The 144,179-nt window shown below is 46.3% G+C and overlaps 1 protein-coding gene across 1 annotated transcript; it reads left to right on the top strand.

The window, feature by feature from the left end:
• The first annotated feature begins 32,153 nt into the window (after positions 1-32,153).
• On the top strand, positions 32,154-94,576 carry LOC146863353 (uncharacterized). Its single transcript, XM_085642785.1, has 3 exons — positions 32,154-32,310; positions 86,040-86,108; positions 90,923-94,576. The coding sequence occupies exon 3, from the start codon at positions 90,925-90,927 to the stop codon at positions 92,818-92,820; it is 1,896 nt and encodes a 631-aa protein (XP_085498911.1). The 5' UTR covers positions 32,154-32,310; positions 86,040-86,108; positions 90,923-90,924; the 3' UTR covers positions 92,821-94,576.
• Positions 94,577-144,179: the final 49,603 nt, after the last annotated feature.

Raw genomic sequence — 144,179 nt, 5'->3', positions numbered from 1 at the left:
CAGGGGCTGGTAGCCCCCGCAACCGGTTTGAGCTGGACTATGCACAGGGACACCAAATATGCCCCCAGTGCAGACTTCAAAGCACTCCTGGAGTGCTCCCACCCAGCCCTAACCCACTAAGGCCTGTCTTGGAGGTGGTGACACCTCCCTGTGATAGGAAACCTATTGTCCAGGCCTCCCCTGCCGGAGTTTCGGTCAGCAGCAGGAGGCCAGACCCGTGTCTGTGGCTGGCAGCATCCATTTTGTGATGCCAGGGCTCTGTTAGCTGGTACCGGGTATATCGGTGCTGTCATGTCTCTCCCTCTAGAAGGGTGATATCATACAACCACACCAGTTACTGGTGTGGGGGTATGATTCCAAGGTGTTTGACACTAAACACTACATGTTTCCGTGCAGCCATTCCAAAGTTTGCATTTATCGCGAGGTTATAATGCACTTAAGAATATATGGTTTGGCTGCATCACAAACAACACAGGAATAAAGATTCCGGAGGCTGCAGAGGGGCTCAGCTCATGCATGGGCACCCTCTCACATAAAACCAAGCACCCTGCCTTCAGGATTGATAAGGCCTGCCATAGGGGTGACTGATAGGTTTAAATGTGCAGTGATTGGGTGAGATATAGTGAACCTAGATCTCTGTAAGGGGTGCATGCACCACCTTACCCAGGCTGCAGTAGTAGACCTGTGGTGTCATTTTGGAGGGCTGCCCAGGAGTGGCCTAATATATGCTGCAGCTCCTGGTAGGCCTCTGGGGTACCTATGCCCTGGGTACATAGTATACCATATACTAGGGACTTATAAGGACACTCCAGAATCCAATCTGTGGTGTACCTAAGGTACTAGGAATCAATTTAGAGAGGAAGCAGCTAGGCTGGGGTCCTGAATAGCAGGGCCACAGCCAGACTAAAGTCGAAAACCAGTGAAACATCAGCAAAACGTGGGGGAAACCATAAGAAGCAGATCCTACTCTCCTACAATTGCACTGCATACTTATGTAATAATAGCGATGATTGCACTTTACACCACTGTAATAAGAGCAATAATAAACCAATTGCTTTGAGATGTGTTTTACCTGTGCTGCAAACAAAACCCATAAATAAAGTGCTTAAGAATAAGAAGCACATCCCAGATGTAAGCTCCTTCCACAGTGTACTAGGCTGCTACTCTACCTGACCCGGTGTGTGCAGGTGCACTATTCTCGTACCTCAACCCCATCGGCTGTTGTAGAACAGAGACACTGTGGCCCCCGCTGGGTGGGCCTCACCGGAGCAGCACTGTCCCTGCTGACCCCCAGGCACTGCAGGCACAGCCTGCTCTACCAGAACTCAGCAGACAAAAGGTGCTGCACAAAGGGGAAAAGTGCCCATCCATGGGGGGCATTATCTAAGGTTATGAGCATTTGCCATGATTGGCAGAGGCTGATCCACCCTCCCTGCAAACACTATACGTCTCATCTGCCCAAGGAGGGCAAAAGAGTTTTGCACCAGATTTCCTCTGAGATGTGGCCCTCCTATGCAGTGTCCCAGAAACCACTGTGGTGTTGCCTGAATGTAGTGTAAAAATGTAATGCCCTCTGCTATCTAGGTACGGTATTATGTTGTGTGAAAAGTACAGTATTTTCTCTTTTTACAAGACAAAGCACTGGATGGACACTGATTTATTAATCACTATTGGAGGGTTTGTTGAGTTCCGAGTCTCCACCCCATACTGCTTCCCTGAGTAAGCCTTGCACCCTTCAGCCTCGCTAACCTGCGGGTCAATGGCTAAAGGGATATACCTGGCAGTCAGTTTTGGGCTCAGTAGTAAGGATAACCCTCAGGACACCAGAGGCGACCAGCTCTGGTTGTCACCATCTGGGCCCAGTGGCCATATCTGCTCTAGGACAATTCACAGAAAAAGTAAATAATAGGAACTATTTTCTGAAAAAAACAAATAATAGAATGCCCATTTAATGCCCAAATAAATATAATTAATGTGTGTGGAAAATAATAGAAAAAAACACTTAAAAAAATAATTCTTAAAGAGAAATTTAAATTGTGGCCATATATAAAACCTTGGTTTTGGAGCACCCTTCTAAAATTAAAGTGGACAAAAGGAGCAAAAGAGGACAAAAAAAGGAGCAAAGGTAGAGAGGGGCTGGGTAGAGAAAGGGCTAAGAGGAGGAATGGGCTAGCAATGAACCCCCCACAAAAAGAGATAAAAAAGAGGAGCAGAGGTGGTGTGGAAAAATACACTATTTGAAAACAAGTATTGGCAAAGCCACAAGGTCTCGTCTATGTGAGAGCTTTTGGCTTTGCCAATGTCTTTTACCTAAGTTGTACAGCAGCGTGGTTGCTGTTTAGCATGACTACAAGTTAGTGGTGAGGCACAGAGAAGAGTGGCGCAGAGTGGTGTGGATTGCAGTAACGTAGAGTGGAGTGGCGTAAGGTAGAGTAGGATAGCGTGACATAGGGTAGAGTGAATTGGCATAGAGTGGAGTGGCGTAAAGTACAGTAGAGTGGCATAGACTAGAGTTGCGTAAAGTGGAATGGCGGAGAGTGCAATTGAGTGTCATTGTATGGAGTGGAGTAGAATGTTATGGTGTAGAGTAGAGTGACATAAAGTAGAGTGACGTGGCATAGCGTGGAGTGGCATAGAGTAGCGTGATGTGACGTTGAGTGGAGTATGGTGGAACGGGATGGAGTGGATTAGCATAGAGGTGAGTGGTGTAGAGTGCAGTGGCGTAGAGTGGAGTGCCATAAAGTGCCATATACTGACATTGTATTGAGTGGCTTAGCATAGAGCAGTGTAGAGTGGAGTGGAGTATAGAAGAGTAGAGTAGAGTAGAGTAGACTGGAGTGGTGTACAGTGGCAGAGTGGCAGTGTATGGCATAGAGTAGAGTGACATTGTAAGGAGTAGCCTGCAGTGGCAAAGAGTAGAGTAGCGTAGGATAATGTAGAATGGCGCTAAGTGGAGTGATGTTGTGTGGAGTGGCATAGAGTAGAGTGGAGTACAGTGGCATTGCGTAGACTAGAGTAGAGTGGCATGGAGTGGGGTAGAGTAGAGGGGAGTAGAGTAGACTGCATAGAGTGGCATAGAGTTGAGTGGTGCAGAGTAGGGTGGTGTAGAGTAAGGTGGAGTGGCATAAAGTGGTGTGGTGCGGCATAGATGGGGAGTGGTGTAGAGTAGTGTAGAGTACAGTGGCATAGAGTAGAGGGACAAAGGATGGAATATGGTGGGTAGAGTGGCATTTTGTGTATTGGAGTACAGTAACATGGGGTGGCATAGAGTAGATCGGAGCAATGTAGAGTGGCGTTGAGTGGTGTAGAGTGGAGTGGGATAGAGTGGCATAAAGTAGAGTGGCATTGAGAAGAGTGGTGTAGAGTGGGGTGGAGTGGCATGTTTAGAGTGGCATTTCATAGAGTCGAGTGGCATAGAGTCGAGTGGAGCAGCATAGAGTGGCCTTGTGTGGAGTGGAGAGGTGTGGAGTAGATTGGAGTGGAGTGGCATGGAGTAGAATGGAGTGGGGTAGAGTGAAGTTGAGTAGAGTACAGTGGCATAGAGTGATGTATGCCATAGAGTGGCATAGATTATAGTGGTGTAGAATAGAGTAGAATGGCATAGAGTAGAGTAGGGTGGAGTAGAGGGGGTGGAGTAGAGAGGGGTTGGGTGGGGTGGCGTGGCGTGGTATAGAGTTGGGTAGGGTGGCGTAGAGCTGAGTGGCATAGAGAGAAGTGGCATCAAGTAGAGTGGAGTGGCGCGGAGTAAAGTGACGTGGATTGGAGTAGCACAGAGTAGAGTGATGCACAGTAGAGTGCTGTAGAGTGGCATTCCATAGAGTACAGTGGCCTAGAACTTCTGTAATTTTCAGACACCGGAACTCATTTAGCAGCGCCTGCACTGTTGTCTGCTTTTATTGTGAGCAGCAGCATGCAGGCGGGGAGGGGGCTTATTTTATTTATTTTCACCTCTAGCTGGGACAAATAGTAAGGCTGAAGTTAAGTGGTCATCCGGCCTCCTTTTGTTCCAATCCGATCCTGCTGGTTGTGATCTGAAGGCTCACACTTAGATGTAAATGGAAAGGATGGGAAAGAAAGGCTCACATCTTGTTATCTCTTCCCAGGTCCTTAAAGAGTCATGCTTTTGACTTTGTTTAGTCCTTGCTTATATACGAAATGCATGCACTGTAAGAATGTCAGATGTGTTGGTCTGTCCCAGTATTTGCACAAATCACAATGTAAATACCACTATTTTATTTCTTTTATATCGCTTCTCATCCCAATGCAGAGTGTCAGAGCACCTTACATACATACATATTATATATTGACAATAAATCATGTAAGTATGTAAATCAAAGTCAAAGTTGTTTGTTGCATAAAACAGTAAGGGTTACATGGTGTAGGAGATACATGTCCTTTATAGCTCATTGTGCTATGTTAGAAGGATTACAATTTATTAACTGCAAGTGACAAAAGGATCTCAGTGTTAAAAGCATGCACCCACTCACTAAGATTAAAATCTGTCATCCGAATGGTACCTGATATGCTATTTAAGGGTTATGTTACTGCTTCGTAAACTGAAGCATAGGAGGGGCATGAGCGGGCTCCATGGGGAGAGTAATCTGCATTCCTCTTTACTGTAAACGCTCTCACTTTGAAGTCAGGAAAAGCAAAGTAAACACCATGCTTCCTCGGAAGACACAGCTTGACATTTGACCTCTGTCTTTGAATGCCCAGTAAGATCAAAACAAGATTTAAAGGATTTTTTATAAAAAGCGAGTTCGGGGAAGAAAACATTAAACAAGATTTGTGCAACAGGAGGGAAAAACTCTAGCTAGACAGACTAAAGCCATTAAAACTAGCTAATAGAAATCCAGAAAATGTGAGTTACAAACCACAAAGCCAATGGTAAGCAAGGGGCGGATTGCATTCCTAGGACAATTTTCTCAATGTCCCCAAAATAACTTTATCAACCCAGATGACTCTGCCTGCTAAGCTGTGGCCCAAAAATAGGTGAAAATAGATGGGTTGGAAGGTGTCCCTCAGCCCACAAAAAAAAAGAAAATATCATAAATATAAGAAGGAGGACTGGAGAAGAAGGCACATGGGAGAGGAAAATAAAGCAGTGGAAAGAGGATATGAGGCTTTGGTTGGTAACTCCCTGGAACCATTTTAAAAAGTGAAACTTCACCCACTGAAAGGACATGGGAAAGGAAGGGGGTGAATGCAATAATGAGCAATGCAGTCCTCTCAATGCTTCTAGAACAACTGTAGATAACTCATTTTCAAGACTAATGAACTCGTTGCTTACCTGTAATCTTCATTACCCTGAGCCATAGCCATAGTCTTCCTCATTCCAGTCCACATGGCTTGATGCGAGCCCCGCCTCCCAGACAGCATTTACCTGTGATTATGGGACATATGACTTCTGGACCTAAAAGAAAGAAAGGGCTTCGGTCTCAGTGGGAGAGAGCGAACTCTTCCGACTGAAGGGAGCTTTCAGCAGTGGAGAAGTGTTGGACTTGGCCCTCTCTGCATATTCAACCCCAGACTTTTTGCTGTCACCCCTCCTGCTTCACTTAATTCATTTTTGTTGGCATTAGTACTCTGTGCACTTAAACAGACGAGGAGGATGGGTGAAGGGACAATGAACTTATATTTAAGGAAATCTTCATTACTCTAAGCCAGCGGTCTTCAAACTGTGGGGCGCACCCCCTGTGGGGCCGTGGATGTGTTCCCATGGGGGCGCAAATGGGTCTGCCATTACATGTAAATGAAGATAGCCTGGAAGCGAGCTGGGAAAGGCTCGTTTCTAGGCTGTCTTCATTTATATGCAGCATTTAAAGTCCAGAAGAAAAAGTGAGGACCGTAGTACTGAGACGCATAGGTTCAGGGAGTGTGGAGACTGGGTTAAAGACATAGCAAAAAAACAAAAATAATCTGCATTTTTTTTCCACCTTCATGTAACTGCATATTAAAAACACGCACACACCTCAAAATAAAAATAAATGAAAGTTAAACTAATCAAAGGGAAATACACTCTTTTACCTTTTGAAATAAATCTCGGTTAGCTAATGTGATCACTGCTAATTTCTTTGTGTGTGACCAGAAAGTCACAGAATTAAATCCTTAATGGTGCAGTGAGGAATAGTGGCTTGTTTATTTACAGTGCTAAGAGGACCACGTGTGTGATGGCAAGCACTGTGAATGTCATTATTTTAAAACAGAATTACACAGTATAAAACAGGCTGCTGCAAAATACTGTTTAAGAATAAAAAGAAAGTGCTTTAAAAATATATAGTTTAGTGAGAAGCATTCAGATTATATCTAGTGCAAATATTTGATATTTGTCCATTAAAAGGGTGCACTCTTTATTTCTCTTTATTTTGAGAGCTAATATATGTGTTCATTAAAAAATGAACACATATATTAGCTCTCAAAATAAATATTTGTCACTGTGAAGCTCCAAATGACTATTAACTAAAACCTACACTGGCTCCATAGCAGCCTTTATATTTGGTGATTAATCAATTGCACACATTTAGATTTCTTTCAGGAAGGGGGCATCCTGGTGGGAAGGCATATTTGTTCTTTAACAGTTCTCTATTCCTCTCTCTGTTTCACAGGAGTACCACTCCCCTACCTGCATGTTCTTTGAGTGGTCACTGTACCCTGGTTATGTCAGTCTTACAATGAAAAAGAACGTGGGGGTTAGCATTCGGGGACACTCCACCATTTCTGAGCATGGAATAGGGCTCAAAGAACAGAAGAAGGAGGGGGGGGGTGGCTAAATGTACTTTTTTTTGTTGTTCTTTACATAAAGCGGCAGAAAGCATGATTTGGGCATCCGGCCTAAAAGTGATGGCCCTGTTCAGTTGGCAAAGTAGACAGTCTGCTTTGTAGGGTTGTATGTATCATTGGTGCTACAACTCCTTTAGGGACCCAGGGCCTACTTGTTGTGCCAGTGTTGCCTTGGTCCTCAGAGCAATGGACCAAGGGAAGGGAAATTTGAAGTATAGGAGACAACTTGATTTGGGCATCAGAGAGATGGGGGGGGTGGATGATGAGAGATCAGAGGGAGAGGGATGAGGTGAGATGGGAGCCCATGTTGTTAGCAAAGGTCAGATGCCACAACAAGTTAGTAGCTATCATTAGTGAATGTATTTGTATGTATTTATTGCTTATTGAGCGCAGCTGTCACCCAAAGGGTATCCTGGCGCTGAGACCTAACCGTGCATCTATTAAACAGCTACATTACTCTGGGGAACAAGTAAGTTTTAAGGCTCTTTTTAAAAGTGAGCAGATCAAGGCAGCTCCTTAATGCTAAGGGGAGAGTGTTCCACAGCGTGGCAGCCGCAAAACTAAAAGCGCGACCACCCATTCTCGTTCTATTAATTTTAGGGACTTTTACCAAGAACGCCGAAGATGATCTTAAAGGTCTGGCTGCCTGATACCAGAGGAAGAGAGTCTGAAGAGGTATTGGTCCCAGTCCATGCAGGGCCCTCCTCTGTGAATGGCAGTCAGCATGACGTCGGACCATGGGCGGTCCGGCGTCATGTTGACTGACATCATTGTCAGACGCCTTTGGGAAAGGCAGCACAAGTGCGCATGAGTGGGCATGGAGCTTAATTTTTTACTCCGTGCCCAGTCATGCGTACTTGTGTTTTTGCTGCCTTGCGCATGCCCATTAGGAGCCCCTCGGTCTCCTAATGGGCAGGCGGTGGGCGAGGAGTAGGCTGTGTCGGCAGCCAATCCTGGCGCTGCTGCAGCGCCAGGATTGGCTGAGGGCCGGGTTGCCAGTCACTTGCGTCACGTGGACGTGGTGTTCCGGACCGTTTGAAGGGGCAGAGAGGTGCCAACGCGGGCCAGGAGAAGAGGCGGTCACCGGTCAGGTAAGTGTTTTTTAATTTTAGTGTGGTTTGGCTGGGTTGGGGTTGGTCAGGTTTGGCTGGATAATCTGGCCGGGTTGGCGCCTCGGCAGTGCTGGGCTTGCTTGCAGTTTTGCTGGTACTAGTAATGTCGGCCTCCATGTTTAAGACTGTCTTTGCTTTGCATTGCTGCCAGGGCCTAAGTTCGATCTTGGCAGAGGGCCTTTTGCCTCTTGGGCTGCAATAGCTCTCCGGTCAGTGCTCGCTAACATCTGCTGCACCGTTCTTCAGTCGTATTTTTGTTTAATTATTTTCCAAGTCTTCTGTTCTTCGCACTACATATTAACACAAATAGATGAACTATCCGTGCTCTGTTTTCCTTAGTACAGAAAAGCAATGCCATGGTATGTCAAGCTGTTGTATGAATAGAAAGTTTGGGTCCGAGTACTTCTAAATGTGGTCCTGGCCCTTTTTAGGACGAACGTTAGTTTGTTTTTGCTTACATTTATCTGTTACACGGCAGACATACACACAACAAGTTACGGAGGTTAATTTAGATTATGACTAGTAGTAGTAATCAATCTGATCGCCACCACTGCACGTTTACAAACCGCACTACAGGTCGGAAGGGCCACTGAAGGCAGCACTCTCTGAGTTGGAGAAGCGGGCAAGTCGCATGCTGTGTAAAAAAGAGAATATCAGGAGGATGTAAAAAAAATTGTGTCTATAATATAATTTGATTTCTTTTCAGTGGCTAAGTGATCTAGCATGTGGCGCTGGCGCTGCCTGGGTTTTAAAGTCCTTAGCACCAGCAGTAAGTAGCTCAGGCACGGGTCCTTGTATTTCCTTCCTTCCATTTACTTAGTCCGATTCACATTACTTGTGGTACTAGCTTTTGATTATGATCACCTCAGCGCAGACCCTATTAGTCTGGAGTTTCAGCGTCTGGGCGCATCTACATGCAACCTGATCCTGTCTAAATCATTTAGAATAAATGGTTAGCAATGGTTTGCTAAGAGGCGTTCAGCACCTCCCTCCCGTGTCTTTCACTTGCAGCCTTTCACAGACCAAACACTACTCAACACTCCAGGTCTCCGAGACAAGGCTGGGCAGTGATGTGGCAGCCTGGCTTTGATGCCCCGAATACGTTTGTTTTACTACACTCTTGTTGGACATAACAGAGGAACAATGGGGTTGGGGGGACATTAGAATAGAAGGAGGCTGAGAGAGTGGGACGTGCTAGGAGTGTTGTGTGCCCTTCCCGTCTTTTACTCCCTGGTTAAGTTTACATCTAACCCCCTCACAGCTTTACCTGCAGCTAATGAAAGCAATAGTACCTGAACGTAGCCACTTTCTCAGCCAGGGAGGAGGAAAGACTGGAAAGTGAAAGGAAGTGAACCAGGCCCTAGTAGTAGCCATACAAGTAGGAGAAAGGCTGTTATTAATTATGCTGGGGAATATTTTATGTTGAGCCCTACGAGTCAAAATTATGTGGAGAACAGACTCAGGCAGTGCAACACAAACACTAATGCACCTACTACTCTTGCAAGAGCACATGCACTCCTCTAGTGCACTGTACTCAGGACCAGAGACAAACAGGTTCCCATCTGACAGGCATCATTGTGCGCTCGTCCAGCACTCCAGAACACAGGCATGCGCTGCAGACTCAGGAAAAAGTGCACTCAGTAAGAAACATATGTGCACTACACGGTGTACACCAAGGAGCACACGCATTCATCCAGCACTTGGGAACCCAGGCACACACTAGCGGGCTCAGGAGAATGTGAACTCAGGTTGCCATGCACTAGCACCCATTAAGCACGGCGGCCACAGCGCGGTGTAAAATTGAAATGAGGCAAAAAATGTATTGGACTTTATTCTGTGGCTGGCTGATTGTGTTGAACTGATAGCATTTGTCGCTGCCCAAGTGAAAAAGTCAATAAAGCTGTAGTGGTTCAGGCCCCACTCATTTAGCATGAGTGTAGTAAGAGGGCAGTATGTTGTTGGTGGTGCATTTGGGTCACACTGTCACAAATATTGTACTAACGGATAGTGCAGTAGCATAGCGCACTGTCATTAACATATGGCACGTTTCCATTAGCCATAGCAATAACCCCTACATTTGTACAGACAATCATGCAGTAACTTCTAAGTCATTATCATATGAAATCTCTTTATTGATGTCATTGCTTCAGTTGTACAGTTGCTTTATTAATCTTCTTGTTTTCTCAAATTTGCATTAAAATGCACCATTTGCGACTCGCTTTTAAACATTTTACAGGGGGAGAAACCCCCCATCCCTCCTACCCAAACCCCTCTTTTGACGGTCGGACTTGCTCGATATGCTCACTCGCCACAGGGGACTCATCGTGAAAATTTATGCCTTACCACTTTCAATTGTCACCAGCCGCCACTGCATCTATGTTTCCATGGACTTATTTGAAAACACTGCTGGCGTCCATTTGTGTGTTTGTACATTTTTGGTATAAACCAGCACATAAAGGAGTTTGGCATCTCTACAGTTAATACTCAGAGGGACCTCCATCTGTGAGTTGAAGGAAAGGGACAGGTGCAATACTGTTCCCCCTGTGGAGTGACATGTTATGAGGCCATGGGACACCACTACAGGGGGCCCCTCTCTTTGAAGACTGGAGGATGGAGACTGGTGAGACACACATGCACAAAGTTCACAGCACCTCTATGCTACAGAACACAACATGTAATACCGAAGAGTGGACCCTGAGAGACACCGAGGGGCCTTCGGCTTGGCACTGCCAAACTTTACTTTTCTGGACTTGTTAACCAATCCACATCATTGTGCACGTTGGAGGGGCTGGGGCTGCTGCTGCTGCATATAACGATGTGATCTCTGGTTTCCTACCTCTGGGTAGGACTGTGTAATGTATGTTGGTCAGTCGGTCCACTCGTGTTGTAGAGGGAGCCGTCAGTTCAACCCTATTTCACATTATGTTTTTCGGGTCTCCATCAAGGTCACTTCCTTGGCAGATTGCAGCACTAACTGAGCTCCTGGCTTCATTGAGGTCCCCAGGAAGACTAGGCCTCAGGAAGTGACTGAAGATGGAATCTGAACATAGGACTGGCTGCGTGTCCCACTGTGGTAAATGAGTCTGTTTCTATCCCAGAAAAATGCATATAGTGCTTGGTGCTGTTGCCCTACATGGATCTGATGCTCTACAGCACCTACAGGCGGGGGCCACATCTGCCAATAGGCAGCAGATGACCTGTGAGAAGCCCCTGCTCCTCTTGTCTCTTCAAGCGCTGTACTTTCTCTAGCCCCATTTCCAAAACACCCCCAGACTTGTGACCCTTTGCCGGGCCCTACACTGCTCCCAGAAGAAGGTGGTCGGGCACCTCTGTTTACCCTGTGCCTGCCACCCACTGTACACCTGATCGTTGTATCAACAAATGGCCCTAAGAGCACAAGCCCCAGTCAGGAGGATGAGTCCAGATGATGAGCGGCCGTCTGTCGATGGCCACCAGGACCGGACTGGCCATTTAGTCCATCGGGCATTTCCCCGGTGGGTTGGAGCCTTTGGAAGCTGGTTTTTAAAGGCCCAGGGCCACTGCTGACACCTCTGTCACTTTCTCCAGCTCCCCTGGGTTAACTAACCGAGGAGCAGGGGATTCATGAGAGAGTGAGAGAAGGGAGAGGCACCAGGGAAGGAGACAGAGAGTCAGAGAATGGAGGAGTTGGAAGACAGAGAGAGAGCAGGAAAGGAGTGAATTTCTCTTGGCCATGGCTTCTTTTGGTTCCCAGTCCAGCCCTGATGGTCACCAGAGTGTGGCCTTGGTGTCAGCCACTGAGACCAGACAGCTCATGTGCCTGGACACTAATGAGATGAAGTCATAGACACAGCAGAGCAGCCAGGGACCTCCTGGGCTCCCTGCTATGCTAAGGGCTATAAACATGGGCGCTCAAATCGATGGTTTATGGCTGACTCAAGGCCTTACCGGTCTTTCCTACAGGACACCGGACCGCAGGTCAGGCCATCATAGCTGTCAGCTCACCCGCTTTTCACTACTATTTACTGCTGTGAAGAATACAAACGCCTCCATGGAATTTAATAGAGTCACCAGCTTTTTCAAACCTTTATCAGACTCCAAAAAGTGTTCATTCCCCATTTCCATTAATGGGATTATCCTCTTAAACGCCAGAGTTCACCTGCATTTTTGAGGCAAGAGACATGCGGTGTCCCAGGGGTTACTCGCGGCACTTAGCCTCAGTGGAGCCGCTGATGTGCCCCACAAATGATCTGGTGAACTTGGCTCCTATGGCCAAGCGACAAACTCCGCACCTCCTCCCTGGCAGCAGAACCAATGCCTTCATCGGGCGAGTTAACTCGGAGAAATGAGCCAAGCCAAGGGCCTGGCTGGTTTCTGCGAGCCTGTGCACAAGCCGAGACTTGAAAAGAATTGGCGTCTTAATCATGCTACAAACATGGGGGCAGATTTACAAGCCCTTGCGCCACTTTTGCGTCACTTTTAACATGGGGAAAGTGACGCAAAAGTGGCGCAAGGGGTTTGTAAATATGCCCCATAATGTTTAAGTAGGATAGTCTCTTTAGCACTCAGAAAGGTTTTACCTTAATACATCAAACTGCTTTTGTACAGCGCACACTCTGAACTCACATATTGGAAAGTGCTGTCATTAGTATTAATGAAGAAAAAGAAGGCTTTGTAAAATAAAATACTTGCCTAGGACCACACGATTGGTAGAAGCGGGAAAGCCAGGACTGGTCCAGGTTTTCTGGTTTCATATGATACAATTATCCCACTAGATGGCCACTTCTTTCTTTCACTTTTAACACCAAAGGTTTATGCTTTGTTTTTAATTCTTTGCATATGATGGAAAAGCATGGGTGACAGACAGAAGCCATCTTAAAGCTGCATTAAAGTACATTAAATCTGCGCACTGAAGATGGCCGATGGAACAGGAGCATCGTTGTGAGCTCCTGAGGGCCGGGATCACTATTGTTGGATACCCTGAACATGCCCTGGCCATCTACCCTGAACATGCCCTGGCCATCTACCCTGAACATGCCCTGGCCATCTACCCTGAACATGCCCTGACCATCTACCCTGAACATGCCCTGGCCATCTACCCTGAACATGCCCTGGCCATCTACCCTGAACATGCCCTGGCCATCTACCCTGAACATGCCCTGGCCATCTACCCTGAACATGCCCTGGCCATCTACCCTGAACATGCCCTGGCCATCTACCCTGAACATGCCCTGGCCATCTACCCTTCAGAAACACAGGAAGCGGGCAAAGAAAGGCAGCGCTGCCTGAAAGTACAGTGACCTTACCCAGAGGCCTGCCATCGACACGCTGCCTAGGATGGGGCAGCTTGGGAATGATGCCAGATGACGAGATGATGGCTACCCCGTTGCCCTGACTGTTCGGATCAAGGTGGGATTCAGGATCGTCGTGCTGCTATTGTACTCAGGGGTCTAAGGGACTGAGGAGGAAGGAGAAACACATTTCAGGGCAATGTAAAGTCCAATTTTTAAACAAAAAAAGAAAAGAAATTGGATGAGGTCAGTAGACTTGCAAAAGCCCTTCCTTACAGGGGTGGCTCCTCCACTAGGGCGGAGGAGCGTCGCCCCACTGCTTTCTCGCAGCGCGAGGAGCAGAAACATAAAATGGTAATAACTACCATTTTATGTTTCTGCTTCGCGCACTGAGAGAAAGCAGAAGGGTTTGGCTGCCGACGGGCAGGAGGGCGGGGCTGCTTTGCGAGCAGGGCTGGGCAGGGGAGGAGTGGTCTGGCCACTCCTGAGTCCACATGACTGGTGACAGTCATGCGCACTCTGCCCTTCTCCATGCAGGCTGCAGTGGAGCCTACATGGAGAACAGTAGCCCCTGGCTGGGCGGCGTCCCGACCTATCACAACGCTACCTGCAGCATTGTGATTGGCTTAGGGGAGGGACTGGGAGCCTGGCTGCCTGCTTCCTGTTCCTGAGCAGGAGAGGAGCAGAGACAATGCGGGACCCAGCCGGCGGGAAGATAAGTTTTTATTTTTTTATTTTAAATTAAATTAAACCCACCACCCCCCCCCCCCAACCGTGGGTCATGCCGGCCGTGACTGCCACACCGGAGTAATGGATGCTGGCCAAGCTGACTTCGGAGCCATGGACCCCTTCTAAGCCTACATCAGATCCACGGACCCCGCCAAGCCTGCTTCGGATTTTCGGCCCCCACAATCCCACCTTAGAGTTGCTGTCCCTAGTGACCTTGTGAACCCCTCTTTACACGGCCGCTCCCTCATGTTGGGGAGTTTACAAATGGCGAGGCAGGGGATCTGCAGATGTTGAGCCTATACTGCTCTCAGTGGGGCAGGTGTCCATGCGGTCCTCCTCCCCAGTACACGAAGAACTATCATGTGTGCCCCCCTCTTTAACAGCAGCTTTCACTGAAGAGCCAATGCCACATGACTCACTGCATGGCTGCCATCACTACGATGTCACAAAGAAAGCTTCCCTGGACATATATATTACCAGTCACTGCTCCTCAACCACAACTCAATTGGGACCGATGACTTGGTTCTCACTGGCGTGGTCATTTAAATGGAGGCTTTCCAAGTTATTTTAACAGTGGGTCTGAATTGGAGCAGCATCCTACTGCCCCAGGTTTCCCAACTCCCTGGCCGTAGCAGCATATTACAGCTGACAAGCATGTCCTTTATTGCACCGATCTAAATCTCCAGACTCTGAGATACTTTGGGTGACCCCTCTCAAAATGAGATTTCATGATAACACTCACACGCGACCTTCGGGCTCTTCTATAGAGTGCAATGTGATGCATGCCTCCACAACACCCCTCACCCCTGCACTACCCAGCTTAATGAAACCACATGGTCCGAACTCGTTCTCCATCACTCACCGCCAAACCTCTCAGCTACTGTGACTAAAAACTTTTCCAGTTTGAGGTCAGAATCCTTAACCCCTGCCTCTAAAAGCCTTCTGATCAGTATATCATGATTCACGGTGTCAAAAGCCGCAGATAAATCCAATAGGATCAGAGCGGCCTTGGCACCAGAGTCCAAGATTGCTCTGAGCTCTTCTGATGCCATGACTAAGGCTGTTTCCGTGCTGTGCCCTTTCTGGACACCATATTGTGAAGATCTAGCAGATCCGCTGATGATATGAAGTCTGTTAGTTAGATGTTTAAAATATTTTCCAGAACCTTAGCAGGGAACGGTATCCTGGAAATTGGTCTGTAGCTACTGGTGTCATTAGGATCCAAATTAGGTTTCTTTAAGAGAGATAGGATTGAGACTGTCCTCCAAGAGTCGAGAAAGATACCAGAGCTGGTGATCTCTTTGAAAATTATACTGAGTTGATTGCTGATGAGGTCAGATGCCAGCTGCATTATTTTTAGGGGGCAAGGGTCTGAAGGCGCTCCAGACTTTGTTGTTCTGACCACCTGTGATATCTGCTCTATGTTCGGAGGATTGAAGGACAGCAATATGTTGTCTGATGTAGGGAGTATACCGGCTGATGAATTGCCAATATTATCAGTGACCTTGTCGGTAACGGATCTGTACACGGTCTCCACCTTTTGGACTTCCTTGTGTGCTTTGGTATTTTGTTTGATGTTTAACCTCTCTACAACTGAACTTACAACTCACTACAACTCATCGATGACAGATGTCCTAGACCTAGTAACCCCTTTGAAACTAAAAAGAGTTACAACCACCCCCTTGAGATCCTGGTTAACAAAGACCAGAGCACTGAAAGAAGGCAACCTAGAGCTGTAGAAAGGTTTTTGTGAACAAATCTAACCATAATCCATCATGACCAGCTAAGAAGGGAATGCAGGAAATATAAAAATTACATCATGAAAGAAGAGCCGCCGTTTCCACAATGCACTAGATAATGCTAAAAAATGCCCCAAAGAACTTTTCAACATCATCAAAAAACAAATTCCAAACAAGACAGAAAAAAAACCTCAGATCTCCAAAGAACGTTGTGGCAAATTTGCTAACTTCTTCAATGATACAATCACAAGTATGGAGCTCTCCCTTGGCAGCCACACTCAGGCATCCAATGGAAACCCAACCCCCACAATGGAGGGAATCAACTCACCTACACACTCCTTGAACACCCAAACAGCAGTCTCTCTGCTGGAGATCACTGGGTGCAACCAAATCCAAGGGTCCCCTAAGACACTCAAGAGCTGGAAGGTGTTAAACCCACTCTTGGAAGTGGACATCTCCGCATTGATTGCAAATTCTAAACCCACCTCCCTCCTCGCAGACCCCCTTCCAGCCCCCCTGGCAAAAAATGGCAATCATGCCCTAACCCCTCTCTAGACTAAGATAATAAAAAGCTCCCAGAGTACTGGAGTGATGCCAGACTGCCTCAAATATGCCAAGTCACACCCCTGCTAAAATAACCGGGCGCAGACCCAGATGACTTCAACAACTTCAGACCCACCTCCAATCTTTCCTTTCTTGCAAATATTCTTGAGACATGTGTTCTCTCACAACTCAACCAACACATTGATAGCAACAATCTCCTTGACCAGGATCAATTGACCTTCAGGAAGGGATGCAGCAGGGAAACAGCTATACTGACTATAGTAGATGGCTTACACGAGTCCCTGGATGCAGACCGATGCTGCCTGATCATCCTCCTAGACCAACGGCAGCCTTCGACACTGTCGACCACAAGCTTCTTTTGAACTCCCTTCAAAAACGTATCAGCGCAGACAGCATGCTTCTGCAATGGCTCACATTATTTCTACATAACCACTCTCAACAAATAAAAATAAGCACCTCAAACGCAGATATCTCGGCCATCACCCGGGGTGTCCCCCATAGCTCAGTCCTCTCACCGACACTGTTCAATATCTACATGGAGCTCCTCACCACCATACTCAAACAAGTAAACATACCCTACCACCTCTTTGCTGATGACACCCAGCTATACCTGGAAATATCCACACTAGATGTCATACATCGGCTAAATACCACCCTCATAGAAGTCCAAAACTGGTTATCTCTCAACCACCTGAACTCAACCAAGAAACGACAGAAATTCTTCTCCTATCTAACAATGGGCAGACCCTCCCCGATTCAAGAGGGACTAAATTCCATAGATGTTCTAGACTGTAATCTGACTTTAGCTGACTCCGTCAATTCTGTTGGGATCACAATGGACCCTCAACTGAACTTGACACATAAGGAATCAGAAAAGAGTGCCCTCTACAACCTCAAACTCATGCACTAAAGCAAGCCCTTCCTCCCTCCGAATGATCTTAAATCTGTCACACAAGCTCTGGATTACAGGATTGCCCCCCTCACAGGCACTGTGAAATCTCACTCAGCCCCCAAAAGAGCCACACTAAATGCAGCAGTGAGGGTGGTCACGGCAATCAGAAGATTCAATCACATCTCCCCCTCCCTGAAAGATCTAGAGGGGCTCTGGATCGAAGCTCGTTGCAGCTTCAAAACTGCCAGACTCACCAAGTCCTTCACACGACGAAACCAGCCTACCTTGCGACCAAACTCAAAAAGGCTGGCCAGACGAGAAATCTAAGAAACACCAACATGCTGCTTGGATCACTGACAGAATATCAGAAACAGAAATATTGTGTGGACAGAATATCATGTCAAAAATGTCTAGGACCAAAATATAGAGAAGGTAAGAGCAAATAGGTAAGCATAGACTTACTATTCTTAGCTGCACAGTTCAATACCTTGAAGATATTTTATATATATATATATATATATATATATATATATATATATATATATATATATATATATATATATATATATATATATATATATATATATATATATATATATATATATTCACTGAAAAAACCATAGGTTTCACACACGTTATAGTTAGGAATTAGCATTTAAAAAACCTTGCAAATTCACTGAAAAAACCATAGGTTTCACACATGTTATAGTTAGCGGAAATTTTACTGATAAAAAACCAGTGAAATTGCCCCGTTATAGTTAGTGCTGGCAACTATAACTCACGCGACCGCAATCCTCTGCTGATGCTAATACTGTATTTAGACACTTATTTGCCCATGTCTTCTTCCATACATTTTTAGCTATACATATATTACAAATATTTTTTTTTCATAAAGACACATATGTCATCAGCAGAAGATTGCGGTCGCGTGAGTTATAGTTGCCAGCACTAACTATAACGGGGCAATTTCACTGGTTTTTTATCAGTAAAATTTCCGCTAACTATAACATGTGTGAAACCTATGGTTTTTTCAGTGAATTTGCAAGGGTTTTTAAATGCTAATTCCTAACTATAACGTGTGTGAAACCTATGGTTTTTTCAGTGAATTATATATATATATATATGTATATGTATATATATGTTTCATGGTACATATATGTTGGGTCTATATAGTAAAACTTTGCTTACCTACTCAAACTTACCTTCATGTTATTTTTTCCCTCAATATTCTTGAGGCAATATCTCTATATTTCTGTTTCTGATATTCTGTCTAAACACCCCTTGCTTCTCATCCCACCCAAATAACACAAAGAACCCTGACACGCTCTTTCTCTGGCAAATCCCCCAAAATCTGGAACTCACTCCGTGTATTTATCATGACTAACCCCTCCTTCATGAGCTCAAGGAGGCAGCTAAAGGATCACCTGCTCAATCAGCATCTTAACCCTCGAGTCAACAATCGCAGAGCGCTATAGGGATTCTATACCACAATATGTTTGTACTTTTCTTTGTTAATATTTTTCTCTAGGTCAATCCCTGGTTCGACCCTCACACACTGTCTTCTTGAACTAATTGTTGACTGTTATCGCCTTTGAAAATGTTGTAAAGCGCTCTGATATTTTCTGGTCTTCCCAGTTCTATATAAAACTCTTAAAAATGTTTTTTAAAGATTTGCTCGTTTTACGCTTGAGGATCCAAGATGACCTGGAGCTGAGCCAGAGCCACGCAGTGCTTAATTTGAGCCGGTGGATTCCGGTGCTCGGCACAGGCACTTAACTTTCAACACCGGCGCTAATGCCAGTCCACTACATAATGGCGATGTCTGTCTTATTTTGAGATGAGCACATTGTTTAATAATTCAATATACATTAAAATTGACAATTCAAAATATTCCACGCCATTCTTGTGGCTTTGGGAGGCCTGGAATAGTGTGAAGTGTCACACTTGCGGGAGTGCAGTGATCAGTAGTCCTTCTGGACAGGGCTTTAAGTGGGATGAAAAAACTGGGGGGTCTCTCAAAGGGGCGGGGCTTAAAAACATGTAAGCTAAAAACCTGTGCTTAGCATAGTGTGCCGCCCAATTTGTATTTTGCTGTTTCTGTCATTGCATCCAAATATATGATACAACAAGTAACATCATAAATACAAGTCAGGACTATTGGCTTTGTCAATGGTTGTTAGTTGCAAAAGATAAATAAGCAGCAACTATGGCTTGTATATAATATTGACAAAGCTTCCACTTCAAGCCCTGGTGACACCATGACAATGTTGCTGCTCCTGAGATTCAAAGAGAGAAAGGAAATCCAGAGAGAAAATGACTCTCTGAAGGATTTCCCTTCCCCTACAACGTCGCCTGGCATGACGTCATGCCGTAACTTCGCCACTAGTGAGAAGTGAGCAGCGCACATCGATGCGCCTGCTGTCACTGCAGTCCGAAAAAAAACCGACCGCCTGTGCCAGGGCACAAAACAGAGCCCGATAGAGACCCGTTTCGAGGCCCCCTTTAAAAACAAGCATTGAAAATGCAATAGGTCTCGCCCTAGCTTAAGTTAAAGCAATTCGGATTTTAATTAGGCGGCTTTTTAGCTTTGCTTTTATTAGTGTTTTTCAAACTTTCATGTACATAACATGCATATGTTTGCATATATGTATATGTATGCATGCATTTATATTTGTATTTATATAGATATGCAGATGTATATATATGTTTATGTATGTATGTAAATATATACACATACATATATATAAATGCATATGCATATATATGCATATATATAAAGACATTATCTACTGGCGGTCGCCAGTAGATAGTTATAGTTAGGACCACGTTTCCATAGGAAATCCGCAACATTCTATTTGGAATAACTTTGGCGCCGGTCGACGAATCCTTGCGAAATTTTCAAAATAGGTGGGGCGCTATGCTCCGCTCCTACCCTGAAAGTCTCGGGGGGATTCGTCAAGCGGGGGCTGAGAAAAAAGGGGGGTCCCAAAACGCGTTTTTCCCATGCATTTTTCCATAGGATCTTTAGACACAGCTACAAACCGAACGGCTGAACAGAGTTACTTGAAATTTGGCAGAGAGGTAGTCTACAGGTCAAGGAAGTGCCTTTTGTAGGTTTGGTGTAAATCTGTTCAGTAGATCCTGAGAAAATAGCCTTTAAATCAATATATATATCTGTGGCAGCTTACGGTGAGCTTACCGTGTGCTTACGGTAAGCTTACCGTACGCGTACGGTGCCGTGCGCGTACGCGATTCTGATTGGCTGTTAGATCTTAGTAAACATTCGAATCGGTCGAAACCAGGAAGCGGCGGCCGCCATTTTCTATCTCTCACTCTGAGGGGGGGGGAGGAAAAACAAAGGCAAAAAACATGTAAAGGGGCTGTTTAGACTGCTCCCAACCACCTAGCCTTGATGATGGTGTCCCCAAAGAACCCCTAAGGGCAAAAATTCAATTTTAATTTTTTTGAAAAATCGCCGATTACGCTTACCGTACGCGTACGGTAAAAAAACCCCAAAAAATGTGCCAATGGTGTCCGAAGGGCACCATTTGTGCATGGCCAATCTGTCAATATCTAAAATAATACATTACCTTTCACAACGAAGCGCATAATATGTCCTCCATGTGCGCACGGTGCGCGAAGCGCATCGTGCGTACATGGCCCATCCAGCGTAACGTGGGCACGCGGTGCGCGTAGCGCACCGCGTGCCCCCCGTGCATGCACGGCACTAACTGCGTAAAGTGGGCGCGCGGTGCGCGAAGCGCACCGCGTGCTCACTGTGCGCGCACGGTGCGCGAAGCGCACCGTGCGCGCACGGAACGAACTGCGTTAAGTGGGCGCGCACGCCACAAATGGCATAAAGTAACTTAGCATTTAAAAAACCGTACAAATTCACTGAAAAAACCATAGGTTTCACACACGTTATAGTTAGGAATTAGCATTTAAAAAACCTTGCAAATTCACTGAAAAAACCATAGGTTTCACACATGTTATAGTTAGCTGGACATTTTACTGATAAAAAACCAATGAAATTCCCCCGTTATAGTTAGTGCAGGCAACTATAACTCACGCGACCGCAATCCGCTGCTGATGCTAATACTGTATTTAGACACTTATTTGCCCATGTCTTCTTCCATTAAATTTTAGCTATACATATATTACAAATATTTTTTTTTCATAAAGACACATATGTCATCAGCAGAGGATTGCGGTCGCGTGAGTTATAGTTGCCTGCACTAACTATAACGGGGGAATTTCATTGGTTTTTTATCAGTAAAATGTCCAGCTAACTATAACATGTGTGAAACCTATGGTTTTTTCAGTGAATATATATATATATATAAACACACATATATATATATATATATATATATATATATATATATATATATATATATATATATAAGAAGCAGGAGACCTCTGAGCCCAGAGGTCAGGAGTACACGCACTCAGACGGAATCCAAAAGTTTAGTTTGCAGTTCGTTTTTAATCCAAAAGAAAGTTCATCAGCACAGCCAGTCAACAACAACACTGGCCCAACGCGTTTCGGTTCTCACTCGAACCTTGATCACGGGTTACCTAACACAATGGCCAGACATTATTTATGTCAATTATTGCTGCTACTTCCTGTTTAAGCATTTGCAAAGCATGCTGGTCATTGTAGTCCGTGTATTTTCGGATTGTGCTGGTGAATTCACAAAAGCAAAATTTACCAAAATTAAACTCAGGTAACTAGGGGAGAGAAAGCGAATGAAAAGGTTGATCATAATTACAATCCTTAAGTGGAACGCTATAAACAACGCAGTAGCAAGTAAAATAATGCATTGGGTAATCAGGTTAACATAAACATTGTGTTAAACGTACTTGATGTGTGAAGACTGAAATATGTTATTTACCCTCTAGTGGGTTTAATGGTACAATGTATGCAAGGAGCAATTACCATATAAAACTGAGAGTCACATCGGGAAGTCCCATCCCTCTGGTGGGGAAGCTCATGTTAACACAAGATTGAAAATCAAAATGAAATAAATAGATGGCCAAATCTCCTCCCTCTAGTGGGTGTTTGGCTAATATTCTTGGAAATATGTCAAATTTGTCTGATAAGACTCTTGTATAGAGGATTACTGAAAATAATTTTTTGTATTTGACCGACACTATTGTCTATACGATAACACAGGGGTATGCTACCTAGTTATAACAACAGGGTTCACAAATGTACAAAGAGTTCCTCATCCTGATTGAGGCCATGAGGAGTCAAAGTTCTAAATGAAACAATATGCTTGGATTCTTTTTGGCGGAGGAGTTTTTCTCGGTTTCCTCCTCGATCCAAAACTGGCACTTGTTCAATAGCGTAGTAGCGAAGTAGTTCCCATTTGCTGTCATGTGAATTTTCCATGTGCTTGGCAATGGCATTTGAGCGATCTGTGTTGACAGTGGCTCTGATGTGCTCAAGAATACGTTTCTTAATTTCACAAATTGTACTGCCTATATATTTTAGATTACAGGGGCATTCGACAACATACACCACATATTCGCTTTTGCAAGAAATGTGTTGCTGAATTTTCCAGTTTCCTCCACTTCTGCCTTCCACCTCTTTTTTGGGGATGCCAATTTTGCAGGCTTTGCAGTTCTTACATGGCCAGAAACCCTCAATGTTAGTCCATGGTTTCTGTGGCTTGATTTTGAAGTGGCTGCGTGTAAGTTTGTCACCCAAATTCGGTGCTCTTCTGTAGGTGACATCTGGATGATCTCCTACAGAAGACACAACAGATCTGCTACAGAAACTTGAGGGCATACCCTGGAACCATCGATATAAACTAGTGTCAATGGACGTAGTTTCTTTGTATACAAATATAGAACATGAAATAGGCCTAAAAGCCTGCAGCTTCTTTCTAGGCAAACGCAACATTCAATACAAACAACACAACTCCATGTTGTTACAAATGATTACTCTATGCTTGCAAAATAACATCTTTACTTTCAACAGAAAACATTACCAGCAAATGAAAGGTACAGCCATGGGCTTTTCCTTTTCTCCGAATTTTGCCTATCTTGTTATGGGGTGGTTCGAACAGAAAATCGCGTGGAACAGCGAAAATGACCACCATGTACAAAAAATCATTGCATGGTGGCGTTTCATCGATGACTTATTCATAATATGGGATGGTACCAGTGAAGAATTTGCAACATATTACCAAATTTTGAACAATAATGAGACCAATCTACAATTCACCTATGAAATCAGTTCAAACAAAATCTCATTTCTTGACATCGAAATATATGTGCACAATAACACAATACAAACCACCCTTTTCAGAAAACAAACAGCTACCAACTCAGTTCTTCACGCGGACAGCTTCCACCCCATCAATCAAAAATGGAACATACCTTATGGGGAATTCTTACGTCTACGTAGAAACTGCTCCGCAGATAATGATTTTGAAAACCACAGCAAAGCAATGGCAGTAAGATTCCAAAGAAGAAAATATCCTGACAGGATAATTCAAACAAGTCTCAAAAAAGCAAAGGAAAGAAATCGTACGGAGATTTTGAAAAACAAACCAAAGGCGACTCAGAATGATTTCACAAAAATACGCCTAATTACAACTTATTCAACTGAAACCAGTGATCTAATCCATATCTTGAAAAAACATTGGGGCATCCTGAAACTCGACACCACCATTGCGGACCTGATTGGAGATCATCCAGATGTCACCTACAGAAGAGCACCGAATTTGGGTGACAAACTTACACGCAGCCACTTCAAAATCAAGCCACAGAAACCATGGACTAACATTGAGGGTTTCTGGCCATGTAAGAACTGCAAAGCCTGCAAAATTGGCATCCCCAAAAAAGAGGTGGAAGGCAGAAGTGGAGGAAACTGGAAAATTCAGCAACACATTTCTTGCAAAAGCGAATATGTGGTGTATGTTGTCGAATGCCCCTGTAATCTAAAATATATAGGCAGTACAATTTGTGAAATTAAGAAACGTATTCTTGAGCACATCAGAGCCACTGTCAACACAGATCGCTCAAATGCCATTGCCAAGCACATGGAAAATTCACATGACAGCAAATGGGAACTACTTCGCTACTACGCTATTGAACAAGTGCCAGTTTTGGATCGAGGAGGAAACCGAGAAAAACTCCTCCGCCAAAAAGAATCCAAGCATATTGTTTCATTTAGAACTTTGACTCCTCATGGCCTCAATCAGGATGAGGAACTCTTTGTACATTTGTGAACCCTGTTGTTATAACTAGGTAGCATACCCCTGTGTTATCGTATAGACAATAGTGTCGGTCAAATACAAAAAATTATTTTCAGTAATCCTCTATACAAGAGTCTTATCAGACAAATTTGACATATTTCCAAGAATATTAGCCAAACACCCACTAGAGGGAGGAGATTTGGCCATCTATTTATTTCATTTTGATTTTCAATCTTGTGTTAACATGAGCTTCCCCACCAGAGGGATGGGACTTCCCGATGTGACTCTCAGTTTTATATGGTAATTGCTCCTTGCATACATTGTACCATTAAACCCACTAGAGGGTAAATAACATATTTCAGTCTTCACACATCAAGTACGTTTAACACAATGTTTATGTTAACCTGATTACCCAATGCATTATTTTACTTGCTACTGCGTTGTTTATAGCGTTCCACTTAAGGATTGTAATTATGATCAACCTTTTCATTCGCTTTCTCTCCCCTAGTTACCTGAGTTTAATTTTGGTAAATTTTGCTTCTGTGAATTCACCAGCACAATCCGAAAATACACGGACTACAATGACCACCATGCTTTGCAAATGCTTAAACAGGAAGTAGCAGCAATAATTGACATAAATAATGTCTGGCCATTGTGTTAGGTAACCCGTGATCAAGGTTCGAGTGAGAACCGAAACGCGTTGGGCCAGTGTTGTTGTTGACTGGCTGTGCTGATGAACTTTCTTTTGGATTAAAAACGAACTGCAAACTAAACTTTTGGATTCCGTCTGAGTGCGTGTACTCCTGACCTCTGGGCTCAGAGGTCTCCTGCTTCTTGTCTATACCGGTTGTCCTACCGGCTGTATCACGCACCCCCCAGACCGAAGAGCGCCGTCCCCCAACCCAGGACATTACATGATTCCCATATATATATATATATAGATATATATATATGAACAAATCCCCTCCAGGTAAGCAAGGAGAAGAGGCCACTTCGGGGAAAACAGGGAATCCTTTATTAAAAACAGCATGTGCATAATGCATTTCGGCCAGAATGGCCTTCCTCAGATGCGGCTGCTCCTTGACTGTAGCTCCGCCCCCACCTTTGTATGTCCTGCAACAACCTCATTGGAGGAAAAGTTAATAACCCCCTAGTCACCTGGTCACACTGCCACTGCAATCCATAGTGGACTCCATTACCCAGAAATCAGTGTTTCTGGCTCTATGTTGCGTGGGGAAAAGTAGCAGGAAAAAGGTGCGTTGTGTAAGGACAGGACATCCAGGTACGATGTTATCAGGCTCCCTTGGGTCCCCTTGACGTTCCAGCCTTGGGCGCAGGAATTTTGCCGGGCTCTGAGACGAGGTGACAATGCACTCGAATCCTCGTGTAGTCACGAGCCACCATTGGTAGAAGCCCTTGCTCAGCCAGACCCCAGAGCAGGCAGGAGTTGATCCGATACCTCGGAAGAGCAGTTCAAGCTGAGACAGCTGGTGCCAGCACTACTCCCGCCACTTGCAGTAATGGGGCCTCTTTATGCGCCACTGGCAGACGCGCAGAATCCATGAACAAATCCCCTCCAGGTAAGCAAGGAGAAGAGGCCACTTCGGGGAAAACAAGGAATCCTTTGTTAAAAACAGCGTGTGCATAATGCATTTCGGCCAGAATGGCCTTCCTCAGATGCAGCTGCTCCTTGAATGTAGCTCCACCCCCACCTTTGTATGTCCTGCAACAACCTCATTGGAGAAAAAGTTAATAACCTCCTAGTCACCTGGTCACACTACCACTGCAATCCATAGTGGACTCCATTACCCAGAAATCAGTGTTTCTGGTTCGATGTTGCATGGGGAAAAGTAGCAGGAAAAAGGTGCATTGTGTAAGGACGGGACATCCAGGTACGATGTTATCAGGCTCCCTTGGGTCCCCTTGACGTTCCAGCCTTGGGTGCAGGAATTTTGCCGGGCTCTGAGTCGAGGTGACAATGCACTCGAATCCTTGTGTAGTCACGAGCCACCATTGGTAGAATCCCTTGCTCAGCCAGACCCCAGGGTGGGCAGGAGTTGAACCGATACCTCGGAAGAGCAATTCAAGTTGAGACAGCTGGTGCCAGCACTACTCCCACCACTTGCAGGAACGGGGCCACTTTATGCGCCACTGGAAGACGTGCAGAATCCATGAACAAATCCCCTCCGGGTAAGCAAGGAGAAGAGGCCACTTCGGGGAAAACAAGGAATCCTTTATTAAAAACAGCGTGTGCATAATGCTTTTCGGCCAGAATAGCCTTCCTCAGATGTGGCTGCTCCTTGAATGTAGCTCCGCCCCCACCTTTGTATGTCCTGCAACAACCTCATTGGAGGAAAAGTTAATAACCCCCTAGTCACCTGGTCACACTGCCACTGCAATCCATAGTGGACTCCATTACCCAGAAATCAGTGTTTCTGGCTCGATGTTGCGTGGGGAAAAGTAGCAGGGAAAAGGTGCGTTGTGTAAGGACGGGACATCCAGGTACGATGTTATCAGGCTCCCTTAGGTCCCCTTGACGTTCCAGCCTTGGGTACAGGAATTTTGCCGGGCTCTGAGTCGAGGTGACAATGCACTCGAATCCTCGTGTAGTCACGAGCCACCATTGGTAGAAGCCCTTGCTCAGCCAGACCCCAGGGTGGGCAGGAGTTGATCCGATACCTCGGAAGAGCAGTTCAAGTTGGGACAGCTGGTGCCAGCACTACTCCCGCCACTTGCAGGAACGGGGCCTCTTTATGCGCCACTGGCAGACGTGCAGAATCCATGAACAAATCCCCTCCAGGTAAGCAAGGAGAAGAGGCCACTTCGGGGAAAACAAGGAATCCTTTATTAAAAACAGCGTGTGCATAATGCATTTCAGCCAGAATGGCCTTCCTCAGATGCAGCTGCTCCTTGAATGTAGCTCCGCCCCCACCTTTGTATGTCCTGCAACAACCTCATTGGAGAAAAAGTTAATAACCCCCTAGTCACCTGGTCACACTGCCACTGCAATCCATAGTGGACTCCATTACCCAGAAATCAGTGTTTCTGGTTCGATGTTCCATGGGGAAAAGTAGCAGGAAAAAGGTGCGTTGTGTAAGGATGGGACATCCAGGTACGATGTTATCAGGCTCCCTTGGGTCCCCTTGACGTTCCAGTCTTGGGCGCAGGAATTTTGCCGCGCTCTGAGTCGAGGTGACAATGCACTCGAATCCTCGTGTAGTCACGAGCCACCATTGGTAGAAGCCCTTGCTCAGCCAGACCCCAGGGTGGGCAGGAGTTGATCCGATACCTCGGAAGAGCAGTTCAAGCTGAGACAGCTGGAGCCAGCACTACTCCCGCCACTTGCAGGAACGGGGCCTCTTTATGCGCCACTAGCAGACGTGCAGAATCCATGAACAAATCCCCTCCAGGTAAGCAAGGAGAAGAGGCCACTTCGGGGAAAACAAGGAATCCTTTATTAAAAACAGCGTGTGCATAATGCTTTTCGGCCAGACTGGCCTTCCTCAGATGCGGCTGCTCCTTGAATGTAGCTCCGCCCCCACCTTTGTATGTCCTGCAACATCCTCATTGGAGGAAAAGTTAATAACCCCCTAGTCACCTGGTCACACTGCCACTGCAATCCATAGTGGACTCCATTACCCAGAAATCAGTGTTTCTGGCTCGATGTTGCGTGGGGCAAAGTAGCAGGAAAAAGGTGGGGTTGTGTAAGGATGGGACATCCAGGTTCAATGTTATCAGGCTCCCTTGGGTCCCCTTGACGTTCCAGCCTTGGGCGCAGGAATTTTGCCGGGCTCTGAGACGAGGTGACAATGCACTCGAATCCTCGTGTAGTCACGAGCCACCATTGGTAGAAGCCCTTGCTCAGCCAGACCCCAGGGTGGGCAGGAGTTGATCCAATACCTCGGAAGAGCAGTTCAAGCTGAGACAGCTGGTGCCAGCACTACTCCCGCCACTTGCAGGAACGGGGCCTCTTTATGCGTCAATGGCAGACGCGCAGAATCCATGAACAAATCCCCTCCAGGTAAGCAAGGAGAGGAGGCCACTTCGGGGAAAACAAGGAATCCTTTATTAAAAACAGTGTGTGCATAATGCATTTCGGCCAGAATGGCCTTCCTCAGATGCGGCTGCTCCTTGAATGTAGCTCCACCCCCACCTTTGTATGTCCTGCAACAACCTCATTGGAGGAAAAGTTAATAACCCCCTAGTCACCTGGTCACACTGCCACTGCAATCCATAGTGGACTCCATTACCCAGAAATCAGTGTTTCTGGCTCGATGTTGCGTGGGGAAAAGTAGCAGGAAAAAGGTGCTTTGTGTAAGGATGGGACATCCAGGTACGATGTTATCAGGCTCCCTTGGGTCCCCTTGATATATAGCCAGTAGGTAGTTATAGTTAGGACCTATTATCCATAGGAAATCCACAAAAATTCTATTTAGAATAACTCTGGTGCAGGTTGACAAATATATATGGGCACTGATGAAGCCATTGAGGCGGAAACGCGTCTGCCCTTCGTTTCCAGAGACTCTTTGATGACAGCGCTTGCAAGAAAATAAAGCCGTTCTTGTCTGACCCCTGGAGTAGTGTCACACTCTTTTCGTAGGAGAGGAGAGAGCCTTGTTGGTATGTAGTGCCAGCTGCATGTGCTGGCTAATTGACACACCCTCTCGGTATGGTGCTACGCGGCTTACCTGCACTTTTGGTGTTCGCATGAGACTGCAACGCGTCGCCCCCCCGCCTTTGATTTCCACGTGGAGTTTATCGCCAGCATAGGGAGAGAGGAGGCAAAATTGTTTGCCTGACAAGGGGGACACAGGACGGCTTTACCACCCGCAGGGCTGCGGTGGCGTGTGAATCCAGGCCAACACAGTTTGGGACATCACTTGGTGTTATAAGAGGCCTCGCCATTGTATGGGCTCTTACGAAGGACTACACTAACCAGAATGCAGCAGTGTGGATGAGGAGCGCCAAGTGAGAGAGTAGTAGAGAGTGAGTAGTAGAGGGCAGTAGAGAAAGTAGTAGAGAGTGAGTAGTAGAGAGTGAGTAGTAGAGGGTAGTAGAGAAAGAGTAGTAGAGAGAGTAGTAGAGAGAGAGTAGTAGAGAGTAGTAGGGAGTAGTAGAGTGAGTAATAGAGAGTGAGTAATACAGTGAGTAGTAGAGTGAGTAGTAGACTGAGTAGTAGAGACTAGTAGAGAGTGAGTAGTAGAGAGTAATTAGTAGAGAGTGAGTAGTAGAGAGTGAGTAGTAGAGAGTGAGTAATAGAGAGTGTGTAGTAGAGAGAGAGTAGTAGAGCGAGTAGAGAGTAGTAGAGAGTGAGTAGTAGAGGGTACTAGAGAGAGAGTAGTAGAGAGTGAGTAGTAGAGAGTAGTGGAGAGAGAGTAGTATAGAGAGAGTAGTAGAGAGTGAGTAGTAGAGAGTGAGTAGTAGAGAATGAGTAGTAGAGTGAGTAGTAGAGAGTAGTAGAGAGACTAGTAGAGAGTGAGTAGCAGATAGTAGAGAGAGAGTAATAGAGAGTGGGTAGTAGAGAGAGTAGTAGAGAGTGAGTAGTAGAGTAGTAGAGAGTGAGTAGTAGAGAGTGAGTAGCAAGTTTACATTAAAGATCTTCAGCAGGAGGAGTTACTGCAATATTTTGGTCTTTATGTAGATGTTTAAAAAAATGCTACATAGTCACGCAGAGTCCACATTGGCCTGCCATCCTTACACCTTAATACATACATTTGCCTAATTTTGAAACCATTTTGTGTTTAGTCTGCATCGGTGCGAATGGTAATGTTGGCCAAAGCATGGAAATAACACAATCTCTTGCTGAAGCGCTGCACAGGTCAGGCCAACAGCACGAATGAAAATAGAACAAGGCACGCGCATCAATCACTAGAACGTAAAACATGGCTTAAATAAAAAAAAGCACCCCCATAAAAAAAATTAAAAGACAAAAACAAAAATCATCCTGGGGCAAACAATGGAGTCGAGAGACTTTAAGTATTTGCCCTGCAGTGAAATGTCTGCAAATCTGTTTTACACATAAGGTACTGAATTGTGACACATAAGCACATTGTAAAGAGGGAAATGTCACACATAAGCAAAGCAAAAACTTGGCGCTTCTAGGCTACATGGACAATGACCTGCAAGCAGGTTTGTAAAATATATATTTTTTAAAGTGATGGCTCCACCGAAAGCCATACGGTCCCATACAAATGATAGCAAATGCTATGCTTTTTCCATATAACGTAACTTCAAGAAGCCTCCAGGGAAGGGAGAAGGGACAAAAGGGGAAGAGAGAACGCAACAGTGTGTAGCCCTCATTCCCAGCTCGTTTTGAGAGAAATCTGTAATGATGAAGACACGCAGGCAATGAATAAACCTCAAGCCTGAAAGCAACACAATCCTCCCCAACCAACCACATAGTACCTGCCTCAAGTGGAGCACTCGCAGTCCAGGCAAACAAAGTTCCACATTCCACCCCCGCCCCCCAACCCAACCCTTTACATTAAAAACCCTTTTCCACATCCGTTCTAGTTTTTTCCTTACCCACTCTCATCCGTCCCTGCACACTTCAAAACCTTGCTACTTTCACATTTTCCTGCATCGTTTTGGTGTCTGAATAGATGGAAGTAAGTGTGTTGCTGTCTGTATGCACCGATGAACGTATGTGTTGCTGTCTCTGTGAGGCATGTCAGCGTGTGGGGGGATTATAAACAGGCATAACCTATTGGCTCTGTCAGAGCTAGGTTTAAAGGGGGATACCTTCAACGACGCACTATATTCATAAAGAACGGTATGTCACTATAGCCCATTCTGTATTTTAACTATTGTACCTGCCACAGTCAGATCTAGCAATGATAAATTAAATACTACAAAGACAATATGACGGAGACAAGGCACTTAGACCAAACGGTGGGAAGTTCAAATGCACTCCATTATATTTTCAAGGTGGAGAGGGGTAATATAAGGGTTATGACTCGCAGGCTGGCGGCAGTCTCTCTCAAATCTCAGGAAAGGTTCGGGGTAGTCACTGAAGCGAGTGTTCATAGCAGAATGAAGCATCAATGGATAATAAAGTGGAACTACGCTATTTTCATTCTAGATGCACGAACAATTCCAGCCTGATGGCACTCAGAGCGCCGCCGGAAAGGAAGCTGCTTCGCTGAAGGAGTGTGGACAGCCCGACGCCATCTTTGTCCCTCCGTGCGCGTGAAAGCCGTCATGCGCGCGCGTGTGGACATCATACACGAAAAGTTGCCATGACAATGGCAAGCTTAGCACAAGATGGTGTTGGACTGTCCACAGTCCGTAGAGGCACGCGCATGCTGTCTGCATGGGACAGATGGCGAGAGCAGCCATCTTTGTCCATGCAGGCGTGTGCATGCAAGCGTTGGGGAGAATCGATTCCAAAAGGTCTCTCTGACGAGCGAGCGCATGCGCTGCTTTTCGCCAGGCGAGACCTAAAAACTGCCAGTGCTCAGCATCGGTGAGACCCGGCCTACTTAAAGCCCTGCTTCTGGGTCTGTTTTTGTCAGCGGTGGCATGGGCAAGGGGTGGTGCAGGCTGCAGTGGCCTCCTGAGTAGGGCCCTGGCGCTCACATATTTTCAAATTAAGCACTGGAGCCAGGACTCTGTCTTGAGCGTTGCTCAGCTTAAAGACTCACCCCCTCTAAATGGGCGCTCCACAGATGCTAATTAAAAATTAACCATGTGATGCGCCGTCAGTGTTTACACATCTGTGTGTGGGTCCCCACTCCCGGAGCAGCACAGCTCTAACTATCCCTTGTGACCGGACAGGACCGGAGGCAGACTACGGGCTATACTCCTCCAGGCCACTAGGTGTCAGCACCAGATCTATTAATGGCCACAGCGCGGCACCAAAGAGGGAAGGTATGGCTGGTTGTGGCTGCAGCAGCAGAGCCGGGGGTGAGACACACCCGGGGGCGGATCCCTGCCAGGACAGGTGTCGCGGAAGCTTCACGGCTGCAGCCGGAGGTGCACCGACCCGCAAGAGTGGAGAAGCCGGTGTCTGCTCAGGTAGGAAACGCGCCTCGGGCTCCCAGGTTTCACCGCTGGATGGGGATGGGAGGCAGCCCGGGAGCACCTGGACCAGCCTCTTCCTGGGAGGATGGATTTGGAGACGGGGCGCCTGGACTTGCTCGTGCCCGGAAAGATGTATGTAGAAGCCGGGGGAGCCTGGACCAGCCGCTGCCCGTGGGGGCTGGATGTAGGCGCCTCCCAGTGGATGGGAGGAAGGCAGGGGGCGCCTGGACCAGCCTCTGTCTGGGAGGATGCGGTGACTCTTTCTAGCTGGGGTGCAGACACAGGACCCCCGGTCGGACCCAGGAGGCAGCAGCCTCCTAATGGGTGGGGTGGAGGCAGTGGGCGCAGCGCCGGAGGATGGGTGTGGATACAAGGGGCACTGGACTTGTCTCAGTCTGACTGTGGTTGGGATGAAGTCAGGGCCGGACTGGTTGTAGTGATACCGGGCGTTTCCCCGGTGGGCCGCCAGGTCAGGAGGCGATTTTGGGGCCCTGGGGGCCGTTTTTGTGACAGTTCCGCGGTGCCTGTAACAAAATCAGGCGAAACAGGCCCTGGAAAACAGCTCGGCCGCACCTCCAACTCCCCACGGGGGGCCGGCCAAGCTTGTTGCCAGGGTCGGTTTTGGTTCCCAGTGGATGAAGGCATATCAGCAGGTGATTGCAGGTGGGGCTCACCGGTGCTTGTTTTTGGAAACCTGGGTATGTTTCTGATCAACAGACTGATTCAGAACAAGAGATGCAAAGGCAGAAAAGAAGAAATAGAAAGAAAAACAGTGATAAAGAGAAAACAGAGATGAAAAATAACCTGCAGGAGTGAAAGAAAGGGCAATTAGGTGGAGAGTGGGGGACCAAAGAGGCGTGAGGTGGAACTAGACAGTCTTGGTATACCCCCAACATTCCGCAGCCCTGGCCTTGGGCTGTTGAGAAAAATCTTTGGGTACTTGGAGTAGACCTATGTCAAACAAACCGGGCACCAGTAAAATAGCTCAGTGGGGCAATACTCTGATATGACAACTTCCTCTTCTTACGTTAAGACACATGTTTTTTAATTCATTTTCTTTGCCAAAGGTTTTATAGTTTTTTTTTTTTTTTTTTTTTTTTTTTTTTTTTTTTTCACTTTCTTCTTCACAAAATGTCCACCAGTGGCAAGGCTAATGTTCAGGGCGGGCTTAGGGCAATGCGACCTGTGCCACTGCACATGGCTCCAAGCTGAGGGGGGCCATAAACCCTGCACTGTGAGCACTTCTTTTATTTCCACACGGTTAATCCTCCAGGAAATAAAAGACGGACAAAAGTGTTCACGCCACCCAGATGACGTAGCCTTAGTGCCGCCAACTGCTGTGCCCTTACAAAATCTAAGAACACCCGCTTAATTTAAGAATAGTAGTGACACAATGGCATCTCTGCAGTGTATCAAAGGTCAGTTTGGTCACACAAACTCCCATCAGAGTGTTTATGTGACATCCACCTCCCTTTATTTGAAATTCCATTTTAATAATTCAAAGATGAAAGCTTGAAAAAAAGCTTTCTAGAAAATAGTGTTTTAGTTTGCACAGCTTGTCACATGGCCCATGCGGACATTGTCATCTTCTCTAAGTTAGCATGTGCACGTGTATATTGTCCACTGCTTTGCGCACTTACTACACAAGTTTATTTTGCGACTGTCTCTTTTGCCATTTCACGTGAGAACCTTTCGCTGTGTCCACACTCTGCAGGTTCCTGGGATTTAGTCTGAACATTGTGAGCTATTCTGGTCAGGTCCTAGCGCCTAGACAAAAGATACCGATGCAGCGGTTCTTTGGGAATACGTGCTTTGGTCTTATTGGAATACACAAATAGGTGACACACACTTGCAGAGGGTCCTTTCCAGGGAGAGAAGCAGAACAGCACCTATGATGTAGATCTACTATCTATAGACTGAAGTACGGGGTCTGCAGATAACGCCCAGAGATCTTTTAACATATAAATATTCTGCTTCTATACAAGGGGAGGGAGGTTAGGCTACACTGTCTTTCCATAATGACCGCTCCTTTGATGATTTATGGACTAATTGCTATGCTTACCATATTCGTGTTATGCATTTTCTTGCTTATTGTGGCACATATACTGCACATTAGAGGACGTTAGTTAAAGTTAATATTTTTAACTTATTTGTGTCTCTGTCAGATCTTACTGTGGACCAGTACAAGAGTGCGAGCGAAAGGATGCGTCTTGCAACCGCTATTCCTGAGAGAGTTTGGAGTGTTGTTTTTTGGGCGTTTAATCATTTACTTCTCTGTGAGCGAGTAGGAAGGCAAGTGAGACACTATGGCTAGTCGGTCCTGGGTTCATGGGTACTAAAGTGGTAGGAAGACCCAGTCCCTATACCAAGGTCCCATAATCCTATGCATATTTCTGTGTTTGTGCCGAATCCCTGCAACAAGCATTTCAGATTGCAGTTACATAATTGTACAAAAAACGTTAACGTACTTTGTCTTGATGGATGGTGTGTAAGGGTGACATCAATTTTTGACCTCCCTTGATTTAGAAAACATGTCATAAAATGTGACCTTCCAAAAACCAATAAGATTTGCTTCCTGAAGTTTATTTTTACTATCTTCAAACAGTAGAATTAAAAACAGCCCTCATAAAAAATGACATAATGAATGTCAGATGCCCTTGTCACACAAAGTTTGAGCCAGCAGACTTATTATGTGCTGCTATTAATGTACATGCCGGAAAGCCTGGAGTTTCATCTAGTGACAGCTTTTGCTCACCATAAAGTAGCGCAGAGGGTTAATATGCCTGCTGCAAAGAAAACATACCCTGCAGATCACAGAACTGTATTTTATTTGGCTAACTCAGTCGGTTACTAAGTCTGTCCCAGAGATCCTTTTGTGACTGCTGTTCGTAAGTAGCAATCCTTCTATAGTACAGAGAACAATGAGCTGTCACCGAAGAGCGCAGATGCATGTCGACTGCATGGTATAGGTTAGAACATTATTTTTTTCCCTAGTCTTTCATTATGCTAATGTTACTAAAAAGGGTTCGTTTGAGTAGAAATACATTCTTATTAGTAAAGCCAGCCACTATGGTACTTTTTAAATCCTGAGTTTGTGCTTTTACAGACCATGCACTCTTAAAATATTCTGCCTACTGGTACGGATGACTCGATTGCAACACAATGTTATCCCTATTGTCTTATGTAACGTTTCCCATAAAGCTGGCTCGCATTGTTTCTGTATAATATGTGTGTGTGATGTAAATTGCTCTGACACTCTCTACACTGGTATGAGTAGCGCTATAAATCAAATAAAAGGCATGTGAGAGAGTGGCTATAGAGGTGAGAAGCCTTGTTTCAACTCAACAGAACTCCAGAAACACACACCACCTACAAAGCATCCACTACCGCACACCACCAACTGATCAAATCCATAAGGAAGAAACCCCTCCAAGACAGAATGCTCACCAATGCACACAACACCAAAGAGCTCTTTTCCATCTTCAAGGAAGTTACTAAACCCTGCAGCGAAACAATAGACGTCCTACTCTCCCAAAACCTCTGCAACAGACTCGGCAACTTCTTCCACCACAAGATCAAGATGATCTACGACAACTTTAGCAACCAAGACCACTTCACTGCTCCAACTCCCCCCTCATGCGACGCCACCCAACAGGCCCAACTCAAATGGATCCTGTTCACGACAGAAAACACCTTGAAGACCATGAAAAGCATTCACTCCAGAGCACCTTCTGACCCCTACCAACACCACCATCTTACACAGAGCCACCTCGGCCATTGCACCCAAACTATGTCGGATGAGTAACTGCTCCTTCGAGACCACCACCCTCCTCAATGACTGTATACACACGCAAGTCAACCCCTCTTCAAGTAACCCTCCCCACACCTCAAGAATTTCAGGCCCATCTCCCTGCTTCCGTTCGCAGGCAAGGTCATTTAAAAAGGCCGTCCACACCCAGCTAGCAAATTTCATCGGGGCTAGCAACATCCTGGACATCTCCCAATCCAGATTCTAAAGCAACGACAGCACCGAGACCACCCTACTTGCTGCCACCTACGCCATCCACTCCCTCCTTGACCAGGGCGAAACAGCAGTCCTCCTTCTCCTGGACCTCTCGGCTGCATTCAACACCGTCTCCCACCGCACCCTAGCTACCAGACTCCATGACGCCAGCATCTGCAGCAAGGCCCTCGACTGGATACGCTCCTTCCTCACCGGCAGAACTCGGCGGTTCAGACTTCCTCCCTACCTCTTGGAACCAACTGTGGAGTACCCAGGGCTCCTCCCTCAGCCCCACCCTCTTCAACGTCTACATGGCCCCCTCTTGCAACCACTGTCAGGAACCAAGGGCTCAACATCGTCTCTTACGCCAATGACACCCAGCTGACCCAATCCCTCACCAACGAAACGAACATCACCAAACAACCTCCACGAAGTGATGAAAGCTGTCCCCACCTGGATGAAGAACTGCCTGAAACTCAAATCAGAAAAGACAGAAGTCCTCATCCTGGGCTCCACACCCTCTGCATGAAACATCTCTTGGTGGCCCTCCGACCCCGTAAATCCCCCGCACCCCGACTGACCATGCACAAAACCTCACCATGATTCTAGACTCATTGCTCACAGTGAACCACAAGATCAATGCCTTATCCTCGACCTGCATCAACACCCTCCGCATGCTTCGAAAGACTCTCAGATGGATCCCAACAGAATCCAGAAAACTGTCCCACACAACATTCATCAGCAGCAGACTGGACTACAGCAACGCTCTCTACGCTGGAATCGACAGGAAATTCCTTCGCAAACTCCAGACTGTCCAGAATGCCACAACCAGACTGATTATCGACATCCCCCATTGCAGTCACATCGCCCAACACCTCCATGATCTCCACTGGCTTTCAGTCGAAATAAGAATAACCTTCAAACTACTCATCGACGCATTGAAGGCCCTTCACAACACCGGACCCGCATACCTGAACAGCTGCTTCTCCTTCCATGCACCGAAAAGACCCCTCCGATCAGCCCAGCTCTCTGGCCACCGTCCCACATATTAACAAGACCAAAACAGGAGGAAAGTAATTTGCCGACCTTGCAGCCAAAGCCTGGAACACCCTTCCCTTCCAACTCTTTGCAATCTCCCACATTGCCCCAGTTCAGGAAGGACCTCAAGACCTGGCTCTTTGAATGACCCGTGTTACAGGAAAAAAATGATGGATGAAATGCTGACAATGCAAACATTCTCCCCAGTCAAAAGATCTGGGTTAAATCCATCGTTCTTTTGCCCACTATGCCACCCCAGTTTAGACCCAGCCATATGCAAATCAGTCTTGACCCTGTGCCCCATGGGAACAGTCCAGACCGAACTGCTAGGCCAGGTCCTCCCTGGACTGGAAACAAGCATCCTGGGACTGGTTTCAGGGAATGTCACCCTTCTTCAGCCAGGCTAGCTTGAATCCAGTAGCACCGTGAGCAAGGGACCCACTTCTGGGCATATCCATCCCACTTAGGGCAAAAAGTGTTACAGCAAACAAATGATGGACGGAATGCTGACAATGCAAACATTCTCCCCAAGTCAAAAGATCTGGGTTAAATCCATTGTTCTTTTGCCCACTACGCCACCCCAGTTTAGACCCAGCCATATTCAATCAGTCTTGACCCTGTCCCCCATGGGAACAATCCAAAACGAACTGCTAGGCCAGGTCTTCCCTGGACCGGAAACCAGCATCCTGGGACCGGTTTCAGGGTATGTCACCCTTCTTCAGCCAGGCTAGCTTGAATCCAGTGGCTCAGTGTTTTTGCATTTTTTGTTTTTGTCTTTGAATGACCCAGCACCTGATTGTTTGAGGGTGATAGTGAGGGAATTTGTGGAGAGGGAGGTTCTTGGTGGGGGAGGGCACTGTCATGCCCCGTGGTCCTGCCCCCAAGATGTTTCTAGTATTTAAGGAGCCTAGATGCACACGAACCCGCTTAGCGTTCTTGCTCCTAGCCCCATTTCCATCTTTGCTGCTGTTGCCTGACTTCCGTTTGTGTACTTCCTGTTTCTGCTAGTGTCCTCTCAGTAGTTGGAGGTTTTTGCTCGTAGTTGTTTCCTGTATCACCCGGACCTGGTGCTCCGCCCCGCAGCCGGCTCTATCCTCGCTGCCGGGCCGGACACTGCCTCTGATCTCCCTGCTCAGTCGGGAGAGGTTTTCTAAGCCGTTTCCGTTCTTTCTTCCCCGAGGTTCCCTAAACCTGGTGCTCCGCCCCGCGGCCGGCTCTATCCCCGCCGCCGGGCCGGGCACTGTCTGTAAGCTCCGTATACATTAGGGAGAGGCTTGAGGCCGTGTTACAGTCTCTCGAGATCCTCAGCTACTCCTTCCCTTCATTATTCCTCATTACCCTAACCTGGTGCTCCGCCCCGCGGCCGGCTCTGTCCTCGCTGCCGGGCCGAGCACTACCTGTGTGCTCCGCATCGGGCACTGCCTGTGTGTTCTGCATATTTGCGGGGGTTGTTCCCCTGCCTTCCCTGAGAAGATATTGTCCTGTTATTCTCTTGGGACACTTGCGTGGACCACTGTGCAGTTAAGGCTCATTGCTTTAGAATCACGGTAACAGCGCAGTGCGCTGCCTTTTTATTTATATATATATACTGTGGTTTATGGTGACTTTGAGGGGGGTATTTAGTTTGCTTTACTCCCTTGGCAGATTACACCATACACATTAGCAGAACAAGCACGATTCTCATTCTTTGTGGACCTAAGGTGGATTACAATCCTGTGTTCTCCTAGTTCTCCAGTAGAATGGTGGAGTGAGTCGCACACATTTATAGCATATGTTTTAGTGCATAGTGGAGGCTCCTCTCTAATCTTTTGTTTTTCTGTTGTATAGGATACTAGGTATTGAACCAAATACGCCTCCCCCATATACGACTAGATGTAACATAACCGTGGTAGGTGTTGACAGGGGGTTATTCAGACAATTGGGTTGTAATGTGAAGACAGGAGATAACAGTCTTTTCTTACAGCTGGGTATTGCCTCAACTGTCCCTGATGTGGTGCCATCAACGCTATCGGAGTTTACCCCCCGCCTTTCCTTGTTTTGTTTCCCTGTTTTCCCCTGGCGTGCCATCTGATACTCTAGAGTAGGAAGGCCATAGGGGAAGGCTGAGGCATTCTCTCCAAGTTCCTGACGCTCCTGCAGAAATATCCTGGCAGTCATAACAGGCACTGGGCGCCACGGACGCTAAAGCCCGCCCTGCTAATGTAGTTCTTCATGCTTATCTTTCCTAATTTTCTTCTTGGGAGGTCCCAGATGGTGTCATATATGCACCTGCTAAAACCCTGAACTCCACAGGGTGGCAGTGTGGAGCATGCACTGGGTCCTTTATGCTTTAAGGTTAGTAAACTCTGTGCGGTTGATTTCTGTTACAGTTCTAAAACTTGGCTGTATAGCGCTTACAGGGTCAGTCATTTGAGTGTAGGGGCTGGACACATGCTTTTGAGCAATAAAGTGCTATGTCACACAGCATCTTAATTATAGCAGCGCGCGGCTTCTTGTAAATGCAAGGAATCTCCCCTATCGTTTACCAAAGGATTTATTCTCATTTATTTACCATAATGTTACATAAGCATCAAATCTCTTTCCTCAGAAGGCAGGAGCAATATGGCTTTGAGTCTAATCCCTCCGGCCCTAGTGATGCTGTTATGAGAACGGTGCAGTCTAGGGATCTTTCTACTTATTTTACTTGCAATCCGCTACCTTTATGTCCTAAGCTTGTCACTTTACTGCCAGCCCAAGGCCTTTGATGTCTCTCACATTTATGGTCTCTTTAGATGAACGTTATTATTCCTGTGCTCTCCTAAAGCTTCTGGCACTTGCCTGTGATCCAGATAGATTCCATTTTCAACAGCTGTAATACTTATTCTGAATTAGTGTCTTTCACTTTTCCTGTCTACAAGTTTGAGTTGAAAGGTTCCTCAGTTTGTAGTGTAGTTTTGTGTGTCTTTTTCTCTCTGTCCTCTTGCGTTCTCCACCGAGTGTTGTGTCTCCCAGCAATGCCTTTCAATATAATGTTGTTTTCAGAGGAGTAATAAATACTACTTCATAACACTGAGAGAATGGGATTTGTGGAGTGGTGCACTGCTCGTTATGACAATAGTAGTCAATTAGTCAATGAGCCTTGATGTTAGTAAATCTTTAGTAATTCTTTATTTTCCAAAAAGAGGTTGTCATCCAACGCGTTTCGTTCATGAAATGAACTTCTTCAGGGCATGTGTAAGCATTCTTAGTCAATCAGAGCAGTAAGATGGAAAGTATTCCGCGCTGGGGGGGTCGCCTTGGTAAGGGCCTATGTACGCATAATCTGGAAGGCGGGCTGAAAGTCTAGCTGTCCGCTTCTGTGGTGAGTAATTCATAACACTGCTTCACCTGCCTTTATCTTGTCTCCATCACCTCACTTTCTCTTCTCTTTGCAACAATTTCCTCAACCTAGACTTTACCAATTAGATAATTCAGTTACTGTAGTATTCATTAAAATGTCTCCAATTGTGTACTTCACAGCTACGTTTGTAGTGTCTTCCATTACACACTGCACAGCTACTTTGTAGGAAACTGGCTCTTTATATGGTATACCTAAAAGAGGTATACTGTGCAAAGAGTCCAGGTATTCCTCGTACTCGTGGACCGGGGCTTGCTCTAGAAATCCCAAGGTGCTCTATTAGGGGAGAGTGTGCTCAAGCAGCCTCGGGCTTATCAGAGAGGAGTGTTAGACATCTGCAAAATACACACACAGCCAATAAACGATGCACACAACTCAAAAAGGAGATCCACACCAATTTATAAAAATAACACTTGTCTTTATATAACCCTAGGCACCAAAAATATCAAAATCAGGTACGTAATTTTTAAAATAGCAGGCTTGAGAAAACCATTAAAAAAAAACCTGTAAATTGTAATTGATGCGCTTTGTGGCAAAGTTAACTTGGGAAGAAAACATACACTGCATGCAGTCACTTAACAATGACTAACAGGACCCGTACCCGGGTCTTAAGGTGAGTATGGGGCAGGGTCCAAGGCAGCACCAACAATTCACATCGGGAGGCACTAAAGCGTCCAGGTGCAGAGGGGTGTTTTTCAGCGTCTGGTGATTTTGATACTTTAAATCCGAATTGAAGCACGTTGTGGTAATGTTAACCTCTGAAGGAAAACCAGTATTGTATTCGGGCACTCAACAGCGACATATGGGACCAACTTTCTGGCCTTCGAGTGAGCATGGGGACAAGGTCCAAGCCAGAACCAACAGTTCACTTCAGGCAGCACTGGGGCAGCCAGGTGCAGAGGTGCCTTACAATGTCTGGTACCCCATTGAAGTCTATGGAGATTGGTCAGTCGGAAAAGAGGCTGCAGGCTCGGACTGGGGGACTAGTCGGGCTGAACCAACAAGGGGTGGGGGGGCTCAACTCTTGCAATGTTTAGCGATTTAATTTGGTCCTCCTCTCCAGGGGCTACAGGTGCAGAGGTGTCTTTAGGCATTTGATTTTTGTCACCAGGAGCACTCCCTGTAGAGGGAGCCTGCAACCAGAGGCTGCAAGCGGCGTTGGAAAATCCAAAGTGGGAAAATCCAAGGTGGGCTTTGTCTCTGGAGGGTCAGCACCATTGACCAACTTCAGCTAGTCTAGGAAGGACGGGTGCAGTGGTGTTTGGCTGTGTTGGGTTTTAGCAGTGCCTGCAAAATGTAGGGAAGCGGCTCTGCTGGTCCACAGGAGTTCTTTAGTCTTTATTGAAGAACGGCAGTTTTCCCAGGTTTTGGAGGTAAAACCGATGCAGGATGAGACAAATTTGGTATAGTTTCGAGCGGGAACAGCAGACAGGTCGGCAGCACTGTGCCAAGCCAGTTTCTCCTACTTAGTCTTCTGCTTTGGCGGCTCTTCATTGTCTTTCTTCTTTGTAGGTCGTCAGGATCCCGGGACCATGTTGGTACTGTTGGCCCACTTCAGCTTGGGCTAGGTAGCTCGAGCTTTCCGTAGTCTGGATTTCGTTGTCTGGGTGCCACACAGCTCAGTCGTTAGTACCTCTAAGATGCAGGGGAACCGCTCTGCTGTTCCATAGGAGTTCCTGAGTCTTTGGAGAAGTGCTGGCGTCCTCCCAGACTTGCAGGATGAGGTGAATTTGATGCAGTTGCTGAGAATGCGCAAACAGGCTGGCAGTGTTGATGCCAAATCAGTCGCTTCTTCTGCAGTTTTTGCTTTTACGCCACTTCGGCCGTTGTTCTTTTTGTTGTTGTTTTGTTTTTGTCTTCTGAATCTGATTTCCTGGTGCCAGGGCTACCCTAATACTGAATTTAGGGGAGCATAGGGTAGTAGCCAATGGGCTGCTTACCCCTGGGGTCACTGCGCCCCTTATATGACCACTTCTTGGGAAGTGAGCATCGCCCCATCCCAGAGATCCTAAATATGCCATCACCAGGATGGTCACTTCTGAAAAGTTGCATCCACTTCAGGCAGCCCAGTTCAGGCGTGGTGCTCACCTGAGGGTGGACACACCTGTCTTACCTAGCTCATTTTCCCTCTTGTCCAGGAGCCAAGGGCTCTGGATAAAGGGGGTCGAATTCCCCTTCTGTGAGAGAAGCTAGATTCATATTCCAAAGGCAGTGGGCCTCTTTAAAGCACCCCCACATTGGAATGCTAATCCACAGGTCATCTTGTGGGCTGAGGTGCAAGGCACCCCCTGCTCGAGCATGCTTGGTTTATGGCCACCGGTTGGCAAAGCCTCTTGGGATCAGAAACTCCTCTCTGATGGCAGGCTGGTTAGAACGACTCAGTCAGCACACCAGTGACTGGTAAGTTTTCAGGGGGCACCTCTAAGGTGCTATCTGTGTACATGTATTACTCAATTAGACAATGGCATCCACGCAGGTTTATTAATACAAGATGTTTGATGCCAAACATCCCATTTTCTGATGAAGCCATCATGTAGCTGGGGAACTTGTTTCTACCAGTGTCCAGCACAAGTGTGTAATATGGCTTTGCTGTTCACTTGTACTGGCAGCAATGGAACACACAAGCACAGGGTCATATTTTCTCATGCAGAGATGCCCTCACATGTATTATAGTGCACCCTGCCTTAGGGCTGTAAGGCCTGCTGTAGGGGTGGTTTACCTATACGTCATGCAGTGTCGGTATGCAAGGCACACAGGCTGTGAGCTTTGTCGTGTTTTCACTTTAGTCTGCACCAAGACACGCAGCCTGCAGTGGCAGATTGCATGAGCTCGGTGTGGGGACCCTTAGGGTGGTACAATTCGTGCTGCCGTCCTTAGGGACCCTCTAGAGTACCTCCGGCCCTAAGTACCAGGTGTAGGAGAGTAGAATCTGCTTCACATGGGTACCCCCACTTTTTGCTGGTATTTCACTGTTTTTCGACCTTAGTCTGGCTGTGGCCCTGCTAATCAGGACCATAGCCTAGCTGCTTCCTCTCTAAAATGGTTTCCATGTACATTAGGTACATACCTAATTGGATTCTGGAGTGCCTTATAAGCCCCTAGTATATGGTATACTATGTACCTAGGGCATAGATACCTCAGAGGCCTACCAGGTGCTGCAGCATATTATTATGCCACCCCTGGGAAGCACTCCAAAATGGCACCACAGGTCTGCTACTGCAGCCTGGATAAGGGTGTGCTTGCACCCCTTACAGTGGTATAGGCTACCTATATCCACACCTATATACAGACACATATAAACCTATAAGCCACTCCTATGGCAGGCCTTGACAATCCTGAAGGCAGAGTGCTTAGTTTTGTGTGAGAGGGTGCCCAAGCATGATCTGAGTCCCTCTGCAGCTTTCGGAAATACTTCCTTATGGCTGTTCTGTGATACAGCCATACCATATACTCTTAAGTGCATTATAACCTCGCGGTAAATGCTAACTTTGGAATGGCTGCATCAAAACATGTCGTGTTTGGTGTCAAACGCTTTGGAATACTACTATTCCACCCTTCTAGAGGGAAAGACATGTTCACACTGGTCAAACCCGGTAGGACTTTCCTGAGCCCTGGCATCACAAAATGGATGCCTCTGCCACAGACACGGGTCTAGCCTCTTGCTGTTGACCGAAACTCCGGCAGGGTAGGCCTGTACAATAGGTTTTCTGTCGAAGGGAGGTGTGACCACCTCCCCAGACAGGCAGATGTAAGTAAGTAAGTAAAATGTTTATTGTACAGTTAATTAAAACCATTAGAAAGAATGGAGAAAAAAAAAAAAATTGACCATCTCTTATTAACATGATTAGAAAAAAGGAAAGATAAACAGCTAATAAAAAACACCCATTTAAAATCGCACAGAATATCCACCCCCCCTGCATTGGTAGCCCAGACAGGCAGATGTGTATTGGAGCTGGGCGGGAGCACTCTCTGGTGCTTTGAAGTCCTGCACTGGGGGCACGTTTGCTGTCCCTGTGCATAGCCCAGTTCAAACCGGTTGCAGGGGCCACCTGCCCCTGCTCTGGTGCAAATCTGGACAAAAGAAATGGGTGTAACCACCGCTCTTTCCAAGCCCACCCATAGGTGGGGCCTTAGAGTTAGTCATCCCCTAAACTTACTATAAGTTTAGGAATCCAGTCTCTAGGACTTTAGATTACCCTGGAAGAAACTCTGCTACATATATCCTGGACCTTCGACGTTCTATCCTGACTAGAAGACTGAAGAAATCTCCCTTGGGGTCAAGGAGTGACTCCCCTGCTTGGCAGGCACCAAAGAAGCAACTGACCGATCTGCATCGCTGAAGGTCCTGCCGGACGCCAAAGTCTTTGCATCACCAGAGGTGGATTTCCAGACTTTCCCAAGGCTACCCTGAGTCCACAGCAAAGCTGAGGCCCATGGCTTTCGTGGGCAACCGTGACCCCTGGACACCGTGAACGTTTGCAGCAACACTATCTTCCTGGTCCTCCTCGAAGTTGTGCTTTGGGGTCCGAGTAGCCCCAGCCTTGAGCACCTCCTGCACCGAAGATTGTTGGCCTCCACTCCATGAGTGACCCGTGGGCCAGCTTCAAGTGCGACCGCTCGAGGCTCCTTCGTGATCACTAGCCCGTTGGCTAGCAGGTCCCCACGAAGGCAACTCCTTTTCTACTTGGGCTTTCCTGGTTGCTCCAGACGTGCCCTGACTTACCCTCGATGGGTGAGTCCCTCAGACCTTGCTGGCCTGCACCGCAGTCCTTTCTCTGAATTCCAGTGACTTGCCATTGCCAAGGCTCTTTGGGTCCATTCTGGTCGCTGACCTCGCAGCACTCGTCAGACTTCGTGGGACAGCTCGAATCTGGCTCGTGGACTTCGTCGACGCCTCCTGGACCTCGTGGCTGAAGAGTCAAGACACCCATCAACTCACCTGAAGCACCCGATATCTGTGGGCATTGATCCACCCTGCCCTTGGTCACTGGCTAGTGACCCAGACTCTGTCCCCTCTTCTTTCAGGTTCCTTCCATCCCAGATCCAGGCTTGGATCTCTTCGGACACTTCTCTTCACGGCAGCAGCAGTTCTTTGCAGGCTCCCATTGACATCGACAACGCGACCCAACACCAAAAGACTTCCTTGGGTGAGGTAACTCGAGTACTCTGGTGCTCTCGTGGGTGCTAGCCCTAGAACTTCTTAAGTCCAAAAGGGTTTGGTCCTGACTCAATTCTAAGTGTCCCTAATCTTTCAATTTCCAACCGCGACATTGCCCATAGAAGATAACGGGAACCTGCGGTTATGTTTACACACTACATACAGTCCCAGTGGGTCCCCTGTGTCACTACCTTGGGTGGTTTCTTGGTGTCCCAGCGATTGTACAGGCTATAGGCCTTGTGTCTATTCCAGTTGTGGTTCTTATACCACTTTTTTGGTATATGGTTTGGTATGCCCCTAGGGCCCAAACGTGTATTTGTGCTATTACTGATTCTTGCTAACTTGTAAACAAAGTACTTCAAACTCCAGTCTCATAAAGAGACTAGAGGGGTGCGTTTTAACCTAAATACATATATTTTGAATATATACCTTGTGTGGTTGTCTTTTCATTTGATCATTCAAGAGATTATAGACTGGTAAAACAAGCTGCTTTACATTCCTTCAAGACTTAGCCTGTAGGCTGCTCTCCATAGCTACCACTAGGATAGCTTTCAGTAAAGGTTGTCTTTAACTATTCACTATAAGGGGTTGTTTGGACTGTCACAAGGTGCCCACTAGAACTAGTGGACAGCATATATCCGGCCACCTTCTCACATTGGTGTGTAGCGTGTGGGATTCCAGCTTGCTATTGTTTTACCATATAATCTCAATTGAATTGATCAACTGAAAACCACTAAATTTGCCTTTGTTGCCCTTGCTATTAGGATTGACCGTGGATTTCTTGTATTTTGACCAACGCTTGGCCGAACCCGTTGCGCGGGTCCCGCTTCACAGAGGGGTGCTCTTCCTTGTGGGCTGCTAGCTGCAGCTGGGTTAAGATAGGGGCTGAGGGCTGCGAGCAAGAGGGCCGGGACTACATTTCCCAGGAGTCCCAGTAACCCCGCCTGTTCCACCTTGCCCGCTCTCCCTCCCCGCCCCCAACGACCGGGTAGCCTCTGTCAGAGTCATAAATTAACGCGTGAATACGCTGCGCGGGAGCGCGACGGAGTTTGTCGGGGGCTGAAGGGGGCTGGGCTGGGCCATCCCCCTGACAAGTATTCTACAGTTTCCTTTCTAGTAAGTGAATTTTTTGTATTCTATTGGTGTGAAGTAGGGCAATGTCTGCTTTAACAAGTACCGCCAGCGCCCGTTCAACTACTTCACCGACTGAGACTGGTCTACTGGCAATTGGCCCTTTAGATAAATTTTTTTTTAACCGTTCATCTTTAATTGACAAAGAGTTAACCTTGGCCGAGAGGCGCGCAGACTATCAATTAAATTGCTTAAAAATTCTACGGACAAGCATTTAACTCAAACATATCCCACTCTGGTGACTCCATTATCTTCTGTAAACTTTCCAGTTGCCAACGAACAACCTGAAGGACAGGCACAAATAATAAATGAGGAAATTGTTACAGGTTTGAACAGTTCCAGTGGGAGTTACATCCATCCTATATTGATTCCTGATCCAGGTGCTCAGGTTATCCCGACTCGACCTAAGCTTGGGTCCAAAAGAAAAAGAACAGCCCCACAAAGAAAATGTAAAAATGTGGCCAAACCCCCTCTAAAGCATAGGAAGCTACACAAAACTGTGAGTACTAGAGAGGCTGTTATTGAAGGAAACCATAGCATAGGAAGTGTTCAGAACTCAAACCTTGTTCCCTCGGGTAGCCTAGACTCACAAGAGAAAAATTGCCCTGAGTCTGCTTTATCAACTAACGATAAATTGCTACCACTTGCAAATCTGCTCCCTGAGCTAGAAAGATTACTTAGATTAATACTTATCCCGATAGAGAATAGAATTGCCAAGCTTTCTGATAGGTTAAACCACTTTGAGCAGGCAACACTAGATAATTTTTATTCTACAAAATCATTGATCAAAGCTAATGCAAGGGTGGATTTAAGTACAAAGCCCAATGATAATATTAACCTTGTCACTCAAGATAAGGGTAGAAGGTCTCAAAACAACTCTCCTTCACCCCCTAAGACAAGTAACACCATTGTCAAAACAACTACCAAATCTACTGATTTGGTATATTTAGGCCCTGTCCAACTTCAGCCTAATACCACAAATCCATCCCAGTCTATGGTATCTCAGTCACAAAATTCATCTCCCGTTGCTGGTTTAGGGGTTACTGTATGTTCCTTAGTGGGAAAAACTCCAGTACCCACAAAAATAACCAACAAGCAGATAGTTCGAAACAATCTTGCGGTTGGGACAGGGGACAATGCATGTCCTCCAGCGGGTAAAGTTCTAGTTCCAACCCAACCAACTAATAATCAGTTGGTGTTGAATCCTGCATCCCGTCCTGTTTCTATAGTTTCCAAATCAATCCCACCTCCCGTGATAAAGCCACACCACAGAAAACCCCCAGTAAATCTTACTCCGGATTCCTTCCCCTATGTAGTAGTCCTTATAAATGTTCCACCACTTCCCATAGGGCAGAGAGAAACCTTCCAGATGCTTAAAAATAAGACCATGCACTGGTTAAGGGAGAATAGACCTCTCCCAGGAGACCTCGACGGGTTAATCATAGGGGTAAGGAGAATAGATTGGATAGGGTATACACCGAAAAGTTTGGGTGGGGACTGTGTTGTGGTTAACTTTCAAGATCCAAGGGTGGCGGGATGGATAACTAGGCAGGGATGGGGTGAAAACAAGGGAGGTATTAGAATTGTAGATCTTACCTTTTTCTACCCCCGCCCAACCAGTGTACTGACTAGCCTGCATAACGAACCCCTGAACCCTTCTGCTGTATCATGGCCAATTACCTCCATACCAGCTTCATTATTTGGACAGAACTATACCACATGTACTAACTATAATCCTCAAGCTGGACGGCTGGACCCAGGGTGGGGATATTGACAAATTACTAGAGAGTCGAACAGTAGTATTGGAGGGATTAACAATGAGTCCAAGGGGGCCTGTGAAGATCATGTTAGTTCTACTGTTACAATCTTAACTGTTGGTTACACAGAGAAGGGGAGTTTTGTTGTAGAGGGAGGTACTGGGATGGAAAATATAAATGTTAGTACTGTGAAACTACCCTTAACAACAGCTAATACGATTGCTGACCCCACTGACGATCTTGGGAAGGTCGTTATTAACATCAAAAGCCCAATGATTTCCCGAGTGTCTTCTTATACTAACAATCATGATGGGTCTGAGTTTAGCTTTGGTACGCTTTTATCCTGGAATGTGGCAGGGTTGAGTAGCAAGTTAGACTCCCAACTTTGGGATTTCCAAGAAACCTGGGCTTGTGACCCCCTGTTTTGTTGCGGTTATTTAAACTTTTCGATACCAGCATCGAAAGGTGGTAGGGGTCGGCCCATGGGAGGTCTTACTGTATGGATAAAACAAGATTTGGACATTACCATCAAAATATTGGACCTGGGAACTAGCGATTTGCAACTGCTAAGAATCTCAGCAGATAAGGGTCCGTCATTGGACTTATATAATGTTTATATAAGAGGCAGTAATACAACCAATTCCTCCACCTTAGAACTGTTGTCTGCCTGCTTAGAGACCAAGTCCCAAGATAGCAGGGTAATTATAGCCGGGGATCTTAATAGGACTTTTGAACCTTTAGATTGTACAAATGATCCCTTAGGGAAGGATGAGGACAACCTTTGGGGAGTACCATCTTTATGTTTAAAACCCGTCCCAAGGTGGACAAAAGACATCCTATTACTAAATGCTATTTGTATGGAACATGGTCTAAGAGCACTGAATGGGAGAACTACAGGGGACAAGGAGGGTAGTTGTACCTTTGATAATGGTAACAGCAGGAGCAGAATCGATTATATAATATGTAGTCTTCAGTTGTGGCAGGGGGTTATTGATATGGCCATCAGGCCTAGAGTAGAAAGTGATCAACCCCCTTTGTGTGACTCATAGGTGGTGGAATGTAGGAGTGGGAAATTTGCACCTAAAGAACGATCAGATCCCAGTCATGAGCAATGATGAACGTAGGCTAAAATGGCCAAGGGTATTGGCTAACGAGGAAACCATGACCTATATCAACCATGAGGTTGATAGTGCGATTATCGCAATGGAGGCGGCTGATCCAATAGTTCCCGGGGTTAGGGATATCACTGATATCCACAATAAGTTATTTTCCCTCCTCAAACCATGTTTTTTGACCAAGAGTAAGAAAGGGAGGAAAACCCAGGATGTTGGAAGGTGGTTCAATCGCCAATGTAGATCTGTACGACTAGAACTGGGACAAGCTATTAGGAACAGGGACCGCGTCGCAATAAAAGAGGCAAGGAAACTGTACAAATTGGCCATTTTCCAAGCCAAAAAGAAATGGGACGAAGACCACTGGGCTGAGTTAAAAGAGGCTTCTAGCAATAAGGACTCTAGGTCCTTTTGGAAAATTATTAAGTGGGGTAGAGGAGGTGGCCCAGCAAAGCCCGATAATAATGTAGCTGAAGAAGCCTGGGTTGACTACTTCAGACCACAATATGCTGAAGTCATGCACCCCGGGGTAGGTGAAGGCATAGTGCCAGTCTATGCTATTGACAACATGTTCTCCCCCAAAGAAGTAGAAATCGCGATTAGATCTGTGAAAAGTGGGAGAGCGCCAGGGATAGATGGGATACCCCCGGATATCTTCAAGTACGATATGACGAGATGGGTGAGGTATATTTTTTTAGTAGCAAACGCCCTAGCTAAGGGGGGGGGGGGGGTGGTCCCCGACCTTTGGAAAGGTGCAATTATTATTCCCATCCATAAGAAGGGAGATCGCTCATCGCCTGCCAACTATAGGCCCATAAGCCTAATAGCAACCATGCAAAAAGTAGTGGGAAGAATGGTTGCAAACCAGCTTATGGACTGGGTTGATGCCAACAACGCCCTTTCCTTATACCAAGCTGGATTTAGGCGAGCTACCAGCACCATTGATCAGGTCTTCCGCTTTACCATACTGCGGTGGAAGACGGTTTTACTGGGAAGAGGCTGCCTGTATGTCGCGTTTGTCGACCTGCGGGCGGCATTTGATTTAGTCCCCAGGTTTAAGCTATGGTTGGTCTTGCAAAAAATGGGAATTCCTATTGATTTGCTTACACTAATTATGCGTCTACACGAATCCAATTTCGCAAGAATACAGTGGGGTGGGAATGGAGAGTTTACTTCGGACTTCCCCGTGGAAAGGGGTGTCCGACAAGGCTGCTCCATGGCTCCCTTACTCTTCTCATTATTTATTAATGGGATTGTTAAGCGAATGTTGGAAGCAAGCGTAGACGCACCTTCGTTAGCGGACGCCAGGGTTCCGATCCTGATGTTCGCTGACGATACTCTTATCTTGTCTAAAACCCCTGTAGGGCTGCAACGTGCATTAAATATTTTTGATACTTTTTGCACAGAGCATGGGCTTGAAGTAAACGTGGGGAAAACAAAACTAATGGCCTTTACCCCAAATCGTAGAATCTATCCCAAGGTAACCCTAAATAATTGCAAGTTAGACACTGTTAAGGAGTTTACATATTTAGGGGTACAGATAGCAGAGAGTACTGGCTGGTTGCATCATTTGGAAAAAGTGGCCATAAAACATCAACAACTTTCAGGTGCTTTGAGGGGAGAACACCGCAAATCAAAAACCAAACCAATTAAACCCGCACTTATAGTGTACGATGCCAAGGTTTTAGGTGCCACGTTATATGGTGCGGAGTTATGGGCCTGGGACAATCTTGCGGCCCTACAGATATCTGAGAACAAGTTCCTCAGAGGGATTACAGGACTTCCTCAGAGCACCCCCCTAATACCATTGTTCCTGGAGTTGGGTAAACGCACAATTACTGATAGAGCGCGATTGCGCCCTGTTCTCTACTGGAGGCGTCTTTGGACAACTCCAGAGATTAGACCATATGCAGAGGGCTTTCTTTGGATAATTAAGGAAGACATCTTCCACAAGATAACATGGCTCAAAAATCTAAGGGCAATGCTAATTGATTTGGGGTTTTCCAATCTTTGGAATAACCCAGCGGAAGAGGAGTTCCCAAGCAAAGAAGCCCTCAAATCACGTTATTGGGATTGGGTGGGTGGCAATCTGCTGAAAGACGTTAGGTCTGACTCTATGGCTGGTCGTTTCTTGGAGACAAAATTTTTTCCTATCCTAGAAAATTATTGGGATATAATTACGGTACCAATGGATAGGAAGCTAGTCTTCCAGCTAAGATCCGGATCCATTCCCCTAAAAAAACTAACGTCACGCTGGCATAAGTCGACTAACAGGTTATGTCCAGCTTGTGGTAACGCAGAGGAGAGTGTAGGTCACTTTCTATTTGTATGTAAAGCCTACTCATTACCCAGGAGACTATGGCTCACTCCTGTATGTAAAAACCTGGGGACACGTGACAGTGCAGTGGCTTTAAGAATTTTGTGTACAACAACTCATGAATCGATAGTCATCGGGGTAGCTAAATACTTGGGTTGGGCCTGGGTCATCAGGCAACGTTTAATGGGGGGGACTAGTTAATTAGGTTTTCCTTTTATCTCTATTGTCTAATAATGTAAAATTATTTGTTATATGTAAACTTTTTTATGCTAATATTGTATGAGCTGCACAGAATGCCTATATGAATTTATATTTGTAAATGTTTCGTTTTTAATCTGTAATGTTTTTATGCTGTGCTTTTATGAGAAATATCTCGAATAAAGCTTGTACAACCAAGAAAACCACTAAAGGTACCTTTAGGTACATATAATATCAAGTTTAGCTACAGTAAGTTCTACTAAACTTAGACTTGTGTGTTAAGGGATAGCACACCCTTTCTACAACTCAAGAGAGTTTAGTGGGCCACACTAGTGTAGGTAGTGAAATACACCACACCACATTAGTAATGTCTCACCAGCCAGGAACCAGTGGGTCCCTACCAGGAACCAGTGAGCTCATTCCCTATAAATATGAGGATCTCTCCTTTGCTCAGCTAAGGGCCTTATGTTCCATTAGGAAGCTGAAGACATGCAAAAGTCCATCCACCCAGCATCTCATAAAGATACTTAAGCTGGATGATATCACAGGGCCTACTGGGCCAGCTGGATGACACAGGTCCTGGTTCCAATTGCGGCCTTACTATGACATTAATTCTACAAGACATTGTTCCCAGCCTGGCACAATGGAGTAGGGAAATGCCGTCTATGTTTACTTGTCTCTTACTCATCCTGCTCCTCCAAAATCTTCCAGACCCTCCAAGAACAAAGCAAAATCAAACCCACCTCTTAATAATACTCGCTCTTTCTCCTGCCCAATGAGAGGCGCCTGCTAGAGCCCGATTCTCCCAAAGGCGCGAGCGTTGAGTTACCTTATGGCCCATATGTGTAGGATATGCACTCCGACGAATGTTAAGCAGCCTTCAAGAGATGGTTTCTAATATAGAAAGCAGCACTCTATGCAGTGTTTATCAATTCAGAGCTTTCCTCAACAACAAGTCACCTTTGACAGATGCCTATGAAAGAGAAGGGAAGCCCTTTGTGGCAATCTAAGATGCAGGAAGGGTCGCACATTCTGTTAAGTGCGGTTGGAAAAAGAAACTAATTCCATATAACTACAGGGGATGTAGCTGGCTATATTGTGTTGGTATTTACTGATCCCTTTCCACACCCCTTGCAACGACTAAAGCTGCAACTTTGTAGATAACCCAATTTGACTAGTAACTCTGTTTTCTTAAGGCAGGGACATAAAAGAAGTTTGTAAATCTCTCTTCCAACACATATAAAATAACAATTCATGTTGACTATTTTATTTTCAATCATAAGTTATGTTTTGAAAATTGTTCCATTTTCTTTCTAATTCTGTTGCATTAACTAAGATTGTGGCGTAGTTCTACAAGGTTTGCATTTCCATCCACAAGTGAACTTAGTTAAATACAATAGCACTGAATGTGAAAGACAGGTAGGTTATTGTAGCCCTCAGAACCCTATCCAATACATAGTTGAAGGAGAGTTATTGCTTTTGAGTTACTAACAATCCCTATAGTGGGATCAGGGGCACTGTGGTAACAGAAACAAATCTATTTTGTTATTCACAGTATCACACACAAACACACTGCACTAAGAAGAATAGACACTCTTAAATACAAGTTATTATTGTAACAGGAATAACCGGTTTCTCAGCACATCTAAAACAGCACAGGATTTCATAAACCTGGAAAGAAGGCATGCTGTGGTCAACGAGAATAAAATGAACAATTGTAACATGGTCAAAACGTCATCTAAAACCTAACACCCTAAAACCTACTTCTATGCGCTACAATTGAGAGAGCATGGCAAGCAGAGCAACTTGCAGTCTAGACTTTCTTAGGGAGAAGCAATGCACTGCATATCTTGTTGATAGCAAGAGCTATTATTATCAGTGGAGGCGTGAAGACAGTGTTCCCTGCAAAGGGCAAACACATGCTTCAGTAGCGGCCTTCCTCTGGGGGATGGCATTATCAACACTGGTCGATATGTGGCATCTGCAAAGTGGGCTGGCAGTTGGTGAGACTTTCTTTCTGGCTGAATCTTGATCGATAACCTAGGCAAAGGACCTGGTCTAAGAAGCGGTCAAATGGCAGTCCTTTTTGACTATATATCTGTACTTGTTGACATGGTGATAAATAAACACAGACTGATGCCACAGCAGGCGTTATATTTATGCCATTAGCTGAATGACCTGACACTTTCACAGTTCTTAGAAATATATGGTCAGGTGACATCCGCGTCAGATGGCAGATATGATAATGATTCTGCATACATTGAGAAAGATGGCGATCTACGATGTCTAAAAAGGTGCCCACCATTTTCTAAAATAGTGGCCGCCATTATTCAAAGTGGCGACCTCTATTATCCAAAATGGCAACTGAGCCTACTAAAAAATGGAGTTGTATGAGTCGGACTTTATAAGCTTACATCAAATCAAAGTTAGGAAAAAATGCCTTTGTAAGTGTGCAAGCTTTTTGTGTGCCGCCTCATGTGCAGCATGGCACTGCAACCTATGTCAACCCTTTAAACATGAAAGAGGATACAGTTTATGTGCTTTAAATTTAAGCAGTTTGTAGGTGGGCTGAAAATTCAAAGCACCGCGACATTTGACTTCCTTTGGGAAAAACGTAGCATCTTAACTGTGAAACGGGTTAGGTTTTCTTTTTAAACTTGTATGTCTGGAACTTTGCTGACTTCCAGCTCATCTCATCAGGTTTGCTATCCATGTGGGTGGCAAAAGTTTCACTGCAACTTGTGGTGTTGCAGGGATTCTGCTCATGCACAGAACTGTGCACAGGAAACCAGGACCTCAGTGAATTGTGGTGTACCAAAAACTCACCTCAGTACCCAGAACCCCTATCCGACTAGCATCAGTGTCTCATTCGTTCTCCGTATCATCTCGAAGCTACCAATGATTAGACAACCTAGAACAAGCGACTTAGAGTACTCTCAGGAATGGTGGGAATCAGAAACACCTTTTCGTTATTATTCTCATATCAGTCAACAACAAGAGTAATTAGAGACGCGGTAACGTTTAAAATGTTTATTTTTAACTACGTGCCCCAAGGAGCAGTACCTTGGCTAACGTAAGCAGACAAATGATTCAAAACAAAACCATCAGCATTGTTACAATACCATAGAGAATGAAGGGAGAAATCCTATTACAAATGATAGTGGAATACAACCACCCTCCCTTCGCTAGTAAGCTAGTTTTATGAATCTAATAGAAGGTCTCTAGGTTTGAATGGGGAACCCCATACCCTAAATATCAGCTTAGGTGAATCACATCACAGGATCAGCTTTGCTCTGTGTCTTAAAGGCTTTCTCCAAAGTGTCTGAATCATGCATGCAAATGCAATATTAAAGGCTCCTGAGTTTTCAGATGTATGCAGCTGTGTGCGTGTTATGGCTAGAGCATGCACTCAAAAGCATACATTGTTATTTGACCTTGACGGCTTCTGCACACAGTGTTCAGACTAAGGTAACGGTGCACGTCTAGGTATGTGAACAACAGACCGTTCTCATGTGTAGAAAAAGCAAGCAAGCAGTTTTTCTTGTAATAACAGCTACCTGCAGTGTCCTGTGCAAAATCAGCAAAAAGTGGCAAGATGGCGTTTTACATCTAATGCGCTTATGCTAACATAGTAATGCGTGTACATGGAACTCCGTCTCCAATACGCCCTCCCTTGATCGGACCACGAACAAAATAGGGAAGCAAAGTAGGAACGCAGAGTTCAAGTTCGATTGAGACTGAACCAAGGTCTTGCATTGCCAATCCATATAATTGGTAGTGACAGTTCGAAAACGAGTTCAGAAAAAACAAAAAATCAAAACGTCTCGCAGAGGCTTAACAGAGCCTAATGTGGAGTAAAAAAGGTTTTTTTTAAAAAACTTGGATTTGGACTTGCGGAAGAAGGACAACTACCAAGTTAATCCATCAACGTGTAAGCACAATAAGTAGCAACTGCCTCTAAGAGGAAGTCATTATAATGTTCTGTAAACGATTCCGCCATCCAGTCAAGTAAAGTAAATGAACATACATGTTCTTCGATAAGTGGAGCCTCTAGCACAATCAGAGGATAACTTGCGTGTTCTTCAAGATAACTTCTCGCCAAGAAGTCATATGCTGCAGCATATATATCCCAATTCCCTAGGACACCATGTGCCGCTCCACAGGCCATAATCCCGATGCCAGAACAGTCCAACTAATGAGCCACCAAGGGACTCATTAGTCGATTATAATCCGGGGCAGGAGACACCGTGTTCGAGAGGCACAAATCCAGAGCCCATTCGAATGGACAATCTAGGCAATGAAAAACAGGTTGTACGCAAGTAAAGAAGGAGAACCGGAAGGATAATCCATAGGCTACGCTTAAAGTGGCCAGTGGTAATGTTCCATAGTATTCCAACATCCGGTTACGCAGTTGAAGCAGCCGGGCAGGCTGTTGTGTGACACACATCATGCAGCCATTGCTCAGCAAGCAGACCAACAGGAGCACACCAGCAGTCGGGGCGAGAATCAACAAAAGCCCGCCGAAGAAGCTGGAAAAATGCCGGTATCACATCAAATATTGTTTGGAACGAGGTCACGAGTCCGGAGCCCACAATTTAGAAAAAATGCACTAAGCTAGTTGTTGACAAGGCATTGAATATAGTGTGAATCAGAGCACTGAAATGAAGGGGGAGATCCATATTTAAAAGCGCATGCACCTCGGTGCGGGTGTTTGCCACGTGAAGGACGAATGTTTCACGGGAAGAAGTCAGAGCGACTTCTTTTTGAGACAATAAAGCCCTTATTCTGCTCATCTTCTTGAACTCTGCTTTCAAGGTTGGAATAGAAGGCCAGACGGATAACTCTAATCTCCCATGCGGGGGCTGAAAAAGGACATTTTTACAGCAGACTACGCGTTGTGAGATAGTTACAATATACGGAATTTCCACTAGCATCCCGCAGCATGCCTCATTATTTAAAAGCATATAGCTACCGTTAGCTAACAATGTAAAAGCGGGTGTAATAGCCGGCAAAGGATTTCCCTTTAGAATGCAAGCTAAATTCGGTGCCTGAACGTTACAGGCACCATGCAATTGTATGTGCCTACAGACTACTGAGTGATCAGGTGTGGAAGTGCATTCCTTTCCTTTTAAATAAACTTCTTTACCCTCTCTCATGCACCTGTATGTAAATGGGAGTGATCAAACTTCATGCAGGAAAGCAGTACCCAGTGGTTAATATCTGCCTAGGGCATAATGTTTCATACATGAACTGAACTTAAACAATGGAAACGGCAAGGTGATTAGACCGTGGATAAGCCACACAGCTGAGTTCGATTCGGCCACAGAGAAAGGTAAAGGTTCCTACTTTTCAATATGCAGTAATGCGTACGTTGCATCTTTCAAGGACATGAACTGTTGTTTTGCAGTCAGATTAAACGGCCGGAATAAAGATGATGTATTCATGTAGTCCCAAGGAACTTTCCAAGCCTCCCAATGTTTGCAAAGTCAATGCAAACTGCATAATGGAACGCAATTGATTTTGACCATGGTATAAAACAGACATATCGTCCTGTACAATATCCACAACTGATGACACAATATTATCTAATGTGTAAATTCTGGAAGAAAGGGTGTTAATGCTATTATCGATGATAGCAAGCCCTTTTTCCAAATTTGCTTGATCAATAGCTCTTAATCTGGAAGCAGCTTCAATTTGAGATAATTTCCAAACTTCGTTATAAATAGCATACACCCATCTTTTGGACCTGCCACCCACAGGACCCTTAACAAAATCGTTCAAATCTACTTTGTCATTTAACTTTGATAAATGAAGTTTAACTGATGACAAGGTGGAATGCTGTAGCCAGTTCTGACATAACTTCCAGACAGAATAGGTAGTAACAGAATAGGAAGATTCAAATCGGGGGTCCACCCTATCCTGTGTATAGCCAGGGTAGAGGCCCAGAAAACGATGTTGACAGGAGTCCGAGCTCTTCTGCCATATTAACCCCCCTTCAGGGTCTAGGTTGGAAATGTTGAAGGATGTATTAGTAAGAAATGAATGCAACGCATCAAAGGACAGATCCGTGTGATTATTCCATTTTGGATAAGCACCCAGATCAGGAATGGAGGGGAAATTCATCTTTTTAATAGTAGCCAATCCAAAGCAGGTAGTTTTGAAAAATGGTAGAATTCAAAAACAACATGTGATTTGGTATAAGGCAAGCACGATGCAAAGCTTCTGTACCCTATACCTGCCATACTTTAGAACCCCAAACTGATTTAAGATCAATGTTTTCTTTCCACAGCTCATAGCCCCCTATAGCTAATTCATCCATAAAGGACTTGGAATACAATAATTTTGTGAGGGTCAGTCTAACTTTCGAAGCCGGTTCAGCAGCCACTTTAGAATAAAAGGCTTCAGGTTCAGATACACTGAAATCAGTTAAATATGTACATTTGTTCACTAGAGTTTTGGAGCTGCCTTCAATGGGCGCTGGGCAATGTTCCCATTGCGTATAATTGACAACATTTCTAAATGTATTCGCTTTATGCAGGAAATGATTGCCATAGTGTTGGTAGCAAAACAACTCTCCATAATTAGCCGTGTCTAAATACAAATCTTCAGCATCAAAAGCAGCATAATATTTCAAATCAGAAAAAAGAGCCTCTACGGCTTGGACATCTCAATCATCAGAGTGGATGTTTTGTTTAACATCCCCTATAGAAACACGAAGTACATTGGGGACATTAATCACTTCTGTGGGACCATGAATCTGAAATTTAACAGCATCCCATACAATCCCATCCAACACAGGCCAGGCAGTAATATTCACAAAAGTCTGGTCCTTTTTCATGATGTGCGATGAGGAGTGGGGGGCCAAAGTTACACCAATTAATCTAATTGCAGATCTTTCAGTGAGCTAGTTACATTTACTAGATGAAAAAATACAACCACAAATCCAATGGACATAAACAAAAAAATAGTTATGAGCACCAGCCAAATGCAAGTCCAAGGGGGAATTAAAAAATGTCTTTTAAACCAAGCAGCAAAAATAGAAATTTTCGATGGGGTATTGGAAGTCATAGAGTTAGTGTCAAATGAAAAACGAGACTGGTCAACTGCACTTGACTGCAAACCAGGCAACGACACAACTGTGGGAAAAATATACTCAGTAGGACCGCCAGCCGGTGGAGGCAATAAAGGATTAGTAACTGTATGCATCTCAATGGCAATGTCAGGCCTGTTGGTAGTTGCCGGAGCCAAAACAGAATTTCTCAGCATTGCTGGACAAGAGACCGCTGGAGTCATACTAAGAAGAATCTGCCACTCGCTGTAGTCTGACATTGTCAATGGAGATGTACCTGTTATCCTTGCGACCAGGAAGTGGAGGTAAAATGACTGTTCTCATACCATGCACGCCAAGCACTGGTACCTGGGCACGATAAGAGGGGCCGAACTTGTTCTCCACCTTCTCACGGACCAGGTCACCAACTCGAGGTAGCCAGCCAACTACCGGAATCTGAAGCACTGCATCAGTTGCAGAGGGCATGTGTTCCTTTGCAAGACTGTCTCTGGTCTCTTGTAGATTCTGTAATACAGTGCAGTGATCATCTACATCAAAGGGTGTGGCCGACGCCGCCATGTCTAGATCATCAAGGTCCGGGACATACATCTTTATGCCAAAGAGCATTTCGTATGGGGTCCGCCCACCCAGAGACCTTCTAGGGAGATTATTAAGTGCACGTTGTACGCTATACAGATGGGCCAACCAGTTCCTGCCAGTACCTAAAACCCAAGCTGTCAGGGATTGCTTTAAGTCATGGTTCATTCGCTCCACAACACTATTGCCCTCAGGCCGGTATGGAGACGAAAATTTGACTTGGATCCCCAAAGTTCTCATGGCGTCTTTGTACGCCTTAGAGGCGAATGCAGGACCTTGGTCAGAATGAAGGGTACCACATGCGAAAATTCCCACAAAGACATGCACATCCCTGATGACAGTTCGAGCATCAGCACTCAGTTGTGGCCAGACCCAAAGAAAACGTGTGCACAAATCCACTGCAACTAAGATGTACTTATACGCAGTATCAGAGGAGAAAGGACCGCAGTGATCTAAATAAACGCACCCAAGCGGTTTATCAGATATATACAACTGTGTTTGAGGTGGGCGCGCAGCAGTCAAAGGTTGTATCTGGTGGCAGATGTCACAATTAAGAACATAAGCACGAGTCTGTTTATACAATCCGCGCCACCAGTAACGTTGTTGTAAGAGAGTAACAGTCGCTGCAACGCCGGCATGGGCAGAAGCCATACCTTCGTGAGCTGCTGTTATCAAGGAAAATCTGCAGTCCGCGTTGGGAATCAATCTGTCACCAATGTCGTTAATTCTCACATAGGGAACTTTATCAGGACTTAAATGAAAAGAGTATTTAGAAGGGAAACCTCTAGGGTAATCACTTCCCTTCTCTGTTGCAGCAATAGCTGCCAAGATGTCATCATCAATCTTACCTTTGGATCTTGTAACTGCTGCTACTAGATATGTTGCCACTGCTGTTTTCGCTGCTTCGTCAGCTAAGCTGTTTCCGACAGCGTGGACACCTACTCGGTGGTGCCCAAGAGTATGAATTACATTCACGAGCGGCAGACGTTGTTTAAGGTCTGCGACTCGAACCCAAAGCATTTTATGCTTGATTGTGCTACCTTTGGAATCACGATACTCTTTTTGAGACCAAAAGAATAAATTGTCGTTGAAAGACTGAACACAGTAAAAAGAGTCACTCACTATAAGAGTAGTAACTCGAGGATCAGCAAACTCCAGTGCAAACACCAGAGCACGTAGCTGTGCCAACTGGGCGGTACAATCACCCAACGTCTGCGTATGCACAATATCAGATTTGAATTCACCATTCACGAAAGTACCTGCCACTATTGCGCAGGCTGCTGAATAAGCATGCTTAGATCTCGTCGCCGGTTGCGCCGAACCGTCAGTGTAAATGACACAATGGTAATCCTCAAGCGGGCGCAAGGACAGAGGAGCTGGATGAACAAATTCATACTGCGAATACTCCTGAGTCTGCAATGAGGCATCAAAGATGTAAGTGACATTCGGCGATGTCAAAGAAGTGGCCCATAGTATCCAACATGGATGCAAAGCTTTAGAATTAGGTACACTGGCTTTCGTTACCGCCTCTAGGGCAGGATACGGTGTGACAACCAACATGCGTTTCCCCTGCAACAGCGCTCTCTCTTTCAGAATCGCCATCTGCACTGCAGTCAACACTTTCTCGACTGTGGAAAAGCGCATTTCAGCCGAAGTGTACATGTGAGATTTGTAAGCAATGGGGACTTTGTCGCCCTCATTGAACGTTAAATACGTGAAACCCACTGCGCCCGGCACAATTCTTATCACCAGGTTAGTGTGGTTATCATACGTCAGTAAGTATTTCGAAGCAAGAAGATCAGCCTGCAAAGATTGCAAGATGGCTGAATGTTTAGGCAGCCAGTTCAATTTGGAAAAAGTAGGTTGTACCAAGGCATATAGCGGCTTGATACGCTGAGCATAATCGGGAAAGAAAGTACACCCGAAATTTAAAATACTCAGCAAAGATTGTAGTTTTTTCAGTGTCGTCAGAACACGCAAACATGCGCACTTCTCCAGGAAGTGAGGGGCTAATCCTCAACCTTCATTGTTGAGTTCATAGCCATAAAACAACACTGTATACTCTGCAATGTGTGACTTAGCAAAGTTGAATTTGTAACCGAAGTCCGCAAACATGACAATGATGCGGTCAACGCGACACAGATGCGGCCATAATTCGTCGTCTGTGAGATAGATATCATCAACATACGAGTACGCATCAGGGTCAATGCTCTCTAACAGAGACAACACGAGCGGCAAAAACGCCCGGACTGTTTTTGTAGCCCATGGCTAATCTTCTAAACTGGTATTGTTTGCCGCCGGAAGTAAAGGCTGTCCATTGACTACTAATCGAGGACAGATTATGGCTATAAAAGCCATTGGAGATGTCAAGTGTGGTCTTAAACTTTTTTCTCACAAGACTATCAACGAGGGCAGAACTGTGGGTATTCTGTATGGCACAGGTCCGACAATGAGAGTTCAAATGCCGGTAATCCAAAACTAGGCGGTACAACCCATCAGGTTTAGTTACAGTGAATAAAGGATTATTCATGGATGACACACGCTTCAATAACACCTTGATATTCTAAATGTCCAAGGATTTCTGCGACGTGAGCTCTAGCTTCCCGGCGCATGGGATATTGGGGTTGCGGCTGGGGCATAGACCGTAATGGAATCTCATGGCTAGGCGACAACTTGTCCCACCCAACCGGAGTACGGTACAATGCCGGAGCAAGTACCTGAGCCCACTCTTCTGCAAAGTTCTGAGCCTGATCCTTTGGCACTCCCTCTAGGAGCGGCCAAAACGAAAGCTGGGAGCCAGTCTGCCTCTGCTAACAGAATGTCATATGTAGAGGTCAGATATTCCCAAAAAATCCCTTTTATGGTACGTTGTATGTCACCTTCTATTAAAAGGACTATGTCATATAGTCTGTCAGGGGGAGCCACTCTAGTATCAGCAGTTTCTACAGTAATAAATGTGTCAGTTGCTGTTGCCTTCAGATATGGACGCAGTGCTTGCTGCACTACTATAACCTCTGCTGCGCTGTCGGGCAGCGTTAGAGCCCATGTTAGATTCCGAAGCTGCGTTCTCACTATCTGTTGCATACCTCGCTGTTAGTGCAGCAACTTTCTTCTTTTGAAACTGGGGCCATTGTCGTGCAAATTCGTCCTGCTTGCCTTTACCGTCAGTCTGGTGGGGTTGCTCACGTCCTTGTTGGGCACCCCTGACCTTTGCCACGTTCTCCTCCACCGGACTGTGAGACTGATGTTTCCTGGGAAGAACGTGGAGAACGTTGTTCAGGAACCTGAAATCTATCAGGAGGCCTAATCCTAGTGCGATAGGGCAAATCATATGTGCGTTCAGTAGTTGCTTGGACTGGCGATGCGGGACAAGACCCCTGTTTCTGTTGCTGCTTCCCCTGTTTTTTAGCTTTCGGTCGTCTTTAGAAGACGTCCCTATTTTAGTTTGCGGTTGTGTAGTTGTTGTCTGAACAAAAGGCTTAACCCCTAAACTATTGCGGCCAATGGTCTTATTCGCCTCCACAATAATCTTTGGTAACTGCCAGGGTTTATCGACGTCGGCGACGAGGCGCAGCTCATTCGACACTTGAAAGTTAACCGCATCTCCCTTGACGTTAGCAAGGATGAGCATGGCAACTACGTCGAACACGCCAACAAGCCTAATTCCTAACTCGACCACCGCCTCCAGACAGTGTTGATCCTGAACATGTTTGATCACGGAGGGCAGTACAGCCATAGACAGGGTGCCGAAGCACTTCGAGTAGACGGTTGCAAACACTTTAGCTACCTCTGGGACCAAGTCTTTCTGCGAACTAATGGTGAGAATCCTGTGTTTTTCCACAGGAGTAGAATTCGGAAAAACTGATTCCAGCTGGTCAAATTTCTCAGCAAGCCAATAAGGCATATCGTCCTTATTTTGGGGGCGCTTGCCCATTGCCAAATTAACCATGGCGGGACTAATAGTAATCCCGGCAGGGCCAGCTGGTTGCCCCGCAACCGCAAGTGCCCCTACCTGGACATTGCGTGAAACATATTGCACTAAAGCCCGATTTCCGTAATCAGGGCGGTATGGAGTTGACATAACTCATCGTGGCTTTCAAATAACATGGATGTGGTGTAAACCTGGCCAAGTGGCCCCTGGAATGGGCAAGGGACCCAAACAAACCGGAGTAACCTCAGTGAATTGTGGTGTACCAAATATTCACCTCAGTACCCAGAACCCCTATCCGACTAGCATCCGTGTCTCATTCGTTCTCCGTATCATCTCGAAGCTACCAATGATTAGACAACGCAGAACAAGCGACTTAGAGTACTCTCCGGAATGGTGGGAATCAGAAACACCTTTTCGTTAATATTCTCATATCCGTCCACAACAAGAGTAATTAGAGACACGGTAAAGTTTAAAATGTTTATTTTTAACTACGTGCCCTAAGGAGCAGTACCTTGGCTAACATAAGCAGACAAATGATTAAAAACAAAACCATCAGCATTGTTACAATACTATAGAAAATGAAGGGAGAAATCCTATTACAAATGATAGTGGAATACAACCACCCTCCCTTTGCTAGTAAGCTAGTTTTATGAAACTAATAGAAGGTCTTTAGACTTGAATGGGGAACCCCATACCGTAAATATCAGCTTAGGTGAATCACATCACAGGATCAGCTCTGTTCTGTGTCTGGAAAAGGTTTTCTCCAAAGTGTCTGAATCATGCATGCAAATGCAATATTAAAGGCACCCGAGTTTCAAATATTTGCAGCTGTGTGCGTGATATGGCTATAGCGTGGGCCGATCAACATGAATTCAAAAGCATACATTGTGCAGAAGCTGTCATGGTCAAATAACACAGTGTTCATACTAAGGTCGCGGTGCACGTCTAGGTATGTGAACAAAAGACCGTTCTCATGTGAAGAAAAAGCAAGCAAGTAGTTTTTCTTGTAAATAACAGCAACCTGCAGTGTCATGTGCAAAAGCAGCAAAAAGTGGCAAGATGGCATTTTACATCTAAGGCGCTTATGCTAACATAGCAATGTGTCTACATGGAACTCCGTCTCCACTACAGTGTGGTAGTTTACTTTCACGCAACATGCAGTTTGTGAACAACTCTGATATAACAGTCAGCCAACAGCAGTGAGTTGTGTTTTGTACATATGTGTAGCACACGGTGTGTCCACTTAAATATAGCAAGTATGCCCTACATTATTCAGCTCATGGCCTTGTTTACTTACAGGGTATGCCACTAGAATTAATCCAACGATCCGATTTACATAAACAATGTCAGCATTTTAACGACACTAGCTCAAGAATCTTTGGCGGCAACCTGGTGGGAGGCCTTTGGACAGAGAGGCCATTACAGGAATTGTGAGGAGGACAGAACATCTGTGGCTCTGATGGTGGGAAGAAGCATTGAAGGACCTGAGGGTGGACTGGACTCATTACAGCACTTTACCCAAGGACAGCAGCTGGGGACCTGATGAGGGGAGGCGTAATACATGTGATAGAATGGGGAGTCAGGTGAAAGCTCTTGAATGTGATGATGAGAGCCAGGGACCTGCCAGATGAGTACATGGGACCCTTTCCTTTGTGCAAAAAAAGTGCACACAGGATCTTTTGATGGGGCTTAGCCTCAGCCTCGAACCAATCACCACCAACCCCCTGCCTTGGGGTGTAAAACTTGAAAGGTGGTACACACAAAATTAGAAACAACAGAAAAAGGACATAAAAAGGGACCTAAGAAAAATTGGGGAAACTCCCCTATAACTCTTCTCCTGCATGAGAAGTCAGACCTTTAAGGAAACAATAAAAACAGCAGGTTTGGGAAGCAAAGAGTACCCACATAGCGAGCAAGAATAATGCAAATCTGCAGGTCTGGGCCCCATAAATATTCTGGCAATCAATAAACAGCCTTGACTCCCAACACCTAATCAAGCTGGGTAATTCGATCCCAGGGGGATGCTCGATTACTGATATTGAAATCCTATATGTTGATCATTTAGCTGGGTGCGAGCCCCCTTTGCCAAGCAATTGTTTTTTGCTCCAATCTCTACCATTCCAACCTTCAGCTCTGGCCCACTTGCGAACATCATTAAGACCTTTGAACCGGATGGGGCACAAGGCCCAATCGTCTTCTAAATGCTTTTTAAAATCTAATGTTGACTTTTGAGCATCTAGTCTTTCGACTATTTACAGCACTGGTTTTTAAATCCAGATCATGTCATCTGCTTGGCAAGGCTCCATCCTTCACCCACTATATAAAAAAGGCAGTCCTTCATTAGTCCCATCGCAGCCAAGACCTAGAACGAGCTACCAGCAGACATCAGACGCGCCTCACCCATGAACACCTTCTGGAAGACTCTCAAGACCGGGCTCTTCGGCTAACAGATGAGCGGACCCCCCCCCCCCCTCCCACCCCACCCTCAGCGCCTTGAGACACTCACGGGTGATTAGCGTGCTTGTAATGCCCCTGATTGATTGATTGATTGATTGATAGATAGTCCAAACTATAGAATGATTGCTTTACTTGGCGTAGAACAGAGGTGTCATGCACACATTTTAGAAGGGATTTTGGGTCTTGGGCCAAATTAAATTACCTAATCTCAGTGACGCGAACAGGGTTCAGAGGGAACAGCAACACATCTGACAATATCCTTTTATTATCCTTGCTAAGCCACAAGACAATTAAAGAAAATGCAGACTGTGTGTGTGTTTTATTGGCTACCGCAGGCCTTTTGATGGAATAGACCCTGCCATATTTTGGGTGAGATTAGCAAAATGGGGCATTTTCCTATTTCGCCTGCTAATGATCGGCTCCTGTGTGCTTAACTCACCCTTGGCCTGAATTAGGTTGTATGCAGTGCCTGACAGTGTTCCCAGGCAAGTTTGCGTGCTGGGATGTATTTGTGGCTGTGAAGAGGTACGGTGAATGAGCGCGCTTGTGGTTGCATGTGTGTGCAGTGTGCTTGTGAAGTGCACACTGCATGAAAATCTCTGGGCTCCATTTCCGCAAACCCTGGGTTGGCTGGAGGAAATTCAGAGCTAAAGGAGTACAAACCACACTACATTCCAACCCAACCCACTCCTCAGACAGTCACGGTTCCGCAGCAACCACAGCACCGAGACCGCCGCCACCGACGACATCAGGACCCTGCTGGACAACAGTGAGACCGCAGCCCTCATCCTCCTGGACTTCTCCGCCGCCTTCGACACCATCTGCCACCGCACACTACACGCACGCCTCCACGCCGTAGGGATCCGAGACAAAGCCCTGGGATGGACCACCTCCTTCCTCTCCGGCAGAACCCAGAGCGTCCGCCTCCCCCCATTCCGATCCGAAGCCTCCGAGATCGTCTGCGACGTTCCCCAGGGATCTTCCCTCAGCCCGACACTGTTCAACATTTACATGGCCCCGCTCGCACACGTCTCCCGACAGCACGACCTCAACATAATCTCCTACGCCAACAACACTCAATGATCCTCTCCCTCACCAAGGACCCCATCACCGCCAAAGCCAACCTCCACGAAGGAATGAAGGCCGTCGCCAACTGGATGATGATCAGCCGACTGAAGCTGAACATGGACAAAACGGAGGTCCTCATCCTCGACTCCAACCCTTCAGCCTGGGACGACTCCTGGTGGCCCCGACACCCACCTACCATGCACACAACCTGGGAATCATCCTCGACTCAACGCTTTCCATGACCAATCAAGTCAACGCCGTCTCCTCCTCCTGCTTTGACACCCTCCACATGCTCCGCAAAATCTACAGGTGGATCCTGACAGATACAAGAAGAACAGTCACCAAGGCCCTCATCAGCAGCAGACTCGACTACGGAAACGCCCACTACGCGGGAGCCCCGACCAAGCTCATCAAATGACTGCAACGCATCCAAAACGCCTCGGCCCGACTGATCCTCGACGTACAATGCCACGGCCACCTCACCCCACCCCACACTTGAGAAACCTGCACTGGCTGCCCGTCAACAAGAGGATATTCTTCAAGCTCCTCATCCACGCACACAAGGCACTCCACAAGACTGGCCCAGCCTACCACAACAAACGACTTCCCTTCTACATCCCCAACCGCCAGCTCCGCCGACCTCGCACTCTCCACCGTCCCGCGCATCCGAAGAACAACCACCAGCGGGAGATACTTCTCCCACCTCACCGCCAAGACCTGAAACACCCTCCCACTGAGCCTACGACAGACCCAAGATCTGCTGACCTTCAGGAGGCTACTCAAGACCTGGCTATTCAATCAGTAGCACGCCCCCCCCTCCCCAGCGCCTTGAGACCCTCACGGGTATGTAGTGCGCTCTCCAAATGTTTGATTGATTGAAATGCATTTCTGAAAGCTGTGTGGGACACACTGAAAAAGGGACAGCCATGCTCTTCATGCACTTCAAAAGGGCTCTTTGGTTCTAAGAAAGGCCACTGGTCATAGGGGCCTGGACACATCTGAGGAAGGAGATGGGCTGATAAGGAAATCATAAAGAGTAGGGTTCAGGCCTTTGGTAGCCTTTTGATGCACATATCACTGAGACTGACATCCAGGTGTCGCTCAAGTCACTCCCATAGCCTGTTTGTGAGGCCAGGGCCGGACTGGGAATACAAAGCAGCCCTCACAAATTTAGTCAGATCAGCCCCTGTACAGTGCAAAGCAAGTCAGTGCAGAGCACGAGCCTGACCACTGCAAGTGGGGTGGGAGGGTTCTCCCCTCAAGAAAATTTGGGAAAAAATGGCAACAATGGTGCATTCTACAACACATTTTTCATTATGTATTCAATTGTATTAGCTTTTAAAGCATAGTAAATGATGACCTTACATTGCACCAGGACACAACAATCTTTGTTAGGGATTTCCAATGATTCCCTCACGATCACCCTCTAACAGTGCCTCACATCTCTCCAAAGCCCTTCTCTCACATGTATTCCATTTGTTTAATAGCATCTCTCATACCAGTGTAGGGTGTCGGAGCACTTTACATCACACACACACATCCACACAAATAATACAGTGTACAGAAAATGTTACATAGGACAAAGGAGAGTAAGAGGCCGAGAATTGACAGGTCATCCTTACTGGTAGGCCTTTTCGCATGGACTTGAGAAGCGCAAACTCAGGTTTCAGAACACAATACAGTGGTCAGTGTTGGCTGTACTAATAAGAATTTATTTCTACCCAAACAGACCGTTTTTAGCAACATTAGGATACTGAGAAGCTGGGGGAAAACATAACTTTCTAACCTGTTCCATGCAGTTTGAATGCATCTCTTTGATGGCAATTCATATCTAAGTGTGCTAGATTATGATTGCATCTTATGAACTGCACAGTGACAAAAGAATCTCTGACAAAAGCAGTAACCCCTAGACCTAGGCACACAAAATACTGTTCTGTGATCTGCATAGTACATGTTCTTTGTAGGAGGCATATTAAGGCTCTGCACTACCTTAGTTGAGTTAAATCTACCACTACACAACACGTTTTTCTCCATTAATCACCACAGTTATCTTCACACTGTTATTGTTGGCTGAAAACTGCTGGATATACAAGGAGCTCTGCAGCAGGTGCTTTTAAAACTGCTGCACTGCTAGAAGACCGGCTTCTGGAAACAAAGGTAGTCCCCCCCCCCCCAAACCCTTCTAGCCTCCCTGGGAAATGCTTGATGCCCTGTATGGCCATTTTGGCCTCGTTTGGGGCTATTAGATGTGGAGACACTCCTGCTGTAAATCGAGGAATGGGCACTTCAAACTGTGCAGTCCCCTGAACATAAACTTCAAAGACCTAGACACTAAATCACATTTGTATCTGGAAATGGAATAAAAAAAGGGGAGCTTGAGACTCCCAAATTGTCAAACTGAAGCTGTACATCAGCAGGGAGAAGCTCAACATGTGTACTGCCTGCATGCACCAAGGATTTAAGGTCTGCCAGTCTCTCTGCCGTCTGAGGAGACCCCACCCAGGAGAATCAAGACCTCTCATCCTGGAGCCTTCAGGACCAGGTTCTGCCTGAGCCAAGACCAGAGGATCATGATGGAGCGAGGTAATGTGGGGCTCCTGTCAAGTGCATCCTGGAGCAGGATGAGAGATTCAGATCCACATCGCCGCACCAATCGGACTATTTGCCCGTGAGCATTGTTCATAACCCCCATATGCCAGGTGGGGGCCATGATGAAGATTAAGGACCGATGCCCTGGTGCACCATTGTAGTGACGAGGGTCGTTGCCCTGTGTAGCATTAGGCCCTGCAGAGGGACTTTACCGTGAAAGTGCAGGAAGCGGCCCCATATGTGGTGTATGTGGAAGGAGGAGCGGGCCATGACCCACGAACCAAGTTACGACTGAGGCTCAAGTGCAGAAGTTGTACTTGGCCCAGTTGTTCAGAGCTCAGAGTAGGCTGGGCCTCTGGACATCAGGTGTAAAAACCACCATGGTTGGGCCAGGAACTCCTGCTTGCCCTGTGGCCCTCTGAAAGGGTTTCTGACAATATCTAGATTCAATCATATGTGCTCAAATAGCACCTTCTGTGGATGTAAATGTCTATCCTAATACATACTATCTGGATCAGTGGACACTTATTCCCACAACTGGAATATATAAGCTTGGATCTTCTGCATTCACAGGTTTTGGGCTTAGTTTAGGAACTCTCACGTTCCCTGGGGGGTGCTGTATGGGTACCATTGGCAATGTTGGCAACACCCAGCCCTAATCCTGTTAGTATTCAGTCAGTCAAGAAGGCTTTATTTCGATATAAAAATATCTTAAAAAGCAGAAATACAATAATACACAATAAAATAGTAAAAAGGAACCAGTGCATGCAGAGATAAACAAACATTTCGGGACTGCTGCTGGTGCCAATAAATTAAGTAAAAACCAAAGTATTTTTGAATAAAAAGACAAATTAAACAAGATACAAAAGCCTAGCTGATCTGATGCGCCAAGCCCAACCTAGGAACTTGGCTAGACCACAAGCAAAGAGGGGCCGTGGGTCATTTTTTAGTATTCGCAGGGCCTCAGCGTGGAGTCTAGTTCCAAGTTCTCTACAAAGAGGCTTGAGCCATCTGCTCCGGGGGGCTGCATAGGCCGGGCATTCAAACAAAAAATGGGGGACAGACTCTGACCTTTTTTCACAGATAGGGCAAGAAGAAATTGTCTGAATTGGAACCTTCCACCTGGAGGTCAGTTCTCCGACAGGGAGTAAACCTACTCTGAATTGGAAATATAGTGCCCTGTCCTTACGGTTTGAAATGACATCCAGGTAAGGTTCACAGTAATGCACTTCCTTAATCAGAAGAAAATCCATAGAGGACCTACACAGATTGGCATTGCTACTTCTGGTGCCAGCTACCCAGCTCCAATAAATCTTTTTCAACTCTGGCTTAGGAGGTGCAGTTCTGTTATTCTAGTCTTCGCTGAGGCCAAGGGTGAAGAGAAGACGCTTGACTTCCCTCAGCCAGGGAATCTTGGCCCAGGCTGATGACCCCAAAACATCGGTTAGGCCATCCGCGTAACTGGATAGTTCTGGTGTTCTCCATATTCTCGCCCATAAAAGAAGAGGGCGGAGCCTAGCCTGGTCGCTAAAAGACCGAGTGCCCGTATCTAGAAGCAGTGGGAGGGTTGGGGTGCCCCATTAGATCTTTAAGGAATTTGCTTTCCGAGCGGGATAAGTGATCCACCTTGTGTACCCCCCATAGTTCGGCCCCATATAGAGCAGCACTAACCCCCCTTGCCCTATAGATGTCTAAAACTGCAGCGATGGGTTTCAGGGATGAGGCACGATGTTCCTTAAGCAGGGCACCCACCACCCGCTTGTGAGTCAGCAGCATCTTTTGGAGGTGGCAATTCCAGCTCATGGAATCGCAGAGCCGAATACCAAGGTAGTCGAACTCAGAGACTCTTTCTAGGGCTACAGAATCTAGAGTCGGTGGTTTAGCCAGCTTTTTCGGGGGGTTAAGGACCAAATACTTGGTCTTCGCAGTGTTAATAACTAACCCTCTCGCATCACAGAAAGACTTGAAGTTGGCTAGTAGACTCTGCAAACCTGCCGGGGTTTTAGAGACCAGGAGGGCATCATCTGCAAATAGGAGGGTAGGTATTCTTCTGCCTGCCAGGGATGGTGCATCTGCAGGATGTTGAAGCAGGTGCTCCACCACTCCATTGACATACAGAGAGAACAAGGTGGGAGCAAGGACGCATCCCTGGCGTTCCCCTCTATTTACAGGTATGCATGCTGTTTTTTGCCCCTGATTACCCCACCTGATCTGTGCAAAATTGTCGGCATGGAGATTTATCAACAGGTTTAACAAGTAAGGTGGAATGCCCAGTTCGTCGAGTACTCTCCAAAGTTGGCTACGGGGAACTAGGTCAAAGGCAGTCCGTATATCTATAAAAGCAAGATACAGACTGCCCTTGGCCTGTAGAACAACCTTCCAGTAAAGCATCATAAGTCGAAAGGATTGCTCTATTGTCCCCGTGCCTAATCTGAAGCCAGCCTGAAAGTCTGAAAGAATGCCCTTTTCCTCTACCCACTGCAATATCCTGGTCAAGACCACCTTTCCGGCCACCTTTTGTGAGGTATCTAGGAGACTTATTGGGCGGTAGTTGGCTGGGTCGTTCCGACAACCTTTCTTAAAAATCGGAACGACCTCAGTGCCCTTCCATGAAGTCGGGAAAATTGCCCCTTCAAGGCTGGAATTCAATAGGGCAGAGATAAGTTTTCCCCAGGCTTCCGGATTGGTGCGAAGCAAGTCTCCGGGAATGCCATCCGGACCTGCTGCTTTATTGGGCACAAGACTATTTATCGCCCCCACCACTTCCTTAGATGTGAACAGGAGCACGTCCTTAGACTGGGAAGAGACATGCGGATGCCGTGCACTCAAACTATCCCCCTCTTCCTGAGGCATAGAATAAAGTTGGGAGAAGTGGTCAACCCACGCGCTCTCAGGTACGTTGCATGTAATCATTGTTTCCACAGGTTTCTCCCTAGATCTCAATAGGTCCCAAAAACCCTTTGCATCCTTCCTCAGGCTTGCGGCCTTTAGGTCACACCAGAACTGGTCTTCCCATTCTGCCTTTGCCTTTATTAGGGCCCTCCTGTAATTACCCCTTGCGGCACAGACCAGGGCTCTATTCTTAGATTTTACTGCCTTTAGCAGTTCCCATTTTGCCGCTCGGCATGCACCTGAGAACCACCCCGGTGGACCCTTCCTGCCAACTCTCATGTTGACCCCCATTCCCGCGTTCTTGACTAAAAATAACTCGCCTATGGCCTTTGTAATTTGTACAAAACTACGGATACTTCCTGCACACTGGTAGAGGGGGAATCTAAGCGAGGTAGAATATTAGCCATTATAGATTGTGCCTCCCGCATCTTGGCCTCGTTACCGCTAAAATTCTTCCATTTCAGGCGCCTGCCACAGTTAGAGGGGCATACTTCGTGTGTTGATTTCCACACATGGGGGATTGAGGGGAGGGAGCTACCCTTCCACAAGGGGGACAGAGATAGAGATAGAGGGTTATGGTCACTGTCGATGGATGGACGGACCTCCATATCCACCAGGAAAGACCACAAGCGAAAGTTCAACATAATGTAGTCAATCCTGGAGGAATGGCCTATTCTATTGAATGTATGTGCCCCCATTTGGTCTGACTTGGATCTGCCATTGGTGGCTCTAAGGCCATGCTCCAGACAAAGGGCATTGAGGTCAATTGCATTTTGTGTCCATCTTTTAATTGGAGCGATTGACAACGGCGGGATGCCTCTCCTTGCATCGTCTTCGCTGTAGCCTAGCACATCGTCCACTGCAAGAGGTTCGAATGTGCAGTTAAAATCCCCGGCTAATAAAACAAGGGAGTCTGGACCACAGCTCTTAAGTTCCTCATCAATGCCTGACGGGGAAAGGATAGGTAAACCACCCCTAGTGCCTCTAAAATAAAAAATATTAAATATTTCGAAAGCCCCTCCTCCACACGGGCCTCTTACTGAGAGTCTCTGTAAGTCCGGAGAGGTAGTGGTAATACATTTAATAGAATACCGCAGGGAAATGCTTACCCAAATTAACAAACCTCCGGATGGGTGCCCCTTACCTTCCTTCGGTCGAACAGCTGGGACAAAGTAGGTGGTATAACCCAGCTTGTACTGTGGTTCCAGGCACCAAGTTTCCTGGAACAAGCAGATCCCAAAGGTTTCAATAAATGTATTCCAGTCTGGAATGCTAATATTTCGAGCTAGACCAGCAATGTTCCAGCTGGCTACCTTCAGGGGCGTATTAGAGACCCCTCCCTTCCCTAAGTCTAATGCTCTAATAGTGGGAATAGTGTCAATAGTAGTGTCCGTTTCGCCAGCAAGTGGTGCCACGTCATATAGAGTTTGAAGGCCTTCAGCAGGCAAATTTCTACTAGACTGGGGCTCAGCCTGTGCGTATCCCCTAGGGGCAGGTAAGAAGGAGAGGGTAAAGGTGGGAGGGCTCACCAATTGCTCTCCAGGAGGAGAGCGATCAGTGTGTGAATCCCCAGAAGCTTCGATATGCCGCTCCTGTCTGAGGCAACTTGCCTGTCAATAACCTTGCCAAGAACGACCCTGCGACTGGGTGGGGTTATTATTAAATAGACTGAATTTGGAAATGCAACCACGAGAATAACAGCTATCCCAGCCCTCCCGCGTGTGAAGTCCAGCTTGTCTCGCGGGCGGGAATGGAGGATTGAAATAACTGAGGTCGCAAGTACCAATTTGGTCTGTACTGCCTACTAGGCTATGTTCCTTCCTAGGTCCCCTGCATATGTAGCTGGCAATCTTTGGGTCTTCAAAATTCACTATAATACAATCCCCATTGATGGATTTTTTTCCTGTTGCCAATCCATCCAACTCTACTTACATGGATTATCCGGCCCTCCCAAGACTCGGGCAAGGGTCTGTTCTCTTTGAGCCAGAATAGAGTCTTGTTAAACAGATCAATATAAGGCTCACTCTTGCCCGGACTAAGCGCCGGTACCCCGGTCAACACAACTACATAAGGCTGGCAATCAGGGGGAAGATTTATATTAAGATCCCGCCTACAAGAAGGACCCTCATCTGGTTGCACCACGTTGGCCTTTGTAGTTTCAACAGGGTTGGAAGTTGGGGTCTCAAGTGTACTATGTGCTACTGGCGAAATAAGTATGGTGGTAGAATTATCAACGCCTGGATAACCCGGGGCTAGGGAGCATGTCGTCTGTTAACCTGGAATAAAATTGGGAACCTTGGAGGTATTAAGTTTCTCCACGGGCTTGGGGAAGGGGTGGCCCGGATTACAGGGAGTGTCCGCCGCCAGCACAGTGGGGTACAGATTGCGATTTGTTACTTCTAACCCAACTGGTAAGTTGTCAGCGGTGGTAACTGATCTGTGTTGAGCGGTAGACAATGCCTTCCCATCCAGTCCCCCCCCTAGTCCATCTTCCCTTGTCCTTAACTGCAGTTTTATGAATGATTTTAATGAGAAGAAGTTATCTAAGGTTGTCTGCTCCATTTTGTCCACTCGCTCCGTTAACCCTCTAATTTTATCTAATACTGGAAGGAGTAAAGATTTCATTATATCCTCCATTTTTTTTGATGAGGGAAGAATCTAGGGAGAGAGTCGCTGCGCTACCCGCAGTCTGATTGTTGGGCACAGAATTTGCAGACCCCTCAGTGGTGCCCTCTTCTTTCTCTTCCTGAGTTGGACTAATAGCCCCCCCCCCCACTGTTTTATTGGAATTACCCCTCCTGACACCCGCTCACCTCTTGTTCTTACTATTTTTGGACATTCTGGTTTTCCGGGGTGTTGGACCCGGCCTCGTAGAATGGCCCTCCGTGCCCCCCGCACCACCGAAACCTGGTACCTACAGCCCAAGCACACAGCCCAGCCGAACCTCCCCACCAGGACACACGCACCGACCCGGACATCCCCGTCCCTGGCCTCTCTCCTTTCGGCCACCCCGGGCCCGCGTGCTCACTTCATGCACCAAGATGGCCGCCCGGCCCCAGCGCGACCCGGGCCTAGAGGCGCCACTCCGGCTGGAGGACATCACGCTTCCAGGGGATGAGAGAGGGAGGAGCAGTTTCTATCGCACCTCTGAACTCCCCCGGGACGATGGGTTTCGATCGGCCCTCCGGCCTCCCTGAGGGCTGGCTCCACGCCTGCTGGGTGTCTGGGACTCCTCCCGACCCGGCCCTGAAAGGATCAAAAGACTATAGCAGGAAATCCCGACAAGCGACCCCCAGGTGACAAGACCCCTGCCTGCACAGACTCCGGACATCTAAGAGGGGTCGACCTATAACAAGGGGTGCTCTGGGTCTGTCCGGCAGATTCGACGCTGGAACAATGAGAGCCTGCCGACGTGGTCGCGGCTCCTGGAACTTGAACCCACCTGAGCCCTGCTGAGTGACTCGCGGCTCCCTGAAGATCGTAAGACCTCCGAACTTGCACCTGAGCCCTGCTGAGTGACTCGCGGCTCCCTGAAGATCGTAAGACCTCCGAACTTGTACCTGAGCCCTGCTGAGTGACTCGCGGCTCCCTGAAGATCGTAAGACCGCCGAACTTGTACCTGAGCCCTGCTGAGTGACTCGCGGCTCCCTGATGATCGTAAGACCTCCGAACTTGTACCGGAGCCCGCTGAGTGACTCGCGGCTCCAACCGACTCCCACGGTCCCGCCGGACCCCGACTACAACATCGTATCCCCCCAGCTCAAGGATTGTGAGCTGTGCGCCGGATACGTCCCTGCTTGAACCTTTACCAGAGACTGTCCCGCTACCCCCTACCCCTTCCGAGACTCTTGAGCCCGTGCTCACCTTGTACATATTTGCAGTGATAACCTACTTGATAAAGATTGTTTTCTCAGAATACCCGGTGTGGTCACTCTGTGTCGTTGGTGCCAGAAGTACGATCCTAGATACGAGATTCCTCCCCCTGGGGAGTCTCCCGCCAGTGCCCGGCTACGATACCTTGAGGGTGGGACTCAGGGTAGTCAGGACCCCTTCCAGGCTCCTCTGAGGTCGCCGTCTAACATTGGTGGCAAGCGACGGGATTCGGGCCCATCACCTAGAGATCGTACCGTGAACAACTGAAGCACTACCGACAAAGATGGCAGAAGAAAGCGCCGTGAGCCCTGCAGAAACCAGCGCCAACAGGGTGTTCCAGGTGGAGCAGCTAGAAGAATACACACACAAGGAGCTAAAGCAATTCTGCAAAGAACTTAAAATCGCTACCACTGGTCTCAACACTAAAGAGGATTTGCAGAAAGCACTGAACTTGGGTGGAGACCGGGGCCTCCCGCCCGGAAGGCACGGGGGAGCGCCCCGACGAAGCCGAACCCCCCCCAAAGTGGAAGCAGTAGCAATCAGGTGCGAGGCATCGTACCGGACGGGGGCCTATCCCCAGAAGAGCTCGCGGACAGAGAGAGAAGCCGCAATCATGAACTCGAGTTAGCCAAACGCAAAATCGAGGGCGAATTGAAGTTAGCGGAAAAAAAGCTAGCAGTAGAGCAAATGCGTGTACAAGGCGAACTAGAAGAAAAGAAGCTCCAACGGGAGCACGAAGGAAGGAAGCTCCAACTAGAGCACGAACGCAGCTTGAAAGAAATCGAGCTCAAGGCCAGAAGCGAGGAAGGAAGGCCCCCGGAAAACCGAGAGGCGGCCTCCCCAGAGGAACAGAAGGTCCACATCCCCAAGGATGTGGTCAAGGAATATTATAAAAACGATGACATTCAGCAATGGTTCAGGGCCTACGAGGTCGCCATGACCTCCCATCGGATCCCGCAGAAGGATTGGGGGGCGGGGTTGTGGGGGCGGTTTCTGAGCGAAGGAAGGGACACCCTGCTCGACCTACCCCTCTCCCTGCAGACCTCCTACAGCCACATGAAAGAGGCTCTACTCACAAGATACGGCCTCACCCCAGAAATGTACCGTCAGCGATTCCGGGACTGCCGGAAGATCCCGGGCACCACCTGGGTGGAGTATGTAAACTTTTTCAGTCGGGCCTTCGATGGGTGGATCAAGGGCAGCAAAGTCACCACCCTTGCCGAACTCACTGACCTCATGTTGTGGGAACATCTGGCTGCGAACTGCTTCATAGAACTACGTCAGCATCTGCTTGACAGCAAGCTCACAGATCCCCGGAAGCTGGCTGTGGAGGCCGACCGCTGGACCAACACCCGGGTCTCCCGGGGCATGGTAGGAGAGTACCCCCGAGCCGGTCAGGGACCACCCCGCCAGAGAGGGGGAGGGAACCAGGGAGGGCCGAGAGAGTCCCAGCCTAGCCCCCCGAAGACACAACCTCCACCTTTCCCGGTGCCCCCCCCACCGGTGACAGGGCCCCCTGGGAGACGGGGACACCGGGTGACCGTCACATGTTTCCGTTGCCAGAAACCCGGGCACTACGCCAATGACCCAGAGTGCCCCATGGCCACCCAAGTCTCCCCTACCACCCCTGCGAGACAGATAGCCAACGTAGCTCTGGGGGAGGAGGTTGAGGAAGCCGAGGAGTGGGAACCCGCAGCAATGGCCCTAGTATCCCTGGGAGATAGAGAGATGATCCCTGGTAGCCTCCTACCCTCCAACACACAAGTACGGGCAGCTCGTCCAGATCAATGGCCACCAGGTAGGGGCCCTGCGGGACACCGGGGCCAGTATCACCGGTGTCCTCAGGCACCTAGTCCCCGAGGAGCAGATCCTCCCCAACGTCTTTTGCCCCGTAATATCCGCAGACAATAGAGAAAGTATGTGTCAGGTAGCCCTGGTGCCGTTTGAGTGGGGAGGGGTGATAGGTAAACTCAAGGTGGCCGTAAGAACCTCCCAGCCGGTCGACTGCCTCTTAGGGAACGACCTAGAGAGTTCTCCCTGGAAGCACGTCGAGCGCAAGGCCCACCTAGGAATGATGGGACTCCCCGAGTGGGTGTGCGCCACCACCCGATCTATGTCAGCCCGGCTCACTCCCCGGAGAGAAGTCGAGAACACCCCGATCGAAGAGACCAGTACAGTCCCCGCCGAGGGTCCTCCCGTCCCCCCAGCAGAAGGGTCCGTCGCCCGCGACGAACCCGCACCATCCGACCCCGCCCCGGTCCCCGAGTTGGGAGATCTACCCGAGTTGGCCCATTGGCGCCACGAGGGCGGGCCCACTCGGGAAGAGTTTTGCCGGGAGCAAGCCACTTGTCCTTCCCTGGTCGGACTGCGGCGCCAGGCCGAGGGCCAAGCCGCAGGTGACTAAACCGGGACACACCGAATCTATTGGGAAAATAGCATCTTGTACAGTGAGCAGAAGTCGGTGGAGTTGGGATCCGGACGGGTACTGGTGGTACCCCTCCGCTTCCGAGATTTCCTCCTGGGCTTAGCCCACGACGTCCCCCTCGCCGGCCACCTGGGTCAGGACAAGACCTACAGCCGACTCGTGACCCATTTTTACTGGCCTAGAATGAGAGCAGCGGTAGAGGCCCACTGCAAGTCCTGCCCCACGTGCCAGGCTAGTGGGAAGAGTGGGGGGAAGTGCAAGGCTCCCCTCCAACCCTTCCCGGTCGTCAGTACCCCTTTTGAACGAGTCGGAATCGACATCGTGGGACCACTGGACCCCCCCCACCTCCCAAGGCCACCGTTTCATCTTGGTCCTCGTGGACCACGCCACCCGCTTTCCTGAGGCTATTCCCCTACGCACCATTACGGCCCCCGTGGTGGGCCGGGCCCTGATGGGAATCTTTTCCAGGGTGGGTTTTCCCCGCGAGGTCGTGAGCGATCGCGGCACTAATTTTATCTCGAAGTATATGACGTCCCTGTGGCAACAATGTGGGGTATCCTATAAGTTCACCACCCCGTACCATCCCCAAGGGAACGGCCTAGTAGAAAGGTTTAATAGGACTTTGAAAGGGATGATCGCTGGCCTAGAAGAGCCCCTCCGGCGTAAGTGGGACGTCCTGCTCCTCTGCCTCTTGTTCGCTTACCGGGAGGTCCCCCAGAAGTCCTTAGGGTTCAGCCCGTTTGAATTACTCTATGGACACCCCGTCCGAGGTCCCCTCAGTTTGGTTAAGGAAGGGTGGGAGGCAGCACCCCAGACCACCCCCCGAGATGTGTTCCAATACGTCCTGGCCCTCCGAAACCAGACCAGGAAGTTCCGAGAACTGGCCGAGGCCAACCTGGAGGCAAGTCAAGAGGAGATGAAGCGCTGGTACGACCAGAATGACACTCTGGTCGAGTTCCAGCCGGGCCAGCAGGTGTGGGTCATGGCCCCCGTGAAGCCTGGCGCCCTCCAGGACCGATGGACTGGGCCCTACAAAGTGGTTGAGCGGAAGAGCGAAGTCACATACTTGGTGGACCTCCAGTCACCTCGGGATCCCCTCCGGGTCCTGCACGTGAACCGCCTCAAGCCTCACTTCCAACGGACAGAACTGAGCCTCCTGCTGGCCACCGATGACGGGGCCGAAGATGAGTCGGATCCCCTCCCGGACCTCCTGTGTGTCAAGGAGCAGGATGGCTCCGTGGAAGGAGTGAACCTCTCCCCAGCCCTCACTGCCCAGCAACAAGCGGACTGCCGCCAGCTCCTAAGACAATTTTCCGACCTCTTCTCCCTGACCCCCCGGGTCACCAACTGGTGTGTTCATGACGTGGACACCGGGGACAGCCCGCCGGTGAGACACCGAGTCTACCGGGTTCCTGACCGGGTCCGGTCCTGCATTCAAGCGGAAGTCTCGAAGATGTTGACCCTGGGGGTGATCGAGCCCTCTGACAGTCCCTGGGCCAGCCCCGTGGTCCTGGTCCCGAAGGCAGCGGCCCCCGGTGTCGCCCCCGAGCTCCGATTCTGCGTGGACTACCGGGGGCTCAATGACGTTACCCGAGCCGATGCCCACCCCATTCCACGAGCCGACGAACTCATTGACCGACTAGGGGCAGCCCGGTTCCTCAGCACATTCGACCTCACCTGCTGATACTGGCAGATTGCGCTCACCGAAGGGGCCAAGGAGCGGTCCGCTTTCTCCACCCCCGATGGGCACTACCGCTTCCGCGTAATGCCCTTCGGGATGAAAAATGCCCCGGCCACTTTCCAGCAACTGGTGAATAGGGTCCTGGCCGGGCTAGAACAGTTCAGCGCGGCATATCTGGACGACATCGCTGTCTTCAGTTCAGAGTGGAGTGAGCACCTCCAGCACCTCCGGAGGGTGCTAACCGCCCTGCGCCAGGCAGGCCTCACAGTAAAAGCCAGCAAGTGCCAGATCGGGCAAGGATCCGTGGTCTACTTGGGGCACCAGGTCGGGAGTGGCCAGGTCGCCCCTCTACAGCCAAAGATCGACGCCATCCTGGCCTGGGAACCACCCATCACCCAGACGGCGGTCCGAGCCTTTCTGGGACTCACGGGCTACTACCGAAGATTCATTCGGGGGTATGGCAGCCTTGTCGGCCCTCTCACAGAACTCACGTCTAAAAGACAGCCAAAGAAAGTGCAGTGGACGGCTGCCTGCCAGGAAGCTTTCGATGCCCTAAAAAAGGCCATGTGTACTGCCCCCGTCCTCCAGGCTCCCGACTACGCCAAGGAGTTCATAGTCCAGACCGATGCCTCCGAGCATGGCATTGGGGCCGTCCTGTCCCAAGTAAATGACCAAGGCCTAGACCAGCCCGTCGCCTTCCTCAGTCGGCGGCTGTTGCCCCGAGAACAGAGATGGAGCACCATAGAGCGCGAAGCCTTTGCCGTGGTCTGGGCACTCAAAAAGCTACGACCCTACCTGTTCGGCACCCATTTCAGAGTCCAAACTGACCACCGGCCCTTGCGATGGCTCATGCAGATGCGAGGAGAAAACCCCAAGCTACTGCGGTGGTCAATCTCCCTCCAGGGGATGGATTTCACCGTGGAACACCGCCCTGGTACGGACCACGCCAATGCTGACGGCCCCTCCCGGTTCTTCCGCCTCAGCGAAGAGAACCCCCCAAGCTGATGGGCAGTTCTCTCCGGCTTTCAGCTGGGGGGGACGCGTGTTGGACCCGGCCTCGTAGAATGGCCCTCCGTGCCCCCCGCACCACCGAAACCTGGTACCTACAGCCCAAGCACACGGCCCAGCCGAACCTCCCCACCAGGACACACGCACCGACCCGGACATCCCCGTCCCTGGCCTCTCTCCTTTCGGCCACCCCGGGCCCGTGTGCCCACTTCATGCACCAAGATGGCCGCCCGGCCCCAGCGCGACCCGGGCCTAGAGGCGCCACTCCGGCTGGAGGACATCACGCTTCCAGGGGATGAGAGAGGGAGGAGCAGTTTCTATCGCACCTCTGAACTCCCCCGGGACGATGGGTTTCGATCGGCCCTCCGGCCTCCCTGAGGGCTGGCTCCACGCCTGCTGGGTGTCTGGGACTCCTCCCGACCCGGCCCTGAAAGGATCAAAAGACTATAGCAGGAAATCCCGACAAGCGACCCCCAGGTGACAAGACCCCTGCCTGCACAGACTCCGGACATCAAAGAGGGGTCGACCTATAACAAGGGGTGCTCTGGGTCTGTCCGGCAGATTCGACGCTGGAACAACGAGAGCCTGCCGACGTGGTCGCGGCTCCTGGAACTTGAACCCACCTGAGCCCTGCTGAGTGACTCGCGGCTCCCTGAAGATCGTAAGACCTCCGAACTTGCACCTGAGCCCTGCTGAGTGACTCGCGGCTCCCTGAAGATCGTAAGACCTCCGAACTTGTACCTGAGCCCTGCTGAGTGACTCGCGGCTCCCTGAAGATCGTAAGACCTCCGAACTTGTACCTGAGCCCTGCTGAGTGACTCGCGGCTCCCTGATGATCGTAAGACCTCCGAACTTGTACCGGAGCCCGCTGAGTGACTCGCGGCTCCAACCGACTCCCACGGTCCCGCCGGACCCCGACTACAACATCGTATCCCCCCAGCTCAAGGATTGTGAGCTGTGCGCCGGATACGTCCCTGCTTGAACCTTTACCAGAGACTGTCCCGCTACCCCCTACCCCTTCCGAGACTCTTGAGCCCGTGCTCACCTTGTACATATTTGCAGTGATAACCTACTTGATAAAGATTGTTTTCTCAGAATACCCGGTGTGGTCACTCTGTGTCGTGTGGTGCCAGAAGTACGATCCTAGATACGAGATTCCTCCCCCTGGGGAGTCTCCCGCCAGTGCCCGGCTACGATACCTTGAGGGTGGGACTCAGGGTAGTCAGGACCCCTTCCAGGCTCCTCTGAGGTCGCCGTCTAACACGGGGGATGACAGGTCTAGTCTTCTTTGAAGAGGCAGGATGGATTTCTGCCTGTACCCCGATAGCCGCCGTGAGGGGCGATGTTTGGAGGGTAGTGGGGTCGGCCGGATGTGGACAAGGAATAGATGACTTAGTTACTGCTAAGATAGGGACCACATGATTTTGGGTATTAAGTGCTGTAGCCATCAGGTTTTCAAGCCCTACTATGTTAGCTCTCAAGGCCGCCACTCGAGGGTGGTCCACAGGATGGGGGACATAAGGGAGCGAGTCCGGAGTTCGATCCGGGGAGGGTATATGGGCTAACTGGCCAATCGAAGATCGTCTATCGCCAAACGAGCTTTGAGATAGCCGCCGTTCGGCCATGTTAATTTCTTTGTCGATAACGTTGGCCACACGGGTGATAAACTGTTCCATGGTGCCCGCCATACCTCCCATACCCCCCACGCTCCCCCTCAAACTTTTGCCAGAGCGAGTTGACATTGCTGCTGCTAAGCCAAGCTTTACATAAAATCACAACAGAGCCCTAGCACAAAATTAGACGATGAGTTGCAAAAGGGGAATAAGTGATAGCAGGAGTCAAATATCAAGGCAGGAGGTCCCAAGCTCTGTCAAGCCTACAAAGAGTAGGGAGGATTATCGTAGGTAAAGTCCATTAGGCACAGTCCTAGACCATATCTACAACATTGGGCAGATAACCACACGAATCGGTAACAGTACCTGGATGGAAACAGGTGCGGTAATCCCAAAGTTTAGAGGGAAGGCCCAGCCCAGCCTCGTCCGGCCCAGGACGGCCACAGACGGCCCGCCCTCTGCCCGGGCTCAGCCCGGCGTCGCCCGCGCGCTTCCCGCGACGCGGAGGGAGCCTCGGATGATATAGCGCCTCCGGGCGCGTTTTCCGCCAGAAATGGGCGGAGCAAAAGTGAATGCTGGGGGCTGTAGTCTCGCCCTACTGCGGCCCCAGGTGACAGAAGCCTGCGGGGGAGACAAACAGCCACGGAGGTATGGAGGCAGCAAACTCTTCACGGGTGCCCAGGAGACCAGGTAGGTGCTGCGTAGAACTGCCAGTCACGGGTTGCAAGCGAGGACCCCCCGCTCCACCGAGGGAGCCTCGGATGATATAGCGCCTCCGGGCGCGTTTTCCGCCAGAAATGGGCGGAGCAAAAGTGAATGCTGGGGGCTGTAGTCTCGCCCTACTGCGGCCCCAGGTGACAGAAGCCTGCGGGGGAGACAAACCGCCACGGAGGTATGGAGGCAGCAAACTCTTCACGGGTGCCCAGGAGACCAGGTAGGTGCTGCGTAGAACTGCCAGTCACGGGTTGCAAGCGAGGACCCCCCTGTTAGTATTCAGCAACATTTCCAATGGTTTTCACAACCACGTTTGTACACTTAACTGTACTGCCAAAAAAGGCTTGGGTTAAGTATACAGAATCCGGGTCAACATCACTCAAAATTTTCTAAAAGTGCATGGGAATGTATTCCCACCTGCAAAAAAGGAGAAAACTGTCAAGTGCATTTGTTCTAGCAGAACGGGCTTGAATAGCATTCGTGTAGCATGCCCAAGAGTGACTTGGATTTGATTGATGCCTACCTTTAGCTCCACAGTAGTCAAAAAAACATGGAATGAATTCAAGCAATCCTACCATCTCTTTTCAATAAGTAAATCTTAATAAGGTGGGCATACCAAGGCGTGGATCCCACTGTTCACCGTGTTGTATGACTGAAGCTGTATTTTTGTGATTCCCAACTAGGCTGAAACACGCCTGGAGCTGCTTGTGCTCATATACACAGAATGTGTGGCCTGGTAGTTTGGGTCCTATTTGTATGTGGGACCAAAACCGATTTGTATATGGTTGGTCCCTTTCTGCAGTGGCTCAGTGGAGAAGAATTGATAGACAGGAATATGGCCTTGAGTAATACTAGAGATTGAAAGCCTTCAAGCATTCCCACCCATATCCTTTGTTATTCTTCTGCATTTCCACCTAAAATCTAAGGATAGGTCAGTGGAAAACCCATGCATTTCAGGCTAGGTGTGCGGTTGGAAACCTAAGGTGTTAATGTATTCCCATGCTTAGACCATGACATTTTGTGAAACCCCAAAATGGAGTAAGTTTATTTAAAAAAAAAATGTAGGTGTAAGGACAGGATTTGTATTGTTGTTCTCTTCTTTGTGAAACAACCCCTGAGATCAGCCATGATGATGTACTAGGCCGTACACCAATGGTTTGTTATAGAAGACAGTGGTAACCAAGCTATAGGTTGACTGCATCAATCCAGATTTTAATGAGTCATCAATTTAATGCAAAAAGTAAAATCATGGTCATTTCATATATTGCAAAACAATAGCAACAAGTTTGGTGAGTGAAGTTTGAACACTGTAACTCACAAACGAACTTGCCTAGTTCTCAACACCTTATCTTTCATCCTCCTCTCTGGACACTTATCACCTCTCACCCAATCCTCTCACTCCCCATTCGTGATCTGACCCAAAGCCACTCCTTTTTCCACTAAATGTCCTCTCTTCCCTCTGTGTCCCCTATATCACCTCTTCCACCATGCATCTACCTCTCTGCACCCCTCTATCATTCCATTCCCCTTCTGCCTCATCCTACATTTACTGTCCCGCCCTATCGTTGTTGCTCACAGGCCTTTTACAACATGTAAATGTAACATGTATTATTTGTTTTCAAATGAACACTAAAATGTGTGCATAAAAATGGCTGCCTCGATGACCCTGTGTTTTTTGCACATATCGAAGAGCATTTTATTCCACTAACTAAAACTTGTTCATGCTTTTTATGACAGCTATTCTGGAGGATTTCAGCTGGAAAAGTGTGAGGCTCCGAGATAAGATAACAGATTGCAACTTATAAGGTGAGCATGGAATATCCAGTCCTTTTACCATACCCAGTGTGATTTGGTGTTAATAGAGGACTTGCAAAGTCTCTCAGATCCTCAGCTGTTGGTTATTTATACTGTCATCGGTGAGAGACACCACATGCTCAGACACTAGTCAGTGGAATGGAATTGGAGGGATTAGGTTCGACAGCAGTTGTCGCACTGATGGGGAAGATCTCGCTCAACCGATGTGTATCTGGTGCTTAGAAAGGAAGCAGCCCTCAACAGAAAAAAGCATTTTCAGATCAAGCACAGCTTGCCCTAAGGCAGTTACCATTGCCATCAAACACTTCTTCTAATTAAAAGAAATCCGCAGTGGATAATCTTATATCTCAAACAACTTCACTCCAACCTAATTGCGTGCAGTGAAGAATATGAATTTAGGTACCTCTATGTGTGAAACCCTAATACGACTGAGAACACACTATTGACTGAAGCTTTGGATACTTAGTTTTTCAGTTAGTTTTTTTAGATGACCTCTATCGAAATGATTATATGATTTTGCTTTAGAGACTTATGCCCTGAAGAAGTTCTATGAATGAAACGTGCTGGCTGTTTGTGGTTTTAAAGACGTTTAGTAATGAGGATAACTTATGAAAATCTGTTTGATTGAGGCTGCATGTTGTGCAAAATAAAGATGTACTTGGATGCAGCACAAGTAATTACCAGTGACTTAAAATAATTCAAGCATTTCATCCATCACTTTTTTGTAAACTTCAGTGCGACGCCCTAGTTGGGACAGGTAGTCCTAGACGTAGGTCCTTTGCGTACTGTGCCACGGGAACCAAGCAACACCCGACTGATAAGTCATAATGAGGGCGAAACAGGTCTTGGATTGCTTGTGTTCTGGTTCAAGGAGGACCTGGCCATGGCATTATGGGCTGAACTGCAACCATTGGTGTAGGATCAGGACTGATTTGTATATGATTGGGTTTCCAAACTAGGTGGCATGGCGCACAGATAACTAATGCACTGGGATTCGGTCCTGAGTAATTACCAGTGACTGAGATTAATTTAAAGTATGCAATCCTACACTTTTTTTCAATACATGGGAATTTCATCAGGTGCCACGCGACAGTGAATGCTGAGGATTAGTGTATATACTCAAGGAATAGTTACACCTTTTCTGTACACTAAACTACAAGAAAACTATATACATAAAAGTTACTAGTTCGTCTGCTCGCTGCTCTGCTTGAAAACTTCTTGGCACCTCTCAAAGCCATTTTGCACTTTGCTGCTTGCTTGGTCAAAGAAGCAAGAAAATCGGACAGCATTTTGCATATCCTGGGAGACCTTCAATCTTCATAAGGCTACTACTTGTGGCTAGAACAAGCTTGAAAATAGCTTGCCTCACAACAAGGCGATTCACATCATTTTTCAATCCTATCTAAGAAGCAAAATTCACACCACAGAAGCAAATTGCCATAGATTCTTGAAATCACCATGACAAAAAAAAATCAAAATCTTTCAACCAGGCTTTCTCCTTTCAAAACCTCAGAACTTGGATTTCTGCCCCTGAAGAATTCAAATGAAATCTGAACTTCCTACTCTTCTGTAATGCCTTACAAAGCTTTTCAAACTGTACCTGAAACCAGATAATTCATGGACTCCTACTTGCTGCATCGGTGTTCTGTTTTCTTGTTGCTTTGATTAATCGATATATGCACCTTTTACTATGTACCTATATTTCTTGTAATCTAGTTCTATATAATCTGTTGTTTTATGTGAACACTCTGTCTATGGGGCGAGGTCTGTGCTATATAGATACCACAATAATAACCTGGGTGCCACTCCTAATATTTGTGATGTGTGGAGCAATGCACAGGGTGGCAAGAGGCATAAGTTTATAATCTATCTCAACTGTGTTTGCTTCATATGTTTTCAGGTTGAACTGCCCTTCAACTGATGATTTTGTTAGTGGTTTTGAAAGTTCCATACAGCATCTGACCATTAGCAAAATAACCTTTTATTTCTGCTTCAAGTAAGATGTACAAAGTGAATATTAATATAAACAAAATATATTGTCCTCAGAAGCTTCACAACCTGGGAATATCAGAAAATGATTGCATTAATTATGTCTCTATATTGGAAGTCCACCTCGGAAGAAGAGAAACATTTTATCTTGAAGATCGAGGTTCCATCATTCTTGACACAACAAAACAATTGCATTTCATTACCACATGAATTAAATTTAGAGGTTACAAGGCTGATCCCAACAGTGCACATGTCTGAGAGAGAGGATGACTCTTTCAAAATTTGCGATCAGTTTTAGGGACTTAAAATCTAAGCCTACTCTTTTAAATAAAATTATTTTGTGATATTGGATATATTTTGTTTTCTCGGCTTGTGAAACGTAAGCACTTCTCCATTTTTGTGCAGTTTGCCCAGTTTATTTTTGAGGGCCCCAGTATAGAGCGAGTCCGAACATTAGTGAATGATGATGGCTACTACTAGTGGTTGAAGCTGATTGCGTGTTTTTTCCTCACTAGGGAGCACTGGATGTGGTGGCTATTTAGGATGGAAACTAAATTTCACCTTATATTCATGTTGGTGTCAACAATAATCCAGGTTTTTTTTTTTTTTTCTTTTTTACCTTAGTTGTTTTTTCACATAAGTGAAGTGATTTTGAGTTCTCCTAGAGCTCCATTACAAGCTAAATCATGACTTATTGGCATTTAATTGGAGACAGATTTTGGCTTTCCAGTTTAAGATGACCTCCAGGTTTCAAAATCATTCAAATCTGTTGACAACACCAAATATTTGCATGGTGTAACCATATGATTAACATTTAAAGATAGCAATGCTGCTCCCCCACCTAAAACAGTGCTTACAAGTTTGCTAGAAAGGGTGCCTGTTTCACCGTTTGTGATTGGGCACCCGAGAAATCTTGACACCAAGACCAAGTAGAACACGCGTTACAGACATCTCAATGAGGACTTATATGGAATCATCGCTCTCCTTAATACCTTAATACCTTGCTACTATTTGCCGCAAGGCTTAACCATAGACGATGTTCTATCACTGCATCTTGTCTCCTCATGTTTCATTCGTTTTTAGAATTTTATGTACCAGGTGCCCTACGAATTTGAAATCGGGGTTTTCACAAGAGTGCATGCATGAATAATATTGGTGAAATGCCGTGTGCGAGATCAGGTGGTAAAGCTTCTGGAGCTGGACCAAGAAGAAATTAGCTGAATGTCTATAAGGTCACTGTGAATACACATTAAACACACACACACACACACACAAACACACTCACACCACGGATGTGGAATTCCTATAGCCCGACCACCAGGACAAATTGTTTGGTGTCAGGGGAACAAGTACTCGTGTATTTTGTCCTTATGACAAGTAGGCCCAACCCCCTGCAGCACAAACCCTTTGGCTGCAAGTTTGCAGTACCATATAATGGGTCAGGGAAGGGCACTGTCTGCAGTTAAGGTCATTTTTTTTGCCCATATGTTAATGCTGTTCAAACTTGTATTTATGGTTGCTTAATTAAAAACCTTTATTATTAGGGTGAGCGCTCAAAGTAAATGTGGTAAGCTCCGACTGCACTACTGACAGTGCTTCCAGTATAAAAATATGTTCACACGTTTTCAAAGTTTAGCAATATGAGGCTATGTATAATGCTCCCAGAAGACTCTCTGATTTGATGCAAATATTTGCAGAAGCTTGAAAGCAAGATTGATTCTTTGCTTTCAAAATAAAACGTTCATAAAAAAATGAAAGTGGGAAAAAAAACATTTTGCTGAACTACTGTAAAATTTCGGGTAACATTTCTTTGCAGCATCATTTAGTAACATGTGTTTATGCATGCTAGTATTTCCCAAAAATATTCATAATGGACAATCAGTGTAACCAGTTTCAATAAGATTATGGGAAACAAATAAACAAGCACTGGCAAAGCAAGTAGGTCTGAAACCGGTGGTCAGCTTTTTAGTTTTGTCAATGTGTGACTTGTTTTGGCACGTTTTTGTAAAATCTTATTGTTGTGGGAGCTGCCAACCCTCCCAATTATAACAAACATTTGCAAAAGCAAAAAATAATTGTTTATCTCAAAAAGCACACACTGCCACAGTCGTTACTGACACTGAACAAAACTACATTGTGTGCTGATATGCTCCTTGTGAACGAGCAGAATGCTGCTCACACTTAATCCAGCCAATACAGAGAGAGAGACAGAATTTTAATAAATACAAAAGGTCACACCAGACCAAATTAGGGGCCCAATTATTAAAGAAAGTCCCAAAAGTGCACCCATGGTATATGTCCTTGCATTAAGTGCAGCTATATGGCTTTCGTGAATTCCCAAGAATTTACAGAAGTAGGACAAGAAATGGTACTCCTAGAAAATATTTGTGAACGTAATTTTAACATGAGCAAATCTGTGTAGATTTGCCCATGAGATATCAGCTGATATCAGCTGATAGGAAGCTTTGCAGCCAGAAAGGAGTTTTTTTACGAAGCGCCAAGTACTGTTTTGGTTAGATTTAGGAACAACATGGGAGATAGCTTGCCTTTTATTTATTTATTTATTTATTTTATCATTTTGAAAGTTTGTCATCTCTTCTTTAGTGAGCATTAGGAAAAATTGGGAGGTGATATAGGATTTATCAATCGGCCACAACGACTCCCCACCAGTTTTAGGATGGTATTAGACATTCGAAAATTAATTACACGTTCTCACTAGACACCACTGAATGGATTTTGAATGTATGCAAAAAATTGTGATGTGTTTAGAATTATCCACTTATGATCTAATGTCTCTTAACTTTTCTTGCTGACAGATATGGCACCAAGAAACCAATATAAGAAGGAGGGATTTGAAAGCTGTTCTGGAAAGTTTATGCCAAGAAAAGACAAGAAGGCAACAGGGGGGCATCATATAAATCCTACCAGGAGTCAAACAGAAGAACCTGCAGATTGGGATCTCTGCAATCTTTTTCAGAAAGACCATATTGAAGTGCACAATGATGATGAAAAAAAATCATATGCAAGAGGTGACTGTGGAACGGAGATCCCTACACTTCACATTGATGAGCAGAAATCCTGTATGAAAAAAATTACCTCCAAAAGAATGAATACACATGAATGTAGCGAATGTGGGAAAAGTTTCAGAGACAATTCCGGCCTTATTGCCCACCAGTTCATACACACAGGGGAGAAACCTCATGAGTGTACTGAATGTGGGAAGTGTTTCAGACAGATAGCACAGCTTAGTTCTCACCAGCGGACACACACAGGAGAGAGACCATATCCATGTACTGAATGTGACAAAAAGTTCAGATACCGAACAAACCTCAGACATCACCAGCTAATACACACAGGAGAGAAGCCACATGCATGTACTGAATGTGGCAAGACTTTCAGACATCAAACAAACCTAATTTCACATCAGCTTATACACACTGGAGAAAGACCACATGCTTGTTCTGAATGTGGTAAGAGTTTTAGACAAATAGCACAGCTTATCACCCACCAGCGGATACACACTGGAGAAAATCCATACATGTGTAGTGAATGTGGAAAATGTTTTAACCAGTCATCCAACCTTGCCACACACAAGCGATCACACAGTGAAGATAAACCATACGAATGCAATGACTGTGGGAAAAAATTCAAAATGTCTTCTTTCCTGATCACTCACCAACGAATACACTCTGGAGATAGACCATATAAATGTAATGAATGTGGCAAAAGTTTCAGACGCTCATACCACCTTAAATTGCACAGTTCAATACATACTGGAGAAAAAGCCTTTGAATGTAGTGAATGTGGAAAGAGGTTCAATCAGTCAACAAGCTTGGTCAAACACCAGGCAACACACACAACAGGTAAACCTTTTTCATGCAAAGATTGTGTGAGGACATTTACCTTGTACCAAGACCTTCTCAAACACAAGCAGTTGCACTCAGGGGTTAAACCGTATTGTTGTAATATATGTGGGAAAAGTTTTTGCTGGCCCTCTTCCTTGAACTGTCACCAAAGAGTACACTCTAACAAAAATGCCTATTTATGTAAGGAATGCGGAAAGAGTTTTAGCTGTTTGGCAGGATTGGTCGGTCACCAGCGAATTCATACAGGTTTAAATCTCAGTACATGTAATGAATGTGGCAAGAAATTCATCTCATTAGCAAACCTAAAAAAACACAAAGAAACACATTCACTGGAAAAGCCTTACAAATGTAAGGTGTGTGGAAAGTGCTTTAGCCGTTCTCCATACTTAAACCAACATCAAATAACACACAGCAAAGAAAAGCCATATGCATGTAGTGAATGTGGGAAATGTTTCAAAAGGACTACTGAACTAGTAAAACATGAAGGAATACACACCGGTGAAAAACCCTATAAATGTATGACCTGTAATAAGACTTTTCGCCTCTCAGGCTCTCTCACCAGTCATCTAAAAATACACACAAAAGAAAAGCCATACACTTGTGGTGAATGTGGTAAGAGTTTCCGTTGGTCTTCATACTTGGTGACTCATCAGCGAATGCACACAGGGGAAAAACCAAATACTTGCAATGTATGTGGAAGGGCTTTCAGTGCATCAACAAATCTAATAAGGCATAAGAGGATACACACTGGTGTAATACCATATCCATGCAAAGAATGTTCAAAGGGTTTCACGCGGCTTGCTAACTTAATAAAACACATGAAAACGCACACAGAAAACATGCCCTGACTCATAAATGTGGTCTATCCTAGGCAAAAGGTTCCACGTGTGGAAACACAGCTGGGATGCACAAAATCTCTTTGTAATAGATCTTTACAGATATCTGTAGTGTGATACTGCTGCACCACATCCAGTAAAAAAAAGTTCTATCACCAACTCCGGCCCACGGGTTGGTACAGGTGTTTGTAACTAAACAGAACCTTTTAAAATTAGTAATGGTGCCACAGAGGTGTTTGGTCACTGTGTATTGATGGTACAGTGACATCAGTGGGAGGTTTGAGTACAGAGGCATAAACTCAGCTCAGCTCTTGTAATTTAAAATAAGGCAATAACAGAACAGCCCCACTACTGTGAGATCATAAAACTAGACGTAGAATACAAACCGAGCAAACCTGTCTAAGCATTCAGAGGAATAGGAAGAAATTATAAATAGCATTTCAACAAATGGTACAATATCGGTTTAGTTAGTAGCGAAACAGGAAAAACAACTGCTCAATAACCTGGAGCAATGGGAAAAATACATCTGAAAAGTTAAAGTACACTTGAAAATCCATGAAAAGAACAGACACATGGAGACTAGTACAAGAATTGAACCCCACAGCTCTGAGACTATTAATTGCAGAAAAGACAGTGGCTTACACACACAGTTTTACTTCTTCCATGTAAAAGATCTACAAGTTTAATAAATTCAGGATTTTCTTGCATAATGAGCGACTTGATTTCTGGATGAAAAATAGTCATGGCAAGCAGATGTCACAAAGTAATACAGTGCAACCATTATAAACTATGTGTTGTCTAACACATCTTTCAGGGGAATGAACTTAGAGCTACCTCTTTGAAATGGGCTACGGCAACATAAATGTGGAACCCATCGACTTTTATCTTTTTCATAGAAAGGAGAAAATCGCTCTGGCTGCTCTCTAACATGCTTGTTCTGAAGGTTTGGAGCAAAGACCCAGATCTCCTGCTGCCACTTTGTCATGGGCAGTGGGTTATTTGGAACAGATTCTGGTTGAGTGAAATGAGAGATCACCTGGCCCTCCATAATTTTGCTCTGAGAAACTATGACTCTTAATGATAAATGGCAGAACCCGCCCATAAATTGCAGCCGATGTCATAGGATTGTCAGGGTTGCTGATTGGCTTGCTTTGGGGTGGGGGGGGGGGTGTTGGTTGCGGTGTGTGTGTGTGTGTGTATATATATAATTTTATTATTATTTTATTTAAATTTGTGATTTTTCGGACCATCTGTGCACATTGGAGTAAGCCCGTTGGGCCTATGTTATTACTTTGTCTATTTTGTGTCGTTTTTCCACACAGTTTGAAATTGTGATTTTTGCAACAGTCATACATCTCGGACTAAGCCCAATTGGGCTGTATTGAAAGTAGGTTTGGTTTATTATTTTACTTATTTCTTCCCAAGTTGGCATTGTGGGAATGACAATATCTGAATTGTTTTCATATGAAAAGTTCACTCTTGATTTCACAAAAGTTGATAATTATATGGAATCAGAAATGTCTGTGCAACTTAAAACAGTTAGTTTCGATGTTAAACAAGTATGTTACAAGATGGCCGATCCTGTTCATTACACTGGAGTGGTATTGAATTGAAATGCCACTTTCTATGTCTATTGTTTTTATAACTTTATTTAACATTCCCTGTGGGAACACAAACATGTTATGAACAACGCTGTCTCTGCCGAAATGCGTAGACATTTGTCTGTCTACACAGCACCTGCAATAAAGAAAATGTCTGTTTCCACGGAGTGCCGTCTCCAGAGTTATTCTTTCTTTTGGAGCCGTTTCATATATATGTATCTACCTGCACATACACATATGTATACACACAACATTGTTGCAAGGGAGCTAAGGATTATTATTTTTTATTTTACGGAGTTCTATATAGCGCGAACTTGACCCGAATCGAATATCTGAGCGCTTTACATAGCACCAGTTGCATTACATGAGGACACATTAATTTTTGTTAGGCACAAGGAGATTAAGTGATTTGTCCAGAATCACAGGATGTTCAGCGTCATTGCCGAGACTCAAACCCAGTTCCCCGGCCGACCGCCCTAGCCGTTAGGCCAACTACTCTCCCCAGGATGAAACTAGAGGTCAGGCAGTAATGGAATGCATAGCCCTAAATACTTCTCTGATAGTTGCAAATGTTGCCAACCAGCAAAAGAAACCGGATGTAGAGCAATTTCCCCAAAATATGATGCACCAAAAAGATGGTTGACCAATTAAAATCTGCACGAGGCAGGATACCAGTTCTGCGTTAGTGCTGCAGCCAGTATTAATTCTTTGGGCACAAATGTAAGAACCTTAAAAGGCTAAAGAAGGAGGGTACGTTGGACAGTCAGGTTGGTCTTTAAAATATAGTTGTGCCTTCAAAATATACTCTTTAGGTGCTCAGTGAATTGACGAGAAGCGTAATCTGCTTACCCTAAAAGAGACCTTGTCCTGGCAACTGTACCACAGTCCTCATTAAAATACCTGCACCCATAAAATGCCCCTCCAAATGTGAAAACAGAAGGCTGGACTAGGGAAAACCCATACTTCAAGCTCCCTGTCCGCCATGGCGAGCAGAATACCCAGACCCATCTTTGGGACCTCGTTGGCCAAAGCGGTCCTCAATCCATAGTCTGTTTGAGCAGTGGTCATGAGGCCATTTCCTGTATGATGTTCTCAAACTACCTGCCTCCATGCATTTCTGGACGCGCAGTCTCCTAGCCTCTATAGCGAGAGCGCATTGCTGACAAAAAGGATACAAGCAACGGGTATTGCCAAGAGTATTGAGCTCCCGTTGTGTGCTCATGGACAACTACAGATGGCAGTGATTTAACTGCGTTCATGCAATATGGAAACACTTGCATGCACAAAGCAGGCTACTCCCTGGATTGGGACTAAGCTTTATTAAGGCCAGCAACAAAACAATAACATTAACAAAGAAATGCTGGGAAGTGACTAGGCTTACCAGATAAGCAGGTTAAATAAACCACTTACAAGCAAATAGTTTGCATCGCCTGTTAAAAAAAAGTGTTGAAGTCTGATTGCCACACAAGCAGTTGTACAGATTACAAGTTACTTATGTTTTCCGTGTTTTCCTTTTAATCCTGTTTAGGTAAATAGCTCCCAATAAAACAGTGTGTTCATTTAGTAGTGGTTCTTAGTGTGTTTTACAAAACCTCCTGCAACACAGGAAATGACAAATTCTGGTCCCCACTGCACTGCAGCCAGGAACCTGTGACTGGCCGTGGCCACCTTATCCACCAGGGGCTTCAAAACAACTAAACTTGATTTTTTTTTATTTTTATAAAACCGTTTTTATTGCAGAACAATAATAGCAGCAGCATACATTCTTACTTTGCCTGCATCGCTTTCAACAATGCCATATGTCTCATGGCCATTTAGATAGCCGTACACAGCTCATGAGCCCACATCCCGGAGGCCGGGCAGCGATGTTCAGGGTATCATTATACTGAACTGTATTTTGAACTTTACTTTTGCCGCTAACACGGTAGGGTGGCTACGTTCCGCTTTAGAGTTTTCCTCCTCCCTGTCCCCCGCCCCCAACACTGCCCCTCCCCCATCCCATTCCCCGTCCCCCTCCCTCCCTCCCCGCCACCGGTGCCCACGCCCGCGACTGCGACTGTTCCCGGCCCTCACATTTAGTCTGGGGTACAATTCAGAAGTACATAACTATTCACTGTGTTTGTGTGGATGGAATGCTCCGGGGGACCCCTTCGGGCTCGGACGGCGTCCCGTCCTCCTCCAACATACTATTACGCAGGGCTTGCACCAATCCCTCCCATGCCGTGGCCGCCTCCAGCGCCCTGTCATCAGCCTTGCGGGTCGCTAGTTGATATCGAAGCGTGCTTTCACTTGCCGCCCATTTCTGTAGCTCCTTGGCCCACCTCCCGTGTGTGGGGCCCGTTTTTGACTTCCAGAGTCTCGTCACCTCCCTTTTAGCTAATAGGAGGCCCATGTCGATAAATCTACTTGTATTCTTGTTTTTGGGTGTGTGAGGAAACCAGTGTAGGACACAAACCGCCTTGGTGTACTGTAAGTCCCTGTCCGTCACCTCGGCCAGCGTTTCGCCAACCGCCCTCCAGTAGTCTTGCAGGTGAGGGCAGTCCAACAGCATATGCCCCAGCTCCACTCCCACCGTTCCACATCTAGGGCATGCCGCATCTGCCACCCCGAAATACTTCCCAAGGTTACTCGGTGTAAGGTAGGCCCTGTGGAGGATATAAAAATGTATCAGCTGAAAGCGCGCGTTCCTAGTACTTTTCCGAGCTCCCCGCACTAGCCCCGCCCACGTAGCGTCAGGGATCTCAGTCTGCACTTCCAGCTCCCATTTCGCCTTTAGTGCCGCCAGCAGCCGCAGAGTCTCACGCAACATTCTGGCGTACAGGCAAGTCACCACCTTATAAGTGCCAGCAGACATCATGGTGTACTGGCAGGCTGCGGATGTGGCGGGTTCCATGAGCCCCGCTCCCCAATGCGCCTGCATCGCACTTGTCACCCCCGCATGCATCCGGTAGTCTTCCCCTCGGAAGGTCGAAGCGCTCTTGCAGCGTTTGGTAAGGGACCAGCGCTCCCTCTTCGTATAAGTCACCCAACATTTGGAGGCCCGCCTCCTCCCACATCTGCAATCCCGACCAGTCTCCGCCATGCGGGAGCGCCGTTACCATTCCCAGTGGGATCTCGCGCATACGGTCGCCGCACCCCGGCCCGACGTTGCGATCGATTCCAGCATTGCCGGAACGTCTGCTCCTCTAGAGATAGGTCTCTGATAACCAGCCTCTGCTGCAGCGTAATATACGCCAGTACATGGCGAGGGGTGCCCTCCTCCCTGTCCTGCTCCGGCCCCCGGTATTGTGGTAAATAAAATTCTTTACCGGGACTTAATTTGATACAGAAACATAATAAAATAGCTCAGTAAAATAAGAGGCAGAATCCGTGGTATTAGAGGTTCGGAATGGGCTTTATTCCAATGATCGATTATAATCGGTTGCTCCAAGTTCCATCACCACGGAGGTTCAGGAAGTGAAGTACATACTTTATTGACAGGAAATGACTTTTATAGAACATACATTACAATGAAGCGAATACGGTAGGCGTAACAATTGATAAGGAAAATGACGATTCATATGCGTAACCGAAAATGGGTGTAACAAGGAGTAAAAAGAAACATAATTGGTTATGATGTCATATATAGGTGGATCTATAAGATAATACTTGGCATAGATGCGCGCGCAGCAGCATGACGTGTGATTGACGTGCAACTAGGGGGTGAAGGGGACTTGACGTTTAGCTCTACATGTGGAGACGAAAAGTCTGGGGGGTCAAGTCAACCTAATCCCAAATCATATCTAACATCCTATGTTTAAAGAACTATGTTATCCACAAAAGAAGGACTCTCGGACAGAATCTATTCTATACTGACTGTGCGTGCGTGTACAAGCGTCTAAGTGTCTACACTAAATGCGAGGGGGTAGGAATATTCCATGGTAACAGGGCTATGAATTACTTGCATTAAGACAGAGAAGCCGGGCCTTTTGCTCGGTAGCTGGAAGAATGTTTACTTAAACTACTAGACAGGAATGCATCGGCTGAGGGGGAAGCAGATAATTCGAAGGTGAAATACAGTTCTTGGCAGAGAATAGGCTGATGTCAGGCTTTGTGAGCCGTGCAGAGAATGAGACAAAGTTCATGGTCACAGATGCAGGCTCGGACTGGAGCTTCAGAGAGAGAAAGCAAGAGGAGTTTGATGACAGAATCAGGGCCTACTTGCCTGGACTGTAAAAATGGCATAAGTGGCCTTTCATACTTAGGAATGGAATATCCGGCCTATTCATGGCGGATCTGACAGAGGACATGTTGACGGTGGACGCACATGTGTTTGCGTCTTCATAACTGGAACTGGAGGGAACATACATGTACATGTAACATGCACATAGAACCGTTGGGGTCCAAGATAGGGGACATAACTGACCAGAAAAATCCATATTTCCACATTCCCTCCTTGTCCCCTACTTGCCCGTTAAGAGATATCAATCTTCATCAATCCATTGATCTGTTCATATAACATCATTTGTTCTTCTTTCTTCTTCCGTGACGAATGAAATCTTGATGGTGGAATACACGATGTGGCACACAGACCACAGATCGCTGGTCCACATTGTAGACATAGACAGCAACTGAATAGTATGAGAAGGCCAATACCTAGGAAAGATAGAACTCTCCATCCCCAGGCTGATATCACGCTCCAAAACCAACCGGACCAAGTCCAGGTGCCTGGATTCTGGTGTATCTGGCTTACAATCTTATGAAGGCGAGTTATAGCTTTATATACAGATGGCGAATTTTCTGGTATGAATACGCAGCAGCTTGATCCGATGACCCTACAAGCTCCGCCCCTATCAGCCAGGATGACGTCAAGGACAAGACGATTTTGAAGCACAACAATCCGCATAGCAGACTGCTCTTCTGTTAAATTGCCTAAGGCGGAAATAGTTTCATTCACTACTGCTTCAAGGGTTCTAGTTAATCTACGTATCAGCTTGCTATTAGTAACAGTACCTATATAGGGAAAGATGCCTTTATTAAAATCTACGTACTTGTCCCATGCCGTCTCAGTATAATCGACAATTGGGAGATCTCTCCGCTCTCTGTTGTGTACTAAATGAATATTTCTATAATAATCAGGAGGAGCTAGGAAAACAGGTGGCAAAAGGAATGCAATGTAGCAGGTACCATCCCAATCTAGAGGTAGACGCATATATGCAGTCTGACCACATATAAAGTAGGAGTGACGAGAAGCTCTAAATGAAGATTTGCCTTGATCACTGAATTCTACTGTAGTAGTGCATTTACTATGGCCCATATGTATGGAACCAACCTTTCTTACACACAATTCACCCTTCGCTGGGAATACTGACATTGTTGGTAAAACTAGTTCAACTTCGGATTCGACATTTAGAGTCATGAGATTAGGTGTAAAGTTACCTAATCCATATACTTCATTTTCTAGATCAGTTCCTGTTCCTTTGGGGCGACCCTCCTTGTCAGGGTAACAGACTTTGAATAAAACTAGGTTCAGATTTCCCCATACCCAATGGTCTTGGTAAACGGCTGTATCTGAGTCTATGGAATTCATTAAACTAAACCATGCTCCACAGGAGCCATTATGTGTAAACGGATGTGGAAAGAAAGGCAGGACTCCTTCATAATTCTGATAGGGAGGGAGTCGGCCACACACCCAACAATTAGTTGCATTACTAGTCTGATGGGAATGATGTAACATACTAATGAAAGTGTTATTGCGCAGCGCAAGTCTATAAGACAATTCATGCGGCGGTAGGTCACTAAAAGAATGTTCAGCAGTAACATTGTAAACATTTCTGGCAATAGGGTAATATATGTGCAACAATATACTTGCAGTAATTATTAAAAGACTTAAGAAAAACAAGATTAATAATGTCACTATGCAATGGCTACGCAGTGATTTACAATACGCCTGTCGTTTCATTATTTTTCGCGACTGTCCATGATTCAGGTCTAGGGGATACATGTCGGAGACAGATTCAACCGCTTCACCTAGGAGAGGACTTAAACAATCAAATCGTCCGACGGTTTGGGTCTAAGTTTCAGCTTATAAAGTTCCTTACTGGTGGCTTCAGCCAAAGGTAGTTTTGAGTCAATGGGTGAGGACACACGAGGTGGGCTGTTTACGTCTGAAGGAAGTCCATGAAATTTCTTGATATGACTTGAATGCACCCATCCTTTCCTGCCCTCGATCTTCACGGCTGTCCTTGTGGTCAGCAAGACCAACTTGGGTGTCTTCCACCTGGGCTCCAGCTGAGTCTTTCGGTCGAAATTCCTCACAAGGACGAGGTCCCCCGGAATTACGTCATGGGGTTTCACCTCAGTATTGTCGGGAAAGGCTGCAGCTACCTGTGAACGACAAGATTGTAGTGCAGACATCAAGGAAGCCAAGTAATCTGTCAGCATATTACAGTCAATATCAGTTATTTTGCGTGGCATAGGCGTCCCCCACATATTTGGTGGTCTGCCGAAGATCACTTCATACGGGGATAGCCCTGTTCGAGAGTGTGCTACCATTCTTGTGTAAAAGAGTGCAACTGGTAGTGCTACTACCCAGTCGACACCTTTCTCCCTGTATATTTTGGACAATCTAATTTTCAGGGTCTGATTATGTCTTTCTACGAGACCTGCTGCCTCGGGGTGTCGGACACAGTGGAATTTCCACTGATATCCTAACAGAAGTGAAACATGTTTCATTAATTCGGATGAGAACGGCTGGCCGTTATCTGAATGAACAACACGTGGTAAACCGTATCGTGGGAAGAATTCTCGAACTAACTGTTTGGCAGTAGTCGAGGCAGTGTAATCTGAAACCGGGTATGCCTCCGTCCAACGGGACAGAGCGCAGACAACTACGAGAACATATTTGAATCCTCGACATCGTTCCATCTGGATATAATCCATCTGGAGTACTTCAAAAGGGTGATTAGGAGGATGAAATCCACCTTGTTCTACGGGAACGCTTTTTCCTGGGTTGAACTGGCAACAGATCATACAGGTACGGACCTTTTGTTTGGCTGCTGCTCGTAAATGTTTATTAAACCAAATGTGTTGAATGCTATCTAGCATAGCTTTTTCTCCTAGATGCGCTGGACTATGTATAGTGTTAATCATAACTTGGACCATTGAATCAGGAAGGAACCACACAGACTTTTCCTTCATCATCCATCCTTGGTCCGTTTGGATCCCTCCTAATTCAGTCCATTTCTTTATTTCGTCTGGTGTAGCATGTGTCTGTATGTCAATTACGTCAAGAGTAGGATCTTTAACTGTCATACAATGTGTCGACATCGGGACTATTGTCTTTGTCATGTCGGAGGTTTGAGTTTGAGCAGTCTGTTTAGCTGTTCTATCGGCTAGGTCATTGCCTTGAGAAATGATATCAGTAATCTTCGTATGAGCCTTACATTTCATAATTGATATTGCAGTGGGTAGATGTACTGCATCTAATAAGGCATGAATGAGGGGTCCGTGCTGAATGTGGGCACCGTGGGAAGTTAAATAACCTCTCTCTCGCCATAGCACGCCGAAGTCATGTACAACTCCGAATGCATAACGTGAATCAGTGTATATGTTGACTTTTTTACTTGTGGCTTGAATACAGGCTTGTGTCAGAGCGATGAGCTCTGCGGCTTGAGCTGACAAAGTATTTATACGATTTGTTTCAATGACTTCAGTATCTGTTGTGACTGCGTAAGCAGCCACTAACTCTCCTGTATTTGTTCTCATACATGAACCATCTACATACAATGTCAGGTCTGGATTGGACAATGGGACATCGGTTAAGTCTTGTCTGGGTTTCGTCGTTATAGTAATAACTTCAATACAGTCATGGGATAGTGGGTCTGTTCCGGTTACTGGCAAAAGTGTGGCAGGATTCAATGTGTTACAGCGTCTGATTTCTATATGTGGCTGAAACAATGTAAGTTCGTACCCAGTGAGTCGCGCTATAGTCAAGTGTTGTGTTTGCGTTCTATTTACGAGAACCTCTACTGCATGTGGTACTTGTACTGTCAATGGATGTCCTAACACTATGGCATCGCTTTGTCTGATTGCTAAAGCTGTCGCTGCCACTGATTTTAGGCATGCAGGCAAAGCCTGGGCTACGGGATCTAATGTACTAGAAAAATAAGCACATGGTTTGTGTGCTCCTGCTTGTTCTTGTGTGAGTACTGACAAGGCAGTACCTTCGCGTTCTGTAACAAAAAGTGTAAACTGTTTTCTGTAACATGGCGTTGCTAAAACAGGTGCTTGACATAAAGCTTTCTTTAGGCTTTCAAAAGCTTGCGTATGTTCCTGAGTCCAAGGGAGAACAGTCGATGTGGCTGCCTCCTGTGTTGTCAACTGAATGAGTGGTTTTGCTAGAAATGCATACTGAGGGATCCACTGCCTGCAATATGACGTGAGGCCTATGAAAGCCCGCACCTCCTTTTGTGTCTTGGGTATTGGCATATTAGCTATTAACTGAATGCGGTCGGGTGTAAGCTGCCTTCCCTCCTTGGACAGCGAGTGTCCAAGATAAATAACTCGCTGGACACAGAATTGCAGCTTAGAAGGGGACACCTTGTGCCCCTTTTCGGCTAGAAATTGTAAAACTGTCAGTGATGCTTTTTCACATTCCGGTTCGCTTCTCGCGGTGATCAGCAGATCATCGACGTATTGAAGCAGAGCAGTGTTAACTGGCATGTGGATACTGTCGAGTTCTCGTTTCAGTGCTTGGCTATAGATGCTGGGACTTTCTGTAAATCCTTGAGGTGCGCGTGAGAATTTAAAGCTACGTCCATTTAAACTAAATCCAAACAAATATTGGCTTTCCGGATCTATTGGAACACTGAAAAAGGCATTCTTGAGATCGATTACAGTAAAGAATGTTGCTTCGGAATCAATAGCTGTCAGTAATGACGAGATATCTGGGACCACAGGAAATTGTGGCACAATGCATTTGTTTAATTCGCGCAGATCAATAACCAATCGATATACTGGCGGGGCCTTTGGATCTGTTCGTTTAAGAATCGGAATTATCGGTGAATTACATATGTTGGAGTCGGTTTCTACAACTACTCCTTGGGCAATGAGCTCGTCAATGATTTGCAGTAAAGCCACTACAGCATCTGGTGGTAACTTGTATTGTCGCATTCGTGGTAGCACCACTCCTGCCTTTAATGTGACTCGATATGGTGTAATATTCATGCATCCAACATCAGTAGGGCCTTGTGCCCATAGATGTGTAGGTAAAGTCTGTAGTCGGGGATCCATGTCTCTAGACACATAATGACCTTTAAAATCACGTAAAAACAATCTTACTCCTTCCGGAGAACAACATATTATAGCTCCTAGAGCTTTCAGTGTTTTTATTCCTAACAGATTTTCTGGACATGATTTAGTAAGCAATAAATCTGTAGTTCGGGTCAGAGGTCCTATCGTAAGTGGAAGAGGCTGTGACACTTCATTAACAATGGGTTTTCCTGAAAAACCAAGGGAAATATTCTGTGAGCCTGAGAGGGGTGCCCCTGGAACTTCACTACGTTTTATTGTTGTTCGACTTGCCCCTGTATCGAGTAAAAATTTTCTGTCTTGGCCTAATAATTCACTATGTACATAAGGTCCTTCTTGATCTACAGGAATCTCGATAAGGGGTAAGTCAACTTCCCTCTCTAGGCTTGTTCATGCGTATCGTTGGTAATCAGGGTAGTCGTACTGTGCGGTCTGGTACAGTTGTCGTGTCGTGGTTTGTGTGGCAGCAACGGGCAGCGCTGGTGCAGCCGGCACAAACTGTATAGACTGTGGTGGAGCTGGCATGGCCTGTGCATGCTGCGGAGCTCCTTGTTCATTCTGGTCCTGTCTAGGTGGCCGTGGTCTTTCTTGTGTTTTACCCATGCTGATATTATGTTTCAAAACTGGACAATCGTGTACGTAATGACCTGGCTTTTTACAATAATTGCATGTCCCTTTTACAGGTCCCGCTGAATCACCGGAATGTGTCATACCCTTCTTATGTCCTTCAGCTGGAACTGTCTGAGAAACTAGCATTTTCATTTTCGTGTCTTTCATGCGTCTGTGTTCATGTTCTTGTTCCTCTCTAATTCTATTGTGATGGTATTGTAACATTTGTAACATTTGTGATGGAGTGTTACCTTGCCAGGTACTCTCGAATTTTAATACTCTATTCTTTACTTGGGGTAGGGCATTTTCTACTAATTTTGTCACAAACAGATGCGGGTATGATTCGCTACTTGCTTTTATGCCACTATTTATACCAAAACATTTTTCAAATCGGGCATAGTAATCACTAGTGTCTTCATCTTGCTTCTGTTTACAGGCTGAAATTGTACCCCAATCTTCCTTTTTCGTAGTTAGTAAACGTGGCAGTACCTGTACTACTAAACCTGGTAGTGCTTTAGTTTTATCCCCAAGTCCTGCTCCTGCAGTTCGGGCCTTTTCTTCTGCTTCTAATACTGACCATTCTATCTTTTGGTCTCCTACCTCCCACTCTTTTTCCCTGAGTTTTTCATAAATGCCAGCAGGCATCAATACCTTTAATATTGTCATAATGTCGGGATAGGTATACTCTCCCATGAGTAACATGTCTTTAATTTCTCGGTGAAAACCCGCTGGATCTTTGTCATGACTGGGTACCACTTTCTTCATTTCTAACAATTCTATTTTCGATATGGGCGTATATACAAATACGCGCTTAAACTCGTTGTCCTCGCCCTTTATTGGGTGCACTTCTCGTAAGGGATTCTGTCTATCCATGTAATACGTGGTTCTTTCCTTAATGGGTAATGAAACATGTTCTGAACATACAAAAAGAATGTACTGCTTTCTTGATTCTAGAATTTCTTTAATTAATTTAGTACCTGAACCTCTCCATCTATTCATGAGCAATTCAGTCAATATGTCAGGCAAGGGACCAGGGTCCGAATGCTGACTCTGATATAGTATGAGGAGTTGTTGAATCATATAAATCCCAGCTAACCGCTGTTCATCTGGGGTGAGATTCAAAAATGTGCGTGCTACTGTATCATCACTATATTTTCCGGGACTGTCCACCCAATGGACAGCTGCCCTAGCTAAATCTTGTTCATCCATAGAATCGAGGAAATGATAACCCCTTCGTTCTCGGAGTAGTTTGTCGGCGGCTTGGAACGAATGCTCGTTAGACCTGATATTAATTATAGGTATTTGGAAATTCCTGTCATTATCTGGACATATCGGACGTATCGGGTTAATAAGGCCTCTATTACTATTACAAGATCTTCCTCTACCTACATAGGCTATGGTGTCTGACTGTCCTGCGGGCAGTCCTGACCCTTCGTCCTCGCTTTGATCGAACTGGTCTACCGCTAATCTTTCTTCACACAGGCGTTCTATTTCTTTACGGATCTTTCGGCACATGGCTATTATACAATTTTGCTTATCATGTCTACCTTCTGATATATTCTGGCCCCATCTGGTAAGAATTTGCATTGCTTCCGGGTCTACCCCCGGTCGGTCTTGATTTCTGATCACACAATTTATGAGGAAACGTAACAGTTCCCCCTGTATCTCCACTTTCTGGTATTCCATAGCTCTGTTAATACATTCAGAATCTCGCCCTGTTTGGACAAAATGATATATTTTATCTAGATGAGCAGTCATTCCTGGTAACTTCCCTAAATACACTGCGGCTCGTCTAATACGTAATGATGCCAGGGTCATTTCGTCCTCTTTGCCGGGCACAGGATCATATCTACAATCTACAAGAAGTTCCTTAAGTGTACGGGAATTTATGAGTTTGGGTGTACGTGAATGTGCTGACTCTTGAAAGGTAAGTTTATTTATCCTGGGTGGCGTAGAAAAAATGTTGCTAGCACCTCCCGCAGCCCCATCTGGGGTGTCGGGTGTGAAAGGATTCGTTGAACGTGACACAGCAACTATAGGTGTGGACACAGCTATAGAAGCAGCTGTGGGAACAGATGTAGAAACAGATGTGCTTGCCGGAACTTGTGACACGATCTGTTGCTGTAGGGATACTGGTACTGGGTCTTGGCGTTGAACCTCCCTGGTATGCGGTCTATGTGGGGCGGAATTAGCATACTCGGGAGCTGCGTCGTCTAAATATGAGGAGAGAAAGACATCTTCTGCGGTTCTAGGATGCCCCTTAGGATGTACCTTTATTGGGAATAATGGGGGCGGCAAGTCTTTCGGTATTTCTGGAGTAGCTTTAGGTAATCCTTCGGCCAGAAGGGGATACATACCATTCATAAGGGCATTTCTTTGTCTGTCTACTTGTTCTGATTTCACTCGGATCCCTTCCTCAATTAATAGATTTTCTCAAACTTTATTGGAATTCTCTTTACTCTTCTCTTCCTGTCTACGTGCTTTTTCTGTACGTCTATGAGATTCTTTACGCCATAACTCAACGGCATCTTTCTGTGACTGTCTGACTTTCCTTTTCCATAACTCTTCCTCGACTTTCATGATGCACTCTGCATCCCAGGTTCCCGCTGTGGGCCACCTCTGACTTTCTGGTAATTCCTTGGTGTAGTCTACCCATAAATCAAGAAATAATATAGCGTCTAAGCCATGTTTATGATACATAAAGTACCCTGGAGTGTCCCTAGGAGGAATAGGGACGGCTTCTTCGAGTACCCCTTTTCTTGTAGTGATCTGTCTTAGTTTTGAAAAGAGCGGCATGTTGAGAACTGATCTGATACTTGATCTTGAACACACTTAGTACAAAAGCACAATAATGAACAACCATTCATACCACAATATGCAGGAAGTTTAACACATTAAACATTAAACATTAAACATTTTTAACCTTTAAAATAACCAACAATGATGATCGTCTGCATAACTAATCACCAAGCATAATTCTTGACAATAACTAGATACTTCGGAATACTTGATATACTGCTAAACAGTACATATACACTGCTAAAACAGTGCAGACCGGATTTGTGTACCCAAACCCGTCTTGACCGGCACAACCTATGTGCACGTCAGAAATGCCTCCCCAGTAATGGTACTCACCGGGTAGCTTCGGAAACGGAAGGCCTCGGAAACCGGACTTGGACCGGACTGGACTCGACTCGACTCGTCGGAAACTGGACTCGACTTCGAACTGGTGGGCCTCTGTATACCTCGGATCTTGCTCTCTCAGCTAGGCTCTGGTCGGGATACTTCGCACTTCTCACCGCCTCGTCTGGGTGTTGATCGCAGCCTCAGTCGCCCCCGCTTGACCGGAGGGAGATACAGGAAATCCTGCTGGTACGCGTTATTGTCCGTCCAGCTGTGGCAGGAGACCGGGCCTGCAACTCACCGCCGGCGCGTGAGATGAGAAAGTGTCCCTGTTCGGGCGCCATTCATGTGGTAAATAAAATTCTTTACCGGGACTTAATTTGATACAGAAACATAATAAAATAGCTCAGTAAAATAAGAGGCAGAATCCGTGGTATTAGAGGTTCGGAATGGGCTTTATTCCAATGATCGATTATAATCGGTTGCTCCAAGTTCCATCACCACGGAGGTTCAGGAAGTGAAGTACATACTTTATTGACAGGAAATGACTTTTATAGAACATACATTACAATGAAGCGAATACGGTAGGCGTAACAATTGATAAGGAAAATGACGATTCATATGCGTAACCGAAAATGGGTGTAACAAGGAGTAAAAAGAAACATAATTGGTTATGATGTCATATATAGGTGGATCTATAAGATAATACTTGGCATAGATGCGCGCGCAGCAGCATGACGTGTGATTGACGTGCAACTAGGGGGTGAAGGGGACTTGACGTTTAGCTCTACATGTGGAGACGAAAAGTCTGGGGGGTCAAGTCAACCTAATCCCAAATCATATCTAACATCCTATGTTTAAAGAACTATGTTATCCACAAAAGAAGGACTCTCGGACAGAATCTATTCTATACTGACTGTGCGTGCGTGTACAAGCGTCTAAGTGTCTACACTAAATGCGAGGGGGTAGGAATATTCCATGGTAACAGGGCTATGAATTACTTGCATTAAGACAGAGAAGCCGGGCCTTTTGCTCGGTAGCTGGAAGAATGTTTACTTAAACTACTAGACAGGAATGCATCGGCTGAGGGGGAAGCAGATAATTCGAAGGTGAAATACAGTTCTTGGCAGAGAATAGGCTGATGTCAGGCTTTGTGAGCCGTGCAGAGAATGAGACAAAGTTCATGGTCACAGATGCAGGCTCGGACTGGAGCTTCAGAGAGAGAAAGCAAGAGGAGTTTGATGACAGAATCAGGGCCTACTTGCCTGGACTGTAAAAATGGCATAAGTGAACCATATAAAGCCGGTGGCCTTTCATACTTAGGAATGGAATATCCGGCCTATTCATGGCGGATCTGACAGAGGACATGTTGACGGTGGACGCACATGTGTTTGCGTCTTCATAACTGGAACTGGAGGGAACATACATGTACATGTAACATGCACATAGAACCGTTGGGGTCCAAGATAGGGGACATAACTGACCAGAAAAATCCATATTTCCACAGTATACTCGCGCCACTTCCTGCGTAAAAATCTGCAACTGCGCTGCCAAGTAATAAAGTTCAAAATCAGGCATCGCCAGGCCCCCTTCGTCTTTTGGCCGGGTCAGGGTCGCCAATGCAACCCTGCGCCGTCCCGTGCCCCACAAGAAAGAGACTACCAACGATCGCAACTGTCGGAAAACAGAGCCCGGTATCCACACTGGGAGCGTGCGAAAATAATACAGAAGCCGCGGTAGTGCAATCATTTTCAGCAGCGAGACACGCCCCGTTACCGAGAGCGGGAGGGTGGACCAGAAGGACATGTTGCCCTTCAGTGCCCGGATACACCGCCCCACGTTGCCATCCAGCATATCCGCTGCAGTGTGGTATATGTGTACTCCGAGGTATTGAAGACAGTCAGGCTCCCATTTGAGCAGTGGCCGGATCGCTGGGTGCGGCTCGCCGTGCCGCAACGGGTATAAGCAGGTCTTGGACCAGTTCACCCGTAGCCCAGAAAGTCTGCCAAATCGCGCAAGGAGCCGCTCCGCTCCGTCCAGTGCCTCCGCCGCGTTCTCCAGGAACAGGAGCAGATCATCTGCATATAAGGAGATGAGTTGCGGGGCCCCTCTATAATCCAACCCCCTGTAGTAGCGGCCTGTTCTGGCCTCCGCCGCGAGGGGCTCCACTGCTAGTGCAAACAAGAGTGGGGAGAGCGAGCATCCCTGCCTGGTGCCCCGGCCCACGCAGTACTGGCGCGATACCAGGGGTCCCACCCGCACCCTTGCCACCGCCGAGGCGTATAGGACCTTCGTCCAACCGATGTATCCCTCTCCAAGGCCGAAGCGCCGCATGGCTTTGTATAAATATCCCCACTCTAGGCTATCAAAAGCCTTCTCTATATCTACGGATAAGACGAGTGGTGTTCGAGCGTTCACCTGCGGATCCCCCATCAGGCGAACAAGTCGTCGGATGTTAGCCGTGGTGCTCCGCGCGGGGATGAACCCCGATTGGTCCCTGTGTATCCGTCTCGGCATGTGCCTCAACAACCTAGCCGCCAGTATGGTGCTCAGTATTTTATAGTCCGTCGTCAACATCGACAATGGTCTATAAGAAGCGGGGTCCTGTCCTTCCCTTCCCGGCTTCAGCAGTGGGATCATCAGGGCCTCACACATAGATTGGGGCAGCCTACCCCTCGACTTGGCCTCCTTATAAACCTCCTGAAGCCGCGGGGCCAACTTGTCCAAGTATCTATCATAAAATTCTATTGGCAGGCCGTCTAGGCCCGGGGTTTTGCTGCGGGCCATCCGGTTCACTGCCCCTCTGATTTCCGCGAGGTCAATATCTCCGCCTAGGGCCTCTACGTCTTCCCGGTCAAGGCGCGGCAGTTGTAATCCTTCTAGAAAATCATCGATGTCCTCCTCCCGTCCCTCCGGCGAGCTTTTGTAGAGTGTCTCGTAGTACGAGCCGAACCTCTCCAATATATCCATCTGGGCCGTGACCACTCCGCCTCCCTCCCTGTCTAAGGCCACGATCGGTTGACTACGTTTGTTGGGGTTGGCCAACCAAGCTAGCAGCGTTCCCGCCTTGTCCCCCTCCGCGTGCGCCCTCACCAGGTAGTTCTTATAGTCGAAGCTGCGGAGCCTCTCCACCTCGACCGCCACCGCCTCCCTCGCCTCACTCACTGCCTCTTGGAGCTCGGGATGGCCAGGCCGCGCCATCTCCGCTGCCCTCAACGTCCCCTCCGCCTTGTCCAAGTCTTCCAACAGAGTTCGCCTTACCCCGGCATATTTCCCTATGCAGTGCCCTCTAACAGCGACTTTGAAAGCGTCCCACTCCATTGCTCTAAGCGCCGTGGATCCAGTGTTCTCATTAAAGTAGTGGGTAATCCTGTCATCAAGTGCCGCCCGGTAAGGCAGGTCGTCTAGTGTTTCAGGCCTTAGCTGCCATGTCGGGACCCTCGAAATCTCGGTCATCCAGTCTAACGTCAGTAGCAAGGGGTTATGATCAGAGAGTGTTCGGTTTAAATACTCTACGTGTGCAACTGATTGTAGTACAGTCGGGGATCCCAAAAAGGTGTCCAGCCTAACATGGAGGTCATGCAGTGACGAATAATAGGAGTAGTCCCTCAGTGTTGGGTGCTGCGCCCTCCAGGCATCCTCCAGGCCCCACCTCCCCTGCCATTCAAGCCTGCGCTTCGCTAGCCGGTGTACCGGGGATGTCTCTAGAGGCGGGTGGGATCTATCCAGCACGGGGTCCGCTATTGAATTAAAGTCTCCCCCCAGTAGGATAGGACCCGTTGGGTAGCTGGCCAGCACTCCAGAAAGCCTCGCAAAGTATGGCCCCTGATCCACATTAGGTACATATACGCTACATAGCACTATGTCTCGGCCCCTAAGTGTACCCTCAACCGCCACATATCTGCCCTCAGGGTCTATCGTGTGCCTAGTGACCTGGAAGGGGGTCCCGGCTCGGATCCAAATCAGAGTGCCCCTCGCAAAAGCGGAGTACGTGGTGTTAAATAACTGTCCTCGCCACCTACGCTGCAGCGCCACGCCCTCTTGCTTTGTTAAGTGCATCTCCTGCAAGAACGCTATCTGAACACCCCTGCGCAGCAAGTAGGCGTGAATCTTATGTCTCCGTGCCATTGTGTGCAGCCCCCCGTACATTCCACGTCACACATTTCACCATCCCAGTATTAACCATAGTCCCATGTCCAAAGCCAGGGTGCCATGCCCCTCCAAGTCCAGTCGCAGTCCGTAGCACTATCCCTCCCTCCCCTGAAAGAACCCCGTACCCCCCCACCAACTCCCCCGCCTCGAGTCCCCCCAACTACTCTCGGCCCCACCCCCCCCCCCAGAACAGGACCTAACTTCAAAAAAGCAGCTCCCATCCAAACTGTAAGGTAGAGCAACCTCGCTCGACCACCCACCGAAGCCGCAGTCGACACTGCGGCGGCCTTAAGGGCCTCTAGGGTGCGACCCGGCACCAAGGGCGGCAACCACAATCCCGTCCCCCTGCCCCCAATCCCCCCAGTGTCACTCACGAAAATCCAGATATTTCAGCAGCCGGATTCCTCCTCAGGAGCAGCCGGGCCCCCCGACCCCTTCACTCCAGCCGTGCGGGAGGGCCTCTCCTTCAGCCTTCCACTATTTCTCCCGAGGTCAGCGGAGTCACCACCGGGCCCCTGGCCCCAGTAAGTTCCGATTGGTCAGTGTCCGAGCTGGTAACACGGCTTTCCGACCCCGACCCGCGGGTCGACTGGGTCGCTGCCGTTCCCGACAAGTCTACCACCGCCTGCAGGGCCGCCTTCCCCTCTTCCTCAGTTTGCGAGACCGTGGGCCGTGCATCTCTCCGCTTCCTCTGCCGGAGCCTCCGCGATTTCCGCACGGGTTGGAACCGTTGCTCCTCCGCCACTTGGGATTTCGCACCATCGGTTCTCGCCTTGTACTCTTCCCACCACGCCCAGGCGTCCTCCGCTGTGGGGAAAAACACCGTCTTATTGTCGACCACCACTCGCAATTTGGCCGGGAAAAGGAGCGAGTACTGGATTCCCTCAGCTTGCAGCTCTCGCTTGAGCGGCAAAAAGGAGGCGCGCAGCTTCGGAGTCTCAAAGGTATAATCCGGGAATAGTGTAACGTTGCTGTTAGCATCTCGGAATGGTCCCACATCCCGTGCCCGCTGCAGCAGCCAGTCCCTGTCTTTATAGTGCAGCAGCTTTATCACCACTGGGCGCGGTGGTTGGCCTGGTCTGGGGGGTCTTGCCGGCACACGGTGCGCCCGCTCCAGCGTGAAGAAGGGCGAGAGTCCGTCCGGAGCCACCTCTGTTCGCAGCCAGGCGTCCAGGTATTGCACCATGTCATCCCCTTCTGTTTTCTCTGGTAAGCCCACCAGGCGAACGTTGTTACGCCTGCTGCGGTTTTCCGCTTCCTCCGCCCGCCGCTCCAGGACTTGAATGCGGTCCATCGCCTGTACCAGCCTCCCCTCCATAGATTTGTGCGCCGGCACCAGCTCCTGTAGTGTGCCTTCCACGGCCGTGACCCTGTCCCTCAGCTTGCCGTGGTCAGCTCGCAGGATCCCCAAGCCGGACGCCACTTGAGCTATGTCCTGTTGCAATGCGTCTTTTGTGGCCGCTATGGCCTCCAGAATGCAATCGCGCATCTGCAGTAGGTCCGCAGGGCTCTGGGTGGTCCCATCTCTCGCCTCCGATTCAGGTACCGCATCTCCGCCTTTTAGTCTTTGGCTTTCCCATGGCGCAGGGTCTTCCGCCAATCGCGGTTCTCTCCCAGTGCGGTGCCTTCTCCAGGTAGGACTCCCTCTATGCGCACCGGGGGGCCCGCGGGCGCTCGCTGTCCTCTTCCAGGCTCGTTCTGGTGCCAGGGGCACCGCCACTGCGCCGTCCGCCGGCGCCCCCATGCAGGGTATCACTCAAGCACGTGGGCCAACGCAGCCCAGCCCCACTCTCCCCTCAGGGCCTGCTCACCGGTAAACGTCTCTCCCTTCGCTCCACGTGGCCGCTGCCCCCGTCGCAGCTCACTGGCTCCTCACGGCCGCGGGGCGCAGTACTCTACCACTAGGGCGCTCGGCGCCGTTCGGCTGACCTCCTCCGCAGTCACTGGGGGCCCCGCCACTCACAGGAGGCGCAATCCGGTGCCCCCCCCCTCGCCGCCGTCCTCAGCCGCTTTCGCGCCGGTCCAGGGGCCGCAGTAGCGTCAGTACCTTCCAGGGCGCGTCTCCCCTCAAGCTGCCAGCTGGTAGCGCCCTCCTCAGGGCCTCAGGATCCCCCCAGCGCAAGGGAGCTCGGCGTTGGAGGCCCCCGGTCTCTCACCTCCGGCGCGCCTAAATAGGCCCCGGCCGCCTCTTCTGTCACTCAATCGCCAGCCCCTCTCGCCAGCTCCATCGGCGCCTCCGCTGCTTGGAGCGCGGGCCCGCCGTTTCGGCACGGGCCGTCCAGGCCGGCAATCCGTCCCCGGGGTCACAGTCGGGGTCCGCCACTCCTCGCTCTCTTGGGGGCAGCCTCCTCTTCCTCAGTCCGCCACACCAGTAGGCCACGGCCCTCAGGGCGTTCGCCGGGGCAATCCTCGCTCCTCTCCCCGAGACGGCCGATCCGCAGCCCGCTCAGCGCTCGCCAGTGCGGCCCAGGGTCGCAGCTCCGAGCTACCTCCCGCAGTCAGGGCCAGCCCGGGTGGGTCCTCCTCGCGCCGCCTCCGGCCCTACCGGGTCGTGATCCCGTCCGCCGCTAGCTGCACAGGCCTGGATTCGCGGCCGCCATTTTGGGCTCCGTCACTCACCAGGTCGGCAATTGCCAGCTCCGGTCGATCGCCTCCGGATCGGTACCAGATGGCGTCCCGCGGGTCACTGCCTCCCGCCTCGCACCTAGCGCTGCTACAGGGGCCCGGTGAGCGCTGGATTCCGTGCTCTCTTCAGGATTGTAACGGGGGTCGGGAGCGGAGCTCAGAGCTCACGCCGCCATTCCCATCGGCATCCAAGCCACGCCCCCCCAAACAACTAAACTTGATGGTGGAGCTCTTATTGTCTACACCTCAGACCTTGTAATGTCCTGAACCCCAGCCTGAGCGCAGAGCCAAAACAAAAAACGGAGAAAATGGAGCTCCTCTCACAGACACTTAGTTGAGCACGTGCACTACCAGGGGATGCAATATTTATTTATTTTGGAATTTTGTGGAGCGCTGCTGCCCACTTTCATGTGGGCTCAAAACACTTCTTTAGTGGGGGTATGTACAAATATTGGGCGGAACCTAGTGATACAAGACCAAGCAGACCATCAGAAAAGAGTGGCCCGTGCCTGGATACCTGGCAGTGACCGTGACCCAATCAGGTGACAACCATGAAGGTCGAGTAGTATTACGAAAATGGCCCTCCTTGGACTACACCTTTAAGTTCTGCACTTTGTCTTTCAGTTGTTTATTTAGAACAATGCATTGGCTGTAAGGTGACGTGTAACCTTATACGACAAAATAAAATGAATTGCTATTATTTTAAGGTTTGTCAAAGGGCCATTTCTGAGCAAGTTCTGTGCTTTTGTCATGTGTGGTACCTCTGATCTGGAGTAATGTCCTATTACTTACCGGTAATCTTCATTACTCCGGGTCCCGTAGTCCTCGACACCGTCATGGACAAGTGAGATGTAACTATCTCGCTGACAGAAAAAGAACGAAGGAATGCTGGACCTACCCTTCCCCCTCCCACTGGGAGTACATAAGGAGTACCGTCCCAGCATTCCTCCTGAAATACCAAGCCCCAATGAAGGCCGGCAGACAGGGAGGGAGGGAAGTCATGACGGTGTCGAGGACTACGGGACCCGGAGTAATGAAGATTACCGGTAAGTAATAGGACATTACCCCCAGGTCCCTCCGTCCTCGACACCGTCATGGACAAGTGAGAAATACCAAAGCAAACCCCGGCATTCATACCAGAAAACACAACAAACCACCAGGATAGCAAACCAACCCAGAGATTTATTGGAAAGAAAGCAGAAAAACATTCAGGAGCGAACAGAGCTCAACACCCCCAATGCAAAACCTCCATCATCCCCCAACAAATTGAGGAGGCGATAATGTCTGATGAAAGTATTGGAAGAAGCCCACGTGGCAGCCCTACAAATCTCAGACAGAGGAACACCCTGAACCTCCGCCCAAGAAGCAGCCACCCCTCTCGTAGAACGACCCTGAACCCCCAAAGGAGGAGGAGAACCAGACAGAGAGTAGGCCAAGGAAATGACTTGCTTCAGCCAACGGCCGATGGACACAGAAGAAGCCTTACTCCCAAGTGAAGCCGCACCAAAGGAGACAAAAAGGGAGTCCGATTTGCGAAAAACCGCCGTACGGTCCAGATAAATGCGCAAAGCCCTGCACACATCCAACAAAGACCACTGGGGACCACCAGGAGAATCTAAAACAGAGCCCAGGGCAGGTAAAACCAACTCCTGACACCTGTGAAATTGCGAAGAAACCTTCGGTACAAAAGAAGAATCCAGTCGGAGCACCACACCCTCCTCCGTGAAGGAAAGAAAAGGAGGCCGCGCCATCAAGGCTCCCAACTCCCCAATACGACGAGCAGAGGTGACAGCCACCAGGAAAACCACCTTGAGAGTCAGAAATTTTAAATCCACCACATCCAAAGGTTCAAAAGGAGGACCGATCAAAACACGCAGGACCAAAGGCAAATCCCACAGGGGAAAAGAAGGACGAGGAACAGGCCGAGAAACAGTAAAACTGCGTAGAAGACGAGAAACCAAGTCCTCAATATCCGAAAGGTTCCCCCACGGGGAACGAAAAGCCCGAACAGCGGCCCACTGGGCCCGCAGAGTAGACACAGCCAAACCCTTCTCGAAACCTTCCCATAAAAATTGAAGGACAACCTGCAAGGAACAGAACAAAGGGGAGACCCCCAACGTCGAACACCAACGATCAAAATTACCCCAATGCCTATCATAAGCCTTAAGGGTAGAAGGCCGCCGGGAACGCTGAAGAGCCACCGCTAAATGTTCCGGGAAACCGCGCCGTCTCCAACCCTGCCTTTCAACTTCCACACCGACAACCGCAACCGGAGAAGCGACAGGGACGGGGAAGACCGAAGCGGAGACGGAGACAGGGGAAGAAACCAGGGACCCTGCACCGCCAAAAGATGCACCGTTTGGAAACCAAGACCACCGAGGCCAAAACGGCAGGACCGCCACCACCACCCGATCCTCCTGACACAAACGGGCCAGAAACCTGGGAACCAGAGCCAGGGGGGGGAAGGCATAGAGGAGACGCGACGGCCACGGGAGAGACAGAGTGTCCACCCCCCAGCAACCCTCCTGCAGAAACCGGGAGCAAAACCGAGGGAGCTGAGCATTGTGCCGGAAGGCAAAGCGGTCCAGAAAGGGACGCCCAAACCTCCCGCACACAAGCCGAAACGCAACCGGGGTGAGAGACAACTCCAGAGAATCCGGAAAGCACCGACTCAGGGCATCCGCCACAATGTTGTCCACTCCCCGAAGATGAACCGCCGTCAGAGACAGCAGATGGCCCTCCGCCCAACAAAACAGGGGCACCACTACCGCATTCAAGGAAGCCGAACGAATCCCCCCTTGATGATTCAGATAAGCCACCGTCACCATATTGTCGGACCGCACCAACACATTCCGACCGAGCAACAGAGCCCGAAAACCCATCACAGCTCGGGACACCGCCGTGAGTTCTCTCCAGTTGGACGACCGGTGGCTCTCCAGGAGGGACCAACGACCCTGAAGGGAGCGAGATTCCAAGGTCGCCCCCCAACCCAAGGCGCTGGCATCCGACGTCAAGACCAGAGAAGGAGAAGACTGCAGGGGCAGACCAAAAGACAGATGATCCCTCACAGACCACCAAAGAAGAACCGGGAGGACCACTGGAGACACAGGAATAAGAACGTCCAAGTCGCGGGACAGGGGATCCCAGAGAGACAGGAGGTACACCAAAAGGGGGCGCAGATGAAAAAGAGCCCAGGCCACCGTAAAAACTGTCGCCGCCATCAGACCCATAAGACGCAACCAAAGGCGCACCGGAAAGGCACCCCCCACCCGGAAACGACGAGCAAGGGACACCAACGTCAAAACCCGAGGCTCGGGGAGGAACCCACGGTTCAGATCCGAACGGAAGCGGGCCCCAATGAAAACCATGTCCTGCGACGGCGTCAGCTGACATTTGGGCAAGTTGATCAGAAACCCATGGGCCCGCAACGCCGAGCACACCACCTCCCTGGCCTCCAGCAACAGGACCCGAGATGGAGCTTGGATCAACCAGTCGTCTAAATAGGGGTACACCATCACCCCTTGGAGATGAAGCCACGTGACCAAAGGCGCCACCACCTTCGTAAACACCCTTGGCGCCGACCGGAGACCGAAAGGTAATACCATGAACTGGTAATGACGCCCCTGAACACAAAACTGCAGAAACCTGCGGGATCGAGGATGGACCGAGACCTGGTAATACGCGTCCTGAAGATCGAGGGTACACATGAAGTGACCCGGCAGCACCAATGGAATCGCCCTCTGCAAGGTCTCCATGCGGAAAGGGATCCTGGCCACCCATTTGTTCATGACCCGTAGATCCAAAATCAAGCGGAAACCCCCCGTGTTCTTTGGAACCAGAAAGACCAGGGAATAGAAACCCAACCCCGTCTCCAACGGAGGAACCTCCTGAATGGCACCCTTCCGAAGAAGGTCCAGAATCCCGAGAGAAAGATGGGACCGCTTCGCACGACTCGAAGGCCAAGGAGTCGGTCGAACACCCGAGTCTGGCGGAGGAGCCGTAAATTCCAGGACATAACCCTGGCGAATGATGTCCAACACCCAGACGTCGGAATACGACTGAACCCAGGCATCCAGGAAGAAGCGCAGCCGCCCTTCAACCAACAACCCGGGAACCACCGCCAAAGAGTCAGGAACGCGGCTTGGCAGGAGGAGGGGACTTAGCCTTACGGACCCGACCACGGCCAGAAGCAAACCTACCCTGGCCTCTCACAAACTGCCTACGAGAAGCAGGGCGAAAGAAAGATTTGGGTTTAGAAGGGACAGGAGCAGTAGTAGAGACTTTAAAAGAGGAAGAATGTTTCTTTTCCTTAAACAACTTGTGCAATTTCGTCTCCAACTCCCCCCCCAAACAACATCGTACCCTGAAAGGGCAACCTCAAAGCGCATGCTTTCTGCGCAGAGTCAGTTTTCCAGTCCTTGAGGACAAGACTGCGACGTGCAGCCACACAAGCCCCCCCCGGACAGAGCAGAAGCACGCACAACGTCAAAGAAGACATCAGACAGAAGCTCCACCTGACGCTCAATCTGCTCCAGCAAACCAGAACAGTCCGTGGCATTATCCATAGACTGATAGAGAGACTTCAGGTCTGACAACAGGGACTGCGACACACAAGTCCCGTAGATGCCCGCCCTCAAGGCCAGGTGGGAGCCAGAATACACCTTACGGAGTGCCACATCCGCCTTCTCGTCAACCGGATCCTTCAGTACAGCATCTTCAGCAAGGGAAGTACGCCCCACCAAACTAGCCACAAATGAGTCAATAGGAATTGAATCAGGCAGTTCAGCAGCCATATCCTGCAGAGGATAGAGTTTCGTCATGAATCGAGGAATCAAAATGCGATCAGGATCAGCCCACTCGCGCTTCAAAACATCCTTGATGAAGGGATGGACAGGTACATCGACAGTGGCAGCACTCTGAAATTGTCGCAACAAAGGGCCCCTAGAGGTACTAGGTGCGTCCCCGTCAGGGAACCCCATGTTCTCTTTAACATGCTGCACAATAATGGTCATAGCATCCTTGTCCACATATTTGCCCTTCAACTCCTCATCCCCCAAACCAGCAGACTCATCGCCACTAGAGGCTGAAGAAACAGGAGCAGGACACTTGCGACGGGATCCAACATCACCCATCTCAGTCAAGGTTTCCCTGATCAAGAGCTTAATATGCGCATCAGCACCAGCATCACGGCGCCTGGACCTGGCAGGGGAGGGAGACCTGGAAGCACTAGAAGAAGAGGAAGACCTCTCCCAGTGATGTCTTTTCCTGGAATGCTTTCCCATCGTAAAGAATACACCAAACACAGCAAAATCGCCAGAGATAACAACCGCTATGCGGTACTCACCCCAAACGCTCGTTATAACGAGTCTCCCAAAGCCGGTAACCTCGAGGCGCCTGACTTCCGTCCACACGATCAAAAACCGGAAGTCAGGCATGACGACATCCGGCCGGGGAAGGAGCAGCTCGGCCGCGCCCCCCAGCAAGCCCGGCAGGCCAGGGGAGGCGGCCATCGGGCCAAGAAGAAACCAACGCGGTATTACACCGCCGCGAGGTTCACGAAATGGAGAGGCCCGCGCCACTCCCCCCAAGCCCAGCAGGGACGGAGAGGCCAACAACGAAGGGCCGCCGGCACCAGGTAAGAGCCAGCAGTCACAACGCGATATCCAGAAAAAAGGCAGGAGCGCCCCCGCTCCTGCCGCGTCCTCTTACACCGTCAGGATGACAGAAAAAGAACAGGAGGAATGCTGGGACGGTACTCCTTATGTACTCCCAGTGGGAGGGGGAAGGGTAGGTCCAGCATTCCTTCGTTCTTTTTCTGTCAGCGAGATAGTTACATCTCACTTGTCCATGACGGTGTCGAGGACTACGGGACCTGGGGGTAATACCCATTTCGCATTTTCCTTTGTACGGTTTCATGAAGTAGAGGTGCGTCCTTCATAAATGAAGTATTGTGCATGGATAGTAAGACACTGTATACAGTTCATGAGGATTCCAAACATCTCCCCATAGGACAAATCCAGATCACAGTGTAACTGTCCAGAGTCACCTTTGACACTTGAATCATTTGTAACATTGATGTGTGGTGTTCTGTTCGTAGCAGATTAACTTTTAAAAACAATAACAAAACAGTTTTTCACTGAGTCTTTATAACTCATGGTCTTTCTTAGGAAGGTGCCAAAGGGAGCATAGATAGGTGTCCTAAATCTGGGTACATTGGGCCTACATAGTTTGCCTGGAAGGTTCACGTGTCTTACTTCAGGTACCATCCAGTAGTGGTAGAATATGTAGGCGCCTGCAGTATATATTCAGTCGTGCAGTGTAACATGCTGTTTATACCATTGTTGAATGCGTGGCGGGTCCTTGATTCATAAGAATTGACGCATAGCGTGGGTCATGGAGCCCCTCCAGACTGGTACCCAGTGGTAATAAATTGCAATTTACTCTTGCACGTTTGCGGAAATGGTTCATACATGGCTGTTCCTTCTTGTGCATTAGTTATAACACAGGTATTTAATCAGAACAAGAGCTCATTCTCAGTGCATCTACCCACTCTCTGAGCAGTAAAGATGAAGATTAGGACGGGTAATATGGTGGTACCTTTATTGTGGGAAGTACGTAGGATCTCAGCGCACCCTCCGCCTCACCCGCTATGGCTGTCCAAGCACAGTCGCATAGGGCCTTAGGTCATGAGTAGCTGCGGGGGGCTGCAGAGCCTAACCATTCTACTTGCTGCCAGTGGCCATGGTTAGCGGCACTTTGTAGTAAAACACCCTTTTCAAGCAAAGTACCCCCAAAATAAACATGTAGAATTAGAAAGAAACACAAGAGGTACTATGTGCAATATATCCCTGTATGTCACCAGAAACGGGGCCGGACAGGCCATACCAGGCATTGGGTGTTTCCCACGGGGGCTGGAGGACAGGGGGCCGGTTTTCACCTAACATGGCTGCTCTCACTAAAGGCTTGGGCAGGTCACAGTAATTCCAGCAGCGAAATGTGATGAAAATACAAGCCTCAGCGCAGCCAAACTGAGCTACCTGAGACTGACTATGCAGTGAGAGGGCTGGTCAGATAACATTTGCTTGGCTGCTGTTGGCTCTCAGTCTGCCATTGGCCAGAACCCCTCATTAGCAATATCGGACTATATATTACATGATTACTTGTTATGTCTTTATGTGTCCTCTCTCTCTCTACTTAAATATATATATATATATGCTTGTATATATTACCTACTAAGGTCCTTGTTTATATTCAAAAACAGTTTTTTCTTTTGCCAATATCTTTAGCGCCTATTGACAAATTGCCCACTCACTTTAGCTGCAGCCTGCTAATTTCAGGTTGATCCGTCAAGCAGGGGCTGAGGAAAAGGGAGGGGGTACCCAAAATGCTTTTTTACCATGTTAATTTCCATAGGAAACTGTTGAAGCAGCTACTGCCCGAACTGCTGAATGGAATTACACCAAATTTGGCATGTTGCTAAAATAAATGGACACACACACATGTATATATGACCAAGAGCTGGATAGCTCGAAACGCGTCTTTTTGTGCCCGTAAATAAGGGATCATTTTGAAGTACTGGATCGTGTGGCTCTTCGTCTTTACATTGGAAGACTTTCCGGTTTGAGATATATATATATATATATATATATATCAAAACACAGAAACAGATATCGAGGCTTCAAGTCCGTGAACCAGCAGCTTTATTCAAATGCACAGAGACAGCATTTCCTGATGCATTTCGGCTCTGATAGCCTTGTTCACAGGTGAGCTAAATATAGTGCGTAATTCTGATGGCCTTAAATCCACATGCCCACGTGACCTTGAGTAGCAGCATACAGCATCCATAATGCACCAATGTTGTAAGTACAAAATATGTCATTGAAATGTTCGTGCAAAACATGCTTAATAGCGTTAGGATACATGGCAAAGTGCTTTTCAAGTGCAATTGATTTAAACCAGTCACGTTAGGCATAGGAGGCTTCCATAAATAATTGCAGTCTAGCTCTCACTGCTGTCATTTTTCAATCTGTTTAAAAGCGCAGTTTGCACGGAAGTGACAAGATGAAAAAATTCCATCCTGTCGCCCTTTCTCACCTCCCTGATTGCTTCTTCCAGGAAAAATTCCATAATGGCGCAGAAGGGGGCGAGCGGGACATGCTCCCCAAATTTGATCCAAACACAGTTCTCCACTTTGCTAGGAGCCCCCGTCCCTGCAGGGCGGCCTCGTTTTAACAGGCAAGGAGTCTCCTGTCCTTTCAAAACCAAAACACAGAAACAGATATCGAGGCTTCAAGTCCGTGAACCAGCAGCTTTATTCAAATGCACAGAGACAGCATTTCCTGATGCATTTCGGCTCTGATAGCCTTGTTCACAGGTGAGCTAAATATAGTGCGTAATTCTGATGGCCTTAAATCCACATGCCCACGTGACCTTGAGTAGCAGCATACAGCATCCATAATGCACCAATGTTGTAAGTACAAAATATGTCATTGAAATGTTCGTGCAAAACATGCTTAATAGCGTTAGGATACATGGCAAAGTGCTTTTCAAGTGCAATTGATTTAAACCAGTCACGTTAGGCATAGGAGGCTTCCATAAATAATTGCAGTCTAGCTCTCACTGCTGTCATTTTTCAATCTGTTTAAAAGCGCAGTTTGCACGGAAGTGACAAGATGAAAAAATTCCATCCTGTCGCCCTTTCTCACCTCCCTGATTGCTTCTTCCAGGAAAAATTCCATAATGGCGCAGAAGGGGGCGAGCGGGACATGCTCCCCAAATTTGATCCAAACACAGTTCTCCACTTTGCTAGGAGCCCCGTCCCTGCAGGGCGGCCTCGTTTGAACAGGCAAGGAGTCTCCTGTCCTTTCAAAACCAAAACACAGAAACAGATATCGAGGCTTCAAGTCCGTGAACCAGCAGCTTTATTCAAATGCACAGAGACAGCATTTCCTGATGCATTTCGGCTCTGATAGCCTTGTTCACAGGTGAGCTAAATATAGTGCGTAATTCTGATGGCCTTAAATCCTCATGCCCACGTGACCTTGAGTAGCAGCATACAGCATCCATAATGCACCAATGTTGTAAGTACAAAATATGTCATTGAAATGTTCGTGCAAAACATGCTTAATAGCGTTAGGATACATGGCAAAGTGCTTTTCAAGTGCAATTGATTTAAACCAGTCACGTTAGGCATAGGAGGCTTCCATAAATAATTGCAGTCTAGCTCTCACTGCTGTCATTTTTCAATCTGTTTAAAAGCGCAGTTTGCACGGAAGTGACAAGATGAAAAAATTCCATCCTGTCGCCCTTTCTCACCTCCCTGATTGCTTCTTCCAGGAAAAATTCCATAATGGCGCAGAAGGGGGCGAGCGGGACATGCTCCCCAAATTTGATCCAAACACAGTTCTCCACTTTGCTAGGAGCCCCCGTCCCTGCAGGGCGGCCTCGTTTGAACAGGCAAGGAGTCTCCTGTCCTTTCAAAACCAAAACACAGAAACAGATATCGAGGCTTCAAGTCCGTGAACCAGCAGCTTTATTCAAATGCACAGAGACAGCATTTGCACGAACATTTCAATGACATATTTTGTACTTACAACATTGGTGCATTATGGATGCTGTATGCTGCTACTCAAGGTCACGTGGGCATGTGGATTTAAGGCCATCAGAATTACGCACTATATTTAGCTCACCTGTGAACAAGGCTATCAGAGCCGAAATGCATCAGGAAATGCTGTCTCTGTGCATTTGAATAAAGCTGCTGGTTCACGGACTTGAAGCCTCGATATCTGTTTCTGTGTTTTGGTTTTGAAAGGACAGGAGACTCCTTGCCTGTTCAAACGAGGCCGCCCTGCAGGGACGGGGGCTCCTAGCAAAGTGGAGAACTGTGTTTGGATCAAATTTGGGGAGCATGTCCCGCTCGCCCCCTTCTGCGCCATTATGGAATTTTTCCTGGAAGAAGCAATCAGGGAGGTGAGAAAGGGCGACAGGATGGAATTTTTTCATCTTGTCACTTCCGTGCAAACTGCGCTTTTAAACAGATTGAAAAATGACAGCAGTGAGAGCTAGACTGCAATTATTTATGGAAGCCTCCTATGCCTAACGTGACTGGTTTAAATCAATTGCACTTGAAAAGCACTTTGCCATGTATCCTAACGCTATTAAGCATGTTTTGCACGAACATTTCAATGACATATTTTGTACTTACAACATTGGTGCATTATGGATGCTGTATGCTGCTACTCAAGGTCACGTGGGCATGTGGATTTAAGGCCATCAGAATTACGCACTATATTTAGCTCACCTGTGAACAAGGCTATCAGAGCCGAAATGCATCAGGAAATGCTGTCTCTGTGCATTTGAATAAAGCTGCTGGTTCACGGACTTGAAGCCTCGATATCTGTTTCTGTGTTTTGGTTTTGAAAGGACAGGAGACTCCTTGCCTGTTCAAACGAGGCCGCCCTGCAGGGACGGGGGCTCCTAGCAAAGTGGAGAACTGTGTTTGGATCAAATTTGGGGAGCATGTCCCGCTCGCCCCCTTCTGCGCCATTATGGAATTTTTCCTGGAAGAAGCAATCAGGGAGGTGAGAAAGGGCGACAGGATGGAATTTTTTCATCTTGTCACTTCCGTGCAAACTGCGCTTTTAAACAGATTGAAAAATGACAGCAGTGAGAGCTAGACTGCAATTATTTATGGAAGCCTCCTATGCCTAACGTGACTGGTTTAAATCAATTGCACTTGAAAAGCACTTTGCCATGTATCCTAACGCTATTAAGCATGTTTTGCACGAACATTTCAATGACATATTTTGTACTTGCAACATTGGTGCATTATGGATGCTGTATGCTGCTACTCAAGGTCACGTGGGCATGTGGATTTAAGGCCATCAGAATTACGCACTATATTTAGCTCACCTGTGAACAAGGCTATCAGAGCCGAAATGCATCAGGAAATGCTGTCTCTGTGCATTTGAATAAAGCTGCTGGTTCACGGACTTGAAGCCTCGATATCTGTTTCTGTGTTTTGGTTTTGAAAGGACAGGAGACTCCTTGCCTGTTCAAACGAGGCCGCCCTGCAGGGACGGGGGCTCCTAGCAAAGTGGAGAACTGTGTTTGGATCAAATTTGGGGAGCATGTCCCGCTCGCCCCCTTCTGCGCCATTATGGAATTTTTCCTGGAAGAAGCAATCGGGGAGGTGAGAAAGGGCGACAGGATGGAATTTTTTCATCTTGTCACTTCCGTGCAAACTGCGCTTTTAAACAGATTGAAAAATGACAGCAGTGAGAGCTAGACTGCAATTATTTATGGAAGCCTCCTATGCCTAACGTGACTGGTTTAAATCAATTGCACTTGAAAAGCACTTTGCCATGTATCCTAACGCTATTAAGCATGTTTTGCACGAACATTTCAATGACATATTTTGTACTTACAACATTGGTGCATTATGGATGCTGTATGCTGCTACTCAAGGTCACGTGGGCATGTGGATTTAAGGCCATCAGAATTACGCACTATATTTAGCTCACCTGTGAACAAGGCTATCAGAGCCGAAATGCATCAGGAAATGCTGTCTCTGTGCATTTGAATAAAGCTGCTGGTTCACGGACTTGAAGCCTCGATATCTGTTTCTGTGTTTTGGTTTTGAAAGGACAGGAGACTCCTTGCCTGTTCAAACGAGGCCGCCCTGCAGGGACGGGGGCTCCTAGCAAAGTGGAGAACTGTGTTTGGATCAAATTTGGGGAGCATGTCCCGCTCGCCCCCTTCTGCGCCATTATGGAATTTTTCCTGGAAGAAGCAATCAGGGAGGTGAGAAAGGGCGACAGGATGGAATTTTTTCATCTTGTCACTTCCGTGCAAACTGCGCTTTTAAACAGATTGAAAAATGACAGCAGTGAGAGCTAGACTGCAATTATTTATGGAAGCCTCCTATGCCTAACGTGACTGGTTTAAATCAATTGCACTTGAAAAGCACTTTGCCATGTATCCTAACGCTATTAAGCATGTTTTGCACGAACATTTCAATGACATATTTTGTACTTACAACATTGGTGCATTATGGATGCTGTATGCTGCTACTCAAGGTCACGTGGGCATGTGGATTTAAGGCCATCAGAATTACGCACTATATTTAGCTCACCTGTGAACAAGGCTATCAGAGCCGAAATGCATCAGGAAATGCTGTCTCTGTGCATTTGAATAAAGCTGCTGGTTCACGGACTTGAAGCCTCGATATCTGTTTCTGTGTTTTGGTTTTGAAAGGACAGGAGACTCCTTGCCTGTTCAAACGAGGCCGCCCTGCAGGGACGGGGGCTCCTAGCAAAGTGGAGAACTGTGTTTGGATCAAATTTGGGGAGCATGTCCCGCTCGCCCCCTTCTGCGCCATTATGGAATTTTTCCTGGAAGAAGCAATCAGGGAGGTGAGAAAGGGCGACAGGATGGAATTTTTTCATCTTGTCACTTCCGTGCAAACTGCGCTTTTAAACAGATTGAAAAATGACAGCAGTGAGAGCTAGACTGCAATTATTTATGGAAGCCTCCTATGCCTAACGTGACTGGTTTAAATCAATTGCACTTGAAAAGCACTTTGCCATGTATCCTAACGCTATTAAGCATGTTTTGCACGAACATTTCAATGACATATTTTGTACTTACAACATTGGTGCATTATGGATGCTGTATGCTGCTACTCAAGGTCACGTGGGCATGTGGATTTAAGGCCATCAGAATTACGCACTATATTTAGCTCACCTGTGAACAAGGCTATCAGAGCCGAAATGCATCAGGAAATGCTGTCTCTGTGCATTTGAATAAAGCTGCTGGTTCACGGACTTGAAGCCTCGATATCTGTTTCTGTGTTTTGGTTTTGAAAGGACAGGAGACTCCTTGCCTGTTCAAACGAGGCCGCCCTGCAGGGACGGGGGCTCCTAGCAAAGTGGAGAACTGTGTTTGGATCAAATTTGGGGAGCATGTCCCGCTCGCCCCCTTCTGCGCCATTTTGGAATTTTTCCTGGAAGAAGCAATCAGGGAGGTGAGAAAGGGCGACAGGATGGAATTTTTTCATCTTGTCACTTCCGTGCAAACTGCGCTTTTAAACAGATTGAAAAATGACAGCAGTGAGAGCTAGACTGCAATTATTTATGGAAGCCTCCTATGCCTAACGTGACTGGTTTAAATCAATTGCACTTGAAAAGCACTTTGCCATGTATCCTAACGCTATTAAGCATGTTTTGCACGAACATTTCAATGACATATTTTGTACTTACAACATTGGTGCATTATGGATGCTGTATGCTGCTACTCAAGGTCACGTGGGCATGTGGATTTAAGGCCATCAGAATTACGCACTATATTTAGCTCACCTGTGAACAAGGCTATCAGAGCCGAAATGCATCAGGAAATGCTGTCTCTGTGCATTTGAATAAAGCTGCTGGTTCACGGACTTGAAGCCTCGATATCTGTTTCTGTGTTTTGGTTTTGAAAGGACAGGAGACTCCTTGCCTGTTCAAACGAGGCCGCCCTGCAGGGACGGGGGCTCCTAGCAAAGTGGAGAACTGTGTTTGGATCAAATTTGGGGAGCATGTCCCGCTCGCCCCCTTCTGCGCCATTATGGAATTTTTCCTGGAAGAAGCAATCAGGGAGGTGAGAAAGGGCGACAGGATGGAATTTTTTCATCTTGTCACTTCCGTGCAAACTGCGCTTTTAAACAGATTGAAAAATGACAGCAGTGAGAGCTAGACTGCAATTATTTATGGAAGCCTCCTATGCCTAACGTGACTGGTTTAAATCAATTGCACTTGAAAAGCACTTTGCCATGTATCCTAACGCTATTAAGCATGTTTTGCACGAACATTTCAATGACATATTTTGTACTTACAACATTGGTGCATTATGGATGCTGTATGCTGCTACTCAAGGTCACGTGGGCATGTGGATTTAAGGCCATCAGAATTACGCACTATATTTAGCTCACCTGTGAACAAGGCTATCAGAGCCGAAATGCATCAGGAAATGCTGTCTCTGTGCATTTGAATAAAGCTGCTGGTTCACGGACTTGAAGCCTCGATATCTGTTTCTGTGTTTTGGTTTTGAAAGGACAGGAGACTCCTTGCCTGTTCAAACGAGGCCGCCCTGCAGGGACGGGGGCTCCTAGCAAAGTGGAGAACTGTGTTTGGATCAAATTTGGGGAGCATGTCCCGCTCGCCCCCTTCTGCGCCATTATGGAATTTTTCCTGGAAGAAGCAATCAGGGAGGTGAGAAAGGGCGACAGGATGGAATTTTTTCATCTTGTCACTTCCGTGCAAACTGCGCTTTTAAACAGATTGAAAAATGACAGCAGTGAGAGCTAGACTGCAATTATTTATGGAAGCCTCCTATGCCTAACGTGACTGGTTTAAATCAATTGCACTTGAAAAGCACTTTGCCATGTATCCTAACGCTATTAAGCATGTTTTGCACGAACATTTCAATGACATATTTTGTACTTACAACATTGGTGCATTATGGATGCTGTATGCTGCTACTCAAGGTCACGTGGGCATGTGGATTTAAGGCCATCAGAATTACGCACTATATTTAGCTCACCTGTGAACAAGGCTATCAGAGCCGAAATGCATCAGGAAATGCTGTCTCTGTGCATTTGAATAAAGCTGCTGGTTCACGGACTTGAAGCCTCGATATCTGTTTCTGTGTTTTGGTTTTGAAAGGACAGGAGACTCCTTGCCTGTTCAAACGAGGCCGCCCTGCAGGGACGGGGGCTCCTAGCAAAGTGGAGAACTGTGTTTGGATCAAATTTGGGGAGCATGTCCCGCTCGCCCCCTTCTGCGCCATTATGGAATTTTTCCTGGAAGAAGCAATCAGGGAGGTGAGAAAGGGCGACAGGATGGAATTTTTTCATCTTGTCACTTCCGTGCAAACTGCGCTTTTAAACAGATTGAAAAATGACAGCAGTGAGAGCTAGACTGCAATTATTTATGGAAGCCTCCTATGCCTAACGTGACTGGTTTAAATCAATTGCACTTGAAAAGCACTTTGCCATGTATCCTAACGCTATTAAGCATGTTTTGCACGAACATTTCAATGACATATTTTGTACTTACAACATTGGTGCATTATGGATGCTGTATGCTGCTACTCAAGGTCACGTGGGCATGTGGATTTAAGGCCATCAGAATTACGCACTATATTTAGCTCACCTGTGAACAAGGCTATCAGAGCCGAAATGCATCAGGAAATGCTGTCTCTGTGCATTTGAATAAAGCTGCTGGTTCACGGACTTGAAGCCTCGATATCTGTTTCTGTGTTTTGGTTTTGAAAGGACAGGAGACTCCTTGCCTGTTCAAACGAGGCCGCCCTGCAGGGACGGGGGCTCCTAGCAAAGTGGAGAACTGTGTTTGGATCAAATTTGGGGAGCATGTCCCGCTCGCCCCCTTCTGCGCCATTATGGAATTTTTCCTGGAAGAAGCAATCAGGGAGGTGAGAAAGGGCGACAGGATGGAATTTTTTCATCTTGTCACTTCCGTGCAAACTGCGCTTTTAAACAGATTGAAAAATGACAGCAGTGAGAGCTAGACTGCAATTATTTATGGAAGCCTCCTATGCCTAACGTGACTGGTTTAAATCAATTGCACTTGAAAAGCACTTTGCCATGTATCCTAACGCTATTAAGCATGTTTTGCACGAACATTTCAATGACATATTTTGTACTTACAACATTGGTGCATTATGGATGCTGTATGCTGCTACTCAAGGTCACGTGGGCATGTGGATTTAAGGCCATCAGAATTACGCACTATATTTAGCTCACCTGTGAACAAGGCTATCAGAGCCGAAATGCATCAGGAAATGCTGTCTCTGTGCATTTGAATAAAGCTGCTGGTTCACGGACTTGAAGCTTCGATATCTGTTTCTGTGTTTTGGTTTTGAAAGGACAGGAGACTCCTTGCCTGTTCAAACGAGGCCGCCCTGCAGGGACGGGGGCTCCTAGCAAAGTGGAGAACTGTGTTTGGATCAAATTTGGGGAGCATGTCCCGCTCGCCCCCTTCTGCGCCATTATGGAATTTTTCCTGGAAGAAGCAATCAGGGAGGTGAGAAAGGGCGACAGGATGGAATTTTTTCATCTTGTCACTTCCGTGCAAACTGCGCTTTTAAACAGATTGAAAAATGACAGCAGTGAGAGCTAGACTGCAATTATTTATGGAAGCCTCCTATGCCTAACTTGACTGGTTTAAATCAATTGCACTTGAAAAGCACTTTGCCATGTATCCTAACGCTATTAAGCATGTTTTGCACGAACATTTCAATGACATATTTTGTACTTACAACATTGGTGCATTATGGATGCTGTATGCTGCTACTCAAGGTCACGTGGGCATGTGGATTTAAGGCCATCAGAATTACGCACTATATTTAGCTCACCTGTGAACAAGGCTATCAGAGCCGAAATGCATCAGGAAATGCTGTCTCTGTGCATTTGAATAAAGCTGCTGGTTCACGGACTTGAAGCCTCGATATCTGTTTCTGTGTTTTGGTTTTGAAAGGACAGGAGACTCCTTGCCTGTTCAAACGAGGCCGCCCTGCAGGGACGGGGGCTCCTAGCAAAGTGGAGAACTGTGTTTGGATCAAATTTGGGGAGCATGTCCCGCTCGCCCCCTTCTGCGCCATTATGGAATTTTTCCTGGAAGAAGCAATCAGGGAGGTGAGAAAGGGCGACAGGATGGAATTTTTTCATCTTGTCACTTCCGTGCAAACTGCGCTTTTAAACAGATTGAAAAATGACAGCAGTGAGAGCTAGACTGCAATTATTTATGGAAGCCTCCTATGCCTAACGTGACTGGTTTAAATCAATTGCACTTGAAAAGCACTTTGCCATGTATCCTAACGCTATTAAGCATGTTTTGCACGAACATTTCAATGACATATTTTGTACTTACAACATTGGTGCATTATGGATGCTGTATGCTGCTACTCAAGGTCACGTGGGCATGTGGATTTAAGGCCATCAGAATTACGCACTATATTTAGCTCACCTGTGAACAAGGCTATCAGAGGCGAAATGCATCAGGAAATGCTGTCTCTGTGCATTTGAATAAAGCTGCTGGTTCACGGACTTGAAGCCTCGATATCTGTTTCTGTGTTTTGGTTTTGAAAGGACAGGAGACTCCTTGCCTGTTCAAACGAGGCCGCCCTGCAGGGACGGGGGCTCCTAGCAAAGTGGAGAACTGTGTTTGGATCAAATTTGGGGAGCATGTCCCGCTCGCCCCCTTCTGCGCCATTATGGAATTTTTCCTGGAAGAAGCAATCAGGGAGGTGAGAAAGGGCGACAGGATGGAATTTTTTCATCTTGTCACTTCCGTGCAAACTGCGCTTTTAAACAGATTGAAAAATGACAGCAGTGAGAGCTAGACTGCAATTATTTATGGAAGCCTCCTATGCCTAACGTGACTGGTTTAAATCAATTGCACTTGAAAAGCACTTTGCCATGTATCCTAACGCTATTAAGCATGTTTTGCACGAACATTTCAATGACATATTTTGTACTTACAACATTGGTGCATTATGGATGCTGTATGCTGCTACTCAAGGTCACGTGGGCATGTGGATTTAAGGCCATCAGAATTACGCACTATATTTAGCTCACCTGTGAACAAGGCTATCAGAGCCGAAATGCATCAGGAAATGCTGTCTCTGTGCATTTGAATAAAGCTGCTGGTTCACGGACTTGAAGCCTCGATATCTGTTTCTGTGTTTTGGTTTTGAAAGGACAGGAGACTCCTTGCCTGTTCAAACGAGGCCGCCCTGCAGGGACGGGGGCTCCTAGCAAAGTGGAGAACTGTGTTTGGATCAAATTTGGGGAGCATGTCCCGCTCGCCCCCTTCTGCGCCATTATGGAATTTTTCCTGGAAGAAGCAATCAGGGAGGTGAGAAAGGGCGACAGGATGGAATTTTTTCATCTTGTCACTTCCGTGCAAACTGCGCTTTTAAACAGATTGAAAAATGACAGCAGTGAGAGCTAGACTGCAATTATTTATGGAAGCCTCCTATGCCTAACGTGACTGGTTTAAATCAATTGCACTTGAAAAGCACTTTGCCATGTATCCTAACGCTATTAAGCATGTTTTGCACGAACATTTCAATGACATATTTTGTACTTACAACATTGGTGCATTATGGATGCTGTATGCTGCTACTCAAGGTCACGTGGGCATGTGGATTTAAGGCCATCAGAATTACGCACTATATTTAGCTCACCTGTGAACAAGGCTATCAGAGCCGAAATGCATCAGGAAATGCTGTCTCTGTGCATTTGAATAAAGCTGCTGGTTCACGGACTTGAAGCTTCGATATCTGTTTCTGTGTTTTGGTTTTGAAAGGACAGGAGACTCCTTGCCTGTTCAAACGAGGCCGCCCTGCAGGGACGGGGGCTCCTAGCAAAGTGGAGAACTGTGTTTGGATCAAATTTGGGGAGCATGTCCCGCTCGCCCCCTTCTGCGCCATTATGGAATTTTTCCTGGAAGAAGCAATCAGGGAGGTGAGAAAGGGCGACAGGATGGAATTTTTTCATCTTGTCACTTCCGTGCAAACTGCGCTTTTAAACAGATTGAAAAATGACAGCAGTGAGAGCTAGACTGCAATTATTTATGGAAGCCTCCTATGCCTAACTTGACTGGTTTAAATCAATTGCACTTGAAAAGCACTTTGCCATGTATCCTAACGCTATTAAGCATGTTTTGCACGAACATTTCAATGACATATTTTGTACTTACAACATTGGTGCATTATGGATGCTGTATGCTGCTACTCAAGGTCACGTGGGCATGTGGATTTAAGGCCATCAGAATTACGCACTATATTTAGCTCACCTGTGAACAAGGCTATCAGAGCCGAAATGCATCAGGAAATGCTGTCTCTGTGCATTTGAATAAAGCTGCTGGTTCACGGACTTGAAGCCTCGATATCTGTTTCTGTGTTTTGGTTTTGAAAGGACAGGAGACTCCTTGCCTGTTCAAACGAGGCCGCCCTGCAGGGACGGGGGCTCCTAGCAAAGTGGAGAACTGTGTTTGGATCAAATTTGGGGAGCATGTCCCGCTCGCCCCCTTCTGCGCCATTATGGAATTTTTCCTGGAAGAAGCAATCAGGGAGGTGAGAAAGGGCGACAGGATGGAATTTTTTCATCTTGTCACTTCCGTGCAAACTGCGCTTTTAAACAGATTGAAAAATGACAGCAGTGAGAGCTAGACTGCAATTATTTATGGAAGCCTCCTATGCCTAACGTGACTGGTTTAAATCAATTGCACTTGAAAAGCACTTTGCCATGTATCCTAACGCTATTAAGCATGTTTTGCACGAACATTTCAATGACATATTTTGTACTTACAACATTGGTGCATTATGGATGCTGTATGCTGCTACTCAAGGTCACGTGGGCATGTGGATTTAAGGCCATCAGAATTACGCACTATATTTAGCTCACCTGTGAACAAGGCTATCAGAGCCGAAATGCATCAGGAAATGCTGTCTCTGTGCATTTGAATAAAGCTGCTGGTTCACGGACTTGAAGCCTCGATATCTGTTTCTGTGTTTTGGTTTTGAAAGGACAGGAGACTCCTTGCCTGTTCAAACGAGGCCGCCCTGCAGGGACGGGGGCTCCTAGCAAAGTGGAGAACTGTGTTTGGATATATATATATATATATATATATATATATATATATATATATATATATATATACATATTCAGTGAAAAAACCATAGGTTTCACACACGTTATAGTTAGCTGGACATTTCACTCGTAAAAAACCAATGAAATTTTCCCGTTATAGTTAGTTAAGCTAACTATAACTCGCGCGCCCGCAATGCACTGCTGATGACGTCACATATTACATCACTCATGACATGGTCAGTGACTTCACTCATGACATCACTGATGACATCTCAAATGTCATCACTGATGATATCATCCAGTGAATGTGTGTTTTTCTGAAAATTAAATATGTTTTATATATGTATATCTCAAGGTCGATGGAAGAATAAATGGGTATATAAGTGTCTAAATGGATGATTTGTTTTTGAAAAATTGATTGTGTAACTGACTGATTAAGTGTATCTTAGTGAATACATGGCTTAGTGAGTAATGTTTAAATATGTAAATATCTGTATCAGTCTCTCACTTTGTGTATAAGTGGCTGCATGGGTTGGTGAGTAGCTACATGAGTGTCTATATAGGTTATTAGTTGGTTTTTTGAGTATCAGTGTCTATATGGTTCGGTGGGGGGTATTACGTAGTGCATAGGTGCATGAATGAGTGACTCACTGTTTGTATGTGTTGAACACAGCATATGTGCAGGACTGTATGGGTGGAAGAGTGTGTGTATGGGTGTGTTAGTGAGTGAATGGCTGTCTCAATAGTGTCTTTATGAGTAACTACATATGTTTTAAACTAGTATATGTGACTATTGGTGTATATAAGTGAGTATATGTGAGAGTGAGAGATTGAAAGAGTTCCTGTATGAATAAGTATGTGTTTCTATAAGTGATTGTTTAAAAGACTAAGTATGTGTAAGTTTCTGTAGAAGTAAGTGTGGTGGTGTGTGTATAACTGTATATGCAAGTAAATGTATGTTTCTTTCTTTTTTTCATGAGTGACTGTGTGTCAGTAACTCTGTGGATGAGTGGCATTGTGTAACAGGATGTATTGGTGTATGAGTACATATGATGTGTGAGTACACGAATGAGTGACTGTACAGGACTGTTGGTGAATGAGTGGATGTTTATGTGGTTCTTAGAATTATTGAAGAGGTTGTTGTAATTGGTATTGGTATGTCCATTTTTTTGAAAATTTCAGTCTCTATTTTTGAATGTGTGTATCAAAAGTTATATTAGGGTGAGAGGACATCTGCCACTCCATCACATGGATGATGTCATCAGTGATGTCATCAGTGATGTCATTTGAGATGTCATCAGTGATGTCATGAGTGATGTCACTGACCATGTCATGAGTGATGTAATATGTGACGTCATCAGCAGTGCATTGCGGGCGCGCGAGTTATAGTTAGCTTAACTAACTATAACGGGAAAATTTCATTGGTTTTTTACGAGTGAAATGTCCAGCTAACTATAACGTGTGTGAAACCTATGGTTTTTTCACTGAATTTGCAAGGTTTTTTAAATGCTAATTCCTAACTATAACATGTGTGAAACCTATGGTTTTTTCAGTGAATTTGCAAGGTTTTTTAAATGCTAATCCCTAACTATAACATGTGTGAAACCTATGGTTTTTTCAGTGAATTTGCAAGGTTTTTTAAATGCTAATTTCTAACTATAACGTGTGTGAAACCCATGGTTTTTTCAGTGAATTTGTATGGTTTTTTAAATGCGAATTCTTACCTATAACATATGTGATTCCCATATTTTTTTTTATTGATTTTGTATGATTTTTTTATTATAAATTCTTATCTTAAATGTGTTTTTTTTAAAAAAACAAGTTAGATATATTAGTATAACATAGAAAATATTATTATTATTTTTTTTTTTTTTAGTGCGCGTACGGTAAGCGTACGGTTTACGCAATGTTTGTAATTTATCTACTCTGTTTGCGTATAGTTACGCAATTTGTGTAGCCGCGCGTACTGTGCGTGGGCGCGTAGGCGTGTACGCTACACGCGCACGTTACGCGGAAGTGTTGTAGAGTGACTGTTTTGCGCATGCACGCGAGCGCGTGTCTTTTTTACGCGCATGCGCACTTTTACCGTAAGCGCACCGTAAGCGTAACGTAAGCGTAACGTACGCGCACGGTGGGTCATGTGATCATGAAACACAACTTTTGATTGGTTGAAACTACTTTCAGTTCTAGAACTCTCCTACACCACACCCATTCCCCTCATTTCTGCTTGTGATCCCTTAGGAGAAGGAGCTGACTTGTCTTTGTGATACAATGGCAGAACAGCACTCTTCTGCTGAGAGTGAGGCTAGCAGCACCACCATCAGGCAGAGAAGGAGGAAACAGAAGGGCTCTTTCATATGGGAGTATTTCAGTTTTCCAGAGGGTGAGAAAAAAGTCAATGCTGCCTTGGTGACTTGCAAGCTGTGCCAGCGTGTACTTTCGCGAGGTAATCCCAACAAGAAGTATTCCTTTGGGAATCACACTATGTTGAGACACCTTGAGGATGTGCATCCTAGGACACATGCACGACATACTAGGGGCAACCCTTCAGTAAGTCGAGCAAGCACATCCACAGCAGCTCAGCCGATCCTTCTTCGGAAGCTCAGCAGAGCCCTTCATCTGTGGGGGCACATTCACCTTTTTCTGAACCTCTGGAAATGAACCCTCGGTTTGGTAGGGTTACTATGCGGTGTTCATTTTGCCATGATCTAATTGTTCATAGGGAGACCAGTGTTTCCCTCATTAACAATAGAATAGATCAGCACAAATGTCCAACCAGCTAATGTTCCCATACTTCCTTTACTCTGTCCCTGCATGAACACAACGGCTCTTTTAAGAGCCAACCTTACCTCTCAACTTTTTTTTATTTTTTCTTTAAATCTTTTTTTTTTTTTTTTTACCGTACGCGTACGGAAAGCGTATTTTTTTTTTTTTTTTTTTTTTAAAAACACTAAAAATCAATTACCACATCTCAAGATCCTTGAGGAATTAATAACTAAATACTAAAAATCTGTTTGAGGAAAAGTGGAAGAAAGGGACCTTCTAATTTCTCAGTTACCTGTCCCACCCAACAATTTAATTTTTAATTAAAATGTAATTGAAATTACTTGAAAAAATGGTTGTTTTTTTTTTGAAAATTTTCTTTCACAATCTGAAAAAAAAGAAAAAAGTATTAATATTTAATAAATCAATATATTACACAGTACACGTATTTACATGTTTTTCCCCAAAAAAATTTTGCCTTTTCTTTGCTGTTTTCAGAATATATTGCATTTCACTATAAATTGTGAAAGCAATTGCATTCATCATTTAACAGCGGGCAAAAAATAAATAACAATCTCAAAGATTGTATAAAAAAAAGCCCAGAATCTCTTTTAACTTAAACATAACATTATAGAAATGCATAATATTCTAAAAAAAATATCAACTAATATCAATACTTATTTCTTTAAAATACCGTCTGACATTTTTGTTTCAGAAGTATAATCACAAAAATATATCTCAAATAACTCCACAATACATCTGGTTCCATTTCCTTTAGGCCAAATAGTAATTTTAAAATTCTTTTTTGATTAAATTTCCAATGGTAATCCAATAAAATTCTAAAGTTTAAATTGTACAGATCTCACCGATTCTCTGTAACATTTTGGTTTCCGAAAGATTAATTAATAATTAAATAAGTCCACAATACAATTGTTTACCTTTCCTCATGGCCAAATAGTAATTTTAAAAATCTTTTTTGAATAAATTTCCAATGGCAATCCAATAACATTCCAAAATTTAAATTGTGCAGATGTTACCGATTTTGTCTAAATTTTTGGTTTTCCAAAGTTTCATTAAAAATTTAAAAAGTCCACATTACAATTGGTTACCTTTCCATTAGGCCAAATGATAATTTGAAAAATCATTTTTTTTGAAAATTCCAATGGTAATCCAATAAAATGGTCAAATTGTTTTGTACACATCTTGCCAAGTCTCTCTAAAATTTAGGTTTCAGGAAGATTAGATAGGAATTTGCTAAATCAAAAGGCAAACGTTGCTTGAAAATCAATTGGGAATCATTACACAGTGTCCAGCCTTTTTCACATTTAAGATAAACTGTGTAATGTCCAGAAGTAACAGTAGGTCCTTCATGGAAAATTATTGCAACTGTTACAAACGTTTTTCCTGAAATTGATAATTGCTGTCCTGTAAACTTCTTTATTAAAGTATCCAATTTTGAACCATCAGCTTTACATCGTTGCATCATTAAAATTACATATTGTCCGTATTCCTTTAAAAGTAACGTTGAAAACATTTCAGATTGACACTCACTGCATTCCATGTTATGATTAGCATCTTTAACTAATTTAGCAAAAGTGACTGTTTTACTTTCTGGCAATGTTAAATAAATAAACCTTTCAGAATCAACATTAGAGCCACATATATTATAACAGTTTTCACAACTATGTTCCCATTTATAAGAGAGACCAAACAAATTTTCAATGGGAACCCCTTCTTCTTCCAGTACCTGAAGAAAAAACATCAAGAATTCCTGTGCGTCTTGCTGTACAGTTTGAGAAAACTGTATTCGTCCTGAACATACATCTAAAAGTTTTCTAATTTCAGTAGCACTTTCTATTTGAGTTTTATCATTACTCAGCTTTTGAAAAAGGAGACTCAACTCCGAACAGAATCTTTTTCTCTGATTTACTATTATCTGCTCTTGCACACTTTCCAGATAAAATGCAACATTCAGCACTACATTAGCGTAGCAGTTGACACCAGAGCTATTTTCAAAATGACATCCTACAACCTCTTCTTCATTTTCCTTTTTCTTTTTGCTTGCAATTACATCACTCCTCTTTTTTTTCCTCCTCTCTACATCTTCATTACAGATATTCTCATTTCTCCTTTTACGAGAAACTACACGTTTCTCCAACACAGGATACTGACCTAAATGAGGAGCATAGGTTCTTCTTAATCTATTATACTCCTTTACACAATTTGTATCAGCACTAACTTTTGAGTCATCAAAGTCTATCATGAATAAACCAGATAATGTTTTCACTCGTGACATGGCTACATAAGCCATACCTTCTGTGAACACAGTTGAACCAATGTTCACAAAAGCACAATCTACAGTCAATCCTTGAGACTTGTGAATAGTTACAGCATATGCTAGCGAAAACGGAAACTGCTTCCTACGTACATATAAGTCTTTCACAAGCATGAAACGAACTGAACAACGACAAATGTCTTTAACTTCTTCTATCTGATCAAATTTTATTTTTAAACATTCAATTCCATCTTTTTTCTGATAATTAATAAAACCCACAACTCTTCCCATAGCTCCATTAACTAAACCTTTTTCAACATCCAAATTTCTCCTTAAAAATACTCTACAGTTCATGCAAACATATAGATTTTTTTCTAATCCAGCTGTTTTGGAAATGTTCTTCTCTAGTGAATCCAATTTATTTTTCAGTGTGCCTGTTAATGTGATAGTAATTCTTCCATCCTCAATTTTGTCCACTGCTTCCAATTTCCTGATATCTTCCTTTTCCAATTTTAAAAGCTCCTCATTGAATATTGAGCATTCACGTAGAGTTGGCATTAAGCAGATGACACTTTTCTTTTCTGCAATGTTCTTGTATAGCTTCTCTGCAACTATTTCTTCCTTTGGAAATAAATTATGTAGCAGCCGACTCTGTAATGCTTTTTTGCCAACTTCTGTGAGTAGTCCAATTCTGATATCTTTCAGAATACTTCCATATTCTTCATCGTTTGCTTGCCTCATATTAGTAGTAAGTTCCTTGTACTCAAAGAAGGACCAAATATTTGCATTACCGATGCTTCCCAATGATTTCTTTGTGTCTTCATGTGTCACAGTATTAAACACTGGTTGTCCTTTAACTGGAGTAAGCTGTAGAAGATCCCCAAAAACTATGACATGTTTTCCACCAAATAACACGTCATAGTCTGTCCTTAGAATTTGCTGCATTCTTAAATGCACAAAGGCAAGCATTAAGTTTGATACCATGCTTACCTCATCAATAATGAGAACTTGCATCTTCTTCAATACTCTTGAAACTTCCAAGCATGCTTCTCCAGTTAGCTTGTTGTATTGTATTTTGTTCTCATGCTCCACTGGTAACATTAGCAAAAGATGTAAGGTGATTCCTTTCATGTTATATGCTGCTAACCCAGTTGGAGCAGTAACCACACAAGACAAAGTAGAATCCGTTTTTTGCTGTAGGTAGCTTCTGATGACTTTTATTAGGAAACTTTTTCCAGTTCCAGCTTGTCCGCTTACATACATCCTGATTGGATGAAATGATGTGCATGAGCACTCTTTTTTTTCATGTAGAAATCCGTGATCAATTTTGCTTCTGATCTCTTCATAAATTTGTTGCTGCTCTTCATTCAGTTGTCTTTCCAAATTTTGTAAGTCTATAAATTCTTCTTGAGCTTGATTCATAGCCGTTTCCACTTCATTCATGGCTATTGATGCTTCATTTTCAACGATTGGTTGTCCTAGGGGATCTTGACTGAGTGTTCCTGAACTTTGGCTGTCTTGAGAACTGTCTCTAGCTACTTCAGCTGCAATTGTAGTTTCCTGTTCAATTTCTTCATTTAACATTTGCAGATAAGTTGAGAATGTACTGCATTGTATGCTGTCTTTGCAAGCATTAAAAGAATCTTCATAGCTTTGAAATTCTCCCAGTAGTTCATCCTCTGTACGCCATGGTTTAAACAGCTGTAAAAGAGCCAAGTAGTAAAATTCCTTTTTGTCAGTAGTGTCGCAACTCAGCTTCCTGTGATTTATCAAACTTCCTTTTGTTTGCTTCACCAAACATCCTTCCTCACCAATGACTTTATATTTTCCATTGTTGATGTCTTCTGCGGCTTTCCGTGAATAAATGTAGTTCTGCAGCACTTCATAGAGACACATGTTCTCCAGATGATGACTTCTTTTTGGATAATATGTGTCCAACATGTTTGATTTCAAAATATCTGTACTTTCTGGGTCATTCTCGGCCAAATATTCAATTTCTCCAACAGATTTCAGTACCCGATTTCTCATTGCTGCAAGGCCTAAACTTGCCCAAATTATTCTTCTTGATTTCGAGTAGAGACTTGCAGAAGATAACCTATCTGAACATTCGTAGGATCCAATTTCTCGATGCAATAACATCTTTAAACTGAAACTGTACAGCTTCTTACTGACAGTCTTCTCGTGAGAAATCTCTTCCCACATTTCTTTCAATTCAGTTTTTTCAGATTTAGTAATGTAAGACGTTACATATCGAGCAACAGCAATGGAATTGTCAGCTACATACTGTATATCCATGTTAGCATTCCACATGGATAAAATGACTGGGTTGTAGTCATTTATATTTTTTGATTCTTCTTTTCTTTTTAGGTTGTAGGTATTCTTAGGTGATTTTCTTGTGATAGTATGTCTCACAGATGACATAAAACTGTTTACTCTTCCATTTGAAAGAACAGGTCTAGGAAATCCAAATCGACATTTAGTGTAGTATTTTTCTTTGCTCTTGTATTTCCGTCGACAGTATTTTCCACAGCGATGACTTTGGAAACGTAAAACTTGCTCCTTTAACTTTTTCTCTTCTGTGCTTTTTGGTATAGCACATGTTGCATATTCTTCAATGTAAGATAACACTGCTTCATCAGCATCTGTTCCAAACTTTGGGGCATCCTTGATCCACAACAGCATATGAATATGAGGAGCACCTCTTGCCTGGTACTCTTTTCTCCAAAAGAAATCCACTACTTCTCCAAGAGGTGGATTTTTTTTTTTGCAGATGAAGGACATCATAGCCTCAAATCTATGATTGAAATATCTGCAAACATTAACCGGATCCAATGAGCACAGTTCTCCTGCTGTCTTGTATTCGATGTTTTTAATGTTTGAATTTGCCTCTCGTAGAAAATCCAGTAAATCATCCCAAGCGTACTCAGCACAGCTTAGGGTAAGGAACCATGTTGGTGTTCCTAAATTCCGTAACATGCATTTTAATTCACCATGGCGTCGGTACCAATATTCATTTGTCCCACGCTGACAAGCCATCAGATTGATCAGTTGTGTTTCCAAATGATCATCTCGGTGCTGCACTTTCTCCATAAAATCCTTAGCAGACACATTTTGTAAATGTACTCCACTTTTTAAAATGTGATTTACTGCATAAGACAGTGCAGACAAGTCGCTTTCAAATAAAAGATGGAACAAATAAGGAATACTTTGTCGAAATCTGGGATCTTCAGCATATAGTCTTGTAGTCTGATACTCAGAAGCTGGAATCTGTTCTGGACGTTCATCGTATCGTCCTCCTTTTCCTTTAGGAAACAGCTGGGGAAAACATCGAGCTTCCAAGCTCTCCTCCCATACACTCACGGGAGTTCCTTTTGCTTTCTTCATCTGAAACAGATCAATATTGTCTCCCATAACTTCTTTTGAATGAAGAGGATGTATGCTAAAATGTTCATAAATTTCTTCTTCCTTTGACTTGTCCACTTTTTCAATTTGTCCAGTTGATGTTTCTGTGTCTTCTTGTAAATCTTCTTCTTCTTCTTCTATATAAATTGATTCATACCATTTGTTATTCCTTTTCAAATACAAATTTGCTCTTTGTACTTTCCGTACATCTACCAGCTCCTGCCAAATCTTCTTATTCTTTGTAGGTACACCATTAACCAGAATAACTAATGGTTCAGTTTCCAAAGTATCCGCATCAATAGTTTCCATATTTTTTTTCAAATCCAAGGGCAAATACACCACTCTACCTTTTAAAACTCTCAGTAAATCTGAAGGAGGTAATTTACCAGTTTTGGGCTCCATACGTACTATGGTCTGGAACGGATGAACACATTGAATAAGTATAGACTCATATGTATTTAATTCAGAAAGTTCAGCAGGAATAGCATCCAATTCTAAATTATTATGTACAGCTCTGGTCGGCATTCTATTTTCCTCTAACTTGTTGTAACAGTATTTACAAATACGCTGATCTTCACCCAATTCAAAACAATTTTCTAGAAATATATATGTGGCAAAATCTTTCCACTTATAATTATCTTCATTTTAACTCTTTCTGTAGAGATCAACATTCCTAGTTTGTTTTCTATAATGAGTTCTGCGGCAACAAATACAAGTAATATTTGGTCTTTCATTAGAGATTTTTTCAAATTTTGTTATGTGATCATTAAATGTCTTACTTACAGAGGGTTCTACATTCTCTTCCACTTCTTCCTCATTTACTGTGTCCTTTTCTGCACTGTTTTGTTCACGACCAAAGTAACAAAACTGAATTTCATCAACAACCTTCTCTACATCTGATACCGATCCACGGAACAGAGCCCTATTCAATTCATCTAACTTTATTGCTGGACTTTTAGCAAAATACAACCGTCTCACAAACTTTCTCATTTCAGTATGATGAACAGCCAGCATCCTAAAATGATGGAAAACACTATTACACACTTTTCTAGATAGACAAGCCAGAGAATGACCCTGCAAACCAGTATTCTCTCTCACTCTGCATGGATCTAGACTTTGAAGCACCTTAATCTTCTGTTTTACACTTTTTTTACTATATTCTCTTAGAAACTCACGAAATTTATCAATAGATTCCTGACGCACAGTGCAAATACTACTACAATTCCAAGTGTACACTGGGGCTTTAGGACGTCTCCCCATAGCCTCATCCGCCATCACTTGTACCTCATCTCTTGGAACCATTATCTCCTTCTCCATTATGCAACCATTTTTCACTTCATAAGCACGACCTCTGGTGTCAACTGCATGCAGCAAACTATTACTTTGAAAATAACTCTCTTCATTAAAAAAAGGTTCACTACTTGAACTATGCATCCATTTTCCTAAAAACACTTTACAAAAGTTTGTTCTGTTCACTACTCTTTTCCTTTTGCTTTGTGATTTCAGTACATTAACCATTTTATCTAATGTACGCATCCTATTCAAAATTAAAATGAATAGTTTCCTTTTTAATTCTAATGCCTTTGCTGCAATGGCTTCAATTTCTTTTTTTCTCTTGTAATATTTTGCCTTTTGCTTATATTTCTTCACATCCTTTATCAAATTGGACATAACTCTTCTCTGAAACATTTTTCTACGTATCTCTTTAAACGCTGTTTTTCTGTTTAAGTTAATCTTTGTTGTTGCAGAAGGTATATTTGCATTAACTAAATTCTCAATTTTTTCCTGTTTTTTTCTATTGAAAACATTCTTTCCAGTACAGACATTTTGTACATTTTTCCTTTTTTTTGAAGATGTTCTTTAAAAAATCTTTTGTCTG

This window comes from Triturus cristatus, chromosome 2_2 (assembly GCF_964204655.1).
Source record: "Triturus cristatus chromosome 2_2, aTriCri1.1, whole genome shotgun sequence".
NCBI classification, from domain to species: Eukaryota; Metazoa; Chordata; class Amphibia; order Caudata; family Salamandridae; genus Triturus; species Triturus cristatus.
The sequence above is the reverse complement of the archived record's forward strand: the minus strand, read 5'-3'. Positions and strand labels throughout refer to the sequence as shown.

What these genes read in the sequence shown, in the direction of transcription:
- LOC146863353 (XM_085642785.1), top strand. Translation starts at nt 90,925, where the DNA reads ATGGCACCAAGAAACCAATATAAGAAGGAGGGATTTGAAAGCTGTTCT.